We start from the raw sequence: 144,179 nt of genomic DNA, 5'->3' as shown, positions 1-144,179 counted from the left end.
AGAGAATTAAGCTATGTTTTTTAAACTTTTTGTAAGCTTTTCTTGTTCTGTGATGATTCACTATATGCAGTTCCAGTTATTTAGTAAAAGTTCTTCTATATACATGACTCTTGGTTCTTTGTTTCTTGGACATTAGGTTAAGGAATTAAATACATCCCATACTGTTGTTTATGCCCAGTTGCAGATAAAGGAAGAATCACAGACACACAAAGGAGAAGACACAGTCAGCAGAATCGGTGTAATCACAAGCCACACAGGAAACTGAGGGGAAGTTTTGAGATGTGTTTTTCATTTTAATAATTTAGGAAATCGGGTTTGAATCAATCATATCTAAACTTTAAAGGCCTCAAAAGCTACAACTGACATATGGGTTACCATACAAAACTCAAGTGTTGCCAAGATTTTGCTCTATATTTAATCACTCTTTATCCATTATTCCACTCCAGCTGAATATGGCTGCCAGTTTAAAGTGTCATATACCTAGTACAGTTATTTCAGATGGAGACAGTTGGCAATAATATAGGTAACAAAATCATTACTTTTATTTAAAAAAATCTACTTCCTGATTTGGAAAATATATAAGCTGATTTTCATAATGCACTTCCTAACCTCAAACATTCAAATAAAATCAAGCTTAAAAAGAAATAAAAAGCTAGTATCTTTCATTCAGCTTTTATCATAAAATTTTTCCAAATATAGTTTCAGGTAACTCTTTCAAACACTCACTGGATTTATCAGGTCGTTTTCAGAGCCCAGTGCTCTTTCTGCCTTAGATATACTTTATTGCCCCTTAGGTGATGCCGGTGCTCCAAGAACTTAACTTTATCCAACTCACCTAACCTATAATATCCATTACTTTACAAGCTATATATCACAGCTTCACAAGTTGTTTCCACCTCCTATATTTCTTACTGCCTTGAAAAAAGAGAAACATGAGATGCTAACTTTTGCTGCTTTTCTTGCTATGATTCATAAATCTTATTTTCTTACTATTGTTAATGAAATATTAGAGGCTACAGACCAAAGATTCTCTCAATATTAACTACTATTCAAAATATCATAAGTGATGGAGAAAAGATTTAAGTTATTTCACTGTGTTGTTAACTAAACCAAAGAATGAAGAAAAACTTTATGATGAGTTCTGTCTTAAAAGCAAGAAGTCAAAAGACTTATTCTGGATTTTTTTTAAATTAAGAATATCTTTCCATAAGAATTACAGCTGCTCTTTTATCAATATTTACAACAAGTTCCATGCCTCATTTTCAATTAAGAAAAGGATACTTCTCATTTATTGTGTTTGTGCCACTGAACAAATTTATTATTGATGTTTGATCTTGATGTTCTGTGGCTGTTTTCTCCATTAGAGAGTGATTGATATTTTGGAAACTGTTTAATTCAAAACTGTTACCAAGATCTCTGTGACTGTGAGAGTACATGCTCAATAAGTGCTGATAGAGTGAGTGAATGACAGACTGGTTGATGAATGGGTGGATGGATGAATCACTGGTGAAGAGATGCTTCACTATACTGTTAATGTCACAAGTATACGGGTTCAATCGCACCCCATTAGTCTCTTTACTGCCACTTTTACATCTTTGTTTCTGAGGGTGTAGATGAGAGGGTTGAGGCTCGGTGTGACAACAGTGTAAAAGAGGGCAATGAACTTGCCTTGATCTTGAGAATTTCCTGATGGTGGCTGCAGATATATGCACATGGCTGGAATGTAAAAGAGGGATACAACCGTAAGATGGGCTCCACACGTCCCGAAGACTTTCTGACGTCCAGTTGTTGACTGCATCCTCAGCACAGCCCGGGTAATGGCACCGTAGGAGATGAGAATGAGGATGAGAGGTATAAGAACAAAAGTAGAGCTCGTGACCAGGAGGGTCAGCTCATTAGTATGGGTATCAACACATGACAGTCGGAGCAGTGCTGGAACTTCACAGAAGAAGTGGTCTACTTGGCGATGCCCACACAGGGGTACCCAGAAGGTAAATGAGAAATGAAAGGCTGAGTTGGTAAAGCCACTTACCCAAGAAGCTACAGCTAGCAGATAGCAGAAACGTGGGTTCATGAGGACAGTGTAATGCAAGGGTCTACATACAGCTACGTATCGGTCATAGGACATCACCACCAGTAGCACACACTCTGTGGTTCCCAGTGCAAGAAAAAAGTAAAGTTGAATCATGCAACCGGCGTAAGAGATGGTTTTCTCTGGGCCCCAGAGGTTGACCAGCAACTGAGGGATGGCACTGGTGGTGTAGCAGAGATCCAGAAAAGAGAGGTTTGAGAGGAAGAAGTACATGGGAGTGTGGAGATGGGAGTCCATGTGTGACAAGATAATGATGAACAGGTTGCCTATCAATGTCGTCACATAAAACATTAAGATAACCACAAAGAGAACTATTTCAAAATGAGGCCAATTAGAAAAACCCAGTAGAACAAAGTAGTTTTCAAAACTTGCATTGATTTTTTCCATTGTCATTCTCTTCTTGTTACCTGAGGAAAGAATCACACACACTCAAAAAAAAGTAAGGAAATGCTCCAAGAATCATAGGGACACAAAAAAGAAACAGAAATCAGTTTGAAGGGCCTACCAGTCTTCAATTCTATGACATTTTGTGTATTAAGAGAAACTATGATAGTAATGAATTGAAAGAAATTAGAAGCTGCAAGCTCATATGGACAATTAAAAGAAGAATAAATAGTGGAGAAGAGAAAGTAATTCCTCTTGGTAGGATTCTAATTTAAACATATAGAAGAAACTGTGGAGTTAGAAAAACATAAATGGATGCTCAAAACAAGTGAATGAAAATATGATGATAAAAAGCATATTCACATACTCTAAAATATCTCCCCTCAAATTAATTGTTAAATACAAAATGAAAAATACTAAACTTTACAATAGAAAAACCTAGGGTATGTCACCATAGCCAAGTATCCAATGTTAACATCACAAATGTTGAGACAAACCAACACTATATGTCTACTGATATGATGCCCCGAACAGGACATAAAGTCACTTCAGTGACATTCCTGCCAAAAATGCACACTTAATTCTAATATTGAAAACGCATGAGACAAACTCAAATTGAGACAAGTTGGACAATGTAGCTGGGCTGTACTCTTCACAAATATCAAATTCAATGAATTTGAAGTGGTTAAGGAAGTGGTTCAGATTAAAGGCGATCAAAGAAATACGATATCTAAGTGAGTGATCCTGGACTGGGACAATAGCTATTAACAACATTATTGAGATAATTGGAGAAATATGAATCTGAACCATGGATTATATTTGTATTGCATCCATACTAAATTTTCTGATTTCCTTAATTATGCATTAGTTATGTAGAATAAAATGCCTGTTCTTAGAAAATAAACACTGAAGTATTTAGGGGTAAAGGCACATGTCTTCAACTTACTCTCAAATGTTCCAGAAAAAGCGATGCTAGGTAGATAGATAGATCAATCATACATACATACATAGACAGATAAGTAGGTAGATAGATAGATAGTTAGAAAGATAGGTGATAGATGATAGAATGGAATAAATCTTTTTAAGAACAAAGTAAACTATTGCTGGATCTAGTTAAAGGGTTAACGGTAGTTCTTTGTCTCACTTTTGCAACTTTTCTGTACATTTTAAATTTTACCTGAATAAAAAGCTACAATAGGTAAATATGAAATAAAACATTTTTCACTTTTATATTTCATCCAGATATTTTCCCTGTTATGGAAAAATAACTTCTTAACTGTTGAGTTCTTCTCATTCATCCCAGAGTGATATCTGGGTAAATAGTAACTTAAAATTTAATTACAGAAGAAAATTTCCATGGAACAAATCATCTATTTTTAAACAAATAGCTTTAGTTTTCTCTTCAGGGTATTTCCATTTATGTGACTAGGGAAGACAGAACAACTGCAATCCCGGTAATCTCACAGATAGATGAAAAAGCATGATGAACAATATCAAATTTGTTAGTGATTTCAAAATGTTTACATACAGTGAAAATATTGAGCTTCCATTAAATATTCTTATAGAAAGAATCTAATCTTCTGATTTGTTTACTTGCACTCACAGATTATTTCTAAACTGAAAACTAAGATACAAATAGAGATGCAAAAAAGAGGAACACAGACACCTACACATCAATTTATGGATATTCATGCTATGAACAAAGCTGAAAACCTTAGTTCAGAAGAATAGATCTGTGAAATAGACTGGGGAGAAGAGAGACAGAACACTTCCTAAAGGACAAATAAATATAACTGAATTTGAAAAGCGAAATTTTTATGAAATGAAAGATATACATTCATTGAGAGAGCAAAGAAGGAAGAGAGGATGGAGGAAAATGGAGAGTAACCTAACTATGGTGCTTAAAGTTGAAAGTGTGTATATGTGTATCACAGGGCTGGGAAGCCTGAACCACAGAACCTGAAGAAGGTTTCTACATTATTTCTTTTTTTCTAGGGCAATAACTGAGATAGTGTTTAAATTCTGAGCATAATTCATAATTTCGACATATATTTTTACTCTCCTACCTAGAGAATCCTTCTGAATTTTTACTGAAGCTGTTAAATGTGTGTTTATCATTTACTATATTGTGCCCAGTGAACATTATTTCTTTTTTGTTAAAAAATGAAGTACAGGGCCGGCCCAGTGGCGCAGCAGTTAAGTGAGCACGTTCCACTTTGGCGGCCCTGGGTTGGCTGGTTTGGATCCTGGGTGAGGACATGGCACCACTTGGCACGCCATGCTGTGGCAGGCGTCCCACATAGAAAGTAGAGGAAGATGGACACCAATGTTAGCTCAGGGCCACGCTTCCTCAGCAAAAAGAGGAGGATTGGCAGCAGATGTTAGCTCAGGGTTAATCTTCCTCGAAAAAAGAAATGAAGTACATTTTGTAGATAGTTGTAACTCTTAGGTGATTCGTTTCTCTTGTCGGTTTTCAGTCTTTCATAGGAAAGATTAACACTACCCCTTGTGATATAGCTATCATGACAAGGCACAGTAACCCACCATTTAAATATCCCTCCTTCTCTCTGTGCATGTTTTGCCTCATTCAGCTTTGCACACCACTTCTGCTTCCCTGTTTCCACAGCCAATTCTTTCTCTCACAATTCCTAATAAGCTATGGCAAAAAAGCAATCACAGAACAGGCTTCTGTGGTTACCTCTTTTGGGTCTCTTAATTGCTCACGTCCCTATAACTAACTCTTGAAAAGATGTTAGTAGTAGCTATTTGGTTGACTTTCAACAGGAAAGTTAAAAACAGTTTCACCCCAAGGCTGTAAGACTGATTCAGGCCTTTTAACCCTTAATCATTAACTAGTTGTTACCCTAACATAGACTACTTTCTACAGCTGAGAAACCAGCCAGGATAATCAGATAGTACAATGCTTAAAAAGAACATTTTTTATAATTAAAAAATAATTTAATATAAAGAATTATTTAACTATGTAAGGAGAGTACCTATAAAGATGTAAAGAACTTTACAAAATATCTTGGAACAAGAGGCAGTATTTAAGAAAGGACAACCTTGAAGGGAGATTGTCTCCCCAGGGCCAAGGTTCAGACTTCATCAAAGAAGGTTTGGTTACAGTCCACTGGCTGGTGTATAAGCTCGCTCTGGCTATATCAAAAAATAACAATGGTCAAATAGTAAATCATAAAGATTATTGAACTTAAGAGTTCACAGTCATTTGAGGGATAATGAAAAAGTCCCAAGATTCTTTTCAATTTCAGTAGAATGGGATTTAATACCTCTTGAGAAATAGGAATCCAAATGTTGTTGCTTCTTCTGATGCAGATATACTTTTCTTCTTCCTTATATGGTCACCTGAATTAGTACAATAACTAAAACAAAGTGGCAGTTGTGAGATATCTTCACCTGTTGCATGACTCACCCTTCAGCATTTTTATAGAAGTTAGAAACAGATATGACATAAGGGACAAAAAAATCATCAGATATAAGTAGAGAAAAGGTGCGAACTTTACAGTTTCATTTTCTTTTTACTGGAAGAGAGAGAAAAAAGGCCTTATCAAAGGTTGCTTTTATGAGCTATGAAATGAACTATCGCCACTCTTTTTTTGAAATAAAACATTATGGAGGAAAAGTTGTTGGCCATGAGTCTACTTTCCTTACCCTTATATCACTAGCCAACTGATATTTATACTACATTAGTCCTTTTATACTCTTACCTAGTGCTTACTAAAATTGGGACAACTCCTTTCACTTCTGTTTTTCCTGTGTCTGTCCACATTCCCTGTAGTATTTGTCTCCCTAATCTATGTTCTCATTTGTTGTGGGCCAATCTGATCTCTGGTTTTCATCTCCTTGAAATCACTAACATAAATGGCTGACAACACGGTATATTTTAGTCTACCACATCAAATTAGGATAGCAGAATCTGAAAATTACTCTGATTTTCATTACTACTAAAGAAAGAGTCCTGTGTCTACCAAAAGATTTGGTTTTAGCTGGAAGGAGGAACTCATGAGAGCATTCAGTGTATCCCAGGGGATGGACTCTTTTTCCTAGAGCAAACAGAGGCTTTGTGTAAACAAGAGAATCATGTGACTAGCTTCCCTTGCCTGGGGCCATTGGGAGAGTAAATCCCGAAGTGGTAATTATTGCCCTTCAAGGAGTTGTCCTAGTTAGAACAGTTTTTGAAGACGACTTTCAACATTATGTCACACTTTTGTTCTAGGATAAAATGAATCTACAGACCAACCATCACTGATAAAATTGCATTAAGCTGTGTTTATAGAGAAGGGATTGAGTTGTCCTGAATTATCTGGAATTTCATCCTTAATTCCTCATCATGCTATTGGCTAAATTTGACAAACTTAAACTTAATTTAAACTTATCTGTGACTTAAACTTCTCAAAGATAGTCTAATTTGGGGGAAAAGGGAAGCATGAAACATTTTTGAAAATGGCATGCCTAAAGACGTAGTTGTATGTCTTTGCCTTTTTAATTTGAGCTGTGTCTGCCTGACATCTCTAAAATTCAAGGCCAAGTTTAGCCATTCAAAAGGATTGAAAGACTATTCAAACAATTATTTAGACTTTAACTACCAAATCTCAGAAAATTTAGCAAAACTCTTTAATATTTTCATGAATAATTTCCATCAGTATCTTGTGAAGAGTTTTGCCATAATATGTAAACAAATAAAATTGCCTGTGATGGCTAGTCTACATCCAATATTTGCCTTGCTGCTGTAAACAAAAAGAATTACATCATGAGTTTATATTAATGAACATTTGTTTTTAGCTAGTATATTCCATTTGTAGCAAAGAAAATGTTGGTATGGAAATCATATTATAAGACTCCATTTGAAAAATTGTAATTTCTTTTATTGAGGTAACATTGTTTTTTTGACATTATATAAATTTCAAGAGTACGTATTTATATTTCGATTTCTATGTAGACTACATCACATTCACCACCCAAAGATTAAGTACCATGGGTTACTGAACATATATGCCCTATTACCCCTTTGGCCCTCATTCCTTTCTCTTCCCCTCTGGTACTCACCAATCTAATCTCTGTATCTATGTGCTGGTTTATTGTTGTTGTTTTATCTTCCTCTTATGAATGAAATCATGTGGTATTTGACTTTCCCCGTCTGACTTATTTCGCCTAGCATATTACACTCAAGATCCATCCGTATTGTCAAAAATGGCAAGATTTTGTCTTTCTTATAGCTGAGTAGTCTTCCATTGTTTATATACACCATATCTTCTTTATCCCTTCATCCATTGATGGCCGCTTAGACTGTTTCCAATTCTTGGGTGCTATGAGTAATGCTCCAATGAACATAGAGGTGCACATATCTTTTCAACCTAGTGTTTCATGTTCTTTTGATAAATACCCAGAAGTGGAATAGCTGGGTCATATGATTATTCCATTCTAAATTTTTTGAGGAATCCCCATACTGTTTCACGTAGTGACTGCAGCAGTTTACATACCCACCAGCAACGTTCCCTTTTCTCCACATCTTCTCCAACACTTGTTATTTCTTCTTTTGTTAATTATAGCCATTCTGACAGGCACGAGGTGATATCTCATCATGGTTTTGATTTGCATTTCCCTAATAATTAGTGACGTTGAACATCTTTTCATGTGCCCATTGGCCACCCGTATATCTTCTTTGGAAAAATGGCTATCCAGATTCTTTGCCCATTTTCGGGGGGGTTGTTATTTTTGTTGTCGTTGAGTTGTATGAGTTCTCTGTATATTTTGAATGTTAACCACTGATCAGAAATATGATTTGCAATATGTTCTCCCATATGTTAGGTTGTCTTTTAATTTTACTGATGGTTTCTTTTGCTGGGCAGAAGCTTCTTCATTTGATGTAATCTCATTATCTTTTTCTTTTGTTTCCCTTGCCTGGTGAGACATGGTATGCAAAAATTGCTAAGACCAATGTTGAAGAGTGTACCACTTATATTTTCTTCTAGATGTTTTATGCTTTCAGGTCTTGCATTCAAATATTTAATCTATTTTTAGTTAATTTTTGTGCATGGTGTAAGATAATGATCTACTTTCATTTTTTTCCATGTGGCTATCCAGTTTTTCCAACATCATTTAATAAAGAAACTTTCCTTTCCCCATTGCATGTTCTTGGCTCCCTTGTTAAAAACTAGCTGTCCATAGATGTGTGGACAAGAATAGATGTGTGGAAAGAATAGATGATTTCTTTCAACAATGTTTTATAGTTTTCAATGTACAGTTCTCTCACCTCTTTTGTTAAATTTATTCCTAGATATTTTATTCTTTTTGTTGCAATTGTAAGTGGTTTATATTCTTAATCTCTTCCTGCTGTTTCATTGTTCGTGTATAGAAGTATAACTGACTTTTGTATGTTGATTTTGTATTCTGCAACTTTACTGTATTCATTATTTCTGATAGGTTTTAGTGGATTCTTTAGGATTTTCTATATATAAAATCATGTCATCTGCAGATAGTGACAATTTTACTTCTTCCTTTCCAATTTGGGTCCCTTTTATTTCTTTTTCTTGCCAATTGCTCTGGCTAGGACTTCCAATACCATCTTAAATAAGAGTGGCAAAAGTGGACATCTTTGATTTTTTCCTATTCTTAAAGGAATAGCTTTCAGTTTTTCACCATTGAGCATGATGTTAGCTGTGGGTTTGCCGTATATGGCTTTTACTATGTTGAGGCACTTTCCTTCTATACCCATTTTACTCATAGTTTTTATCATAAATGGATGCTTGCCTTGTCGATACATATATCTGCATCATCTATTTCAATAATCTTTTTGTTTGTTTGTTTTGGTGAGGAAGATTAGCCCTGAGCTAACGTCTGTGTCAGTCTTCCTCCATTTTGTTTGTAGGTCCCTGTGTCAGCATGGCTGATGAGTAATGTGTGTCCATGCCCAGGATCTGAACCTGCAAACCCAGGCTGCCAAAGCAGAGCACAGTGAGCTTAACTACTAGACCACCTGGCCATGATAATCATGTGGTTTTTATTCTTCATTTTGTCGACGTTGTAAATCATGTTCATTGATCTGCGGATGTTGACCCATCCTTGTATGCCTGGAATTAATCCCTTGATCACGGTGTATGATCTTTTTAATGTATTATTGTATTTGATTTCCTAGTATTTTTCTTGAGGACTTTTGCATCTACATTCATCAGTGATATTGGCCTGGAATTTTCCCTTTTTGCGTTGTCCTTGTCTGTTTTTAGTATCAGGGTAATGTTGGCCTCATAGAATGAATTAGAAAGCATCCCTTCTCTTCAATTTTTTGAAAGAGTTTGAGAAGGATAGGTGTTAAATCTTCTTTGAATGATTGGTAGAATTCCCCAGGGAAGCCATTTGGTCATGGACTTTTGTTTTTTGGGAGGTTTTTGATTATTGTTTTGATCTCCTTACTTGTGATCAGTTGTTAAGATTCTCTATTTCTTCTTGATTTAGTTTTGGAAGGTTATATGATTACAAGAATTTATCCATTTCCTCTAGATTATCAAATTTGTGTACAGCTTTTTCATAGAATTCTCTTTTAATATTCTGTATTTCTTTGGCTTGCTTTGTAATTTCTCGTCCTTCATTTCTGGTTTTATGTATTTGACACTTCTCTCATTTTTTCCTGGTGAGTCTAGCTAAAAGTTTGCCAATTTTGTTTATCTCTCCAAGAACCAAATCTTTGTTTAACTGATTTTTTCTATTGTATTTTTGGTCTCTATTTCATTTATTTCTGCTCTGATTTTTCTTATTTCCTTCCTTCTCCTGATTTGTGGCTTTGTTTGTTCTTTTTATAGTTCCCTTAGGTGCACTGTTAGATTGTTTATTTGAGATTTCTATTGTTTCTTGAATTAGGCTTATTTTTCTGTAAACTTCCCTCTTAGTACTATTTCTGCTGTATCCCATAAATTTTGGTAAGCCATATTTTCATATGTCTCCAGGTATATTTTTATTTCTCCTTTGAGTTCTTCATTGACCCAGTCCTTGTTCAGTAGCATTTTGTTTTATCACCACATATTTGTGGCTTTTCCAGTTTTCTTCTTATAGGTGATTTCTATGTTCACACTTTTGTGGTCAGAAAAGATGCTTGGCATTATTTAAATCTTCTTAAATTTATTGAGACTACATTTGTGGCCTAACATGTGATCTATCTTGGAGAATGTTCCATGTGCATTCAAAAGGATTTTTTATTCAGTGGCTTTTGGATAAAAATGTTCTACTAAGTCTATCTGATCTAATGTTAATTTAGACCAAGTTTTCCTTATTGATCTTCTGTTTGGTTGATCTATCTATCCATTGATGTAAGTAGAGGGTTAAAGTCTCCTATTATTATTGTGTTACTGTCTATTTCTTCTTTTATGTCTTTAATAGTTGCTTCTGTATTTAGGTGCTCCTATGTTGTGTATATACATATTTAGAAGTGTTATGTCCTCTTGTTGGACTGTTCCCTTTATAATTATGTAACACTTTCTTTTGTCTCTTGTTACAGTTTCCGTTTTAAAATCTAGTTTGTCTAGTATGAGTACTGCTACCCCTAGCTTTCTATTTGTTTCCATTTGCATGGAGTATCTTTTTCCATCCCTTCACTTACCATTTATCAGTGTCTTTAGTTCTGAAGTGTGTCTTTCGTATGCAGCATATAGGTAGGTCTTGTTTTTTTATCCAATTGGCCACCCTCTGTCTTTTGATTGGAGCATTTAGTCCATTGACATTTAAGGTAGCTATTGATAAGTATGTACTTATTGCCATTTTGTTACTTTTTTTTCTGGATGTTTGAGGAGTTTTTCTTTGCTCCTTTTCATCTTCTTTTATACTCTTCCCTCGTGATTTGATGGGTTTCTTTAACACTATGTTTGGGTTCCTTTTTCTTTAACTTTTTGTGTTTTTATTGTAGGTTCCTGGTTTGTGGTTACCATGAGGTTCGTATATTATAACCTATGTAAACAGTAATCTATATTAAGCTGATGGTCTATTAAGTTTGACCTCCTACTAATAGCCTTAGAGTTTTACCTCCCTCCACATTTTTTATTTTTGATATAACATTTTTTTTTTAAAGATTGGCACCTGAGCTAACATCTGTTGCCAATATTCTTTTTTTTTCTCTTTCTGCTTCTCCAAAGACCCCCGATACATAGTTGTATATTCTAGTAGTAGGTCTTTCTAGTTGTGCTATGTAAGAGGTGACCTCAGCATGCTTGATGAGTGGTGCTAGGTCTGCACCCAGGATCCGAACCAGTGAAACCCTGAGCCACTGAAGCGGAGCACACAACTTAACCATTCAGCCACAGGGCCAGACCCTGATATCACATTTTACCTTTTTGTGTGTGTGTATATCCCTTAACCTCTTATTATGGAGGTAGACATTTTTAGTACTTTTGTCTCTTGATCTTCGTACTAGCTTTAGAGGTGGCTGATCTGCTGCCATGCTATATATTTGCCTTTACTAGTGATTCTTTTCTTTGATAATTTTCTTATTCCTATTTGTAGTCTTTCCTTTTCAACTTGAATAAGTCCCTTTAACATTTCTTGTAAGGCTGCTCTAGGTGTGATATATCCTGTAGTTTTTGCTTGTCTGGAAAACTTTTGCTCTTGCCTTCCATTATAAAGCACAACCTTGCCAGGGCGAGTATTCTTCTCTGTGTTTTTTCCTTTCAGCACATTAAGTATATCATGCCTTCTATCCTGTAAGGTGTCTGCTGAGAAGTCAAATGATATCATTATGCACTATTTTTGTATGTAACTTGTTGCCTTTCTCTTGCAGCTTCTAGGATTCTCTATCTTTCCGTCTTGTCATTTTAATGATAATGTGTTTTGATGTGGGCCTCTTTGGGTTCATCTTGTTTGGTGCACTCTGTGCTTCCTGTACCTGTATATCTGTTTCCTTCCTCATGTTATGGAAATTTTCGGCTACTGTTACTTCAAATAGATTTTCTGCCCCTTTGTCACTCTCTCCTTCTGGGACACCTATAATACAGATGTTAGTGCCCTTGATGTTGTCCCAGAGGCCCCTTAGACAGTCCTCACTGTTTATGATTCTTTTTTTCTTTTTTCTATTCAGCTTGGGTGATTTCTTCAACTCTTTCATCCAGATCACTGATTTGTTCTTCTGTGTCATCTACTCTGCTGTTGGTTCCCTCTAGTGAATTTTTCACTTTCATTATTGTATTCTTCAGTTCTGATGGGTTGTTTCTTTATTTTCTTTGTTGAAGTTCTCACTGTGTTCATCTATTCTCCTAAGCTCAGTGAGCATCCTTATGACTATTAGTTTCTACTCTTTATCAGGTAGATTGTTTTTTCTCTATTTTGTTTAGTTCTCTTTCTGGAGATTTGTGTGCTCCCTTGTTTGGAATGTATTCCTTTGTCTCCTCATTTTGGCTCTTTCTCTGCACTTATATCTGTGTACTAGGCAGATCTTGGAAATGTGGCCTTATGTAAGAGATGCCTTATGGGGCCCAGCAATGTGCTTCTCTCTCGTCACCTGTTCCAAATGCTACAGTGGCGTCCCTACTGTGGGTTGTATGTACCCTTCTGTTGTGGTAGGATTGCCCTTTCTCAGCTGCCCTGAGGCTATCTGGTTTTAAGGCTCTGCTGAGGCAGCTGCTGTGGTTGCTTTATTGGACAGGGTAATCCCTGGTATTGCTGGCTGTGAGGTCTAATATCACACAACTATTGCTATTTTGCTGTTAAGTGAGTCAGGCCCTCAGTGTGGCTGGTTGCTAGGCTCAGGGGTTCACAATTGCTGCAAGCCTCTATTGTGACCACCTGCAGTGCATGGCTATTGTTGGCTTTCTCAGTACTGCTGATGTGTATGGCTGGCCCCAGGCACAGAAGCACAGGATCCTTTCAGTTATTGGAAGGAGGGATGGATCCCCTGGGTGGCTATTTCAGATGGCCAACTGCACCAGTCAGCTGCAGCCAACACACCCCAATGCTGGCAGGCCCACATATTCCACCATCAGATCCCACCTGCCTGCATGCCCTGCTGAGGTGAGGCAGACCCATACCACCACTGCAGAGGTCTCAAATGCTCTGCCTAAATGGGCCCACAAGTTCACAGGGGGCTTAATTGTGGGCAGGGCCAGTCCCTGGAGTGGGCTGCTTGTCCTGGCTGCACTTGATTACTTGGAGTGCTTTCATGGGTCGGGCAAACCCCAGAGCTAACAGGCTAGAGGAAAGAATCCAATGGTGGCTGCCAGAATCTATGTCAACACAACTGAAGTACATTACAATAATGGCTGCTGCCAGTGTCTCAGTACACTGGGATGTGGGCCCAGGCACCTTTTGCCTTTCTGAGATGGGATCTGAGCTTGGCAAGTGAGTCTCATTTACCAATGTGGTATGTACTTTCTGGTGTTTTTGTGTTGGTATCCAGAACAAGTGAATCTGTCCATGGACCTTTTAAGAGCAAATATTTCTTTCTCTGAAGTTCAACAGTTTTTCTGGGTATATCCCCCTTTGGTTTTCAAAGCCTGCAACACTGAGCATTATGGAATCTCATCTTGGTTTTGCTGAATCTAAGGCTGAGATGCCTATTGTGGCATAAATCTCCAGCTCAGATCCCCCTGCTCCTGTAGGAAATCTTCCAACCTTCAAAATTGCTCCCAGCTGTGAAGTGCCATGGCAAGGATGTGGTTTTTCCTCAGCAGAGGTGTATTTATGCCTCTTTCACACCTGTCAGTGTTGTCTCTTGTTGTGGGGGTTCTTTTTATCCAGTTTTCAGATCTCCCTCAGAGGAAATTGTTCCACAGGTAGTTGTACATTTGTTGTATCAATGAGAGTGAGTTCAGAGTCCTTCTACACAGCTGTCTTCCCAGAATCCTCCAAAATATTGTAATTTTAAGAGAGTAATTGGATATCCTCCTTTCTATTTAAGAGAAGTACCAGAAAATAGTCTTTATGTTTCAGTGGTCTTGATTGCTATGAGAACTCAGTAAGAAAAGCGTGTAAACATTTTCCACCGTGTTTAGTATATAATTATTCAATACATGTTAGCTGCTATTAACATTGGAGTGAATTTTAATTTGAGCCAATATTTTAACAAACAATTCCAAATTAGTTCTTTGTTATTCTTTATTTTAGACATTAAAATATTAAAAATAAAACACCCATGTTCCCATAAATCAGAATCATCAACCATTACTTTTGTCATACTTATTTCCACCTTTAAATAGCACATAAATTATCACAAAGTTCATGTCCCCTTTAACTCCCTATTCTCTGACCCAACACCAAACCTAGAGACAGCCACCATCATGAGCATGACATGTATCATTCCAGTTCACTTTGATATATATTAAATATTATTTAAATAACAAATATGTAAATCTCAACATTAATATTATTAGTTATATATTCACAGCTTAATTATTTTTATTTAATTGGTGAAAAATTTAACCAGTGACGTGGTTCTAGCAGAATTCACTCAGTTATCAAAATCTAGAAAATGTTGGGGCTGGTCCTGTGGCCGAGTGGTTAAATTCCCGCGCTCCGCTGCAGGTGGCCCAGTGTTTCATTGGTTCCAATCCTGGGCGCGGACATGGCACTACTCGTCAGACCACGCTGAGGCAGCGTCCCACATGCCACAACTAGAAGGACCCACAACTAAGAATATACAAATATGTACCTGGGGGCTTTGGGGAGAAAAAGGAAAAAATAAAATCTTTAAAAAAAAATCTAGAAAATGTCTGGCAACCTGGGCTATATCAGATTATACTAAATTTCAATATTCTTCCTGCTGTGGTCACTAGATTTGTATGAGAAGTTTTAGCCTCTGCCAAGCTATTGGGTTCTAACAAATGTTAAAGTTTTTTATGTGCAATATTATGAACTTATTGGAAAAAGATTGATGGTATAAAATGGTTTAATTATGGCAAAATATTTCTAAAGCAGCCGCTCTCAGCTTTTTTCTTTTCCAGCAACACACATAAGAGATGAAACACACTCTAAGTATGTTTCAAAATGCCTTATGGAAGAAACATTTTGGTAGTTTTCAGAGTCCATATTGACCCTTAAAAATACAAAACCAATGCAAACTGTTTAATTATAACATTATCATAGACCATAAGGCATAAAACGAGTATGAGGAAACAAACCAAATTGATTTAACTCTACAGGTTTCTGGTAAGTTGAGTGTTTTATTTGAGAAGAATGTGAATTAGAATATGTTATAGGTTATTAAAATATATCATGGATGGAACTTCGATTGGAGTTGATTTCTAAGCATTGGTATTTATTTACTGATGGATATGATTTCCTTCTTTTCTCAACCCTTTCATCCTTATAAGCTGTCAGAAAAACCACACACTGCAAGGGAGATAACACATACCAGTGACGTAAAATATGATGAGATCACTGAGGTTGAGGTAGAATAGGGGTTAGGGTTATGATATTCCAGAAGAAGCTGTTCATTTTCATTTTATTATAATAAATGTTATACATAACATTAAAAAGAATAAATGGACCTAGAAGGATATATTAAAAATAACCCTGTCCTTTGCCTTCTAAGGTATTGCCTGGTGACTTATAAGCTTATTGGGTTTAAATATGAACTAGATCCTACAACATCAAGTTTACAAGAATTAATTATTCATTTAAATTGATCAATAAAGTGATCCTGGCTTTCCCTGATCCAGAGATAAAAGGAGAATGCCAATGGCCTGTAGGGAGACACCTTTTGTGTCACATATGAGTGGAAAAATGAAAAACCTGAATCTCCTTCAATTATAAGAAAAGGAAAGATAGAGAACATTTAGTGTTCTAGTCCTTGTACATATTCAGATTTTTAAAATCCATTTTGTACAAGTGACAAAAGAGGACACAAAACATTAGTACTTATTCATAGTCAAGACTTAAAACCATCACTCTCCCAAAAAATGTTGTGCATCTCACATCTCATAATTGTTTAATGTCTCCTTGCTGAAGCTTCTAGTCAAATGTTCTCTTCCCCCCTAGGGTCATTCCATTTTGGAGTTGGCGATTGTGCCTTTTCACAGACACTCATCTTCTTCCCAAGAGGTAAAGCAAGGCTACATGGAATAAAAAATATATATATATATATCAGATCTTTAGAAGGTTATATACTGGTAGATTTCTCTTACTATCCCAGGTCTACAGCTAATTCTCTTTGTGATTGTCCTCACATTTTCCTTTTCACTTTCCTGGGAAACATGAATATTTTCTTGCTTTCAGCTCCTCATGCTAGTGTTGTTTCAGGGAGTCACTTTTCATTCCTAGATGTCTGTTTCACCTCAGGCTCCATCCCTCCAATTTTGTATAATCTTATCTGGTGCACAGATAAGACCACAGCCTATCTAGGTTTGCCTTCCGGCACTATTTTTTCCTGACACTGGAACCAGTGAAATGTATCCTTCTGGTTGTCAAGACATATGACAAACATGCTACAGTCTGCAAACCCCTGCGCTAATTGGCATCCTCTACACACATATTTGACAATACTCTCATATTGCTACCCTAGATCCACATGCTGTCCTACTGTGTATATACTATGGCCTTTAAGGCTTTTCTCTTTACAATCATTGTTATTCTTGTGCCCCTTGTTCTGACCATCAGCTCCTATAAGTGCATTGCATTTGATAACTTGATTTTTCAATAAGTCAACTGCTGGAGGGCAGAAAACCTTCAACATTTATATTTCCCTGTCATGTGTCTCTTCTATGCTACCGCAAGATAGATAGATCAGATAGATAGATAGGTAGATAGATAGATAGATAGATAGATAGCAATATAGCAGATAATAGATACAGATAAATCTTCAGAAAAAAATCTTTTATTGCCAAGACCAGGGCAAATTCCTTACTCTCTTAAATAAATCATCACCCTCAGTATCATTACCCTCATCAAGACATTGAGAAACAAGAATGTGAAGGTATCTATGAAGATAAAGTTTGAGAAGGGATAGGTGTCTATTTTGAGAATCATTTTCTAATCCGTGTACTATATATATTGCCAGATTTGGTAGGATAAAGATAATTCTGGGACTGACAGATCAAAAAGGCCTTTAATATGTTATATAATGAGATCCCTTACCCATTACATGAAGTATGGTGTTTCTGAATTGTTCAGCCCTCATGCTTGCCTCCAAGGACATTCAATTACCATCAATCAATAGAGGAGTCTAGTTCTGGAAATTACATGACCTTCACTTGTAAAAAACTTCCCTTTATTGTAAACATTAGATTTTTTTTGTCTTCACTCTGCTATCAAGGCAAATTCTTTAAACTGACGTGAATGATATAAAAGCTACAGAGAAGATAGAAATGACGTAGTATAATCAAATATTTCAGGATTTATATGAAGTTATCACCTCAACTGGAACCTCTATTCTCCCATATCTGTTTTCCTATCAGTCTTTTATGATAGTACCCACTGTGCCATTCCCTTCATGCAAGGAACAAATCACAAAAAATTAGAAAATATTCAAAGCAAAATGAAAATGAAAATTCAAAATGTCGAAAAGTGTGAGATGCAGCTAAATCAGGCTTAGAGGGAAATGCATATCTTTAAAGACTTATTATTTTTTTAAAAAAGGGAGCTGTGTAATATCCATCATATAAGCTTCTGCCTTAAAAGGCTAAAAAAGGAAGACCAGATTAAAGTAAATGTCATTTGAAGAAAGGAAATAATAAATATAAAAGCAAATCTATGAAATACAAAACAAAATTATTAGAAATAATATATGAAATGAAAGTTGGTACTTTGGAAAGATCAAAATACTGACAAATCTCTAGCTAGATTGATTAAGAAAAGAAAAAAGTGAGTGATACAAAAACTACTAAATCAGAAACAAAAGAAGGGTCAGCATAGACCTTCTGGGTGTTAAAATGATAATAACAGAACATTAGGAACAATACATTTGACAGCTAAAGTGAAATTGATAGGTTCCTTGAAAAATACAAATAACCAAAACAGATTCCAAAATAAATAGAAAATATTAATACATATATACTAATGAAAGTAATTGAATTTTTAATTTAAAATGTTCCCACAAAGACAATTACAAGCCCAGAGGTCTACGCTGATGAATTCTATTGAACATTTAAAAAGAAATAATATCAATACTAACCAAACTCTTTCAGAAAATGGAGGGGAAGGGAATATTCCCAAGTCAAGTAATCAACCCAGCAGCAAATTGGTACAGAAAGTAGACAAAGACATAGCAAGAAAAGAAAAATATTGCTTAATATCACTCATGATCATAGACATAAAAATTCTTTCCAAAAGAGCAGCAAATGAAATCCAGCACGATTTTAAAAGGACAATACATCATGGTCAAATTAGGCTCTTTTCCCAGGAGGCAAAGGTAGTTTAACTTATGAAACCAATCAGTGAAATTCACCATATTAATAATAATAATTAATAAAATGATTTTTTAAAATTTTGCAGTATTTCTTATTTTGAGACATTTAAGAATTCCAATAACTTAACATGATATAATTATATCATAGGATAAAATACTTAAGCATACAACATATTAGTATATTATATTATAAATATTTTAACAAGAGTTAAATCGGGAAGTAGGTAATTGGATAACAGTAGTTTCTGCAAACAGTTCTCTTACAGCTTATGCTTCTCTTCCCCCAGAAGAACTCTCTAGAGAAAAATAACAGTACTTATAGAAATCATCTGTAAGTCTCAGATTTAAGGTTATTTATGTATATGTAATATCTTGTCTGTATTGGGATAGTGAGGGGGAGGAGTGAAGGACCAGGTTGGTAGTGGGGGGAGGGGTGTTGAAACGCTTTGGAAAGGAAACCACTTTAAAATTTGCTTCTTAAATCTCTTGCTATTATCCCAATATTTTCCCATTGAGCCAACAGTAGAGTTAACCACACCATGGAGAGCTCAGCTCCTTCTACTCTCAGGGGATTCATTATCTCAGATTGCAAATTCTCAAGTGTAGCAAATCTTCTGGACATTTTTCTGTACATTCCACAAGAAATTATCTTGAAAGAGATTGTACAAACTAATGACTGAATCTAACTGAATTTACTAAGTGAGTCTTAGGGGAAAAGACATTTCTGAAAGGTCATATTAATACGGCTATTGATAATCTTGACTGTTCATCTATGTACATCAACATATTTGTTAGTATATTGTTATTACATAACATCATACTCAATGGTGAAAATCTGAAAGCTATCCCTCTAAGAATAGGGACAAGATAAGGATACCCACTCTTACTACTCTTATTCAACATAGTATTGGAAGTCCCAGCAGAGCAATTAGGCAAGCGAAATAAATAAAAGGGACAAAATGGAAAGGAAGAAGGAAAACTGTCACTATTTGCAGATAAGATGATTTTATATATAGAAAACCCTAAAGAATCTACCAAAACCTATTAGAAATAATAAACAAAGATGATAAAGTTGCAGGGTACAAAAATCAGGGTACAAAAACCATTTGAATTTCCATACACTAACAAAAAACTAGTAGAAAGAGAAATCAAGAATGCAATCCTATTTATAATCACAAGAAGAATAAAATACCTAGGAATAAATTTAGCAAACACGTGAAAGATATTGTTCAAAGAAATCAAAGAAGGCACAAAGCAATGGAAAGATATCCCATGCTTATGGATTGGAAGAATTAACATACTTAAAATGTCCATATGACTTACAGCAATCTACAGCTTCAGAGAAATCCCTATCATAATTCCAACAGTATTTTTCATAGAAATAGAAAAATCCTAAAACTTTAAAGAAGAATGAAAAACCCCAAATTGTCAAAGGAATCCTGAGGAAAAAAGAACAAACCTGGAGGTATCACACTTCCTGATTTCAAAGTATACTACAAAGCTATGGTAATCAAAACAGCATGGTTCTGGCACAAAAACAGACACAGAGATCAATGGAACATAACTGAGAGCCCAGAAATAAACTCACATATTTATGGACAGCTAATTTTCAACAAAGGAGTCAAGACCATACAACAGAAGAAGGAAAGTCTCTTCAATAGTGTTGGGAAAACTGGACAGCCACATGCAAAACAATGAATGTAGAACATTATCTTACACCAGACACAAAAATTAACTCAATATGAATTAAAGACTTGCATGTAAGATCTGAAACCAAAAAACACCTAGGAGAAAATATAGGCAGTACAATCTTTGCCACTGGTTTTAGCAATGTCTTTTTAGATGTGTCTCCTCGGGCAAGGAAGCAAAAGAAAAAAATAAATAAATGGGACTATATCAAAGTAAAAAGTTTCTGCATGGCAAACAAAACTATCAACAACATGAAAAGACAACCTGCCAAGTGGGAGAAGATATTTGCAAATCATATATCCAATAAGGGGTTAATATCCAAAATATATAAAGAACTCATACAAGTCAACACCATAAAAATGACAAACTAATTAAAAAATGGGCAGAAAATCTGAACAGACATTTTCCCAAAGAAGATATACAGATGGCCAACAGGCACAGGAGAATATTCAACATAACTAATTATTAGGGAAATGCGAATAAAAATGACAATGAGATACCATCACACGCCCCTCAGAATGGCTATTATTAAAAAGACAAGAAATAACAAGCGTTGGAGAGAATGAGGAGAAAAGGGAACCTTCATACTCTGTTGATGGGAATTTTAAATTGGTGCAAACACTATGGAAAACAGTATGGAGGTTCCCCAAAGAACGAAAAATAGAATTACCATATGAATCATCAATCCTACTTCTAGGTATATATTCAAAGGAGATGAAAACAGATATCAAGGAGACATCTGCACTCCCAAGGTCACTGCAGTATTACACACATTAGCCAAGATATGTTTCTGTCAATAAATGAATGAATCAAAAAATGTGGTATATGTATACATGGAATATTATTCAACCATATATATACATGTGCATATATTTATACAGGTATATATATATATATATATATATACTTATTGCTTCATGGAAGTTTGTAATCTGATTTTCCATTGAATATTATGTCTTGAACATCTTTCTACTTCCAGAAACATGTGCTTATTTATTCTTCTGGGCTTTTTAGTATGGCTAAAAATGATTTGTTTAAATGACCTTCTATTGTGAGATTTTTAGTTGCATTCAATTCTTTCACCATACAAACATAGATTACATCCATATTTTCCTATAATAAATTCTTAGGAGTTGAATTGCAAGGTATAAGGATGTGCATATTAAAAAAAATAAAGCTGAATGCATTTTATTTATTTTTAACTTCTGTATAAAATTTCGAACTTACTTAAAAGCATAGAGAATATTTAAACTCCCATGTAGCCATCAACCAGCTTCAATATCAACATTTGCCAATCCTGTTTCAACAACCTATAGTCCTGATTTTCTGGAAAATTCCAAACATGTAAGTTGTCTGTGTTCGATAGACAAGCGCTTAGTATGCTCTCTGACTAATAAAGACATTTTTAAAACACATGCCAACTCTGCCATTATGATACTTAAGACAATTATTAATATTTCCTCAATGTTGTCTAATACATAAGCCATGTTCAAATTTACCTTTAAGTAAATTCTTAAAATTAGAATGAAAACAGGGTTCACATAATGTGTCTTGTTATGTTTCTTAGTGCCTTATTTCAGAGTAGTCCTCTTCCCCTCTTTTTTTTCACCCCATTGAGTTATTGAAGAATTCTGGTTATCTGTCCTGTAGAAGGTTTCATATGCTAAATTAAACTTATTGCTTACTTATGGTTTTGTCTAACTTGTGCTCCTATATCTTGTATTTTATATAAACTTGTTTTGTGTGGGTCTCAGCCCATAGAGAGTGATGCTTAGCTGGGAATGCCTTGGGCACTTACCTGGACTAGTACTACTTGTGGTGAGCCCCCACAGACATTTCTCTGACCAGAGACAATGTTATGGCTGGACTGTCCCCTGTGGTTCTTATTATGATTTCAAGACACAGTTCAGCAGCAGCAATTAGGGAATGATGGAAAAACAAGGTTTATTTCTCATAAGTCCTGGAGGGTATGTGGAACGGCTGGACTCGCACAGAGATGGCTTGGGTAGAGAGAGAGAGGACGGACCTGGGGCTCTCCCTTTGTTGGGGTCAAGGGTGAGGTGCCTAGGGTTTTGCAGGTTCACTCTTTGTTGGTGTATTTAAAACATAACAGTGGGAATTAAAGCGTGAGAAAGGAAAAGCAGAGTGGCTTACATGGTCTGTTGTCTGGGTCACCCAGAGCTTTCTAAAAGGAGAACTTCATGAGTGGGATGGCCTGGCTCTTTATCTACTTGTATAGTTGGCAATATGTTTTGAGGTGAATGTCTTTGAAATGAATGCCTCGGCAAGGAAAAGCTTAATATCATGCACTTACATTATAATAAAAAATGCTAATTGTCAGGCACACTACAAAACTGATATTGAGTTAGAAGCTTGACAAGTCTTAGTTAACTTTTTAGCAGATTATCCCAAAGATGCTGTTGTTATTTCTAAAGTATCATCTTGTGAGGCATACAATGTTTGCTTGTCCCAATTTTAGTGATGCTATTTATACTATTGACCAGTTAGTTCAGGTGGCATCAGTATGATCCATGTACTATTCTGTTCCAAATCAACATTTCACCTAATATTTTTAGCATATATGAGGAAAGTTGATGACTAATGTCTAAAGAGATTTAATTCTTCTAACGGCTTTTCCTTTAACGTTTTAAATATATAAATTGCTGTTGAAAGTCTTTGTCTGAAGATTCCTCTATCTTGGCCACATCAAGTTCAGTTTTTATTGACTTCCTTTTTTTTCTTTCATATTGATCAGATTTTCCCATGTCTTTGTATGACTAGTAATTTTTTAACTGAATACAGGTCATTGTTGAAACTCTAAATTCTGTTATCTTCTACCGAAGAATATTGGTTTTTTTCTAGCAGACATTTCAAATCATAGAGGGTCATTTTGAACTTGAGTAAGCTTGGTTTTATGCTTTGGTAGTATGGATTTGTGGAAAGCACAAGGTACTTTGGAAGTCTCTTTAGTATGACATGACTCACACTCCAAATTCTCTTCCTGGTCGGCCAAGTCAGGGTTTGGCTTTAGCCTGTGTTGGGCCAGGTCTAGAGCAGACCTTACTCAAGGATGTGATTTTTACTCTTAAAGCTTGAACTTTGTGTCAGGTTGATGAAAGGGATATTAATGAGGTGTTAATGGAATTTCCCCACTTTAGCAGGGCCAGAACAACACACTCTCCTGGTCCTGCTCTGCCCTCAGCCATGTTCCACTTCTAGAGTCTGTTTCATTTGAATCTTGTAGCAACTTCTCTCTGGTAGGTCTTAAATGATCTTTCTCTTTACATGTACAATCTGATTATCAGTCACAGCTCAGAGGCCCCTTTCCCCTTTCAAATGTATCTTGGGCAGGGGTGAGGGGAGGGAGGCAAGAGGAGAGGGAAGAAAGGGGCAGGCCACTGCAGATTGGTAGGTAGTAGTTTTAATAAGCATTGGAAGTTACATATGGGGCTTGTCTTGGGCAGCCACAAGACAAGTAATCTCCACATCCACCTGTCAGAATCATAAAAGCTTATATAGAGGCCTAAAGGGGTTCAGTCTCATACGTAGTCCAAATATTCTCAATGACACATTACGCTCTCCATGCTGCGTTCTTGAAATAGCTCCTGGTGTTTGCAGAACAGTGGGCAGAACCTACATTCCAGTGGCAGGGGAGGGAGTAATGAGACTACAATTGCTTGGGTCCAGTTAGCAGATCAACCAGTGATCACATCCTCTCAATGACCTGCTCTAACACTGTGGTTCTCAGCTTGCACTTCATTTCCTTGGGCTATAGTCAGGAAATTGTGCCCAGGTAGAGAGCTGGGTGATTATATCTCACCTTGTGAGCTTTTCTCTTTCCAGGATGACAGTCTTATATTACCTACCGTCTAGTGAATAAACAATTGACTCATATATTTTGTCTTGTTTTATATTTATTCATGAGGGGAGGATAGTCCAGTATCAGCTAGTTGATACTGTCCTGAAGTAGAAGTGTTTCGTATTTTGAAAAATGCTGTTCTTATGGCAAATAACTTATTAGCCTGTTATTATAAGAAATTATGCACATGTATATAAATTTTTCATTGGTGAAGGCTGCTCATCCTCTTTAATGTTTCTCACAAGTCCTCCTCTGTGGTAGGTGCTCAATATATACTTTCAGAATTGGATTAAATGATATTGAACGATGATGAGAAAAGTGAGGGTGGGGAGATTAGTGGTGGTGACGATGTTGGACAGGTATGAGAAGTGCTTTGTGATAGTTATCGTCATGTCTTTGTTCCAAAAGCCCAGGTAGCAACTGCAGTACTTTATAAAGCTACCCAAAGTAGCAAGATGCACAGACATCCACACACATATATATACATAGTTTTTCCTTGTTCAAAAGACATAAGCCTGTCTCTCCTATCTTGCCTTGGGTCAAGGTATCATAAACTATTAATATCAGCTAAAAATATGTATTTATAACCGTTCTCACCCTAAAACCTCAGAAAGGGAGTTCTTGCATTCCTTCTCAGAAACCAATTCTTTTGGGGAAAATCTTCTCTGTATCCATATGCTTTCCCTTATCTTCATTTGTTATTCCCAGGCCAGTGAAATCTTGGCTTCAGTTCCTGTCCTCAGAAATCCTAAAATGTATCCTCTAACGTTGCACTGAATGAACTTGCTATTACGTCTTAACCTGCTACTGATGCCCTAGATTATTTTTACTGTCACTGGGTTCCTGATCCCTTGCTGGATTTTTGACCTCTGTTCATCTCTATAGCACACTGAGGCTGGCATCCCTTAGATACACCATTGTCAGTGGCAGCCAGTATCCAGCTGAAGGATGGACATTCAGAGAAAGAGAAAAATGTTTGTATTCACGAGATAATAGGAAATAGGAGAGACTGCTTCTAGTATCAGAGGACATATCAACTTGGATTACCCAGTGAATAAAATAGTCTACCTTATCCACAGGGGATACATTCCAAGACCCCCCAGTGGATGCCTGATACCATGGATAGTACTGAACCCTAAACATACTATGTTTTTTCCTATACATACATACCTACGATAAAGCTTAATTTATAAATTAGGCACAGTAAGCTATTAACAACAATAGCTAGTAATAAAATAGAACAATTATAACAATATATTGCAATAAAAGTTATGTGAACGTGATCTCTGTCTCTCTCAAATATCTTATGGTATGCATTGTACTCAGGGTAGTGTATACAGTATGGATATGCTGGACGAAGGAATGATTTATGTCCTGGGTGGGATTGAGTGGGAACAGTGCATACTTTAAAACTTATGAGTAGTTTGTTTCTGGATTGTTTATTATCCAATTGTTTATTATCCAATAATATTATTTTTGTACCACGGTTGACTGAGGGTAAATGAAACTGCAAAAAGTGAAATTACGAAGTCATTCACTTGAAAATAATTTTCTGAACATGTGCTATAAGAAGTCATTAGATAGAATTGGAAAGAATGTATGAACTTCTAAATGATTCAGGAAGAAAGTCTGGGCTGACCATAGGTCAGATGCAGATGCTGAAAAGACAATCCAGTTTGAGAGGCTCAGGGGTGCTCTTACTAAGTAAGAGCTCTAGCTAATCCATGCATATAGTTCTCTGGAATAGAATTAATCATCAGTTATTTAACCAGACCATATAATCCACAATGCACAATAACATGAACTACAAGAAGTGGTTTAAATAAACAGAACGCATAGTCTCTGTTTTGACAAAATATATGATGTATATAGAAAGAGAAGCAGGACTATCATAGTGACTGAACTAGTTAGAGTGCATTATCTTTATAATGCAATGCAGCAAATTCTTTTCTGCATCACTCTGTGACAATCCATATCTGAAAGAACAAATCATTCATTGAACGAAGCATAGACCATTTTATTTTTGCAGAACAAAATTAATGAATAAAACATACAGAAAATATTTTTGTTCTATTACAAAACACAGCATTTTTTAAAATCCTCCTACTTTTAACTATCCTCCAGTTCTCAGCCATATGTATCAGAATCTCCCCAGAAATTCTAAAACATAGCACAAATATAAAAATACACAAGACATCCTGAAAAATCAGGAGTCAAAAGAGGAGAAACTACATAAAACAAGTTTCCACTCTCTTACTTATAGTGATGGTACTGATGGGGCTAGTATTGACATAATTTGTATGGTAACTCTGATGACAACAAAGATAATATTGGTTATAATAAAGCTGAATTCAAGATCCTCTTTATTAAAACATCAATAGAAATGGCAGTGATGATAAAAATGGCAGGAATGATGGCAATAGATGATCAAATTTCAATAGTATTAGTCTTAGAAGGCAAACACTAATCAACACTTTTTCAGAATTCTTCTTCATTAGCCGTACATGATTTTCAGCCCTCCTCGTTGAGAGCATCCCCACTGATTCTCTGACCCCAAATCAGGGGCTACTGATTGATGTTGGAGTGGTCTGATAACGCAGTATGTTTTTGGTCAGATTTACACTCAAAGAACTTTCTGGAAACTGAAGGTTTGGGGGTAATTAGAACAATAAGTAATAGCTCCATATAACTCTTTCTAGAAATCTAGACTCTTTTAAAGCAACAATATTCCTTAATTTGTTAAAAATATTCAGAAAGCCACGTAAAAATCATTATAACGAAAGTCTTTGGGGAGACTTAGTAAAATTTGTCACTCAGAGTAGAGCCCATAAATTCATTAGCAGAAACAAGTTGTCACCAGCTGTTTTACAAAACCGAGAAGGGTTTCACTTACATTTCTTCTTTAACACTAATCCCTTTTATTCTTTTCGTCTGTATCTCCTTTCCTTCCTCCTTCCCTCTATTAAGTTCTTCCTCCCTCTTTTCTCATTTCTTCTCCACATTTTCCTCTCTTTTCTCTCTCTCACTCTCTTCTTAGCCATGAAGTGTTCAACCTCTACTGTCACCCAAATGCATATAACACTCTTTTCTCTCCATTACAGTTTTATTACATACACATTTTTTTCCCTAAATAGTCCAACAGGATGTGATGGGAAATGCAGCTACACTAATGGACTGTGTAAAGTACAAAGGCCTGGGAATGGGCACCATGATCCTAGTTGCGGAGCTGGAGATTTCAGGACAGCCAGTCCTCAGGTAGTTATCTTACTCGCATTATGGGCAGGACTCTTAGTGGGTGCTATGAGTAGGTAGAGGCTGTGTGGATCAAGGAAGCTGAGAGTCATAACAACTTTGATCAGATCCTTGTTTTAACAGTCCAATATTATCTTTCTTATATTGATAGCAAGGTTATAGTAGAAGGATCTAGTTGCTTTCCATCACATTTTCGTTTTCTTCAAATCCCAAACTTCCCCCATAATCCTCTATGGTCTACCATCCCACAGCACACACATCACATTACAGTTTGGGGTGGGGCGTTCATGGATAAGACATGGCCTCTGCCCAACTGGAGGTTACTTTCTGGCTGGCAAGACGAGAGGTCCATACAGAAAAATCACCAGCTGAACACAGAAGGCTGACTATGCTCAATGTCAAATGAGTGTTCTAGAGCAGTGCTACTCAAAGTGTTGTCTATGGACCAATGCCAGTCTGTGAACTGTTTGTTACCAGTTTCTGATGGGTAAGTATGCAAATTAAGAAACAGCATTTAGAACTTTTATAGCAATTTGACATGGCTACTTCATCCAAGCCTATGGCCAGCGAACTCATCTCATTGACCAAAAGAACAAAGCCAAACAAACTCCTGGTCCTTCTCCATAGATAGTTTGAGAAGAACTAGCCTAGAGAAGAAGTGTTATGTGGAGTGGGTTGGTCAAGGATGACTTCATGGGGGAGGGAGGTTGAGTAAGATGAATAGAAATAATTAACTATGGAGAGAGGAGAAGCAATGAATGTATTTGAGGCAGGAAGAAGTATGAAAGCAAAGACTCAAAGGGAGCTGGACTTACTTGATGATATAAATACAGCAGTCTGCCTGGTTAGGTCAGGGCAATATAAGATGATGGAGGTGGTTACAAAACTTGGTCTTAGCCATGTTGAATGAACTATATGGCCTAAGCCTACCTTTGAAGCCATCATCTGTGACACTGTTTTGTGAGCCATGGGCACCCATTCTAGAATTTTGAGAGTAAAACGGATCACATGTATGTAGGATATAGGGGAGGTGGACATAAGTTGGTGGAGGGGTGGGTAGTTCGAAAAGTAGGATTCGACGAGTTGAAGAATGACTATCCGAATTTTGTTTTTTAGAGTGTCATGGTATGGAGACTATAGGGCAAAATAGCTGTAGACAGTTTAGTAAAAAATTTTTGATCTTCTAATTGATCCAATAGGATTCCTGTTTCCTAAACCTGAGCTGATCTCACAGCTGGAGCAAGGTAAGGAGCCACATATTTATTCTCTATGACCCAAGACCTCCTGATCTGGGGCTTAGTCCAATCTTTCCTGCAGGTGAGAGGGCTGGGTCCAATGCTTAGTATTGAAGCAGAAGGGAGGGTTTCAATATATGGGCAAGGGATTGGATAAGAGGGAAATGAAACTTACTCTTTATTTCCTTTTCCTTTGTCATACTTCCTCTTACCAATGTACTCATCCAATTGTTAATTTTTGGGAAATTCAACTTTGCCAACCACACTCTTTTGTCTTTTGTTGTACTCATCATTAGTCCCTGCTCTCAAATGTATTTGCCATGTATACTTCCTCATCCTGGAATTGTCATTCTGCATCAGTCCCCATGGTGTCCCATATGGCTCCTCATCTGCTGGGTTTATACGCAACATATAGCTATCTACAAGTCCTTTAAAAGAGACACATCTGTCAATACCTCACAGCCCTAACATCCAGATCTCATTGTGTTCTAATTCTTGCTGTGCTCATTTAGCAAGCATTTATGGAATGTACTGTGGGGACCTGAAATTGGCCACCCCAAGATATGTCTCTTTGGCATCAGGATTATTTGAGGTTGATTGCTTTTGATAAAGTGGGACAGGGAAGGAGGCTCTGAGGAATGGAACTTGCCCTTTGTTAGGACACGTTTACATTTGTAAGGCAAATCTCTATCTGTAAAAGGTGCCTCCCTCTCTGTACCAGGAAGAAGAAAGGCGATGACGTACTCTCCAAAAACTCTTAATCAATACCAAAGGCAAGGACTTAAAATCTGCATTGTATTGTGCTAGTCTGGTAACCTCCTGTAACTGACTTCCCTCCCCCTCCCAACGTTGGCATCTCCTTAAAGATTAAGCATCTTTCTTTAGGCTGGGAACCGATTGCGGCGCTCATCTGTGACCACCCCCCCCCCCCCGCCCCCAGCCCAAGGCAACACACCTGCCACCCTGCAGCGCCCACCGAGATAGCAGACCACTACCTGCTGTGTCCATCAAGCGCTGTGCCGACAGGGCAATCTTGACTATTGCGGGAGGGACGTTTCAGTCACATGTGAAACACCCCGTTTTGGGCTATATAACCACTCTGTGCACCCCACTTCTTCGGTGCCCTTTCTTCCTCCGGGAAGAAAGGCCCCGGGCCATGGTTCCTCATAAAGCTTTGTTTAATTTTCTCTTGCTATTCTGTCTCATGTGAATTTAATTCGTTCTCCAGCTAGACGAACCCCCATTTGGGGAGATGAAATCTCCTCCTCCCCTACAGTACCATGTGCTGGAGCTGTGCACTTCCTGAGCTCTATCAGCATGTCCTGAGAAAGATGTCATTTCAAGGTGAAGGAGATTTAGATTTAGGCTTCAGCTACCGCTCCATCTTTAACCTCCACAAGCGCAGGCACAGCGGCGAGAAGCCTTTCCACTGTTCACAGTGCAACCAGCGCCTGAGTTGGAGGTCAGACCTGACGCGCCACCTGTGCAGACAGAAGGGAGAACGGCCTTTCTGGTGTGCTCTGTGCGGGAAGCGCTTTGGCCTCAGCTGGGACTGTGGGCGTCACCAGGTCGCACGCACCGGTGAGCGGTCCATCGTGTGTCCCCAGTGCACCTGGAGCTTCAATCGCAGCTCGAACCTGGCCATGCGCCAGGGCGTCCACACCGGCGAACAGCCATTCAGCTGCTCCGACTGTGGCCGCGGTTTCAGCCACCGCTCGTCGCTGCTCGTGCACCAGCGCGTGCACACCGGCGAGCAGCTCTACCGGTGCAGTGACTGCGGCAAGCGTCTCCGTGTTGGCCAGGACCTGGTCAAGCACCGGCGCCCTCACACCGGCGAGAAGCCCTGCAAGTGCGGGGTTTGCGGAGGAGCTTCAGCCAGAGCTCGCCCCTCGTCATCCACCAGAGGGCGCAACGGGCGAGCGCCCTATTGCTGTAACTGTGGCAAGAGCTTCAGTCAGAAGACCAACCTCGTCACGCGCCAGAAGCTGCACGGGATGGACAGGCGGCTGGGAGTGACATCTGAGGCCTGACCAGACCCGGGACGAAGCTTGAGGTTCTTAGCTGAGACTAAGCAGAGGCCACCCATTTCCAGGAGCCTAAACGCTGGCTTCACCTTTCCCGGGTTCCAACCCTCCTCAGGGGGGATCATCAAGCCAAGATTTGGGGCCACACTAGAGTGGGGGTGGAAAGGGGAGCTCAAGTTGGTTTTCCATAGTCACCATTTCCAGGAATCTACTCGTTCTCAGGCAAATACCTGGGGTTGCAAGGTCGCTAAGTGGGGTTTCTGGGAGTCGGGCCTCTTTCCGCCTCAGAGTCTCTCCCACGCCGCCTAAAGTGTGGGAAATCCCAGAGAGCATCAGACAGCTAATCCCTGGGTGCTTGTGTCCCCAGGGAATTATCTGGGAGCAGAAGATATGAAGCATAAGGATGACAGGTGGTACAGGGTGGGTGAAAAAACCCTTTTTAAGTTTTCTCATTTAACTTACCTCATCCTACTTTCTAGGGTTTTCACCCCCATTCCTAGTGGCTCATTGGAGCCTCTGGTCTACCTCATGAGTGACGTTAAAGAGGGAGAAGAAGGTGGTTCCCTTTTGAGTTGGTCCCCCCCTTATGTTTCTACCCCCAAAGTGACCTTCTGACCTGTGCAGCTCAGGTGACTTCATTTGCATCAGCCCAGCAACTTGCTCTCTCCACCCTCCCCCAAACCTTCAGCTTTCAATTAAGCTGCCAGGACATTCTGAACTTTGGGGATACAGGGGATGGGATTTCTATTAGATTTGCCCTCTACCTTTCCTCGCTGGTGAAATTTCCTGCCCAATTTGTTCATCAGGACAGGAGGTGGTGGGAGTCTGGGTGAGCAGAAATTTGAAAAGCAAACAACGCTTTCGTCTTTCACAGAACTCAGGGTGAAAGTCACACTCACAGTAAGAGTGGTGGTGATCGTCAGTGTTAATGGCCCAACTTCCTCTTAGCCCCTTGTGTTTCCTGGTTGAAGATGTGTCAGAAGTGGTAAGATATGGGTGGAAACACCATCCTCTACTCAGGTCCCCCCCTGAAAAATCAGACTTTTCCAGACTTCCTACTGGAGTTGGAAATTATTACCACATTCCACTGGACTCACTTCCTGGAGTTTGGTGCTGCCCATGTCTTTTCTTGTGAGCCAACTATTCCCTTCTATAAATTGCCTTTTCACTGGAAAAGAAAGTTATTTTTAAAGTTGTGGTTGGTGGAAGCTAGCATTTCTCTTTCTAGATGAATTATTTGGGCCAGCTCCACATTCTTGTGCTGTCTTTGGAATTGGCTTAAAGCTATTGTTTACAAATACTTTTACCTTGGCTTTCTAATTCTCCTGAAACTTTCAGGAGCCTACCAATTTCTGGGCGCAGGCCTTTTTCTTCAGTAATGCGAATACAGCACTGATCTTTAAGGCTCATAGATCGGGATATCAGGGTTGTTGTGCCACCGTGTGGCCGAAGTAGGTAACTGCGTCTTCTCCTGTACTCTGGAGGGCTCGCCCTGAGCCCTATCCCCAAAGCAACTATCCTTTGAACTGAGGTCTAGAGCAGTAGTTTCGGACTTTAAGCTGGGTTCTACCTGTGGAATTCTGGATTCGGTAGGTCTAGGGTAGCACCACATAATTTGCATTTCTAAGTTCCTGGGCGATGCTGTTGCTGCCGATCTGGGAACTGCATTTTGAGAACTGCTATACTAGTGTAACGAAAGAACAATAGTTTTGAGCTCCCAGCTCCACCACCGCAGGTTCCCACCCCACTTCAAATAAAAGGTGATTGCGCTGTTCCGGCCTGTGCAGACTGTCTTGAAAAGAGGTGGAGAAGTCCGTTATATGCTCTCTGATCACTAGGGGGCGCTCTATAAAAATTCTGTTGCCTCAGAAGGCAGTCCAGAGAAGTGCTAGGAAATCAGAGTGGCGGTCAGGCCCTGCTTACCCCAAAGAAGTCATATTGTTGACTGGAGCACAATTGGGACATGGACAAAGCCGAACTTAGCCACCTTCCCACCTTTCGGGACCCTTCCTTTTTGCCTTTGAACTGCCTCTAATCATTCCCTCTCCATTTGTCTGGGTTCCAAGTCCGGTGACATCTTCTCCCGCAAGTCTCCCTTAAAATGTAAATGATAAAAGACTCAGGTAATGAACTTTCTTAGAAGTTCATGACGTCAAAAATTACCTGTGATTCAAAGGGAAGAGGTTTTATGAGTCTTTAAGAGTGCAATTTCAGGCACCTTGTCAGGCAGTTGGGTTAATGTTTTTAGTACACGTGCCTGGTTTGCAAACCTCCATGTTATTGGGGACTGCCTTCTAATAACACCATAGACGCTGCTAAGCCTTTCCCTTCTTTGGGAGATCCTCCCCAGAGAGGGAACCGGCAGCCCTGTGTGAGAAACTGCAACCTCAGATGATATTTTCTAGATAGATGCTGGATGCTCATATATGGTTCAAAGCTATGATGAGCATTCACCAGGAAGAAAGATGGGGCAGAGAGCATACTGGATTTTGGGAGCAGATATCATTTGATCTCTTGGTTCCTCACCCTTGGGGGAAGGTGAATATTGGCCACTCAATGATCCCTTCAATAAGTGGCTCCTCCCTGTGTCTTCATTTTCCCTGATGAGCACATACATGTCTGCTCTCTGCTGGAAATTTCTGTGTGAACAAAAGAAACAGAAACCTATCTCCTTGGCTTCTTTTGGATCTGGGGTTATAGTTCTGAATTTAGAAACTTGCTACCTATTCTGACTGGTGTTTGCCATGGCAACCAAGTGAATGTGCTTATATTTGGTCAGGATCAATTTAGTCAAGATCTCTTGGTAGCAATAGTTTAGAAGGAGCATTCACCACAATCTTTTTGGTTCTTTGTAAGTGAATAAGCCACAAGAAGCAGAAAGTCCTTGAAGAAATAGGCACAGAATAGGGAGCTGAACCCATCATAGAGCTCATTTGGCTCAGCCCTACTGGTTATTGATGAAGTTGAAAACCAGAGAGATGATGAAAGGATTTGGCACCAGCTCATGCAAGTCTTTAGTAGCAGACTGTGGATGCTAACACAGCTCTCTAGTCTTGACCCAGGGCATTTCCTATTCAACAATCCCTCCTGCTGTTTTTTGCGTGCTCAGAGCTCCAGGCCTTGTTCCAGAAACTCTTTACTGTGTCTTACACAATATGCCCCAAATTAGGATGAGATAGATTAAACAAAGACAATTGTAGAATTAAAAAAATAAGGTGAAATCAGAAACCAGGGGAGTACTTCAAAAGCATTCTGTGAAGAAATGTACACTTCCTAGAATTGAGTTATGAATTTGCTATAAGCTCACTAGATGTCATATAAACAGGAGAAAGTCGATCCTTAGTTTCTTAAAAAGTTAATCATACACCTTCATATGAGCAAGCCATTCCACACCTAAATATTTACCCAAAAGAAGTGAAAGCACACAAAAAGTTGTATGCAAATGTTCATGGAGGATTTATTTGTAATAACCAAAAGCTGGAAACAACCCACATTTCCATCAATAGGTTAATGTATAAACAAGTGATACACCACTCGGGAGGAAGAAGGAATGAGCTGTTGATCCCAAAACATGGATGAATCTCAAAATAATTATGTTGAATGAAGAAACTAGGCCAAAAAGAGTACATCATTTGTGATTTCATTTATGTAAAACTCTAGAAAAGGCAAACCAATCTGTAGTCACAGAAATCTGATCAGAGCTTGCTTGGAAATGACGAGTGCAGGGCCAGGTGGAAGAAAGAAATTGCGATGGGGCATGAAGAAACTTTTGAAAGGGTCGGATATATTCATATCGTGACTGTGGAGATGGTTTGATGGGTGTATAAATATGTCAAAACATATCAACTTGTGCACTTAAATATATGTAATTTTATTATATGTCAATTATATCCTCAGAAAGCTTTTAGGAAAATGTCATTGCTTATGTGACAGAAGTATAGTTATTCCTAGCACTGAGATGTGAGAGAAAGTTTTCCTCTGAGAGTTTCATAATGTTGCTTCTTGTAATCTTCCTCAGTGTAAACCAATGGTAGAACGCCAAAGCACCGTTGAGCAATAACAATTCTATGAAGGATGTTGTGGGGTGAGCAGAGATTAGTGGGAGGTGGAAAATAAAGCATTTACGGATGCGGCTCTCCGCTGGTCTACTTTAGTCTGGGAGTAAGATTTTAGATTATCAGAAGGAAAGGTGTATTGCCATCCTTTAGGCAATCCTTCCTAAATGTTGCCCTTCTCTATTGAGGTCTTGATGAGTGATAAGGAGCAATAGTTCTGAGATTTTACTCACTGATAAGTATATAAACTTTAGGGACTGGGTTGAATTCCTCTTTTGAAAATCAAGGAGCCGGACAGTTCACATGACTCCAGGGAAGGCCATCCTGCTCCTCTGTTGGATAGAGAGTGAGAGTATAACCATGCATTGTCTTCCCTACTTTTCATTGTTCTCTGACAATTTCATGAGAATCAGCATTATCTCCCCAACCAGACAGCAAGCACCATCTGGGCAAAATCACCACCCTGTATTTACTTGGTATTCACCACAGTGCCAAGCAGAGCAATGGGCACATGGAAGGCCTTCAATAAATGCTTGCAACATTGAATGAAGTGTTGGGAATAAGAAAAAGGATGTAGACTGCTCTTTTAATTATTAATGAATACTTGTCCCTCTGAGACATCTATATTGATTAACTAAGCTCGGCTCATTTCTTTGTTCTGCGTGTCTTTGACTCTCAGGTACTTCACCATTATCTTTACTCTCAGTGTCCTGGTTGTCTTTGGTTTGTCTGTGTGCTGGGTGTTAGTTTCCTGTAGCAGTGGTGTGTGGAGTCTCTTCCTCGATTCTCCTTTGTTTCTCTTGGTTCCCAATGCCATTGACATTCCAAAAATACTCTTCTGTCCCCCAACAAAGGCACCCAATGTAGATATTATCCTCTATGCTTACCTCTCTGACTCACTAATAAAAAATATTTATTGAGACGCTATTGTGTGCCAGATATTAAGCTTGGTGATTTACAAGTCTATAAATCCTCACAAAAACCCAAGGAAATAGATTCTATTGTTATCCCAACTTTATGGATAAAGAAATTAAGGCTGGAGGAGATTATCTCATTCTCCTGTGATAGCACAGGTAATCAGTTGGAAGAATTAAGACTTGAATTAGGTCTGACATTAAAATCTATTCTCTTATCTACTGCGTCACACTGGTTCTCACAAGAACTTATTGTCATTGAAATTTTTCTGGCCCCTCCTCACTTTTTAAGGACTTTGCTCTTTGCCTGGTGATGGATTTAATTAGCTATAATTATGGGTGCTAATGTACTAACCAGCAGCACTACCCACGAAACAAATGCCTTACCCAGGATGTATAAATGTCAAATAACTTTAAGGACCTGGAAATTTTATTACCTTGATAGTCTGGTGGAGATGACATTTTATAACTTTTCCCTAATTATCAACTTGCTCTGCTTGTAAAGTTGACTGTCCATCTTGAATTTCTTGTCTCTTATAACAGAAGGCAGAATAAAGTGTGTGTGTGCATGTGTGTGTGTGTGCGCGCGCGTTGGGAGTCTAAGGAGGGGTTTGGCTCCAGTAGTTCTTCAAAGGTAAATTTTCTTTCTTGACTGGATGCCCTTCCCCCAAGGTGAGAACCATGCTTCCTCTCCCTTTGATCCTTGGTGATTTGGAGCTGACTGAGAATGGTAGTCATCACTGTCACCCCCCTTGTCAAATCTCTGCAGGCCTCATTTTCTGGATGGTTCTCTTTAGGGCAGCCTTGACATCAGTGTTCCGCAGACCATAGATGATGGGATTGAGGATGGGGGTGACCACAGCATAGAAGAGGGAAAGCAGAGGGTCAGTGGCTGGATCGTAGCTGGCCTTAGGACGGATGTAGATAAAGATGCCAGTGCCATAGAAGAGGGAGACCACGACCAGGTGGGAGGAGCAGGTGGAGAAGGCCTTGCGACGGCCAGCAGCAAATGGGATCTGGAAGATAGTAGCCAAGATACGCCCATAGGAGCCCAGGATGAGGCCAAAGGGGCAGAGGATAAGGAGGGCAGCGGCCAGAATAATCTGCATTTCACTGAATGAGGTGTCTCCACATACCAGCTGCAAGATGGGCTGGATCTCACAGAAGAAGTGTGGGATGACATTTGGGCCACAGAAGGGCAAGGAGAAGATGAAGGAGGTGTGGCCCAGGCCCACCATTGCTCCACAGGCCCACGCTGACCCAGCTAGCTGTAGGCACATCTGATGGCTCAGCAAAAGAGGGTAGCGAAGGGGTTCACAGATGGCTGCGTAGCGGTCATAGGCCATGGCTGCCAGGAGACAACACTCCGTGGCGCCAAAAAAGAGAAAGAAGAACATCTGCAGTGCACAGCCAGAGCGAGGGATGTGGCGCTGACCACTAAGGAGGTGGTGAAGTAGCAATGGGATGGTGACAGATGTGTAGCCAATCTCCAGCGCTGAGAGGATTCGAAGGAAGAAGTACATGGGGGACTGAAGGGCAGAATCAACTGAGACCAGCACCACAATGAGGAGGTTGCCTGCTATGGTGAGCAAATAGACGGTGAGGAAGAGAGAGAAGAGCAAGCTCTGGAGGCTGGCCAGGTGGGAGAAGCCTGCAAGAATGAATTCACTCACCACGGATGTGTTTGTGCTCATCCTGCACACATCCCTTCTGACTGCAGGATGAACAAAATGGCAAGGGGAAGTTGCAATTATGGAACTGTGAAGTGGGCAAAAATGACCCCTTTCTGCATCTGATCAAAGCGTTGGAACTGCCTTTCTTTTAGAATTTCATGGCAGTTGAGGCAGGACGGCCCTGAGTTCATACTGGCCCTCACCCACTCTTGGAAGCCAGGGTGAATGTTTGGCTCTCTCAGCCTAGTTCCCTCACCTGACTCTTCCTGATGGTGCTCACCTTTCATGAGAACACATGGAATTCTGTTTTCAGTTTCTCCGGGGGTGAGAGTTGCATCATTCTGGCCCTCTTTTCACTTTTTTTCCTCCCTTTCCCATCCTTCGCACAAGGCTGGGGACAGAATTTTCTCTTCCAGTAGATGTTTTCCTACTCAAAGTCAGAATGTATTCTATGTTCAGGGCATGGAAAATCCCATTCCAAGTCCCGGGAATTTTGTCTGGTATTCTTCCTCTGGTTTCTTTCTATTTCTGTCTTTTTCTTTCCTTCCTTTACATATTTTCCCTTTCTTTTCTTTTCAACTTGTCTCCTCTCCAACCCAATTTTAACCTGTTATTTTTTTTCTTTTTCTGGCTCCTTTTTCAGTTACCAGATCTATTCAGACTCTCCTTTTTCTATTATTTGACCATTTCATGGTTTTTGAGGAGGAGAGAAAAATTTGAAAGATATCTCTTTCAAGTTCCTGTAGGAAGTTAAACAGTTCAGTTATCCAAATGAGTCAGGATCTCTCTAGTTTTTAAAGATGCTTAGGAAGGAGATGACAAGACCTGTCTTGGTTGCTTATTTCTGCCTTTTATAGACTCTTGAACTTCAGTCCTTATACTGTAACACATATGCAAATCTCAAAACCACATGCATAAACTCCACAAATCCACAAACATATTACATTTCTAAACAGAGGCACAGAAAAATAAATAGCCCAATATGCTCAGATTCCTGGTTCATCTAAGGCCATAAACAAACTGTGTATTGTATATACATACAAATATTATTACAAATAAAAATGAAAGTGAAAACACATTTATCACAAAGATATAAATACACTCAGAGATACAATGAAACAGATACATAAATCCAAATTCTGTGCAAAAATATAACCATATTCAAGAACTTATATTAAAAATATGAGCTCACACACTGATGTATTTTTGCAGTTGAAGAGTCTTTGGTTCATTCCACCTTAGTGGCTCTTTCAGTGTTTTCTGGGTGATATTACCTGAGCAATGTCTTTCTATTTGGAGAAATAACCAGTGATAAAGATGGATGGTATTTGATGACTTGCTTATTTTCTTCTTTCTCTATTTACTGGATGCCTCATGAGGAAGGTACTCTTAGATTTCATCTCTTCTTAATGTCTCTGAGGACCTGAGTCTCCAAGCATATTTGACTTTCCAGTGGGGAGAGCTCTTCACATAACCAATTAATCTGTTGCTTTGGAGTCTGCTTTTTAGGTAGCAGAAAGTATAGGGTGACCTGTCAAGAAGACTTCAGAGAAAATGTCCAGGGCTGTTCGTCTTAGATCTCTTATAATATCTCTGGTTCAACCATTTTTGTTTTCTTCTCCTTCCTCATTATTTTCTTCTTTCCATTACTGTAGATATCCTATATACTTAGGAAAGGTAATAATGCAATCTTTCTTCTATCTCATTGTTATTTATATAGTTCAGCAATTAATTTCTTTGATAACCATTCATAGAGCCCCTTGTATATTTCAGTCATTCTACAGAGCATGAAGAATGTAAAAGAGAAATAAACATATTTTTGAGCTTAGTGAGCTGATAAATATCATTTTCTTGGGAAACTGTCTCTAATTTCTCTTGTTTGGATCTCTTAATTTAGTATATAAGAGCTTTCTTTGCATTATTATCATTTGGATTTATTGTTTTATTTATGATCTTCTATGTTTTTATACGTTTTTATAGACATGATAAAGCCTGTGTGTCAGACAGGGTGTTTTCAAGACAGGTAACAACCATCACAACAAGCCCCAAACTCAAACTGCTTTAAACAATAAGTTCATTTATTGGTTCATATAACTAGAAGCTCAAGATTTACTTATAATAGGTCTCCTCCTTAGTTTCACTCCAATTCCTTTGTGTTTGCCCCTTTTATTAGATGTTGCTGAAAGTAATGAAAATATAAGTGGCTCAAAAAGGATGAAAATGTATTTACCTTTCACTTAAATGTCTGAAGTTTTGCAATTCAGTGCAATACGGCTTCTCTGATTCAAGATTTCCTCATGGATGCAGTTTCCTTTCAGTTCATTAGTCTTGTTTTCCTTGAGTGTGGCCCTCTTATGGCATAAGATGATGTCATACATGTTATAAGGAGCAGAATGGAGTAGAATAATCTGGATTGCTATGTGGCCAGGTAGACAATCTTTTAGGGTAACCTATGTAGTATTCTTGCCAAAGAGGTTTAATTTAAATAAAATTATAAGAAATAATCAGACAAAGCCAGATTGTGGTACATCCTACAAACAACTGACACAGACTCTTCAAAAATATCAGTGCCTTTAAAGAAAAAACAATGGTGGAGGGTGATACTGTTCTAGATTGAAGGAGACAAAAACCATAAGAATAAAATGTAATACATGATCCTTGGTTGGATACAAACAAAAACAAAACAGCTTTGGAGACTTTTGGAACAATTTGGAAAATTGAATATGGGCTTTATATTATTGTATCAATGTTAAATTCCCTGGGTGTGATATTAATATTATGGTTATGTAGGAGAATGCCTTTGACCTTAGAAAGATACGCAATGAAGCATTTAAGAGCAAAATGTCATGCTTACTGCAGCTTCTTTTAAGCGGTTCATCCAAAACGGTATATGCGCATGCCTGTATGGATGGATGGTCCTTCACTCTGCTCTATGGGCTGTTTGTCCCTGTCAGTTATCCTCCTTGTTCTTGTCTGAGAAGGATGCACAGATTTCACACTCTTCTTCCTGCTACTTCAATTTTGGTGTATATTAGTCTGGTTAGGCTATGCTGCAATAACAAACAATCAAAAATATAACTAGCTTAATGTAAAACAATTTATCCGCAATCATACAGAATTTGCTGTGCATTCAGATGACCTGCTAGGATAGCTGTCTTCCATGTGTTAACATTCCATGCAGCTCTGACCTTATGGCTTCTCCATATCAGCACTTGCTTCTGCAATTGCCATTTCAGGGAAGAGTGGGCTGAAGAGTTAATCATCAGCAAATAAATTGTATCAATTCTGATCATATTTAACTAGACAGAGCATGTCACATAACTATGTCTAAATTCGAAGGGTTTATGGCAGATCGTACTTTCCAAAGATAACTGGAAAAATTCCTCACCCACATGTTCTTCTGTAAAATGATCTTCCAAGGTATAAATCCAACTTGGGCATGATGTATGATCCTTTTAGTGTTCTGTTGAACTTGGTTTGCTGGTATTTTGTTAAGCAGTTTTGCATTTATGTTCATCAGTGAATCAGTGATATTTGCCTATAGTTTTTTTTTTCTTACTTGTAGTATCTTTCTGATTTTGATATCATGGTAATATTGCTCTCATAAAATGGTTTGAAATTATTCTCTCTTCTATTTTTGGGAAGAATTTTAAAAGAATTGGTTTTAATTCTTTGACTGTTTGGTGGAATTCCCCCATGAATCCATCTGGTCCTGGGCTTTTCTCTGTTGGGATGTTTTTGATTACTGATTCAATCTCCTTATTGGTTATTAGTCTGTTCAGCCTTTTTACTTCTTCTTGATTCAGTTTTGGTAGGTTGTATATTTCTAGGAATTTATCCATTTCTTTTAGGGTATCCAGTTTGTTGGTGTATAATTGTTCATAATAGTCCCTTATGATTCTTTTTATTTCTGAGGCATCCACTGTTATGTCTTATCTTTCATTGCTGATTTTATTTGAGCCTTTTCTCTTCTTTTCTTAGTTTGGCTAGCTAAGAGTTTGTTGATTTTGTTTATCTTTTCAAAAAGACAACTATTAGTTTTATTGAATTTTTCTATTTTAAAAATTCTCTATTTGAACTGTTTCTGCTCTAATCTTTATTATTTCCTTCCTTCTGCTGATTTTGGGCTTAGTTTGTTCTTTTTCTAGTTTCTTGAGGTATTAAGTAAAGTTACTTATTTTGGATTTTTCTTCTTTCTCAATGTAGATGTTTGCTGCTATAAACTATCTCTTACCGTTGCTTTTGATGCATCCCTTAAGTTTTGGTATGTTGTGTTTCTTTTTGTTATTGTTGTTGTTGTGTTCCTTTTTTCACTTGTCTCAAGACACTTTTAAATTCCCTTTTGATTTTCTTTTTGACCCAATGTTGTTCAAGATTGTATTGTTTAGTTTCCATGTATTTGTGATTTTTGATTTCTGGTTTCATTCCATTATGGTCAGAAAAGATAAGGGGAATAATTTCAATTTTCTTAAATTTGTTAACCAATGCTTTGTGACCTACAATGTGATCTATCCTGGAGAATGTTCCATGTGCATTTGGGAAGAATGTGTAGTCTTCTGCCTTTGAATGGAATGTTTTGTACATGTCTGTAGGTCCATTTGGTCTAAGGTATAGTTCAAGACCAATGTTTCCTTATTGGTTTTCTTTCTGGATGATCTATCTGTTGTTGAAAGTGGGGTATTGAAGTCCCCTACTATTACAGTATTGTTGTCTGATTCTCCCTTCAAATATGTCAATATTTGCTTTATATATTTAGGTGTTCTGATGTTGGGTGCATGTATATTTATAATTGTTACATCTTCCTGTTGAATTGATCCTTTTATCATTACATAATGATCTCCTTTGTCTACAGAGACAGTTTTTGACTTAAAGTCTATTTTGTCTAAGTACAGCCACCTGTGTTTTTTGTGGTTACCAGTTGCACAAAATATCTTTCTCATTCCTTCATTTTCAGCCTCAGTGCATCTTTAAATCTAGAGTGAGTCTCTTGTATAGAGCATATTGTTGGATCTTCTTTTTTATCCGTTCAGCCACTCTATGCCTTTTGATTGGTGAGTTTATTCCATTTACATTTAAAACGGTTATTGATACATGAGGACTTACTATTGCCATTTTGCTTGTTATTTTCTTTCTGTTTTGCAATTATTTTGTCCCTCTCTTACTGTCTTCCTTTGTTATTTGATAATTTTTTTGTAGTGATTTGCTTTGATGGTTTTCTCTTCATCTTTTGTATATCTTTTTAGGTTTTATTTGCTGTGATTAGCTTGAAGCTTGCATAAAATATTTTGTAGTTATAACCATCTACTTCAATTGCAAACATAAACTCGACACTTTTTCCCCCTCACACACTTTGTGTTCTTGGAATCAGGGTTTATTTCCCTTTATATTGTGCATCCACTGACAAATTTTTACCTTTTAACATTTATGTTCTTGTAAGTAATTTATACACCACTGTTACAGTGTTACATTAATCTGTATGTGCCTATATATTTACCTTTTAAATATTGCATAAAAAGATTTATGCTTTTATATGCTTTCATATTGCTGCTTAGTGTGTTTCATTTCAATTTGAAGAACTTGTAAACATTTCTCATAAAGCAGGTCTGGTGGTAATGAACTCCTCATTCTTGTTCATCTGGGAAAGACTTTATCTCGCCTTCATTTTAAAAGATAATTTTGCCAGGTGTAGTACTTTTGGTTGGCTGTTTTTTTCTTTTAGTACTTTAAATATATCATCCCACTGTCTCCTGGTCTGCAAGGTTTCTTAGGAGAAATCTGCTGATAGTCTTTTGGGGGTTTCCCCATATGTGATAAGTCACTTTCTTCTTGCTACTTTCAAAATTGTCTTTGTCCTCGACTTTTGACAAGTTGGTTATAGTGTGTCTTGATTTAGTCCTCTTTGGGTTTATCCTATTTGGGTATATTTGAACTTCATGAACTGGACGTCCATTTCTTTCCCAAGATTTGGTAGGTTTCCAGGCAGTATTTCTTTAAATAGACTTCTACTCCTTGCTCTCTCTCTTTTCCTTCTGGGACTTCTATAGCATGGTTCACTTAATGATGTCTCATATATCCTGAAGGCTTTCTTCACTTTTTTTCATTTTTTTTCTTTTTTCATTCGTTAAAATTGGACAAAATGATAATAAAATTTGTCTACAGCATTGTTCTTATAAAATTTAAGATAATTGTGCAAAAATGAACAGAGAGGGAAGAGAGCTTCACTTAACAAATAATAGGGTATACTATAAATTTATATAGTAAAGGGCACCTTATAGACTTAGAAATAAGGTTAGTCTATCATTATATTATAACAGATTTAGAAAGCACATCTGCATTATTATTATAATATATTCTATATAATATAAAAAATATATAATTATATATATTATATATTATAATTATTATAATAATAATGCATTTATTATATTATTTTATTATAACCATGCACTGACAATTGAAAGTAATGTCAATCATAAAATAGTCCCCCCAAAAAGTCTTTTGTTGGTCTAAGTTTTGATTGCTGCAGTTACTGTTGAGTTTTAATAATGCGTCTGTAAGCTTTAAATTAGCACATTTTTATTACTTAAACTTTCACAAACATATCCAACCTGGAAGTTAATTCAGAGAACTCCCTGTTAAACAGTTGGTGCTGGACATGCTCAGGCTCAGCTGCCAGCTACTTGTCTTAGTTTAAACCAGCATAAGTTTGTAATGATTTGGAATAATGTCAGGACTGCAGTTGGTTGCTCTAACCCCATGGTACTTTGAAATAATAAATTAGAAATTATGACAGTACAGGGACTTTAATGACAAATAAACAGAATTTGACTTACTTCAATTCCATTCTCTGTGGCCACTTGGAGTTTTTATTTTTGTTCAAATTTTAAATTAGTGAAACAACGTGAACTGTGAGATATGATTTTTCTGTGTGTTTGGTAAGTACAAATTTTCACTCATGTGTGAAATATGTTACTGAAATATCTAAAATTGAAATTCATTCTTTTAAATTAATCTTTTTACATTTTTACTAAACTGGAATGTTATTATTCATTACTACAACAGTCTAACATGTGGGTACAAGTTTTTTCTTTATTCCAAAAATACATTAATATAATTTTCAAATATCATTCCTTACTTTTTCCTTTCATGTACTATAATATTCATTCTATTTTTGTTATTTATCATTTCCATTTGCTGGCATGAATGCATATTCGAATTTCAAGAAAAGAACATTTTACTGCCTATACTTCCTTTCTGGTTATAATTACTATGAATTGCATTTTGTTGCCAAGCAAAGGCTTGCCACTTGATATGAACAGAAGCCGAAACCATGGCACACCAGCTTTTGAGGGAAGAAAAACTTTATTGTGAGGTGGATCTGCAAGGAGATAGGAGGCAAGGCTCTCACTTCTGTTTCCCCAATCCATGGCCTGGGGCAAAATTTATGGGAGTTTTTTAGTTGAAGGTCCTACAGTGAACATTATGGATATTACCAAAAATTGATTTTTTTTTATTAAGCTGAGGGAAGTAAAAATGATTTGCAGTTCTTTGTTTAAATATGCAGAACTCTCATTGCCTTACTTAACTGATGCTACCAAGTGGGAGAGCTGGATTTCCATTCCACGTGCATGGACTACAAAGTCTGTGCCATTTCCCTGCACTAATGTTAACATGAGATTATCCAGTCCTCTGGAGAAGCTGAACAATTGAAGCAACAGACAGTGGGACATAGTGGGTGGCAGAATAAGCAAGTCTTTCACTTAAAATGTCCCACAGATAACTCACAAAAGGCAAATCTATAAATTCAATTATTTTAAAAGATACACTGCACAGGTAAAAGGCAGTAATTAGGATTATTTTCTATTTGGATATTCCACAATCTTTGCTGTCTCTGATTTCTCATGTGGCACCATCACTGAGTCTCCCAGCTTGAATGACAGATCCTTTGGATCCGGGACACCAACATCTTCAAAGCTTCCTTGACATCCTTGTTGCGGAGTGTATAGATGAGAGGATTGAGAAGTGGGGTGATGACTGAGTAGAAAATAGCCACAATCTTGTTGATGTTTGACTCGTATTTTACTGCTGGGCGGACATACATGAATATGAGAGTTCCAAAGTAGATAGTGACCACAGAGAGATGAGCTGCACATGTGGAAAAAGTCTTGCGTTGGGCAGCAGCAGAGGCCATGGCTAGAATTGTGGCCAGGATTTGGGCATAGGAAGCCATGGTAAACACCAGGCTTCCTAAGATAATAACAGTGCTCAAACCATAGCCCACTGCTTGGATGGCATATGTGTCTGTGCAGGAAAGCCGAAAAATCTGATCAGCATCACAGAAGAAGTGGTTGATCTGGTTGGGGGTGCAGAAGGAGATTTGTGTAAGGAGGAATGAGGGAAACATGGGACAGAGGAATCCTACAGACCAGCAGACCCCAGCCAGAGTACCACACGTTTGGGGGCTCAGCAGCAATTGGTAATGGAGTGGTCGGCAGATGGCAACATAACGGTCAAAGGCCATGGTGGTGAGGATAAAGAGCTCAGTGGCAACCAAAGAGAAGAAGAAGTAGTACTGAGTGATGCAGCTGGGAACTGAGATGACCCCTTGGGAACATAGAAAATTGGCCAGCATTTTGGGCACAGTGACTGTGGTGTACCAGAGCTCTACCAAGGAGAGATTGCAGATGAAGAAGTACATGGGCGTATGGAGGCGTCCATCCAGGGCCACAATGAGCACAATGAGCGCATTACTCACCAGGGACAATAGGTAGACCAGGAGGAAGAGGGAGAAGAAGAGCAGCTGGAGATGTGGAGAATTCGAAAATCTCAGGAAGACAAATTCAGTGACCAATGTGCGGTTGGCTGTCTCCATTCAGCCTGTAGGCCAACTGGGCAAGAAGAGGAATGAGATATATGAAAGATCTTGAGATGTACTCAGCTATGTGGTTTCCTCTCCAGTTCTGTCCAAACAGTTGGACTTGCACAACTCTCAGTATTTCTTTTAATTCACTCTTTAACTGCCTCTCACCTCGTCCAAAGTAGAGAGTATTCTACTTTTTAAAAAGTAGGATGCTGAATATTCAAGACTCTTTCCCTTCCTTCTGTGTAATAGGTCCTGAAATGCCACATTTCCCAGGAAATCTTTTTTTGGATTGATTAGAAGAGAAGACTCAGCTTCAACGGCTCTAACTAGAGTGAATATGTAGCATACTCTGTATGAAACCATATGTTATTGTTACCATCAATGTTTTTTGACCCCAAAATCAGTAATTTTATTTTATTTAAACTAATATCTCTAAGGGTTGTTTAGTGTATATCCTTGAGCTCTCTAATCCTAAGATACTTTAACCTTCAGTCTTGCAGAAGATATGGGATCTTACTGTTCCTCTATCTGTCTGTTCTGGACACAAAACTCTGAGTCAGTGGCACTGTTTTATGCCATCAGATATCAGAAGGTGGAGAGCAGTGAGTGTGCTTCCCTTCGTATAGGTTCCAACACAAGACTGGATAGAGGCATTTGATGGACACTTCTTGATTCTGGATATCATCAGAGAGTAGGAGAGATCTTGCTCAGTGGAGGGAAAGGAGAATACATTCCAGAGTAAAAAGGGAATTCACGGGCCACCCTGATGGCCTAGTGGTTAAAGTTCAGCGCTCACTGTTTTGGCAGCCCGGGTTTGCTTCCAGATCTTGGAACAGCACCACCGGTCTGTAAGTTGCCGGACAGTGGCAGCAGCTCACATAGAAGAACTAGAATGACTTATAGCTAGGATATACAACCATGTACCGGGGCTTTGGGGAGGGAAAAAAAAGTGAATTCACACTTGGATTCCCAGGTGAGAATATCGGTATGGATTAGGATCTTTAAACAAAAATTTATCAGAAAAGCCAGCCTCAGCAGATAGTCAGGCTTGCACAAAGTTATCATTGAGACGGATGAAGATGATATTATTGACATTATCAATACACGAGTTTTACATAAATTTGTAATTCTTTCAAGTTCTTCCTTGAATGTGTGTCTAAAATAGAAATATTAAATATATTCACTATTAGGAGTAAGGTTAATATACTATTCATTATAATACATGAGAAATTGTTTTGACAATATGTAAAGAAGAGGTGTGATGCAAAATCTTATATTCAATATAACCTGGTATATATTCCCAAGATGTAATTTTACCAGTGACTTTATAAATATAATTTTTGTGTCATAAAGTATTTTATAATAAATACACTTTTAATATTATGAGATCGTTTCATTTTATCAAAATATGTATTTCATTTACACGTCAGAAATGGATTCTTAGTTGACAAAATCTAGAATAATTGACAAATATTAAGAAGAAAATAAGAAACACTTGCATTTTTCCCATTCGGTGACAAACATTATCTATATTGGACTTACAGGCAATTTTAAAATTTTTAAATTACAGGCAATTTTATTTTCATGCATGTGTTTATACACACATGCACATACACAGAGAAATGTACATTTGAAACGATAAAAAGAAACATCTTAATTGACCATATTTTACTTTCCATTCTTCCATTGGGATCCTCGTCCAGGTCCTCAGGACCATCTCTTTTGTTCATGATGTCACCACCCATCATGTTCTCCATGCTAGAAATATAGACCCATGTTCGATGATCCCTTCTCTCTCTCTCTCCTTCCTTGCCCCATGTCAACCTTTTGAAAAATTCTTCTGATTTTAATGCAGAAAATTTTCTCAATTAGGTCCCTCTTTTCTACTCCTATTGCCATAATTTAAAATAAATCCTGGTCATCATTCACCTTGATTAATGCAACAACTCCCTGAAAATAATGCCACATTTATTATATTCAGGTATCAGTCTTTCTATTTTTTCATATTTTTATGCTTAATATCCTCTGTTGATTACATATTACAGAAAACTTTATAATTTCTTGGGATTTCTGGAACTTCACAGTAGTTATGTTATATTTAATATACATTTCACATGTATTATTTATTCATCACAAAAAAACCTGCAAATTAGGTATTATCTTCAATACACAGATGAAGAATTGAGACTAAGAGTATTTAATGAGAGATGAAACCATGACTCAAACCCAGGTGTTTGTGGTTTGAAGCCTCCAGTGTTTCTATAAACCAGGCTGTCTAGATGACCAGCTCCAAACTCCTTAGTGGAGCATGTAAGATCCTTCACAATCTGGACCCCTCCCACCCTTTCAGTCTTGTGCACCACCCCTCACATCAAGCTGTGGTAATGTGGCTGCATGGAGCTCCTCACAGGTTTCATTTCATGCCTCCATACCTTTGCAAACATTATATTCATTGCTATGTAAAACTCCTTTTATCTGTCAAGACTCATGTTGAATTTGACCTCCTCTGTGAGAATTTTCTCTGCTTCTCAGCAGTCAAATCCTTCATCCTTGGTGCTTCTTTAAAGCACGTTGAGTAGTTCATGTTTATGACACTTAGCAAAACGCTTCATAATATATTTGTTTATGTGAATCTTTCTACTATTAGCCTTGAGCCTCTTGAAGCATGGAGCTCTAAGTTATTTACAGATGTATTCTCAAAGCCTAAGATACTGCCAGGAAAAGAGAGCAGTAAAAACTGAAAGGTGAGTGGAGGAATTAATAAATACATCATTAAAGCTGCTTCTTAACTGTTATCCAGTTTCTATCTCCTCCAAAGTGTCATCAATTCCCTCAGATGGATTTTCCTGGACACAACTTTCATTCCATCACTCTCTTGCTTAAGGCACAATGACTCCTCATAACAAATTATATCAAGTTCCAATTCCTTCGCTTAATATTCTTTTGCAGAATCTGAAAAATCTGTTCCACGCCATCTGTCTATAAAAGTACAGTTTTGAGTTTACTAGTGGCATTTTTCCTGTTTCCCCAGAGCTCACTCTAGATTCAAAGTTTCTGAGAGAGGTGCTCTCTCCCAGGAGGGCTTGCTGAGGAGTGTTAGGTTAGAAGAAAGAGGACAACTTCCCCATTCTCTCCAGTCCCTAGTTTTTACTGAACTTTCCTTCATGAAGTATCTAGGCTTTGACAATACAACCATGAATAATATAGAGCTTCTGACTTCAGGGGCTCAAGTCTAATAGTAGATAGGGGGACTGACTTTTGGTTTCCTAGATGAATGGCCAACTTGGCCACTGGGCTTGTTGACTAGCAGCAAACTAACAGAGTTAGGGAAGGAGGCTTGGGAGAGAAGATACCAGGTGGGGAACGGACAGACTTTTCTTCCTTGAATTACTACATTCCCAGGGATATAGAGACAAATCTACTTGTGAGTCAGGCTCATGGAGGGAAGATGATATTAGGGGCTGTGCTAGATCATTAGGCAAAGAGTTTCAGGTATCAGGAATTTAGTATGAGGCCACCAGCTAGGAGTCAACAGCATAATGAAGCTGAGTGGGTGGCCAAGGCTTAGTGGAGCTGGTCATACCTGTCTAAATTAGTCACACAAAGAGCTAGAGCAGAAGTTACCACCAATCAAGAAGAGAATGCCACCTTACCAGCATGTTATCTACTTCCTCACCTCCCTTATACTAGAAGGAGTAGAGGCAGGCAAGAGGAGGGGCCGCGAGGGACAACCAGGCTCTCTACCTTCTACTCCAAGCTATTTGACCAAATCTAGTGCTGGTTGTTGGCTGGGGTTATTAAAAAAAAAAAAAAGAGCACTGAAGTGAAAACATGATTGAAATTTAGAAATAAACAGGCCTTGGGGTCAGCCCAGTGGCTTAGTGGTAAAGTTCACATATTCCATTTTGGTGGCTTGAGTTCACAGGTTCAGATCCCAGGTCTGGACTTAGCATCACTCATCAAGTCATGCTGTAGCGGCATCCCACATAAAATAGAGGAAGATTGACACAGATGTTAGCTCACGACCAATCTGCCTCACAGAAAATAAAAAAATAAACAGGCTTCTGTGCACAAATTATGCCTTAATAAAAGCAAAGGAAAAGCAAACAGTCTTAATAACACGGGAACACTTTTAGGAACTGAACACGACCATTTAGGGATTCTGACTCAGAGTCATTAGGGAAATTGGCTATCAGTGGAAAAGGAAAAAAATATTGAGCACAGCTTATGGCAGGAACCGTAAAACCATTCCACATTTACAGGTCATACATTGAGATTCCTTAGTAAACTATCTGTGTCATTAATCCCTGATGCACATTTAACATTTAGAGGATCTAATGAGTGGCATCAGTTTAGGCCGCTTTCCTTATTTTGTATTGAATTTAGGCTACTTCTTGCCTCAGTGCCTTTGCTTATACTTGGCATACTCCTCTGTGTTTTTTAAAATAGCAACCATTCTTGATTTATTTATGAAGCCTTAGCCAAGTGTTCTAGTCACTGACTAGTGAACTAGTCCTGAATTCTTATTGCTCAGAGAGGGCCACACAGTTCTTCAGAGAAGGAATTGGACTTAGATATTCTGGGCCAATAACTTCATCTACAATGAGTGGACTGCAGGCCCGAGAGGAGGGGGTTGTGAAAGGTCACCCTTTCATGTGTGTGGTAATGTGGGAGCTGAAGCCTACTGGCCTTCTGGTTCCCAGGCCCACCTTCTAGATTGCGGCCTTGTCTTTAATTGTCTTGTCAATGACTTATCTTTCCAGCAGGACTCTAGATTCAGTATCCATGTCTCCTATGATCCTATGTTCTTTTCTACATCTATGTTCTCAGCATGCTGCCAGATCAGAATTGAGGACATAGATGTGCACCTGAAAACTTTTACTCTCCCTCCATTTAGACTTTTCCTCCTTGTGTCCAACCACAAACTTTTATGACACTGTTGGTCAGCGAGTGCTGCAGCCCTAAAAGTGGTGAAGTCAGGTGGTTTTGTGCAGAAGAAATCGAAACTCAGCTCTATTCCTGAGGTAACTCACAAAGAGAACTCTGTGGATGCAGAGGAAATGTGAGAATTTATATTGTCCATTCCTCTCCACTTTGAGTGAATAAACGGAAAAGTATAGGTCACTAATATTATAAACATGAAAATCTGCACTGAGGCTTATCACCAGTTTCTTGATCACCAGATCTTGTTCCATCAGTTTCACCTGTATTTAACATCATTCCTTCCAGTTGTTATTTCAGGGCGTTTATACCGCTGCCTGAATGAGTTCATGTTGCAGCCTCTTGGCATTCTCTTCTCTAGAAGGAACAATCATGTCTCTTCTCACCTATTCTGGAATCTAAACAACAGAGCTGATGGGGGCATATTTAGGTTTTATCTTTGTACCTTGGAATTGGTGTTATAAAATATCTTTTACTTTTCCATGTATAAATCTGTGATAGTCTTCATTGTATTTTATTTTTCCAGAGTGGTGGTGACTGAGAAGGGGCAGGGAGAGTCAACCAGACTCCCTTTGCTTTCATTAGTTTTGCTGTCAAATAAGTAGTGTTCCCTTTCCCTGTCCTGTCCATTCTCCAACAGGATGTTGTGCTTATATTTGCTTGCAGCATAATATTTATGCCTAGAACTTGAGCTAGTAATTCAGAAACTTTATTAACAGCTCTCTTGTGCTCACCATAGAAAATTCACTTAATTTTCTGACTCTAATTTTCCTCTTTAAGTTTGGATGAATCAGCTCTGATCCTAGGTATAAGGATACTTGAAAAATATTAAAATATTATGCATACTTTTCAGTTTACGTCTTCCTTTATTATTTAATTTTTAAAACAGGTAAATAGATAAATAATTTCTAAAAATAAATTTGAAAATAATACTGAGATAGAGCCACTGATTTTGTCACTTACCTCTGTGAAGCTGTGGACAAAGTGGAATCAGAGAACATATACAAGAAAACAGCTAATCTTTAAAAATAGGAAGTAGAGATCAAGGAGTGGGTTGGTGATCAGCTGTCTCTGAGAAGCTTCTGATGGTTTCAGAAATAAAAGACTCCAAGTGCTCCTCCTTCACAATCTCTCTCCCTCCTTCAGCAACTGATGGAGTTTTTCCTCATCTGTCACTCCAAACGTTTAGTCTCTGATTCTAGTTAGGGAAAGAAATCCTTCAAACCCTTCTTATGTTGAGCATAGCTCCAGGTTAGCTTTGGAGGGTCCTACCCTGACTTCTCTGAGTTTCACTTTTTTATTCTTCCCTCTCTTCCTTTTTTCCTTCTTTTCTTCCTCCTTCCTTCCTTCCTTTTTAAAACAAGGGTAATGCAACTCGATTTTGACCTATAAGAATGAAAGTCTGGCTCGCTAACATTAATTAGACTCCAACTTTTCATTCTTAATCTGTTTTGCATGATCAAAGATACTGTCCCCCACCATCTTGGATATCAGAGCAGGGAGAGAGCACTCACCATTGATGAGAAAGAGGCCTGGAATAATGCAATAGCTGGCTGTGTGGGTCAAAGAGGTAGGATGTATCTTTTGTCTTAGGAAAAACAGTAAGAAAGTTCAATGAGGAAGCGGATTTTAGAGAGAAGCTCCTCATGTCCTCTTCTCTCATTCCCCTTTTTAGAAGCATATCCCGCCTAGGGAGTCAGGGACTCCTGGAGACCATGGAATCCTTAGAAGCACCCCAATTTATTTTTCAGTCCATGAGCCTCCCGACTCTGAGAAAGTCACCCTTGGAAAGGGGGTTTTATTAGCATGAGTCTCTTCCCCTCAGGGGAACTATCCCTCCTAAAGCCACACACACAGAGGTGACCCACAGAAATGACTGGTGTCAAGGGTGCAGCAGCCACACTATTCCCTCAGGGTCGAAGAGCCCTACTGGAGCAGGCAGTTCCCTGCAGAGGGACCACATCTGCCTGTCAATGTAGGGAGCAGGCTGGTGGGGGTCAAGTTTTCTCTCCTGCTGTTTGAAATGTCAGCTCTGAGGCTATGGCTTTTAGAAGTACTTAAGATATATTCTTCAATCCATCACCTCTATACAATGTCCACCCTCACACAGGGTCCTGTATAATCAGTAATGACCTTTATTAATGGAAAGTGTGTCTAATGCTGACTACTTTTGCTGTTGTTGAAAACAAATATTCCCTTTCAGACTTTAGGAAAGGCCTTCCTCCATGGGAGTAAAGAGAGTCGGCTAAATCATGGAAAAAATTGCAGCAATTTGCCTGTGTTTACTAATGAGGGCTTGAGGAAATCTTTCTAGTACAGAGTCCTTGACAGGAGAGGAAGAGCCCCATGAAATATGAAGAACCATAATGACAGTGAATATGTTATTTTTTTTTACTCTGAAGATAATACTTTTAATTCATTGTCTAGAGTGCTGCTAAAGATCAACTATTTTTGAAATTGGAAAGTCCTCAAAAGCTTGTCTGATGCCTTATCTTCCTCCTCCATCCCCTTTTTTGTGTTTCTTCTTTTCTTATTGCACTCCAGGAATTGAACATATAGCAGAGAGAGCACTGAACTAGGCCAGGGTTTTAATCCTTGTTGTATGACTAATCTACTCTCTAACTTCGTACAAGTCATTTCTCTTTCATGAGCCTCACATTTTTCCTCTTTAAAGTGAGAATGAGTTGATTCTCATTATTTGTGGGGGGTATGTTCCTTCTTTAAAGTTGCCATGGACACTGAAATGGTGAATACTGAATTCTCCCTCTTGCTCTAGGTAAAACTCAGGGACAGATTCCATTGAGACACTCATCACACATTTGTCAACTGATCGAGATGTAACCTTGTTTTAAGTGTGTTTCTGGATAAAGACATGTTATTTAATATATTTTGTTCATTCAATAACATTGAACTCACAACCAATGCACTATAACTCACGACTGTGTTTATCTAACACATTCTCTGTAAAGCACGTCAGCCTTTTTGCACTTGGGAACATTAGACAGGACTTCAGCACTACACGTGTGACCATTTTAAATAGTGAAATCACCAAAAAAAAAAAAAAGAGAGACCAAATTGTGAGAAACGTGGCCACTAAACATGCCATGAAATGGACACTTGTTTACAGTATGACAGCTGAAACAAGAGAGCAGATCTTCGTTTTGTCCAAACTCAACTGGGAACACACTCATCATATGACTCAATTTTTTTTGCCATCTGCACATGCTCATGTCCACACATTACCAGGAAGGTGCTGCAAGTATTGATCATGGGGTTACAAATAAATTTCAGACTGCAGATGATTTCACAAATACTGAATCCACAAATAGTAAGGATTGACTCTCTTCTAATCTCTAGTCCATGCATCTAATTGTTACTCTGAAAAGAAATTATCTTTGGGTGTTTAATTAAACAATGTACAATGTATACAATGTACAATGAGATGAAATATAGGGAATTCAAATAAGCACAACACATAGTCTCTGCTTTGACTTAATAGATGGTACATATAGAAATACAAGCTGGATGTATCCGAGTGATGGAACTTGTAAGAGGGTGTTCTCTTTATAATGCAATGCAACAAATTCTTCCTCTGCATCACCCTTTGACAGTCTATACCTGAATAGAGAATCTATTCATTGAGTATACATAACCATTTTGTTTTTGCAGAACAAAATTAATAAGTAAAATTTATACAGAAAATATTCTTTTGTTTTATTGCAAAATGAGTATTTAAAAAATCCTCCTCCTTGGGCCGGCCCGTGGCACAGCGGTTAAGTTCGCACGTTCTGCTTCTCAGCGGCCCTGGGTTCGCCGGTTCGGATCCCTGGTGCGGACATTGCACTGCTAATCAGGCCATGCTGTGGCAGGCGTCCCACGTATAAAGTAGAAGAAGATGGGCATGGATGTCAGCTCAGGGCCAGTCTTCCTCAGCAAAAAGAGGAGGATTGGCAGTAGTTAGCTCAGGGTTAATCTTCCTCAAAAATAAGTAAATAAATAATCCTCCTACTTTTAGCTATCTTCTAATTTTCAGCCATAGTCATCAGAACTTCCCCAGCAACTCTCAAACATGGAATATATAAAACATTCTGAAAAATAGGAATTAAAAGGGGAAAATCATATACAACAAGTTTCTATTCTCTTAATATTGGTGAGGTTACTGATAGTTTGATAAGCATAGTGTTGAAGACAGTGACTTGTATGGGACTCTGATGATAACAAAGATGATGTTGTCCATAATAAAGCTGATGGTGAGGACATTCATTATTAAACCGCTGATAGAAATGGCAGTGGTGATCACAGTGGTGATAGTGATAGCAATAGATGATCAAGTTTGAATATTTGTGTTAGAAAGTAATTTAAGGAAAAGCTAATCCAATCCATCTCCACCTGAACTGGGACCTAGAACCTAGTTCTCCTGATTTCGGTTTAGTGTTCTTTCCAATAGATCAAGTAATGCTCTGTGACAGCCTTGGTGTTAACTGATTCACTTTGTAAATGTGGTGATGAAGTAGGGAGTGGTTTCTCCAAAAGTGCTTATTTATGGGCATTATCCCTAATCCCCCAAATTCTCTACGTCCAGAACCCTTTTTAATGAAATCTTACATCCTTATTTCTCAGACTATAAATGAAAAGGTTGAGAGTGGGATTTACCAGACTATACGTGACAGGAATAACCAACTCCCCAGAGGAACGAGAAGTTGATGGGGATTTCAGGTAGGTGGCAAGGACTGTGATGAGGAAGAGGATAACCAGGCAGAGGTGGGAGCTGCATGTGGCCAGAACTTTCTTTTTACCCTGTGCTTATGGAATCCTAGCCACAGCATAGAAAATATTGGCATAAGAGCTTATGATGCAGAGGAGAGTGCTGATTCTTAAATGTTCCATCAGAACCATTATCAGGTCCTTATTGAGGTGAGTATCAGAGCAGGAAAGCTCTAAGAGTGGGCCAAAATCACAGAAAAAGTGAAGAATCTCTTTAATAGTATAGAAGGATAGTCAGGTTAGCAATAGGGTTTGGATCAAAGAGTCAGAGTGGGCCACTCCCTATGACCCACCCACCAGTAGCCCACATCTTCAAGGAGATATTGGCAGTGGATAGTGCAGAGGATGGCAGACGGCAGTGTGGCAGTCGATAGCCATGGCAGTCAAAAGCAGATTGTCCATATTAGCAAAAACAGCAAAGAAATATACTTGGGCTAGACATCCGGAGAAAGAGATAAATCCCTTCTGGTCCACAAATCCTCCAGCATTTTGGGGGCTGTGGTGGAAGTAAAGCAGAGATCCACCAGGGAGAGCTGGCTGAGGAAGAAGTACGTGGGAATGTGGAGGCGGATGTCAGCACAAATAGCCAGGAGAAGTAGCAAGTTCCCTAGGAGGCTCAGCAAGCAGAGGGCCAGGAAGACACCAAAGAGGAACTGCTGTTTCTCTTGCTCACTGGACAGCCCTGAGAGGACAAAGTCAGGAGTCTTGCTGCAGTTCATTCTGGGCCTTGTATTCTTCAAGAAAGGAAATCAGCAAGAGGAAGATTCACTCGCTGTCAAGAACTGAGGTGTATAGTAATTGGTTCCTGTCTCTTGGCATTGGGTTTCCCTCATACCAGCAGTGTAAGGAATGTATGAAAAACTAAAATAGCAATGGGAGTGACAAAAGTTGTATTTCATAAAGGATGGTCAAAATAAGGTGGCACAATGAGAGAAAGTAGGAAACAGAGACTTCTTGGAGTTCTTAAAGTGTAAGAGTTCTCTTAACTAAACTTTGTAAGTATTACGAGATGCTATAACTACTTGTTTGTGAATCTGTTTTCATTACAAAACCATGAGTCTTCAAAAGTAGAGGCTTCATTTCAGTACCTAGCTTAGTGCTTGGCACATAGTAGGAACTCAATAAATGTTTCTACCCATCTACACTCAAGTACTCTACCCATCTAGAGTCAGTACTCTAGTTCAAGATATTGTCAATAGACCAGAGTACTGATAGCCTCTTATATGGTTTCACGTGGGTCTTGCCCCATACAATGTGTCCTCTACACTGCAGTCAGGATGATCTTTTCAAAAAAGAAAATCAGATCATGTCACTTTCTTGTTTAAAAATTTGTTTCCAGAAAATCATTGCTCTTATGAAAAATACAAAAGTCTCTACCATATATTACAAAGTTCAGTGTGCTTTGACCTTGAGAGATCTCACCAGCCTCATCTTTCACTATGGTTCACTCATTCTCTGCTCCCCAGGAACACTGGATGCACCGTCTTTTTTCCCTTCACTCTGAGTCAACTCTTGCTCATTCTTCTAATCTCAGATCTGTTGGTGACTTATTTTGGAAAGTCTTCCTTTGCCTCTTTTACTAAAGGAACCCCTCCTTTTATATGCTATAATAGTGCCTTGGCAGATTACCATAATTGTAATATGGAGGATGCAACCATATTTATTTTGTTTAAATATTTATTTAAGTTATTTAATTAATATTGGTAGCCCTCACAAGGCCATAAGGTGCTTTATAGCAGAGATTGAATCTAAGTTTCCTCTCCAGTGTATCTCTACTGCTTGGCATACAAAAGACAGTATTTGTCAGAAAATGAATAAATTAACTAACAGAGAGTGAAGGAAGGAGAGGACAATATGTTGTCATCCCCAAGTAGTCCTATTCCATTCCAACATTTCAAGAATAAAACTTCTTTTCTCCAAAATATTCTCCTAGTAACATGGGTTGGAGACATTGATTCATCCATTTTCTTCTCTTGAATTTAGACTAAGGGCTGTAACTTTTATTTCCTAAGAAATATCCCTCATTTCAGTCCATTTCTCACCTTTTTAATGGTTATCCTCTTTGGACTTTCTCTAATCAACTCACTGTTAGCTTATCTCATCAGCAGCTTGACTAGCTTGACTGACTCCACCCTTTACTTACTGTGATTCATATTGGAAGCATCTGTCAGAAATCATAGGACTCTGCTTTTGCCCTGACTCTCCTTTATTTACATCATTCTAACATCTTATCTCTTGTTGCATAACGTATATACATCTGTGCTGCTTTATAAAGAACTTCTCCATCTGTATCCACTTACCTACAAAACAGCATTTCCCACTACTCACCAGCATTCAGTCTCCTCTATCCTTGGGTTGATCTCATAGTTCCACAAATGTGCTCATTTATGCCTTCACACACTTACTCCCATCAACTTTAACTCCTACTTCTCTTCTCTCCTGGTGTCTTTTCTTCTTCACCCAAATATTATCATGCCTTCAGAGTTCAGTAAAAATGTATCCTCTTTCCCACTGGGAAGCTGTCCTTGAACATTCTATTGCTTATCATTTTATATCTTCTGAAATATATAGTTTGAAACGTCTAGCCCTTAAAAGGATACCATAGAAAGTTACTTTCTAAAAATTCTTGCATATAAACCTTATTTTCTCAATTATATGATAAATTCCTGAGTCTAGAGATCATGTTTTATTTTTAAAATTTCTTTTAGCACCAGCCAAAGAGCTGAGCACATGGTAGGTCCTAAGGATTATTGTTCAATAACTGCTCTCTAATAATGAGGGCGTCTATTTCACATGTGCGAGAGGGCAAGAAAATGCCTTTGTATCAACTACCATGAAGAGATTAGCTGTGTTATGTTCATCAGAAATAATTGGTTATGTCTGAATAAAAGATTCATTTGACTCTGCTAGTACAGGTGTGTAAAGCAGATAATCTTCAACATCTTTTTTAGCTTGTGGCATCTATAATCACAGTCTTATGATAGATCTTGTGATAGGCACCATTAAATTTTCTTTTTCCCCTTATACACATATTACTTCCTTGTTTCTAGTAACCTTTAAATGTTCCAATGTTAATTGACTTAGGATAAAGAAATATTACCTTTTCCTTCTTTATGCAAAGCATTTTTGAATACTTGAGAACACAGATTCTCAAAGTTAATCATGCTTGAGAGGCATCTAGTGAGCCAGTCAAGTTCCAGATTTCTGAGATCCACTGCGGGGATTCTGATTTAATAGGTCTGAGAATGAGAATTTGCCTTTTAACATTCTCTGACATCAGATGATGTGAATTCCCTTAGTCTGTTGAGTAGAATTCAAAACATGAGGTGAAATGTATTCTTTTATTACCTCTATTACTCTCTCTTTCCTTTTCCCTCTATTCCCATTTCCCTACCCTTTTTATTGGGAACTGGAAGATTCACCATGCTGAAAGATTAAGCCTTCCCCTACTCCTTTATCTCTTCAAAACAATACTCCTTCAGCTCAGACAGGGCCACCTTTCTCATATTTTCAAATCTCTCAGATTGTGCCTTGTTGATTGTGATTGAATACTCTCACTGCTATTACCTCCACCTCCAGGTTATTCATCTGGAAAATATATGGTTCACATTAGATCTCAGGACAGATGTGGTTCAATACTGAAATAATCTAAGTGCTATTTCAATATCTTTGAATTATGAGGTCCTTTGTATCCATCTTTAAAATTTCAGCCTTAGATGGACAGCTCCTGATACTCTAGAGAGTCTGCAGAGCCTTCTACAGCTACTGTCCCGCTTCTCTGCTTTTAAGGAAAATTCTTCAAAACCTCCTTATCGCCACTACTCATTGTCCACTACTCTCTAAACTCATTGTTTTGCCTTGCATTCTCTCTAGGACCCACTTAAACCAAGAGGAAAATCTAGAGGGATTTTTCCACTGAGAAAATTTTCTATAGATGTTTTTGAGGAATAAAATCAGCAATTAAACAGAAGTCTAATATTAGTATTGACATGGAAGTAAAATTATAAAGATTACTTAAAACTCATAAGCTTTCTCTAGGCACTGCCCTGTCTTCTAAAGTCAGAATAGTTGGAAGAGGTTAACATGCAGCCATAACATTTCCTGGTTGTAGATAAGACCATTCTTATTAATATACACATCTTGTGTAGCCCTCTTTTAGATAAACACAGATTCAAAAATATTTAAGCTGCCCTTCTGTGATCTACCCTTAGGTATTTGAGAGGTCTATCAAACTTAATTTATCCAAATGAGAATTTTTATTCCAAGCCCTTTCCTTCTCCTTGTTTCTCATTCAATAGCCACCATTTTAATAAAGGGTTCTATGCTGCATCCTTTTGTTTGTTTGTTTCTGAGGAAGATTTGCCCTGAGTTAACATACATTGGCAATCCTCCTCTGTTTTTGCTTGAGGAAAATTAGCCCTGAGCTAACATCTGTGCCAATCTTCCTCTATTTTTTTGTATGTGGAATGCCTCCACAGCATGGCTAATGAGTGGCATAGGTCCACAGCTGGGCTCCGAACCCACAAACCTGGAGGACCAAATTGGAGCATGCAGAACATTAACTACTCAGCCACATGGTCAGTCCCTTATGGTGCATACTTTTGATGAAGTTAGATAAGGATCACATCTTAAAGCAGAAAGGTTTGAGAGACATCCAGAGTCTTGGGCTGAGCTTATTGGCAAGGTTCATCTCCTACATGAGGTGAATTTGTCAAGACTATGACAAGTGGTTCTTTAATCTAATGTGCAGCAAGCAAACAGAGAGTTAAGGAAAAAGAAAAAACAAAGGAATATGTTCAAAACAAAGAACAAGATAAATCTCAAGAAGCCAGCTCAAATTAAACAGAGATAAGTGGTTTACTTGAGAAATAATTTGAAATAACAGGCATAATGACACCCACTGAGGGGTTTTTTTTGGTTTGTGAACAAAGCGAGATTTTAAAAAAATAGCAGAGAGAAAATATAAAATAAGATAGAAAATATAAAAATTTCTAGAAATTATAGACCTGAAGAATACAAAATTGATATGAAAAATGCATTAAAGGAGCTCTAGAGCAGACTAGATAAAGTGGAAGAAAGAATCAGTGAAATCAAAGACAGATTAGTGGAAATCATCCAATCAGAGGATCAAAAAGAGAAAAGAATAAAAAAGAATGAAGATAACTTAAGGGAGTTGTGGGACACCATTAATTTGGCCAATATATGCATTATGGGGGTTCCAGAAGGAGAAAAGAAAGAAAAAGTGGCTGAAAGTTTATTCAAAAAAATAATGACTGAAAACTCCCTGACCTGGGAAAAGAAACAGACATTCAGATCCAGGAAGCCCATAATTTACCAAATAATAGGAATCCCAAGAGACCTACACCAAGACAATTATAACCAATTTGTCAAATTTAAAGACAGAGAATATTGAAAGCAGCAAGAGAAAAGCAACTTGTTACCCACAGGGGGACCAGCATAACTGTCAGTGACTATTTCAGCAAATACCTTACAGACCAGAAGGGAGTGGGATGACATACAGTCACAGGCCACATAGTGATGAGGATATGTTCTGAGAAATGTATCATTAGGCAATTTCATTGTTGTGTGAACATCGTAGGGTGTATGTACGCAAACATAGATGACATAGTCTACTACATACATAGGCTATGTGGTACTAATCTTATGTAACCACCATCACATATGTGGTCCATTGTTGACCGAAATGTTATTATGCATCACATGATTATACTCAATGCACTGAAAGAAAAAACTGCTAGCCAAGTATAATTTACTCAGCAAAGTTGTCTTTCACCTGAAGGACAGATAAAGACATTCTCTGACAAAAAGAAAAATCAGAAGTTCATCACCACTGGATTGGCTTGATAACAAATGATAAAGGGAGCTCTTCAAGCTGAAATCAAAGGCATGTATTAGTAACCCAATAACATATGATATTATAAAACTCACTGAAAAATGTAAATATATTTTCAAATTCAAAATATTGTAAGATTGCAGTGGTGTTGTATAAATCATTAATAAATAAAGTATAGAGATTAAAAGAAAAAGTATTAAAAACAGCTATAGCTAAAATAATTTGTTAACAGATAAACAATCTTCAATGACCTGTTTTTTGACAATGTATAGATCATTGACTGTAAATTAATAATAAAACATTGGACTTGAACTACACATTAGACCAAGTGAACCTAGTAGGCAGATATAGAACATTCCATCCAACAGAATCAGAATAGATATTCTTTTCAAGTGCACAAGGAACATTCTCAAAATAAATATCCAGGAAAAAAGTCTTAGCAAATTTAAGAAGATTGAAATCATATCAAATATCTTTTCCTACCAGAGTGGAATGAAACTGGAAATCAATAATAGGCATAAAAGTATAAAATTCACAAACATGTGGAGATTAAACAACACACACCTCTAAAACCAATGGGTCAAAAAGAAATTAAAAGAGAAATAATAAAACATCTTGAGAAAAACAAAAATGAGAACACAACGTACCAAAACTTATGGGATACAACAAAGCAGTTCTAAGAGGAAGTTTAGAGTGCTAAATGCCTACGTTCCAAATAAAGAAATATCTCAAATAAACAATTTAACTTGACATCTTCAGGAACTAGAAAAAGAGGAGCAAACAAAGTCCAAAGTTAGGAGAAGGAAAGAAATAAAATGATCTTAGGAGAAATAAATGAAAGAGATTAGAAAGATAAAAAATCAGCAAAACTGAGTTGATTTTTTGAAAATATAAAGAAAATTGTCAAACCAACAACTAGACTAAAAAAAAAAGAGAGAGAAGACTCAAATAAATAAAATCAGAAATAAAAGAGATGTTCCAATTGATATCACAGAGATACAAAAGATTATAAGAGAATGCTCTGAAAAATTATACACCAACAAATTGGATAACCTCGAAGAGATGTATATATTCCTAGAAACATACAACCTATCAAGACTGTATCTTAAAGTAGAAAATATGAAAAGACTGATAACTAATAAGGAGATTGAATCTGTAGTAAAATGTCTCCCAAAAAACAAAAGTGCAGCATCAGAAGGCTCACTGGTGAATTCTACCAAACATTTAAAGAAGAATTAATGCAAATCCTTCTCAACTATTTAAAAAAATTGAATACAAGGGAGCACTTCCAAAATCATTTTATGAGACGAGCATTATAATGATCCCAAACCCAGAAAAGTACAAGAAAATTACTGTCAGATTTTTCTGATGAATATAGATCAAAATTTCCTCACCAAAGTACTAGCAAACCAAATTCAACATCACGTTTAAAGAAACAGACATGATAACCAATTGATATTTATCTTTGATATTCAAGGAAGTCTCAATACATTTAATTCAATAAATGTGATGCACCACGTTAACAGAATGAAGGATTAAATCATATGATCATTTCAATAGATGCAGAAAAATTCAACATCCTTTCATGGTAAAAACTCTCAACAAATTAGGTATGGACAGAATGTATCTCAACAAAATAAAGAGCATATGTGACAAGCTCACACCTAACATCAAACTCAATGGTGAAAAGCTAAATCCTTTCCTGTATGATCAGGAATAAGGTAAATGTGCCCACTCTTGCCACTTCTATTCTTCAGTGTCGCGTAAGTGCTACCAAAAGTAGTGAGAAAAGAACAAGAAATAGAATAAATCCAAATTAGAAAAAAATAAGTAAAGTGTTCTTAACAGATGACATGATCTCATATGTAGAAAACCCTATAGATTCCACCAAAAAATGCTGCAACTAATGAAGAAATTTAGTAAAGTTGCAAGATACAAAATAAACATAGCAAAATCAGTTGCATTTCTGTACATTTATAGAAAACTGTTTGAAAAGAAACTAAGAAGCCATCCCATTTAAAATAGTATCAAAAAGAATAAAATACTTAGAGATAAGTTTAACCAAGGAGGTAAAAAATTTGTGCATTGAAAATTATAAAATATTGATGAAAGAAATTGAAGACACACAAATGGAAAGATAACATGTTTATGGATTGGAAGAATTAATATTGTTAGCATGTTCACAGAACCCAAAATGAACTACAGATTCAATTCTTTCCCCATCAAAATCTCAGTAAAAAATTACTTTTTACAGAAAAAAAAGTCAACCATGAAATTCATGTGAAGTATAAAAGACACTGAATAGCGAAAACAATCTTGAGCTAGAAGAACAAAACTAGAGACATCACACTTCCCGATATTAAATTATATTCCAAAGGTATAGTAATCAAAACAGTATGTTACTAGCATAAAAACAGACACATAGACCAATGGAACAGAATAGAAATATAGAAATAAGAAAGCCGTGCATACGTAGTCAACTGATCTTTGATTAAGGCATTAAGAACACACAATGAGGAAAAGATATTCTCTTGTCTCTTCAATAAATGATGTCAGGAAAACTGGATATCCACATACAAAAGAATGAAATTGGACCTTTATCATACACCACACACAAAATCAACTCAAAATATATTAAAGACTTAAACATAAGACCTGAAGCTATGAATTGTAGAAGAAAACATTGGGGAAAAGTCCCTTAACATTGATCTTGGCAATGATCTTTTGGATTTGGCAACAAAAGCAAAAATAAGCAAGTGGGACTATATCAAACTAAAATATTTCTGCATAATAAAAGAAATGTCCAACAAAATGAAAAGGCAACCTACATAATGGGAGAAAATATTTTCAAAGCACATATCTGATAAGAAGTTAACACTCAAATATATGAGAAGCTCATACAACTTAATAGCAAAAAACAAATAATCCACTCAAAAAATGGGCAAAGGACTCATAAACAGACTTTTTCCAAAGAAGATATTCAAATGGCCAACAGGTACATGAAAAGGTGCTCAACGTCACTAATCATAATGGAAACACTAATTAAAACCATAATTAGATATCACTTCACATCTATTCGAGTAACTATTATAAAAGAGACAGGCGATAAGTGCTGCTGAGAACATGGACAACACTTGCACACTGTTGGTGGGAATGTAAATTGTTATATACGCTATGGAAGACAGTACGGAGGTTCCTCAATTAAAAATGGAAATTCCACTTCTGGGTATATAGCTGAAGTAAATGAAATAAGTATCTCAAAGATATAGCTCCACCCCCATGTTCACTGCAACATTATTTACAAGAGCCTAGACAGAGAAACAACCTAAGTATCCATCAACAGATGAATGTATAAAAAAGTGACATATGTATATAGATTATTCAGCCATGACAAAGAAATGTGACATATACATACATACATACACACACAGAGGAATATTACTTGATCATAAAAAAGAATCTGTCCATTTGTGACAACATGGGTGAAACTTGAGGGTATTATGCTGAGTTAAATAAGTCAGACAGAAAAAGACAAATATACGTCACATATATTTGGAATCTAAAAAAAATTCAAACTCATAGAACGACTAGATTAGCTGTTGTCAGGAGGGTGAGGAAATGTAGAGATGTTGGTCAAAGGGTACAAATTTCAGTTATAAGATGGATAAGATCTGGGGATATAATGCACAGCCTGGTGACTATAGTTAGTAATGCTGTAGTTTATATTTGAAATTTGCTGAGAGCATGTCATAAGTGTTATCACACACAAGAAAATGTAACTATGTGTGGTGAGGAATATGTTACTTAACTTGATTGTTGTATTCATTTCACAATGTGTATATATATCAAAGCATTTTGTATACATTTTAAATATATTATAATTTTGGTCACCAATTATACCTTAATAAATCTGAGGAAAAAAATGGTATAGCAAGATTAAGTGGAACACTACTCCAAGTTCAGCTTGTTTGAACACAGATCCCTTCAAACTTCTTTCAGTTACTGGAGTTTGTAAAGAAAGAGAAGGGAGGGAGGGAAAGATAGACACAGAGAGACAGACAGAGAAAATTGCTAAACTTCATGAGAGTGAACCAAAGCCAGATCAGCTAATTTTACGGTAGCAGTCTAGGACACTAAAATCATGAATTAACAGCTTCAACAGCCATCAGTCTCTTCCGAGAGGCCTCAACCAACTAAATTAAAGCCTTTAAACTCTAAAGATGATTGCTATTTTTGCAGGAAATCTGTCCATTGGGAAAAGGATTGTCTTAAACTAAAACATTTCTAAATAATCCTCCAATGTTTAGCCTTCATCTCCTCCTATATACTGAATCCACTCTGGGGACAAACAAGGGGTTTTTCAGATCCTCCCCCTAAATCACCTGGGTGAAACTTCCTTTATGATTGGAAATGAGGTTGTTACTGACTTAATTGATACTGAAGCCACATTGTCTGTGCTCAAACCGTCAAACTCAAACAACCCCTTCCTCAGAGCGCTAAGAATATTCAAATGGTGGGAGCATCTAATAAACCCTTTATAGCTTATAAATACTTTCCAATTGGGCCCTCTCCAGGACAGCCATTCCTTCCTATTGGTCAATCCTGCTCCTGCCAACTTACTAAGATGAGACATTTTAGAAAAGTATCATTTTGCTATCTCTTTTTCTCAAAAGGAGGAAATAATTCTTGAAATTGACTCAGCTCCTACCGCTTCACGAGACAACGTGAAGGACTCCTCAATACCCTTAAAAGTTTTTCATATTAAAACAGAGAATAACAACTCCAAAGCCTAGCCCTTTGGGAGAAAGTTCCCAAAAGCCTTTGGGTAAAATTCATAACAGATAAGAGGAGGATTCACTCAGCTCCCCTGTTGAAACTCAGATTGACCTTAACAAACTTCTCCCAAACATTAGGTAATATCCTTTAAATCCTGAAACTCTTGCAGGAATGAAATCAATCATAGAGGAGTACAGAGTTCAAGGCCTCATAGTCCCCTGTACCAGCCCTGAAAAAAGACCTCAAGGATGAGGGTGAAGGTTTGTAAAAGATCTTAGGACTGTTAATAATATTGTCATTCCTCAACACACTCTCATGGTTTGCTGATGGTTCCTAGTTAAGAAATTATATGGAAAAATATTGTGCTGGGTATAGTATTACAACTCCTTTTGAAGTGATTGAAGTAGGTCAAGTAGATCCACTGCTGACAGTCACTTCAGCTCAGCAAGTTGAACTCTGTGCCTTTACTAGAGCTTGTACTTTAACAAAAGGAAAAACTACAAACATTTACACAGATAGTCATTACGCCTTAGGGCTTGTTCATGATTTCAGTGTGCTCTGGAAACAGAGAAGATTCCTAACCTCTGGAGGATTCCAAATTAAAAATGAATCCTTTTGAATTACTATAATTGATTCAACTTCCATCTTCCTGAGCCATCACTAATGTGTCTGGACATTCAAAGTTAATTTCAGATGGAGATAAAAGAAATAATTTGGCTGATCAGGCCACAAGAAAAGCTGCCTTATGAGCCACCACACCTGAAGTGATTATAGCAAATTTTAGCTAAATTCCATAAGAGGATCTAATGAGAATGATCAAAGACGCACAATCTAAGGCACTGCCTAAAGAATGGCTTTATTGGACACATAACAATTGTATTTTTAGCCTGTTAACTAATTTATGGTTTGGCCCAAACAAAAAGTCTATTTTTCTAGAGTCCATGAAAAGAGGTCTGATGGAAATAACCCATCTGATGGCCAAATGGGCAGCAGATGAACTTACAGGTTACATGAAACAATACATGGGGAAATATTTCTAAAGCTTCTAAGGAGGCACAATTAACTTGTGCTGTATGTCCCAAACACAACCCAGGGAAGACTATCCAGATAGCCCCCAGACATTTTGACTTGCCTAAAGGGACTTTCAAGGTATGGCAAATCGATTTTATCCATTTGCCTCCTTCCTAAGGCTATAAATTTGTCTTCTTGTGGTTTTCATCTTTTCTCATTAGGTTGAGGCATTTCCTTGCCAACGAGCCAGCACTTCAGCGGTTGTAAAAGTATTATTAGAAAAGATAATCCCCACATGGGATGTACCCTCAGAACTACATAGTGACCAAGAAACACATTTTACTAACCATGTTATAAAACAGGTACGTGAAATTCGGCCTATTCTACAGCATTTTTATTGTGTTTATCCCCCTCAATCCTCTGGACTGGTGGAAAGAACAAATGGAATTATTAAGATTTAATTGGCAAAATTTATGGAAGCCTTGAAATTGGATTGGCCTAAAGCACTTCCTCTAGTTCTTTTGAAGCTAAGAGCTACTCTCTTTGGGAAATGCAACCTGTGCCCATTTAAAATAATTACTTGTTGCCCTATGCACTTGGCACTCTTTGTTCTTGATATTCAGTTAATTAAAGGAGACATATTTCAATGTTGCAAAGGAATAATAAGAGCCTTAGATAAAAAACACGCCTTGGTAGAACAATCTTTCCACAGTGTCCTCCTGGGAGATGAAGATGACAGACATCACAACCTAGAGCCAGGTGATTTTGTCTACTGGAAATGACATCTTCAAAAAGATTCTTTACAACCTAGATGGAAAGGACCATCCCAGATATTCTTAATTAACCCTTTTGCTGCCAAACTTAAAGGTGTTATTTATTCAATTCATCTTTCTCATTTAAAGGAAGCACCAACACACAACTGGTCTGAACTGACTGGACATTTATTCTTTTCAATTACCCTCTTTTAAGTACTTGTACTTAATTTCTTAAGCTTTTGTACATGGGATTTCCATTTTTATTTGTCTCAAGATATACTTTGACTTCTATTTTAATTTTTTCTTTGACCCATTGGTTTTTTAGTAGCACACTGTTTGATCTCCACATATTTATGAATTTCCAGTTTTTTTCTTGTAATCAACTTCTAGTTTTATATAATTTTGGTTGGAAAGGAAACTTGATATGATTTCCATCTTCCTGAGATATTATTATTAAGAAATTCTGTGGTCTCACATACGGTTTATCCTTAGAATGTTTTATATGAACTTCAGAAGTATGTGTATTCTGTTGCTTTTGGATAGAATGTTTGTTCCATCCAACATTCCATCCAGTATGTCTGTTGAGCCCATTGGGTCCATTGTGTCATTTAAAGCAAATGACTCCTTATTGATTTTGTGTCTGGATGATCTATCCATAGATGAAAGTAAGCATCAAGCTTCCCTAACATTCTTCTATTTCTATCTATTTCTGCATTTAGATCTGTTAATATTTGCTTCATATATTTAGGTGTTCCCATGTTGGGTGCATAAATACTTATGAATTATATATCTTGTTGTTGAATTGACCTCCAAATAAGAGACCCCAGATTGGAAAGCACTCAAACAGTCACTGGGGAAGAGCAAAGAACAAGTACAAATAGCACGGTTGCTATTAATGCAACTAGACTAAAGCCAGAAGGACGTCTAGCAGCTGAAGTGCACAAAGGCAAAAGAAAAGTCTGATGCCGCACAACACACACAATTGGAACATGAAATATGAAAAGCATGAGCCAAGGTAAACTGGAAATTATAAAGCAAAAAATGGAATGTTTCAATATTGCAATTCTTGGTGTTAGTGAACTAAAATGGACTGGAAAGGGACACTGTCAGTCAGATAACTACAAAGTGTTCTATTCTGGAAATAACAAACTCAGAAGAAATGGAGTGTCTCTAATACTGAGGCAAGATGCAGCACAGGAGGTTAGAGGCAATAATGCAAGGTATGATGAATAATATCAATCAGACCTTTGAAAAAAACAACCAATATAAACATCATTCAAGTCTATGCTCCAACTACAAATGTTGAAGAAGAGGAAAATGAAAGTTTTTATGCAAATATCCAAGAAGAAATTGATCATACACTAAAACAAGACATGTTGATTATTACAGGTGACTGGAACACAAAAGTAGAAAATAAAATAGAATCAAACATCATTAAATAATTTGGATTAGGAGTCAGAAGTGAAGTAGGAGACTGCTCATGGATTTCTGCAAAGCCAACAATCTATTCGGGGCAAATACATACTTCAAGCAACCAAACAGGTGATTGCATACATGCAAATCACCAGAAGGCCAATATAGAAATCAAATAGACTATGTAATTAAAAGCAGAAGGAGAAGCTGTATTCTCTCTACCAAAACAAGACCAGCAGCAGATTGTGGAACTAACCACAAACTAATATCAAATATCAGAGTAAAGCTGAAGAAGAGCACTAAAATATCATACTGCCAAAATAACAGAAAGAAAATTCCCAATGAAATTAACATCCACATAAAAATCATATTTGCATTGTTCAACTTAATTGACCAAGAACCAGAAGAACTCTGGACAAAATCAGAACTATTCCTAAAGAAGAATGAGAAAAAACAAAGCCTGAAGTAAAAAAAGAAAAAAAAGAAAGGAAAAATTGAGGTGGATGAAAGAAGGAACACTAAAAATTATTAAGGACATGTAAGAAGCAAAAGTAAAAGGTGACAAAAGGGCGATTAGAATCTTGAACCCAGTTTTTCAGCAACTATCAGATAGAGATAAAGAAAACTATTCTAACTTTGCTGATGCAAAGAGATAGAAGAGAACAACCAAAAAGGATGAATAAGAGGTCTCTCCCAGAAGATTCAAAAAATTTAAACCTAGATTAGGAATGCTGAACGACCAAAAGGGAAGCACATTATCTGATCAGAAGAAAACAAAAAAGAGGATGCAGTTAATATACTTAAGATCTACACAAAAGAGATAAAAGGATGGCAGATTCCTCTGAAGAAGATTCCTATGAAAGAAGCAGCTGTAATTCTAAGAACTGAAGTGAAAGCTGCCCTGAAGGTAGTGTGAAGAAATAAGTCACCAGGGGTAGATTGGATGTCAGTAGATTCATTTCAATCCACAGAGATGGAATGTGTCAAAATCCTAACAAGAATATGCCAACAAATGGAAAATAAAACAATGGCCTACAGACTGGGAATGCTTGATATAAATCCCAATCCCCAAGAAGAGAGATGCCAAAGAGTTTAGTAACTATAGCACCATTGCTCTAATTTCCTATGTAAGTAAAGGAATGCTCAAGGTGCTGCAACAAAGGCTTTTGCCTTATATGGAACAATAAACGCCTGGTATCCAAGCTGGATTTCAAAAAGGGATAAGGACATTAGATCTAATTGTGATTATTCATTGGCTGCTTGAGTGCTTCAAAGAATTTCAGAAGAAGATTAATCTATGTTGTATAGACTCCAGTAAAACTTTTGACTGCATGGATCTTAAAAAGCTATGGTCTGCTGTAAAGGAAATGGGCATGTCTCAGCACTTGATTGTCTTGATGCATAACCTGTATTGTGGACCAGAAGACAGTTCTAGGAAAGAATATGGAGAGACAGAATTGTTTCCTATAGGCAAACATGTCAGACAAGGGTGCATTTTATCTCTCTCTCTATTTAATCTGTATGCAGAACATATATGAAAAACTGGTCTACAATCAGATGAAAGAGGACTGAAGATTGATGAAAGAAGTATCAACATTCTAAGATATGTAGATGACACCATCTTAGTAGCAGAATACAGCAATGACTTAAAACAACTTCTGACAAGTGAAAGAAGAAAGTGCAGGACTGCATTTGAACATCAAGGAGACAAAACTCATTACTATAGAAGAACTTCACAACTTCAACATATACAAAGAAGACATTAAAATTATTAAAGATTTTGTTCATCTTGGTTCAGTTATCAATTTAGATGGATACTGCAGCCAAGAAATCAAGAGAAGACTGAGACTTGGACGGGCAGCAATAAAAGAATTAGGAAAAATTATCAAGTGTACAGAAGTGTCATTAGAGACCAAGGCCAAGATTATCCATACCCTCAAATTCCCAATTACTATGCATAGGTGTGAAAACTAGGCAGTGAAGAAGACTGACAGGAAAAAAAATTGATTCATTTGAAATATCATGTCAGAGAAGAGCTCTACGAATACCGTTGGTTGCTAGAAAGTCAAACAAGTGAGTTCTAGAGTAAATTAAGCCTGAACTATTGCTGGAGGCAAAAATAATAAAACAAAAATAATAAAACTACTTTGGCACATCACGAGAAGGAAAGATTCTTTGGATAAAACGACAATGTTGGGAAAAGTAGAAGGCAGCAGGAAAAGAGGAAGACCAAATATGAGATGGATTTACTCCATAAAGGAAGCCATAGGAATGAGTGTACAGGAGCTGAGTAAGGCTATTGAAAATAAGGTGGTATGGACATCACTCATTCATAGGGTTCCCAGGAGTCAGAGCTGACTTGACGGCATCCATTTCCATGGAATATGTTTTTCCATCCCTTCAATTTCAGTCTATGTGTGTCCTTACATGTGAAAAGAATCTCTTGTAGGTAGCATATAGATGGATCTTGTTTTTTTTATCCATTTGGCTGTACTATATCTTTTGATTGGAGAATTTAGCTCATTTGCATTTAACATAATTATTGATATTTATGTACTTATTGCCATTTTGTTAATTGTTTTCTGACTTTTTTGTAATTTATTTTTTCCTTTCTTCTTCTCTTGCCCCTTCTGCTGTGATTTGACGATTGTCTGTAGTGGTATGCTTAGAATTCTTTTTCTTTATCTTTTGTATATCTACTATACGTTTCTGTTTTGTGGCTACCATGAGGCTTACATAAAACATCTTAGAGGTATAGCAGTCTATTTTAAGTTAACAACTTAAGCTCAAATGCATTCTAAAGGTCTACATTTTTACTCTCTCCTCACCATGTTTTATGTTTTTGATGTTGCTATTTACATAATTTATCTTGTATATCCATCAACAAATTAATGTAAATATAGTTATTTTTACTACTTTGTCTTTTAACTTTCATACTAGATTTATAAGTGATTTACCCACCACCATTACAACATTAGATTATTCTGAATCTAACTATATATTTACCTTTACCAATGAGATTTATACATTCATATGTTTTCCTGTTACTAATTAGCACCCTTTCATTTCAACTTAGACAAGTCCCATTAACATTTTTTGTAAAGCCAGTCTAGTGGTACTGAGCTCCTTTAGCTTTAACTTATCTGGAAAACTATCCTTTCTTCAATTCTGAAAGACAAATTTGCAGGATAGCATATTCTTGGTTGACAGTTTTATTCTTTCAGCGCATTGAGTATATCTTGCCACTCCCTTCTGGCCTGAAACCTTTATGCTGAAAAATCTGCTGACAGTTTTATAGGGGTTCCATTGTAGATAGCAAGGTGTTTTTCTCTGGCTGCTTTTAAGATTCTCTTCTTGTTTTTAATGTTTGATGTTTAAATTATAATTTGTCTTGGTGTGGACCTCTTGGATTCATATTATTTGGAAATTTATGGGCTTCCTTGATGTGGATGTCTATTTCTTTCCCCAGGTTAAGGAAGTTTTCTGCCATTTTTTTCTTCAAATAAGCTTTCTTCTCCTTTCTCTTTCTCTTTCTCTTTTCCTTCTACAGTCCTAATAATAGGACTATTGGTCCACTAGATGTTGTTTTATAAGTCCCTGAAGCTATCTTCACTGTCTCATTCTTTTCTTTCTTTTTGCTTCTCTGATTGAATGAAATCCATGGCCCTGTCTTTGAGATCACTGATTTTTTTCTTCCACTTGATCTAGTCAGCTGTTGAAGCCCTCTATTCAATTTTTCATTTTAGTTTTAACATTCTTCATCTCCGTGATTTCTATTTGTTACTTTCTTATATTTTCTACATCTTTGTCGAAATACTCACTTTGTTGAATTTTCATGTAATACATTGTTCTCGGGACTTTGATGAGCATCTCTGTGACCTCTATTTTGAAGTCTTTATCATATAAATCACTTATCTCGATTTCATTAAGATCTTCTTTCCTGAGATTTTCATGTTCTTTCATTTGGAACATAGTACTCTGTTTCTTCATTTTCCTTAACTCTCTGCATTTGTTTCTATGCATTAGATTAAACAGCCACCTCTGCCAGTCTTGAAGGAGTGGCTTCATGAGGATATGAACCTTGTTATTCAACCCTGCCCTAGCTATTGGTTGTCTCACAAACCTTTGTGATTGGCCAAGCAGGCTTCTTTGTTCTTAGTGGCTCCCAGTATATGAGGGTGTGCCAAACATGTCAGTGTCTCAAAGAGGAGGATCTGAGTCAGTACATAGATGCAGGATGATTAGAAGCCAGATCCTCAAGCAGCAGCTTTTAATATATGCTTATATACCTCTTTCAGGGGAAGTCTGTGAGATGGGTGTTTCTGTCTGCTCCCTCTGCACTGAGATATGGGGTAATAACCACTTAAGAACTGTTTCTTTCTTTGAGACTGTCCTGGTAAACATGTGAACACAAACCATGCTGGTCACCAGAGCCAGGCTATCAAGGAATGTGTCCTCTGGGTAGCAGCAACAAAAGCCAGGTCACCAGAAGTATACACAAGCCTCTTTGTCAGAGACACTGGTGACCTGGGCCAGGGCAGAGGGAGAGCATGAAGATAGCACTCATTGGACTTCCTGGTCTCTACAGAAGATTGCAGTCTGCCCCTGGATGTGTGTTGAGTTAGAAGCCTGTCTCTCAGATGGTGGCTTTTAAGAGAAGCAAATAGGCCTCTTTCATGGAAAGACAGCATTTCTATGATGCCTCCGTGCTGTGTCATAGATTGATGGCAAGTTAAGAACTTCTCTGTTTGTTACATTCCTGTGGGACCTGCAGATGTAAGTCCTGTTGGCCACCAGAGCTAGGTGATCAAGGGGCAGCCCCTGGATGGTAGGGGATACTGGTGACCTGGAAGAACCAAAGGGAGAGCACATAGACAGCACCTGCCAAACCTCTCATTCTATGCAGAGTATTACATTTGACCCCTAGATGTGTGTTAAATCAGAAGTCTGCTCCTCAGGCCAAGCTTTTAAGATAAACAAATAGGCCTCTTTCATGGAAAGACTAGGCGTGTTTCAGTCTGCTGCCACTGTGCTGTGTCCTGGGAGATTAGCCACGGTAAGTCCCTGTGAGACGTTTAAGAACTGTCTCTTAGTTCTCTATAACCTTGTGGGTCTCAAGGACACAAACCCTGTTGGCGCCAAGGCCAGGTGTTTGGTGGCCTGTTCCTCAGGTGGAAGTCTTTAAAATTGGGGTGCCTGTTGTGGGGTCCAAACCCTTTGCTTCTGAGTGAAAGACTGGGATTTGTGAGTTTTCTCCTCGTGGGTTGTGTGTTGCCATGCCAGCAGTGGAGTTTTTAGCAAAATTGCGTCTCAGCCTTTCCTACCCATTTCGATGTGGATTTTTTTCTCATTCACCTAGTGTGTAGGAGTCATTCAGCTAATTTCTGGTGTTCTTTTAGAAGGATTTGTTCCCCTTATAGCTGTAGATTTGGTTTGTCCATGGGAAGAGGTGAGTTCAGGAGATTCTTATGTTGCCGTCTTGAACTATAACTTTCCTTGTTCTTTTTTGTTAATTTAGAATCAGCTTGCCAATACTTCTGAAAGAGAAATACTTTGAATTTATAAAAAGTGATCCTTTTACAACTGTCATTGTGCAGTAGAGCTGGATGAAATACTGGAAATATGTGATTGAGCTTTCTGTACTATGATTCTTAACATGTCAGGTTCTCTTCCTGCTCCTTGCAAAATTGTTAGTAGTTAGGCTGATACTCATGCTGGGCTGAGCACCGGTGCCTGCAGAGGGAAGCTGCTGCTTCCTCTCACAACTACTAACACTCTTTTAAGTTGTTTTTCAGAGGAGACCACTATTGAGGAACTGGTTTAAACCAGCCTGAGCTGCCCAGCTCCCCTTCTGGGTGACTGAATGTGAACTCTGCTCATTGTAATCTCATTATAATGCTAAAATCTCCACCAAGAGGTGTTCCTGTCCACCTTCCTTTGAACACCTGTCTTAGGTAATATGCTTTAAAAGAATACAGCAGTTAGACAATAAACCCCAGTTTCCTGTCTTTTCTTTAACTGAATATTCATGAAGAGTGCCTTAATTTAAAATAAAATGATCCCTCATGCCCACTGCTTTGGGGTCATTCCTGGTGTTCTCCTTACTTGCTGCAAATAATAAACCTTGTCTCACTCTTGCGTTTCCCTGATGTGCTTATTGTTTCCTCACTCACCAAGGGGTGAACCCATTGCATTTGGTTATGGAAGGACTACTTCTTATTCAAAATTCTTATTTGCCATGGTTGTGTGTTTATATGCATATGTAATCACTTATATAGAGTTTATTCACTTACAAATACTATCTTATTTAAACCTCATATCAATTAAATAAGATTGCTTCCATTATTGTCTTCAATTTACAAAAGAGAAAACTGGGGCACAGAAAGGTTAAGTAATTTGACCAAGGTCACACTGCTAGTAGAGCCAGGATGCTAACTCCAGGAGTTCTTGCTCCAGAGTCTGTGATCTTCAGTGTATGCATCCATACACTAATCACTATTGAGAATGTTTGTGGTTCAGGCAGATTTTAAGAGAAATCTCTGTCAGTATCTCTTCCATTCATAGCCAGGACCTACTTTGAATCCAATGAGATAATCTATCTTTCATTTTGGTGGCTATAAAGCTCTTATCTATTTTGTTGTTGTTGTTTTCTTTCTCTCTCTTTGACGTTTCTCAGGTTAAATCATGTAACTTCTCTGTGCCTGAATGACTCAGTTTAAATTTTATGATGTTTCAGTTTCTTAATATATTTCTCTAAACAATGGCACACTTTGTATCCACTAGCTGAGTCTCCAAGGATAGGAGCTATGTCTTTTTGGTTTTTTTTTTTTTAAGTATTCTTTTCTTTAAGTATATTCTTTTCCTTAGTCTTTTAGTGAACAACACTGTCTGGGTATAACAATTTTTTCTTGTGAAATGTAGCAAAATACTTTCACAAGTACACCAAACAAATGAAAAGAATTATTTATTGAAAGAGAAAAGATTGAGAGGATAAGGCCTTTGAGATGAGATCCCAAGACATCTATGCCTTGGGCATCTCTAGGGTGGCTCAAAGGGGATTCAGCTTGTTTATTTTGTGGTCAGAATGGGAATAAAGGCCAAGTCTTCTGTGCTTTATTCTTACACTTAGATTTAAGATCTTTGTCATATAAGATTTTGAGTAGGCAAAAACCTTTTTGTTAGTTTTATTCAGAGAGACAATCAATACATTACAGTCCCGATCCTTGCATTTCCTTATGCACTAAAATTATATACTTATTCTAAGGGGGATACACATAGGAGTAAAGAGGAGGGTGAGTTGACACAGGCATAGGTAGAAAAAAAGAGCTTAGATTAAAAGATGATTTTTTTTTTTTTTGATGGAAAGGAATTGACGCCATTAATAGAGTGAGAGTAACTGAGAAATCTCTTTGAATTTAAGTTGTCAAAATTACCGGGTGGAATGAGTGCGTTCATGGCACATGACCTTTGAATTTCTTGATCTGTTTAATAATTCAATTTTTGTTTGAAGTAGGTGTAATTGCAAATATGCTTTCATTCATGTGTGCTTGAGTTGTTTTGTGTAATGACTAAGTATAGTATATAGAGATCTGCCTTGTTTACCATTTTTCCTGTACTGAAAATTATTTAACTAGTCCCATATGGTCATTTAGTTGGGTTGCAATCTTTTGTATCACAACAATTAAATGAATATCATGGTAAATGTGTAATTTTTGATGTCTGCAAACACATCTGGAGAACAATCTAGGAAGTGGAATTGCTAGTTTAGAGTCTGTGAGCATTTTCAGTTTTGATAGTTATTGCCAAATTATCTCTTAGAGGTTAAATCAGTTGACATCCCCAACTGTGTGTGTTTTATCACCCTCAAGCATATATGTCTTATCAAATATTTTGATCTTTGTCAAAATACCATATCATTGTATTTTAATTTGAATTTGTTTTGTATATTCGTATATTCTTTCCATATCAAAAAGAATTCTGTTATACCTTCAATTGCTTCAATTAGGAATGTTGTGATGCAGTTTTTCTTTGTTTCATTACAAACATTTATTCAGTGAGATTTCTTTTGTTGAGAAATCATGATTTTCTATTTTCTTTTTACTGCACTTTCACTTAGATGTAAAAGTTTTCCTATTTATTGTTTATGTATGAACAAGTTGGATTTTGGAGGATGAGTTATTAACAAGAGGTTTGTATGGGAAAAGGAAATAGGATACTGTAGGGGAGGAGGATATTTCCTCTCCCCAAATGTGGGTTCGTCTGGCTGGAGAATGAATTAAATTCACATGAGACAGAATAGCAAGAGAAAATTAAACAAAGCTTTATGAGGAACCATGGCCCGGGGCCTTTCTTCCCAAAGGAAGAAAGGGCACCGAAGAAGTGGGGTGCACATAGTGGTTATATACCCCCAAACAGGGTGTTTCACATGTGATTGAAATGTCCCTTTTACAACAGTCACAAGATTGCCCAGTCAGCACAGGGCTTGATGGACACAGCAGGTAGTGGTCGGCTATCTCGGTGGGCGTAGCAGGAGGCAAGTCTATGTCTGGAGCTGGGCGGTCACAGGTGAGCTCAGCAATCAGTTCCTAGCCTAAGGAAAGATGCTTAATCCTTAAGAAACGCCAGTGATGGGAGGGGGAGGGAAGTCAGTTATAGGAGGTTACCAGACTAGTACAATAAAATGCAGATTTTAAGTCCTTGCCTTTGGTATTGATTAAGAGTTTTTAGAGAGAAGGTCATCTCCTTTCTTCTTCCTGGTACAGAGAGAGAGGCAGCTTTTACAGATAGAGATTTACCTTATAAATGTAAATGTGTCCTAAGGAAGGGCAAGTTCCATTCCTCAGAGCCTCCTTCCCTGTCCCAGTTTATCAAAAGCAATCAACCTCAAATAATCCTGATGCCAAAGAGACATATCTTGGGGTGGCCAATTCCAGGTCCCCACAATACTTTTCCAAGATTCTTGACTCATTGGTCCCCTCTTCTGTGGCTACACCTTTAAAACCTTAAAGTAACATGACTTTCTCTTCACTTCATGATTGCCTGCACATTGAGTTGCTCTTCTCTGATATTCTCAATAAATTCACTCTCAATGTGAGGCATTCACTTTCTGGGACTGGTTATTTTCTGCTGTTTTCAACATTATCTTGCTGTTAAGATTTTTAGTATTTTGGGTTTTTCTATCCTGCACGAACAGCCCTGCTGCTATGGTATCCCCTTGTGACTGCTGACACCAATTCTGCTGATTTATTTTCCCACAGCCTACACATTATTGAAGTTTGTGGATTTTTAAAACTATCTTCTACTTTCATGAAGATTTAGATTATGGGGTTTTATTCTTTCTTTCTTTCTTTTTTTTAAATCAAGTGAGAAGATTAGGTCTGTTGCTGTACTTATAGCAGTAGCCAGCAATAAGAAATGTACCTATTACCTCCATTTAAAAATGTTTCAACTTTTACAATTATAACTGACAGACTTTAAAAAAATATATTAATTTTAATGTTTTCAATGAGGGTAAAATTAAATCCTTCCCTCTCACTTTTTAATATGTATTCACTGAATATCTGTCTTGATTCTGTATGAATGGCTTTTAGATTTAACTCAGCACTCTGAACATGCTTCTTAGTTCTACGTATCACATATGTCACAGTGTCTTAGTATTTATCACATATTACTGTTTTCCTTAATTATGTTGCAAATTAATTCAACTCTAACATTTCTAATTATTTTGTGCACCATAGATCCTCCTTACATACTTCTGGATGACAAGCTTGCTTCATTTAAGCCATAGAGTATACTGGAATAAGTTTACTAATTGTCACTATTATTATTCTTTTTCAGAGCAATGGAAAATATCACTACAATGAATGAGTTTCTTTTGCTGGAACTAACCTCCATTCAGGATCTGCAGCCGATAATCTTTATGACCTTCCTCATTCTATACATGATAGACCTGTTTGGAAATGGATCCATATCAGTGATTGTCATCTCAGAGCCAAGACTCCACTCCCCTATGTATTTTTTTCTGGGAAATCTTTCTTGTCTGGATATCTGCTATTCTTCAGTGACACTGCCCAAACTCATGTCAAACCTTATCTCCACTCATAAGGCCATTTCTTTCCTAGGCTGCATCACTCAGATACACTTCTTCCACTTTCTGGGCTGCACTGAGGTGATCTTGCTGGCCATGATGGGCTTTGATCGATTTGTGGCCATCTGCTACCCACTTCGCTACACTGTCATCATGAACCCCCAGGTGTGTATGCTCTTGGCAGCTGTGGCCTGGTTCACCAGCTTCATTTATGCACTGATGCATTCTGTTATGACTGCACACCTAAACTTTTGCCATTCCCAGAAACTCAACTACTTTTTCTGTGATGTGAAACCCCTCTTAGAATTGGCTTGTGGGGACATAGGGCTCAATCAGTGGCTCATTTATATTGTCACTTGCAGCTTAGCAATGGCAGCATGCTTTCTCACCCTCCTCTCCTACTTCTATATTATTGGCTTTCTTCTGTTCAAGAACTGGAGCTGCAACGTACTCCACAAAGCTCTGTCCACTTGTGCCTCTCATTTCATGGTGGTATCTCTCTTTTATGGAACTGTGGCACTCACCTACATTACCCCTGCCTCTGCCACCTCTGTAATACAGGAACAGTTTGTGGCCATCATACACACCACTGTCACCCCAATGCTGAATCCACTGATATACACCCTTAGGAATAAGGAAGTGATGTTGGCTCTGAGGAGAGTCTTTGGGAAGAAACTGAAGCAGTTTGCCTAAAGAAAATCAGTGGCAACCTAGAAGAAATGGAAATCACGTGTTATTTTTTATGACATTTATGTTCTTGTCTATAATAAATTAATTTCCTAAATTTTATTGTCCTTTCAGAAATTTGTACCATTGTAAGTATGTTCTTCATGTATATGATTCCAATTAGAATCCAATGATTCCAGTGAAATTCCTCTTCATTTAGTCATTCATTGAGTTAAAATATTTTTTCCAGCAAGTAGTGTTCACCTTACAAAGGATATTACAGTGGAAAAGATCCATGAGCGTATAACATCACGACAGATCTTATTTCATTTAAAGGTGCACACAATAAAAAGATAAGTAAATGCATGTCTCTATCAGAAGTAAAACATATGGAATATAAGGAAGAATCAGCAAATCAAGGTGGACACTCTTTTGTATGGTAGGGTCAATAAAAGCCTCCCTAGGAAATGACACTTGAGCAGAATTCTGAAGGAAATGGGGGAGTGAGTCAATCAGGTATATGAGAATAAAGCATTTTATGGAGAACCAACAGCCAATGAAAGAGCAGTCGTATAGAGTTTGCTTCTTGAATGTGAGGAAAAGCAAGATGTTCATTGTGCTTGGAGCTCAGTGAATAAAGAAGAAAGTGGAAGGAGATGAGGGTGAGAACTGGTGGTAGTGATGTCATGGGCGTCATGTTGGTCATTTGGAGATTATCACTCAATTACTCTGTGATAGCATGATATTGGGGCATTTGAGCAAAAAAACTGACTTGCAATAACTTCAGTGGTGAAAGAATCACAATGTTTACTACGTTGAGAATGGAGAGTAGGGAAAAGAGGGAATCAGTTAGGATTCCCTTATAATCCTTTGGATGAGAATTTATGGCAGCTTAGACCAGGTGATAGCGGTGGAAGTAGGAGACATATTAGATTCTAGATGTATTTTGAACAGAAAGTTGCAATACTTACTGATAGCTTAGGTATGAAGATGAGAGGCATCAAGGATGATTATCAATTTTTATTTCTCAGTGTTAACTCTAAGACACATCTATAGTATGGATAAATCAGGCTATGAATATAGCAAGACTGTGATAAACGTTTTGATTTGCTTTTCTCATAATAGAAATTGTTTGACCTGTGTTTTTCTTCCTGTTGATTAACCCTCTTTATTCTCAGAACAATATATTTTTAAAACCTAATCTTTCAATTAGTATGCTGGCTTTACTATCAAAGGCAACTTCATTTGTGACAATTTATCCTCTCTAGGCATGATTCAATTCCTTTTTTCTGGTAATATGAGCAATAATAAATAAAACATAGCCTTTACCATTGGAGAGTTTATACTTAGAATTAAATAAGAATTAGATAAGAACATAAACAACAAGCAAGGCAGAATACGGCAGGTGAAGAAAATATTATAGAGGGTAATTGGAGGTAAAACCTAGGATGAATAGAAAGTATTTGTCTAATGTAGAAGCTATATTTTATTTGATACTTGATGTGATTATCACAAAGGTATAACAGTCTAAGTGTGCTGGCCCACAAGATAGTAGTGATTTGAAAATAATATTAATGTTAGGAGAAATAAAAAGTTATCAAAATTATCAAACATTTTCTTTTGATCTTTTTTCCTTTCAGTTTTATTTCAATATAATTGACATACAGCACTATATAAGTTTAAGGTATACAGCATAATGACTTTACTTACATATATTGTGAAATAAATGACACTATAAGTTTAGCTAACATCCTTCATCTCATATAGATACAAAAAGAAAAAGAAAAAAATGTATTTTTTTCTAGTGATAAGAACTTTTAGGATTTACTGTCGTAGCAACTTTCAAATATACCCTACCGCAGAGTTAACTATAGTCATCATGTTGTAGATTACATTTTCAGTACTTATTTATCTTAATATTGGAAGTTTGTACCTTTTTTCCACCTTTATCCAATTCCCCCATTCCCACCTCTTGCCCCTGGTAACCACAAATCTGATCTCTTCTTCTACGGATTTGATTTTTTAAATTTTAGATTCCACATATATGTGAGATCATACAGTATTTGTCTTTTTATGTCTGATTTATTTCACTTAATGTAATGCCCTCTAGGTCCATCCATGTTGTTACAAATGGCAGGATTATCTTCTTTTTACAGCTCAATAGTATTCCATAATACACATATATGTGTGTATATATATATATATACACACACACACACCACATTTTATTTATCAATTTATCTGTTGATGGACACCTAGGTTGTTCTATGTCTTGCCTATTGTAAATAACCAATAACCAATACTATGAGCATGGGGGTGCCGATATCTTTTTGACATAATGATTTCATTTATTTTCAAATACATATGCAGAAGTGAAATTAATGAATAATATGGTAGTTCTGCTTTTACTCTTTTGAGAAACCTACATACAGTTTTTTATAGGGGCTGTACCAATTTACAGTCCCACAAACTGTGCATAAGGGTTTACTTTGTTCCCTATCCTTGCCAGCATCTGTTATCTTGTCTTTTTGATGACAGCAATTCTAACAAGTGTGAACTGTTAGAGTCGTGGTTTTGATTTGCATTTCCCTAATTATTAGTGGTGTTAAACACGTTTTTGTGTAGCTATTGGTGATTTATATATCTTCTTTGGAAAAATGCCCATTCAGGTCTGTTGCCCATTTTTTTTATTAGATTTTTTGTTTTTATTGAGTTTTATGCATTCTTTACATTTTGGATATTAACCCCTTATCAGATATATAATTTGAAAATATTTTCTCACATTCTGTAGGCTGTCTTTTCATTTTGCTGATCTTTTGTTTTGCTGTGCAGAATCTTTTAGTCTGATATAGCCCTGTTTGTATACTTTTTTATTTTGTTTCTTATGCTTTAGGTGTCATATCCAAAAAATCATTGCCAAGACATTTCAAGGAGAAATTTTCTTCTTGGAGTTTTACGGCTTACAGTCTTACATTTAGGTCTTTAATACATTATAAGCTAACTTTTGTGAGTGCTGTAATATAGCGATATAGTTTCATTCTTTTACATGTGAATATCCAATTTTCCCAGCACCATTTAATAAAAAGATTGTCTTTTTTCCATTTTGTATTCTTGGCTCCCTTGTCAAATATAGTCACTGTGGATACATGGGTTTATTACATGGCTCTTAATTCTGTTGCATTCATCTATGTATCTGTTTTTATGCCAGTACCATGCTGTTTTGATTACTATAGCTTTGTAATATAGCTTGAAATCAGAAAGTGCCTACCACTTTGTTCTTCTTTCTCAGGATTGCTTTGGCTATTCAGGGTTTTTGTGGTTCCAATTTTAAGGTTGTTTTTCTACTGTAAAAAATGCCAATTGTATTTTGATAGAGATTGCATTGATCTATAGATGGCTTTGGGTAGTATGGACATTTTAATATTAATTCTTCCCATTCATGAACATGGATATCTTTCCATTTGTGTCTTCTTTGATTTCTTTCATCAAAGTTTTTTTTATTTTTCAGTGTAGAGATCTTTCACCTCGGTTAAATTTACTCTTAAATATTTTCTTTTTTTGATGCTATTGTACATGGGATTATTTTCTTTATTTCTTTTTCAGATAATTCATTATCAGTATAGAAACACCACTGATGTTTATATGTTAATTTTGTATCCTGCGGTTTTAGTGAATTTGTTGATTAGATGTAAAGGGTTTTTTTGTGGAAGCTTTAGGATTTTCCATATATAAAATCATGTCATCTGAAAATAGAGGTAATTTTGCTCTTTCCTTTCCAATCCTGTACCTTTTATTTCTTTTTGTTGCCTGATTGCTCTGCCTAGGACTTCCAGTACTATGTTGAATAGGGGTGGTAAAAGTGGACACCCTTCTCTTGTTCCTGATCTTATAGGAAAGCTTTCAGCCTTTCACCAGTGAGTATCATGTTGGATATGTATTTCTCATATATAGCCTTTATTATGTTTAGGTATGTTCCTTCTATACCTAATTTGTCAAGAATTTTTATCATGAACAGGTGTTGAATTTTGTCAAATGACTTTTCTGCATCTATTGAGATGATTATATGATATTTATCCTTCATTTTTTAAATGTGGTGTATCACATTGATTGATTTGTGTATGTCAAACCATCCTTGCATCCCAGGGATAAGTTCCACATGAACGTGGTGTATGATCCTTTTACTGCGCTGCTGAATTTAGTTTCCTATATTTTGTTGAGAATTTTTGCATCTATATTCATCAGGGTTATGGGCCTGTAGTTTTCTTTTCTTGTTGTGTCCTTCTCTGGATTTGGTATCAGATAATGCTGTAAAATGAGTTTGGAAATGTTCCCTCCTCTTTGATTTTTTGGAAGAGTTTGAGAAGGATTGGCATTAACTCTTCTTTAAATATTTGGTAAAATTCACCACTGAAGCTATCTGGTCCTGGGCTTTTCTTCATTGAGAAGTTTTTGATTACTGACTCAACTGCCTTGCTATTAGTTGGTCTGTTCAAGTTTTTGATTTCTTCTTTGATCCATTGGTTGTTCAGGAGAGTGTTGTTTAATTTTCATGTATTTGTGAGTTTTTCAGTTTTCCACCTATCATCAGTTTCTAGTTTCATATCCTTGTGGTCAGGGAAGACACTTCATATGATTTAAATCTTGAATTTGCAAAGACTTGTTTTGTGGCCTAACATATGGTCTATCCTAGAAAATTTTCCATGTGCACTTGAGAAGAATATGTATTCTACTGCCATCAGATAGAGTCTTCTGTTTATGTGTCTATTAGGTATATTTAGTCTACAGTATTTTCAAATCTATAGTCTCATATTGATTCTCTGTCTGGATGATCTAGCCATTGTTAGGAGTATGGTATTAAAGTCCCCCCAAATCATTGTATTGCAATTTATTTCTTCTTTTGATTATGTTAGATTTTTCTGTATACATTTAGGTGCTCCAATGTTGGATACACAAATATTTACAGTTGTTATATCTTCTTGATAAATTGACCCCTGTGGTTTATAATAAAAAATATATATTTGGTCCCTATCCTTGTTTCTGGCACAGAGTTCCTAAAACCCTAGGAATTTCCTAAGTGATGAGAATGATAAGGGTGACTTTTATTATATTAATGAGATGACTTTGGAAAGCACCTAAAGATGGAGGCTGGTTGCCAGTGGAACCAACCATGTGATTAGAGGGTTGGAGCTCTTAGTCCCACCCCTAACCTCTGAGGAGGGGAGAGAGACTGGAGGTTGAATCAATCAGCAGTGACCAATGAGTTGATCAATCATGCCCATGTAATAAAGCCTCCATAAAATCCCCAAAGGAAAAGATTGGGAGAGATTTTGGGTTGGTAAACACATGGAGATTTAGAGATAGTGTTATACCTGGAGAGGGCATTGAAGGACAAACCTTGCCCTATGGATATCTTCCCTCCAGCTGCTCCTGAATTATATCTTTTTCAAATTAACTAGTAATCTAATAAGTGAAATGTATTTCTGCGTTTTGTGAGCCACTCTAGCAAATTATTATAACTCAAGGAGGGGGTTGTGGGAATCTCTAAAGTGTAGCCATCCAGTCAGAAGCACAAGTGCTGACCTGGACTCGTGACAAGCATCTGAAGAAAGGGGAGCAGTGCTGTGGAACTAAACCCTTAACCTTTGAGATCTGATGGTATCTCTGGGTAGATACTGTCAGAATTGAATCAAATTGTAGGGCATTCAGTTGATTTCAGGAATATTGCCTGTGTGATGTGTGAGGATAACCCCCCTGCCTCACACACATACATCAGAATTTGGTCTCAGAACACCCCAGCTGAACCACTTTACCATTGTATAATGACCGTCTTTGTCTCTTTTTATCATTTTTAATTTAAAGTCTATTTCATCTGATATAAATATAGCCATTTTTAGGTATAATTTCCCTGAAATACCTTTTTTCATCCCTTAACTCTCATTTCATGTGTATCATTAAGGCTAAAGTGAGCATCTTGTAGGCAGCATATCCTTGGACCTGGTTTCTGTAGCCATTCAGCCATTCTATGTTTTTGATTGGATAATTTAATCCATTTATTTTTAAGATGCTTATTGATAGGTATGGACTTACTATTTTAAATTGTTTTCTGGCTGTTTGTAGATCCATTTTTCTTTACTTCTCATGCTACTATGTTTTTTGTGTGTTTTGATAACCTTTGGTATCAGTATGCTTCAATTTCTTTATCCTGTTCTTTTGGGCAAACTGCTGGTTTTCCCCTTGTGGTTACCATGAGGTTTACATAAGATGTCTAAACATAGCATGGGATTTTAAACTGATAACAGCTTAACTTAAATATCATTACTAAACTTTACACTTTTACTTCTACTCCTCCTCACATTTACTTCACTGATGTTACAGTTTACATATTTTTATGTTGTGTATCAAATAACAGATTGTTGTAGTTATGTTTATTTTTACTATACTTGTTTTTTAACTTTTAGAGTTGTAAGTGAATTATGTACACCATTACCATATTACAGTATCTAATTTTGACTATATATTTTCCATTACCAGTGAGTTTTATGCTACCTTGTTTTGTTTTTATGATTTTAATTAGTGCCTTTTTACTTCCACTCAAAGAATTCCCTTTAGCATTTCTTATAAGACAGATCTAGTGGTGATGAACTCCCTCAGCTTTTGTTTGTTTGGGAAAGTCTTTATTTCTCCTTCACTTCTGAAGGACAGTCTTGCCAGGTTAGAATTTTTGATTGACAGTATTTTTATTTCAATAGTTTCAATATATTATACCATTACTTTCAATTTTCAATTTCACTATACCAATACTTTCAATATATTATACCATTCTCTTCTGGCCTGGAAAGTATCTTTTGAGAAATTTTCAAATAGTCTTAGGAGGATATCCTTGTACATAACCTCTCTTTAGTCAGTTACTTTTAAAATTCTTTCTTTGTCTTTGGGTTTTGCCAATTTAATCATAACATGTCTCTGTGGGGAGACAAGTGATAGTAATGCTTAACCTGCCTTCTTACTGACAATTTTCTAGGCCAGAAGGGAGAGGGATGATATACTCAAAGTGCTAAAAGAAAAAAAAACTGCCAACCAAGAATACTATACCTAGAAAAGCTGTCCTAAACAAATGAAGGAGAGACAAACACATTCTCAGACAAGCAAAACCTAAGGGAGTTCATCACCACTATATCTACCTTACAAGACATGCTAAAAGGGAGTTCTTTGAGTTGAAATGAATGGACACTAAGTAACAGAATGAAAACATATGAAAGTACAAAACTTGTTGGTAAAGGTAAATGTACAGACAAATTCAGAGTACTCTAATAATAATAGTAGTAACAGCAATGCATAATTCATGTTTAACTCCAGTAGTATAAAAGTTTTAAAAAAAGTATTTAGAATGATTGTAATACCTTCTAAATGGATACACAATATGAAAAGATATAACTTGGGACACCAATAGCATAAAATGCATGGGGGGGGTAGGGAAGTTGAAGTATAAAGTTTTTATATTAAATTGAAGTTAAGTTCTTATCAGCTTAAAATAGACTGTTATGAGATGTTTTATGTAATCCTCCTCATGACCACAAAGAAAATCTATTGTAGACACCCAAAAGATGAAGAGAATGGAGTCAAATTATGCCATTATGGAAAATTAACAAATCACAAAGGAGGAGAATCAAGAGAGGAAGAAAGGAACAAAATAATTATAAAACTGTCAGAAGCAATTAACAATGTGCCAATAAGAAGTCCATACCTATAAATAATTACTTTAAGTGTAAATGGATTAAATTCCCTATAAAATTATTTAAATGTAAATGGATTAAATTATACAATCAAAAGACACCCGATGACTCAATGGATAAAAAAAGACAAGATCCAATTATACAAGAGACTCTATTTAACATTAAGGACACACATAAGCTGAAAGTGAAGGGATGGAAAAAAATTCATGCAAGTAATAACCAAAAGAGTTCAAGCATGGTTATACTTAAAATAGAATTTTCATCAAAATCAGTCACAAGAGAAAAAGATTACTATAAAAAGACAAAGAGTCAGTTCATGAAGAAGATATAACAGTTGTAAATATATAAGCTCCAACATTGAAGCATCTAAAAATATAAAGCAAATATTGACAGAATGGAAGGAAGAAATAGACATGAATACAATAATAGCAGAAGACTTCAATACCCCATGGTAGCTTGGGATATGTGGTGACATTGACAAGAATTTCTTATTTTCTTCTTATTTTGTTTTACCAGATCTTCCATTAGACATATTTGAGATCTGAACGCTCCCATCTTATTTTTCTGTGAACATGCTTGACAGAGCCCATGAACTCAGGTTTGAAGATGGAATGCATCTTGACCACAAGCACCAGCTTGATTGCACAGTTGTATTAGTGATGAAGATCCTCAGCTTTCTCATCTAAGGATATTTGCTCACAAATTTCACTTGTCTGGATCTTCTAAAATAATGCAGTATAACAGAACTTTTTGTTGTGGTGGGAACAATCTAAACTTGAGCTGTACAAAATGGTGATGGTAGTCACATGTGACTATTGAGCACTTCAAATGTGGCTAGTGTGATGCAGGAACTGAATTTTTAATTTTAATTAATTTAAAATGTGGTTAGTGGCTACAATCTTGGACAGCAAATCTCTAAAATATCAAAATAGTACAAACCTAAGAAATATTCACAATAAAACTGATATCAAGTTGTGGCTGTAGGTCCTAATAATTAAATTCATAATAGTAAGGCCTTTCATTGCTCTATAATCTTTATATGTATTATTACATCCTGAAAAAATTCCAATGAAGAGTTAAATGATTGTTGACATGCTTTGGGACCAACAAGTGGTAGCAAGAACTCATATTTTGAGGACTCCTGGCTTGACTTCAATGTGTATCTCTCCTCATCTGCAAAAAACAGTGGGAATGAATGTAGGGCCTTATTGTCATCATTGATTCTGAGCTTTGGGCTTCAGATATGTATACATGAGTCTAATTCCATACCTGTAGAATTGACTCATATTCATATCTATTCTAGTTCTGGATAAACAGCTGGAAAACAGTGTACTGGAGTTCTGACAATGCTTTTTCTTGTAGACTATGATTTACACTGATATTGAGTTATCTCATGATTCGTGAGGCCACTATTCATAAAGCTCTGTGCTGTTAGGAAGTCTTGATAATTGTTTCAGTCATAACAGCCTAGGTTGTATTTTCACATATCAAAAAAAAAAAAAAAATCAGTGGCTTAAAATAATGTAAGTTTATTTTTTGCTCATACTACATGTCCAAAATGGTTTGGTGAGACGCTCTGCTGTACATAATCTTTTAGACATATTGACAGACTGATATGGTCCAATTAGGAAAGCAGTCTGACAGACAAGGTTAACAGTACTGATATCACGTCAGGTTATGTCGGTAACTGAGAAGTGAGTGTTACAGCATCTTCTACTATGATTGTGAATTTTTAAATTTCTCCTTTATATCTACCAGTTTTTACTGGTAAATGGTGGAGCTAGGATTTGAAACCCAGAAATCCTGACTATAAATGCTGTGCTCTACGCTGTGACACTGCACCAAGTGAGACTCTGGAAAGTCTACAGAAGATTGCAAGAGTGAAATCACACAATTTTAAATTTCACCAGTTTAATCCAGATCATTTAATGACAGTGAAAAGGAAGATCTTGAGTTTGTTAAGTCAGAGATCTCTCTGGGACAGGAGAGAAAGGAATCTGTTTAACTTTCAAGGCCGTTGCAAGGCATAATCTCTCTGCAACCACAAACCACAGACCAATTGAATTAAAGTCTTTCCTCTTGAGACAAGAACTAAGCTATGATGCCCTGAAAATGGACACCTATTTTGTGTGAAGAGCCAGTGCCTTGTAGTTTCTGTGGAACTAAAGAAGATACATTGGAAACTGCCTGTTTTGAGCCAGAATGTTACTATATGTCACACAGGTCTCATTAGAAAGGAAGTATGTAACTGTATATCATATGATTGTGTATTGCAAGTTAATTGGTTTCCAGAGGTCATAATATTAATTGCTTGCAGTGTTAAGACTGTTTACTCTGAAGAGATTAATCAGCCCACAGGTCACCCTAAACTCCTCCTCCAGACATTTTCCAGCAGTTACGGCTTTTCTAGAAATTCCCTGATGTTACCAACCAAAGTCTGACTAACAATTTAACCAAACTCTGCCTTTGCAAGGAATTATATAACAAACAGCTTTGGAAGAAATTTCCTGAATAAGGCCTCCCAGAGGGAGCAAGCTCGTTACTTACCCACAGCACACACATTCTGTAATTAAGGAGAGAGTGAGTTAGATGCTGTTAAAAAGGGAGAGGGATTGTGGAAACCCTCCTAGGTGTATATTATGCCTCTAGTCAGATCCTTGAAGCTCCACACCATGCTGATAATCATTATAATGCATGTTGACTTATTTATACATTGAGTTTGGTCTGCCCTGCCAGATAATTTTTGTGATGATGACAATGTCCTATTGTAAAACAGCCTCCTATGTCCATTGCTCTAATTGAATTAAAGACTGAATTCTATCCAGTTAACACAACACTAGAGAGATGTTTCTCAGCTTTTCCTTCTGATATTTATATTGTAACATTTATGATATGAAAATTTACAGTACTCATTCAATAAATCACTTCATGGTGTTTCAAAATTGCAGAGGACAATTTTCAAACATAATTATATAGTTTTCTTTCAAGTATTCCGGTCTATGTCTAGTGTCTGGTCTGGTTTATCCACAAATGATTTCCAATTACTTCGATTTAACTCTGAAAGCTATATACATGTTATAGAATTATGCACTCATAATTATACAAGTCAGTTAGATTGAGTTTTTGATGCTTTTAAGGACTCACGCTAATAATAATGTGTGCTTTTTCAGACACCAAGGAAACTACTTTTCCTAGTGTAATAGAAGGAAGGTAGTATCTAAGCTCTTTTGGGATTATAAATAACTAGTAGCGCTAAAGTTCTCATCCTCCTTTCATTCGCCTAGGGGAAATATACATATTTTATATATATACATATTATATATTATACACATATAATATGTGTATAATGTATTTTATGCATATACATATATAATACACATATATATATTATATATGTACACACATATATATATCTCTGGCTCCAGAGTCTGTGATCTTCAACGTATGCATCTATAAACTAATCATATTGAGAACGTTTGTGGCTCAGGCAGGTTTTATGTTGATATATATTTATAACATAATATTACAATGTTATATATATAATATTTAGTCACATATATAACATATATATTACACATATAATGTGACAAGTAATAAATATAGTATAATATTTAATATAATGTAAATACTGTTATATATAATATGTGTAATTCCTATGCATTTCAATACTTGTATTACAAATAAGTTTACTCTTTAACAATATAAAGTAACTGTTTGTTAGCTTTTCAACTCCAAATAAGAGGCTTCATATCTAATGTGTGAATCTGTCCCTTTTTTAGTTAAACATTGCTCCTTACATTTATTCTAGTTGAAATGCACATATATATAGAGAGAGAGAAACAGTTTATTCATTGTAAATGTTGCACAGAATTCTATTTTTTGTGTGAATAAAAACTTGTCTTTTCAAGACAGATAGTTGATTATTTTCGTTTCTTCCTGTTATGAGCACTGCAGCAATGATCCTCTTTCTGCCCCTTGTGTAAGCAACTGGGAGTTTCTTTAAAGCACGTTCTTAAATGTGAGCACTAAATTTTAGGGTATGCACAGTTCTCATCGTACTAGGTATTACCAAATTGCTCTTCAAAATGATCGAATCAACATAGACTCTGCCAAGAGTGAATGAATTCTTATTACTCACTTCCATAACTTAATTTTCGCTAAACTGATGGACTTTAAATCATATTTTAATGAGGATTTAAAATGAATATTTCTGGTTTCAGGAAGTTGAGAATATATTCATTTGTTAGTCATTTGGTTTTCTTTCTCTGTAAATTGTCTCTGTTATTCTTTGTAAACTTTTCCATTTTGTTTGTTTCTTTTTTATTAATTTAGAGTAGACTTTATATATGTAGTTTCCTTTGGATTAGAAAGTATTTCTGAGCGCTACTAATGTTTTTATTGCTGTATGTACAACAAATGTCTTTTCCTGTTTTGTCTCATTTTACCTTTGTTAATGATATCCATTATATACACAAGTTTGTTCTCTTTAAATTTTAATAAGGTTCAAATGTGATCATTTTTGATGCAATGATTTTGATTTTTTGTGTGCCATGAGGATATAATCTTATATATCCTCCAAGATATTTAAAATTTTTACTTATTACATTCACATCTCTTTTACATCTGTCATTTTTATGAGGAGAGGAGAGATGATGTGAAACGATGATGTCTTTTTATCCTTTTTGGTTTTTAATCAAATAGGTTGAGTCAATTTTTCCAGCACAAGTTTTTCCCCTTCACAACCATTCTGGTATTGTAATGCTATGTCTCGAATACCACAATGTAAAAAGAAATATTTCTATTTCCATGCTACCTAATCTACTTTCTTGGTTTAATTGTCCATGCTCATGCTTTTAGTGTATAGTTTTACTCATAATAACTTTGACAAGAACAAAGAAAGGAAAGTCCTTTCTTCATCAATTACTATTAATTTTCATTAAACTGGTTTGATATTACATGGCTTCCTATTCTTTTTTGTTAATTTAGAATCAGCTAGTCAGTTTTCATGAAAGAAAAAATTGAGTTTTGATAAAAATTGATCCTTGAGCAAATGTCATACTGCAGTAGACCTGGATAAAATTCTGGATAAATGATTGGAGTTTCTAGATTATGATTCTTGACTTCACAAGTTCTCTCTCTGCTCCTTGCAAAATGACTTTATCCTTATTATTTAGAATTCTTATTGACCATGGATGTGCCCATGTGTGTGTCTCTGTGTGATCACTATTATAGAACTTGTTTACTTACAAATATTAGCTTATTTAATCTTCACCATCAATCACATGGATTGCTTCCATTATTATCCTCTGTTTACAGAAGTGAAAACCAAAGTCCAGAAAGTTTAAATAAAGGTCACGTATCTAGCAGAACCAAGATTAAAACTCTAGGAGGTGTGGCTCCACAGTCTGTGATCTTCAACATGTGCATCTATGAACCAATCATAGTGAGAACATTTGTGGCTCAAGTAGGTTTTAAGAATCTCTGTCAATTCCTTCCATTCGTAGCCAGGATCTATTTTGAGCCCACGAAAAATGTTTATAATAGAATAATAATTTTTGCAAAGATAATTTTGGAGGTATCTGCATACCTTCTTTTCCATATTGTTCTGCCAATCGAAAATTACTCTGTGAGAAGTAATCCTTTCTTTAATACCTTTAATAATAAATGTTGAGAATTCATTATTATGTCACTTAAAAATCCAGTTTAGGGGCCTACTTGGTGGTGTAGTGATTAAGTTCATGTGCTCCACTCGGTGGCCTGGCATTTGCTGGTTCAGATTCAGCGCACGGACCTACACACCACTCATCAAGCCATGCTGTAGAGGCATCCCATATACAAAACGGAGGAAGACTGGCACAGAAGTTAGCTCAGTAACAATCTTCCTCAAGCAAAAAGAAGAAGATTGGCAACGATGTTGGCTCAGGGCCAATCTTCCTCACAAAAAAAATAAATAAATAAATCCAGTTTGATAATCTTTGTCTTTTAATTGTAGCTTTTTGTCCATTTATATTTATTGTAATTTTTATGCATTTGAATTTGTATCTACCAATACTAATTTTGTACTTTCAATTTATCCTGCCTTTTGACCTTTTTTTCTCCTTTCTTGCCTTCTTTTAGTTTGAGTCAGTATGTTTTATCATTTTGGTTGTTTTTTCTCTGCTAATTTGGAAGTTTTGCATTCTGTTTTTTTCTTTTATGTTTTTGCCCATGAAATTGTAACATGTACATTTATCAATCTAAGAACATTTGGACACTTTAATTCCATTCAAGTCATTCTGTTTTAAATGATTATGTTACTTTTAAAATAGACATTCCTTTTTAACACCAGTAGACATTAATCATGTATTATACAAACAATGTTTATTTAGGTTTATCAGTTATTAACCATGGGTTTTGATTTTTATATCTTTTTGCATCCCAGAGTTTTCACCTGTTTTCTCTTGCCTTGCCTTCTATTTGCAGTATATTCTTTAGGGTCCCTTTTAGTGAGGTATTGCTGATAGTAAGTCTTACAATTTATTCTTTGAAAATGTCCTTATTTCATTCTCACTTGTGAAATATATGATTGCTTGGTATGCAGTCTATATGGATAGATATTAACTCTCACTGACTTCTGTTTTCTATTGTTCACATTATGTCAGCTATTACTCAAACTGTTGCTCCTTTGAAAGTAATCTGTCTTTCATTCTACTTTTGTTTTTCTGTTTGATGTTTCTCAAGTCAAACCATGTACCTTCTCTGTGTGCAGTGAGCTCAGTTTAAACTTCATCATCTTTTATTTTTTATTTTATTTTTTCCAGCTTTATTGAAGTATAATTGATAATTAAAATACATACATTTACAATATACAACTTTAAGATTTGATAGAAGTATGCATTGTAAAATGATCACCACAGTCAAGCTAATTAACACATATATCACTTCATATAGTTACTGTCTTTTTTTTTGGTGAGAACACATAGGATTTACCCTCTTAGAAAACTTCTCTTTTAGTTTTAAATATCTTTCTCTAAGTAATGACACAGTTTGTATCCACTAGCTGTTAGGTATCCCAAGGGTAGGAACTGTGTCCTTTCTTTCTTTCATATTTCCTGTCCTGTTCTCATTTATTCAACAACCCAAGACTCTGCATGACTATTTTTGTTGGTGGTGGTGATGTTAAATGTAGAAAAATGTTCACAATGCATGCCAAAAATAAAAATAAATACCTCTGGAAAGAGAAAGGAATAATGAGGCTTTTGGGAAGACATCCCAAGACATCTATGCATGGGACACCACTAGCAAGAGTCAGAGGGGATTCAGCTTGTTTATTTTCCAGTCAGAATAGGAATGAAGGCCAAATATTCTGGGATTTATTCTAACACTTAGATATAAGACGTTTGTCTTATGAGATTCTGAGCAACCAAGACTCTTTTGTTAATTTTATTCAAAGAGATAATCAATACATTACAACCTTGATTCTTGGATTTCCTTATGCACCAAAAGTGTATATTTATTCCAAGGTGTGTACAGACAGGAGTAAAGAGTAAACTCAGTTGACACAGATATTAGGTAGAACAAAACAGATTAGATTAGAAGGAGGATTTGTTTTCTTTTGTATGGAAAGAAATTGAGATGACTAAAAAGGGTGAGTGAGAATAACTGGGAAATCTCTTTGAATTTAGATTGTGGAAATTATAAGATGGAACAACAAATGGGCTTATGGCACAAGTCATTAGCTAAAAAGCTTTGAATTTCTTGATCTGTTTAATCATTCCTTTTTTGTTTAATGTAGATATAGTCGAATATGTGTGTATATAGTGTGTGTATGAATTTTTTTTGTGCAAGTAACTAAGTATGTAAAGAGCTGTTTTGTTTATTTTACCATTTTTTTTAAAGATTTTATTTTTTCCTTTTTCTCCCCAAAGCCCCCCAGTACATAGTTGTATATTCTTTGTTGTGGGTCCTTCTAGTTGTGGCATGTGGGATGCCGCCTCAGCGTGGCTTGATGAGCAGTGCCATCTCCGCGCCCAGGACCCGAACCAACGAAACACTGGGCCGCCTGCAGCGGAGCGCGCGAACTTAACCACTCGGCCACGGGGCCAGCCCCCTATTTTACCATTTTTTAAATGTTATTTCAACTGGTCAGTGCTTTGGGTTCTTCCTTCTTGTAAACATGGCCATGCTGCTCTGATGCACTCTTGTGACTGCTGACACGGATTCTACTCATTTGTCTTCCCTCTGCCTACATATTATTTGAAGTTTTTGGATTTTTAAAAAGGTTTTCTAGTTCCATCAAGGTTTAGATTCTGGGGAATTTCATTCTCCTTTTTTCCCCTTTGTTTTTAATTTGTGTGTTTATTTGTTTGTTTTAGGACAAGTTAGGAAATTTGGATCTAGGCTACTGCCATGTTACTATCAATACCCAGAATTAATGTGTACTCACGCCTTCCACTTTAAAAAGTGTTTTCAAATTTTATAGATGCATCTCTGACAGACTAAAATTAGATATACTAATTTTAATGCCACAGATGCAGCTAGAATTGAGTTCTGTTCTATTACTTTTATGTCTTCTTTGACTATCAGCTTTTATTATTTATTAGCTTCTTTTTAGGTTTAACTCAGCATTCTTAGTACCTTTACTCGTACTGTGTATCACATATACCACAATGGCTCAGAGGGCATCATATATTTTTGTTTTCCTTATGTTGCAGATGAATTCAGCTTTAGCATTCCTAGTCATTCTGTTCATTGAATCATCCTTATGTTCTTCCAGATGATAAACTTGCTTCACTTAACCAATACAGTGCACTGGAAAATATTTGCTAATTGTCATTGTTATCTTTCCTTCTTAAAGTAATGGAGAATTACACGACAGTGAATGAGTTTCTTTTGCTGGGTCGGATCTCCATTCAGGAACTTCAACCTGTAATCTTCATGATTTTCTTCATTCTATACATAATAAACCTGTTGGGAAATGGGGCTATATTATTGATCATCATTTTAGAGCCAAGACTCCACTCCCCTATGTATTTTTTTCTGGGAAATCTTTCTTGTCTGGATATCTGCTATTCTTCAGTGACACTGCCCAAACTCATGTCAAACCTCCTCTCCACCCGTAAAGCCATATCTTTCCTAGGTTGCATCACTCAGATACACTTCTTCCACTTTCTGGGCTGCACTGAATCCATCTTGCTGGCCATGATGGGCTTTGACCGATTCGTGGCCATCTGCTACCCACTTCGTTACTCTGTCACCATGAACCCCCAGGTGTGTATTCTCTTGGCAGCTGTGACCTGGTTCACCAGTTTCTTTTATGCTCTGATGCATTCTGTCATGACTGCATGCCTGAAGTTTTGCTCTCAAAAACTCAACTACTTCTTCTGTGATGTCAAGCCCCTTTTAGAATTGGCTTGTGGGGATATACGGCTCAATCAGTGGCTCATCTATATTGTCACTGGCAGCTTAGCTATGGCAGCATGCTTTCTCACCCTGCTCTCCTACTGCTATATTATCAGCTTTCTTCTGTTCAAGAACCGGAACTGCAGTGTGCTCCACAAAGCTCTGTCCACTTGTGCCTCTCATTTCATGGTGGTATCTCTCTTTTATGGAACTGTGGCACTCACCTACATAACCCCTACCTCTGCCACCTCTGTAAAACAGAGTCGGTTTGTGGCTGTCATACACACTACTGTCACTCCAGTAATGAATCCACTGATATATACCCTTAGGAATAAGGAAGTGATGTTGGCTCTGAAGAAAGTCTTTGGGAAGAAGCTGTTTGCCTAAAGAAAATCAGTGGCATTGTTAGAACAAATGAAAACTGCACTGATCTTTATGGTATTCATATTCTAATACATGATAAATTGATACATTTCTTGAATTTCTTTCCCAAAATTTGTACCATTGGTAACTATGTTCTTCACGTATATGATTCCAATTACTCTTCCTTTAGTCATTCATTCATTCAAAGTATTTTTTGAGCAGGCAGTGTTCAACTTGCAGAGGATACAGCAGTGAAAAAGATCCGTGAGGTCATGGATCTTGTTTTAATTCAGGGGCAGACAATAAAATATGAATAAATAAATGCATGGCTTTGTCATAAGGTAATGCAAATTATGGAAGGTAAGGAAGAAACAGCACGCTATGCTTGGCACTTTTGTGTGTGTTTGATTTAACAAAGTCTTCTCCAAAAAAGTCACATTTGGGCAGAAGCAGAAGGAAATGAGTGAGTGAGTCATGCAAGTATCTGAGGATATAATATTCTATATAGAAACAACATCAAGTGAAAGAGCATTGGGACAGAGTGCCTTTCTTGTGTGTGAGGAAACACAAGATGACCAATGTGCCTGGAACTCTGTGGGTAATGGAGAGAATGGCAAGAAATTGACATTATGTTTGCCATCTGAAATATTTCAGCACTTACTCTAGGTGACATAGAATGATATTGGGGCATTTGAGCAAAGAACTGACTTGAAATGATTTCTGTGGTGAGTCACAATAAAGGCTATGTTGAGAATAGAGAGTAAGGGAGCAACGATGGAATCAGTTAGCATTTCCTTATAATCTTTTGAATGAGAATTGTTGGAAGCTTAGACCAGGATGACAGTAGCGGAGGTAAGAAAAGTTGTTAAATTCTGGAGGTGTATTGAACATAGAACTTCCAATATTTGCTAATACCTTGATGTGTGACATGAAGGTGAGAAGCATCAAAGATGATTATCAGTTTTTATTTATCTATGTTATCGCCAAGAAATATTTATAGTATGTAAAACTTAGCCTGTGAACATAACAAGGGTGTGATATAGGTTTAAATTTGCTTTTCTCATAATAGGGATGGTTTGAACTGAGTTTTCCTTCCTATTAACTAATTCTTTTTGTGCCCAGAACTCTATATTTTTAAGACATAATCTTGAAATTAGTATATTGACTTTACTATCAAAGACAACTTCATTGGTGACAATTTATCTTCTCTGGTCATGAATCAATTCAATTTTTATGGTAATAAGAGAAATAACAAGTAAAACAGTCTTCACCATTGAAGAATTTATACTTTAGGGCGAAGAATTAGATAGGAATGTAAACAATCAGCAAGTAAGGCAGAATATGGCAGGTGAAGAAGTTATTATAGTAGATAATTGGAGATAAAACCTAGGACGAATAGAAAGTGTTTGTCTAAAGTAGAAGCAATATTCTATTTGATATATGATACTATTATCACAAACATAGCAGTCTGAGTATACCAGCCCATGTGATATTGGTGATGTAAAAATAATTATTACTATTAAGAATAATGAAAAATTCTCAAATATTTATTTTGGTCTTTGAATAATTCTTAGATACACTGGATGTATCCTTACATACACATACACACAATTAAATTTTTGACATTTATTTAGTGGTTCTGTGTACCTATACTGAATGATAAGCTCAGCTTTTTTTTCTTTTCCAGTGAGCTTATTTATCTACATAGATATTTAGTCATCATGAATACCCAAGGCTTCTGGTTTTCCTTCTTGTTTTCAGTTTCTTTCTCTGTCTCTCTCTTTCTTTTATTGAATCCCTCTTAATGTCTCTTTCTTATACTCTCTCTCTTACATACCACATTCATTGTTAGAAAAGTTAAAGTCCTAATTATTATTAATAACTTGATATGGATTTTTCTAGCTAACTGTTTATGTAGAGGGACTTTGTATAGTCAGAGAAGTGTGATTTATAGAACTCTGGAGGTTTACCAAATATATCAATGTGTATCTGAGCTAGAGTGGTAAGGAAAATAAATAAATATATCTTTATATTAGAATTTTCTTTTGTTTTTGTTTGTTCGCATGTGAGTAAAAAGGACAGAAAATCCCTTATATATGTGACATATATGCATTGTTGAAGTGCTTTATACGACTTACTGCTAATTTTAGTTGTGTTTCCTCACCCATAAGAAGTTCAAAATATTTTTTAGTTATGTGGTAACTGAGGTGATGAATGTCTTAATTAACTTGGTTGTGTTAATTTTACAATGTATACATCTTTTAAATCACGGTGTTGTACACCTTAAAAAAATCGTGTCGTGGACAGCAAATCTTTGACAAACAAACCAAGAAAATACAATGCAGAAAAGAAAGTCTCTTCCATAAGTAGTGTATGGAAAACTGGACAACCACATGCAAAAGAATGAAAATAGACCATTAACTTACATCATATACAAAAATTAACTCACAATGGATTAAATCAAAACTACAATGAGATATCCCCTTATACCAGTCAGAATTGCTATAATTAACAAGACAAGAAATAACGAGTGTTGGAGAGGACGTGGTGAAAGGGGAACGATCATACACCACTGACGGGAAGGCAAATTGGTGCAGCCACTTTGGAAAACAGTATGGAGATTTCTCAAAAAATTAAAAATAGAAACACCATATGATCCAGCTGTCCCACTCCTGGGTATTTATCAAAAGGACATGAAATCAACAACTCAGAGATGTATGTATACCTATGTTCATTGCAGCATTATTCACAATAGTCAAGACATGGAAGCAACCTAAGTGACCACCAATGGATGAATGGATAAATAAGATGTGGTATATATATACAATGAAATACTACTCAGCCATAAAAAAGACAAAATTGCATCATTTAAAACAACGTATATGGGCCTTGAGGGTATTATGTTAAACGAAATAAGTCAGCCCAAGAAAGACAAATATGGTATGATTTCATTCATATGTAGAAGATAAAGGAACACATAGATGAGGAAAATAGATTAATGGTTACCAGCAGAGGAGACAGTGGGGTGAGTGTGAAAAGGATAAAGGAGCACACATGTATGGTAACAGAAAAAAACTAGACTATTGGTGGTGAAAATGATGTAGTCTATTCAGAAACTGAAATATAATAATGTATGCCTGAAATTTACACAATGTTATAAGCCAATATGACCTCAATAAAAAAAATCATGGTGTATAACCTAAGTATGTACAATTTTTATTTATCAATCCTACCTCAGTAAAGGTAGAAAAGGTATTTTATATATATAGTGAAAAGAGAGGTGAATTTTTAAAAAGCCAATTAAATAAAGGATAAAAATAGAAAAATTTAATTCTGCTGTTCGAACTTGATGACAAATGCTGCACTCTCCATACTAGATTGCCATTTTCTTCTGGATATTGGTCCTGTAAATCCTTGCTGTCTTGTCAGTTTTTAAAGGGATTTTTAGTATATTGACCTACTGTTTAGTTATCAACTTGAGGGTTTACATGAAACAACTTGTTCTACTGGTGCCAATAATACAAGTTTAGCTGAAGCTTTTCTGATCACTTTTTGGAGTGAGGTGATTTCTTTCTCTGTGAACCACCTCTTAGTATGGGCAGCAGTCAGGCTGGCAGAAATATTTCTTATGATATGGTTGTATCCATGTGTATGTATATATATATTTCCTAAAAATATATTAATATATAATATATATTTATTAATATTTATTTATAATATATTATATACAATATATTAATATTTATTATATTTATTTATAATATATTATATAATATATGTAAAATAAATACATATTATATTTATAATAAATTATATTACATAAATTTATATTAAATAAATATTATATATTTATATATAAATATATATTTATTAATATTTATATTAATATAATTAATATATTAATACATGTATATTAATATACATAATAAATATATATTAGACTATACTTCTCCACAGCCAGCTGAGATTTACAGTTGTAGCTGTTCTTCTCACAGCTTTAATAACAGAATATTTCCTTCAAATATGCAGAGTTTCTCTGCACATCCCTTCTACATTCCTGAAGTACTTCTGTCAAATATGGCTTATTTCTTTGATTCTATGATAATTACTCTACTCCTAGAAGCCAAAGCAGGTCAAGAAAAATTCCTGCCACTGACTGTCTGATATCTTATCCTGTGCCACTTACTCAGGAAAAGTGAAATTTGGCATCTTTTTCTTAGCTTTGCAGCAATGGGCTTCCTCTCTTAATATCTTCCCACTGCCTTGATTCATCTTCACTGCTTTCTGAATTTTTATTTCTATTTTATTACTCTGGGATTCAGACTTCTCCTAATTTTTTTGAAATACAGTTTGGATTTACACTTCTTCCTCTCTGTCTTTGTTTTAGGAAATTTTGCAAAGGGTAAGAGGGAAACACTGACTTAATTCAACTCTATTAACACTGAAAATTTCACTTTTAGATTTAGATGATCTCTAGAATAATTTTCATTGCTGAAATTCTGTAACTTTAAAAATTCATCTCTTCACCATGAATATTGGCTGAAATTTGTGTGTCACACAAATATCTTCATAATGACTGGAATCAAAATGTGAATCACTTGACGTTATTGTCAGTTGATTACACTGCCTATGATGACATTTTATAGAAGGAGGTAAGAAACAAAACTTTTAAATATTATGCTATATTTTAAGGTTTTACTTTGTGGAACAAGTGCCTCATATTTCTTTATACTTAGCACAATGACCTTTTCTGTTATTTCTTAGATGGAAAATAGCAGAGTGCTGTGGAGGAAACAATCATTGTTTCTATGTGGAAATAAAGAATTATGTTGTCAAATAAAAGTGTTTTAATACTTTAGGTCATAAGTAAACAGATGTGAAATAGTGGGGAACATCATACAGTGAGAAGATGTAGTTTTCGGTAGTTTTTATTACTTGTAAAACTTCTCACATAAAAATGATTAATCCCATTGTATTAGTTTTTCATTGTTATGTGACTACAAATTTAGTGGCTTAAAATAACAACCATTTCTTAGCTCGCAGTTCTGTAGGTCAGAATTCCAGACACAGCGTGGCTGGCTTTTCTGCTCAGCTTATTAAAAGGCTGAAATCAAAGGTTGGATAGGCTGCATTCCCTTCTAGAATCCACGGGGAAGAAGCTACTTCCCACATCATTCAGGTTGTTGGCCAAATTCAGTTCCTTGTGGTTGCAGAACCAAGATCTCTGTTTCCTTGCTGGCTGTCAGTTGGGGCTGCTCTTGACTCAGAGGCTGCCTGCACTTCTAGCCATGTGGCACCCTCCAGGGTTAAGCAGTGGAGAACTTCTCATACTCAAACCCCTCTCCTGCTTCAAATCTCTGAACTTTAGACCCAGATTTAAAGGGCTCAAATGGTTAGTTCAGGTACACCTGCATATTCTCCTTATTTTAAGCCTACTGACGTCAGAACTTCATTACCCCTGCAAAATCTCTTTTTTTGTCGTATAATATAACATAATCATGGGACTAATATCTCATCATATTCATATGTTCTGTCCTTACTTAATAAAAGGAGATCATATAAAGGTGAGGTTATTAAAAGTCACCTTAGAATTTTGCCTACCACATACACCCATCTCAAAAGTAGTTTTGTGACTCAAATGAGACAGATATATAATATAAAAATATAGCTTTTTAAATTTAAATTTATGTAATTGTATGCTATTTAAATTTCTGTAATTATATAAAGTTCACATTAACAACATTTTGAAAACAAAAATAAAAACAACAGCAGTAATAATGACTTTCATCTATATCCAATATTAAAGATCTAATATTGTGGGAAACGATAATGGCAGTATTTGTGTGTGTGTGGAAAATGATAATAGCAGGATCTTTTTTTTTGATTTTGCCACTCCAGAGAATTTTACAATAGACCTCAATTACTAGTAAGATACCCAAAGTCCCCAATGTCCTCATCATTGCTATTTAGGGGAAAGTAATTAGATTTTCACTACATGGTGTGTAATTTTTTAAAGAACTCATATAAACAGGAGTAAAGAAGGGGGTTCTTGTTGTTGGACATATGAATTGGAAGAAAGGAGAGATAGCAGCAGCTTCCTGCCACAGTTAAATTGTCTCTAAAGATAAGTGGGCAGAGATGGTAGGACTGCAGAAGAATTTCATTCTTGTTCACACAAAAATATGAGGCAGAGGCTATTATTTCTTTATAAGGGTGAAGTGTTTCTCCAAGACAATTCCTGGTTGAACCACTACTACAGACAATCAAACTAAACAAAACGGGGTAAGTGAGGCTAAATGAAGTTGTCTCGAAAAAACAGAAATTTCCCTGTAAGCTTTCTGCAAAGATAAATCAGTTTTCCAAGTTAATTCCTTATGAAGGGAGACCCTGAAGATTGATTCAACATTTAACAAATATGTATCGTGTGCCAGGTACTGTTCTAGATTCTCAGAATGCATCATTAACAGTTAATACATTGACATTATGAAACTAATATTCTGCTCAGGGAACAGGCAATGAACAATACAATATTAAATAGGTGAATTATATGGTATATTGGAAGGTGCTGTTGTCATGAAGAAATGAAAGGGATATGTGAAAGGGATACAGAGCATAGGAGAGCACACATAGGATGGTCAGGATCAGTTTCATTGAATAAATATCATTTGAGCAAAAACTAAAATGAAGTTAAGACTTTTATCAGATGAATAGTCATGGGGAAGAGCTAGTATAAAGGGGAACAGCAAGGGGCCAATGAGAATTGATTGAATGAGCTGGGAGCAGAGAAGGAAATTAGGAGAGAAATAAAAAGACAAAGATTTTTACAGTTTGTAGGCTTTTGTAAGAATTTGAATTTACAATCTAAGTTGGAGTGTGTTTGAAGGTTTGTGAGTAGACATATGATGATGTAAGGTGGTTTACACACAACTGGCTGCTGTGTTGAAAACAAACCATAGGTGGGCAGTGTTAGGAGCAGGAAGCTGTTAAATTAATCTAACTGAGACATAATGGAAACTCATTTGGTGGCTGAGAAGTGATGATAAGTGCTAAGATTCTGTGTATATATATTCCACAGTTGATCCAAAACTGTGGATGAGTGAAATTTTGGGATAAAGGCCTAATGAAATGTTTTGAAAAGAGATTGGAAGGAGTGGGAATGGAGACAATTTAGGCATAATTTTTGAGAAGCTTTAATGTAAATATCAGAGAAATGGATGAAACTAGTGAGGAAAAATAGTGATAAAAGAAGATTTTTTAAAATATGGTAGGAGAAATAATAGCTTGTTTCTTTGCTGAAGGGAATATTTCAGTAGAGAAAGGAAAGAATTATGGATGAGGGAGTGGCATTGCTGGAGTGCATCTTTGATTAAGTTAAAGGTAGTATCAAACACACAAGTAAAGGTATTGGCTTTAAAAAAGAGCACAGAGGATTGATCTCTAGTAATATAGAAATAAATGGGAAAACAGAATATATGCGTAGGTAAAACAAATTTAATGATGAGAGTCTAGAAGTTCTCTTCTGTTGTTTCAAATTTCTCATAGACAAGGAAGCAAAGCCAGCAGTTGAGAGTAAATACAGAAAAAGCAGGTAGTTCAAGACTTGAAGACAGAAGAGAAAGTTTAAAATGGTTATCTAAGAGAGTGTCAGAGAGCAAATGGACTTGAAACTGTACTATAATTTCCAGGGAGAGTTAAGAACAGGCCTTGATATTGATATGGCAATTAGCTATTTTCTTCTATTCAGCTACTTGTATGCTTCACTGTATATCTCATAAGTTCACCTCAGCACTTATTAAGAACCTACTAACTGCATTAGAGGTCATACATATAAATTTAAAATTATTCTGGCTTTCAATAAGTATGTAAAGTTTGAATGAGATAATTATATTAAAGGGATTCTGAATTTAACAATAGTTCCTATTATCTTCACTCTGATATAAGTTTTTGTTTTCTTTCTTTTATCTTTTTTTTCCCCAATTCAAAGCCCAAGTACATGGCTGTACATTCTAGCAGCAAGTTGTTCTAGTTCTTCTATGTGAGCTGCTGCCACAGCATGGCAACTGACAGACAGGTGGTGTGGTTCCATGACCAGGAAGTGAACCCCTGCCACCAAAGCAGTGAGTCCCAAACTTTAACCACTAGGCCACGAGGGCTGGCTCCTTTTTTTTTTTTACCATCCCTAAGACTCTATCTTGGTTCTGTGATGCTAAAACAACTGGGGAAAATTCAACAAATAACCCATTAAGTCACTGAAATAAAAGCAATAAAAACAAACTTATTAATGTGCATGTACAAGTTCATGAATTATAATCTTGATAAGAAGCATCTGGATCACAGCATTGAACAGTTTCCCTTGTTGTGGAGAGAATGAGAGATGGTAAAGATCAATGAAACACTCATCTATTGTAATTACATTCACTGTTTATGAATTAGTATTTCACATGGAATATCTCATTGGAGTATGACCTCCTAAGATCATAATATTGAATACAAAGAAATAAATTAACCCAGGTCAATTATTACCTTTGCAAAAGAATTGAATGAAAAGTGAGAAACTGATATAAACCTTTGATTTTTAATATTTTTATTACACTACATTAAACAACCAAAGTGACTAATTAATTATTGTCATACAATCAGAATAATTTTCTAGAATTCTGGAGTAGCACAATTCCCTAATTTTTTAAATGGGTCCACTAAGTACCAGAGAATCTAAATGACTTTCCAAAGCTCAAAAGGTTAATTGATGTCAGAGCTAAGGACAAATACTCAGGTTTCCTTACTCTCCTGCTTCTATCCTCTTTCACCTCTGATATATTGTCAAAGATGAACCAAGATGATATTTATATTTTCCTTTTTGGTCCAATATTAAGTTATTGCCATATGACTATCAGTACCAAAATCGTGTAAGTCACTTCTACTCTTCCTAGTAAGTTATTCTCAAGAAATACTTAGAGAATAATCTAAAGATATTTTGTTAAGTATCGTAATTTAGATGTCTCTTATTATATACATTATAATAACAAAACCTTTGATAAACCAAATATTTATTGAGATATGACACTTTAATATAACGGAACAATATAAAACTCAAAAAATGTATGTTTCAGGAGAATACTTATTGACATGTATGCCAAAGTGACTATAAAGACATAAACCAAAACACTCACAGCAGTCTTCTCTAGTATTTTGGTTATGGATTATTGTAACTTTCTTTTTCTGCATTATCTACACAGTCTACAATAAACACAAACTACTCTTATAATCAGAAAAATTACGAGTCAGTTAAATTGGGGAACACAAACTAAGAGTGCCTCTTGGACAGTTTTCATATTGTAAAAGTGAAAATCATCTTCCTGTGGTTTATGCTCACTTCTATCATACACATTAATATAAAAATTTCATACTTTATAATCTGAAAAAATATTCTACAATGATTCCAGTTCTTATGACAATATAAGATATAGGGAAAGTCACCAACAAGCAATGAATTAGACATTTATATAGTTACATAAAACTGTTAAATTCTAAAAATTTTTTAACTAATTTTTTTATATCATGATAATTTGTGTGTTTATCTAATAAGGTGGTTGGTGATATTAAGTTCATCACAGTTTTTGAGTATCCTTTGTCTTCTTTACTTTTACCAGTATAGCTATGGAGTTATTAAAAAGTTGTAATAAAACTGATGCTGCAACGTGTTATTACTGGTGTTTAATGACAGCATGACCGATCCTGGTACTAGGGCCTATTTGGTCTCATGGTCCTCAGAATTTGACAGAAGATAGTAAAGATCTAGAGAACAACCTTCAAAAAATAATTTTATTGATTGTACCCTCATTATCCAAGTCCAATTTTTCTTGGATGTAAAAATACAAATGTATATGCTTGTTTGGAGGTAGGATGGGAGAAGCTGTGCCCCAGCAAATTTTCAAAAATCAAGTTCTCATATTTAGACCATGAATGAAAAATGGTAGGATGGTATTCCATAGGTTGACAAATGGAAGGCTTGTATGCTATCACTATCATCTCATTTTCCATGGTTGAACTTGGTCAATGATTTCTGAATTAGGGAATATCTTCGCTTAATTTATCCATACAGTACTACTAGGAAATCCATACCAATAGATCAGAACTGGCATGCAGAATGAGACCTACTTCCCATCTTAGGCTGTTAAAAGAGCTTTGACTATGGCCTCAGATCTAACCAGCTTGGAATCCTCACATTGGCACTGACTAGCTATGTGACTTTGGGCAACTTATTTACTGCTCTGAACTGATCAGGTCACAAAATAGTAGAGGAAATACCTTCAAGAGCTGTAGCCAGTGGTGGGCTGCTAAATGTTTTACAACCGGTGCTTCAGGAAAAAAATATGTATATACACACACACAATTATACACACATACACATATGCACACAAGTTTGTTACACATTTCACTGATAGAATGTCTAACATACAATTTACAAATAATAATAAAGAAAATTAAACTTTTATTGTCAATTCCATATAGCCAATTGATGCTCACAGAATGTTTATGTTTATTTTTGACAAATATTTGAATTTACAGCCAAGCTATGGCTAAAATTCAGCCACTATTTGATCAAATTTGGCTGTAAGTCCTTGAATACTATCTGATTCAACAAAGAAGTCTCTCACATTGTTGATGGATGCCATTAATGGTTGATATTTTTGCCTAAGTTAATAAGTAAGATAAAAATGAATCAATAAAGATATATGTCTGTGACATAAATGACAATTTTCCTAAAGTAGATAACAGTTTTTCAATACTAGAAGAAAGTTTCCTCCTCACAATATAATGACTAAAAGCACAACACACTTTTAAGTTTAATTTACATCATTAACATTTTTCTATCACTTTCTTAAGCCTAGACAATCAACAAAATCATGAATCAAACTCTAATTTGTAACATTTGCCAATTTCTGTGGCATAAATGCTTTCACAACAACCAACTGCAAGCTATCAACATGATTCCCTGAACATGAATTTGGGAAGACATGAGCTGTAGCACACCATTTCATGGCATCTCCATCATACAGATACAATAAAATTAATAATCTCAAAAGCACAGATAATAGAAAGGTGTAAAATGATTAGAGAGTAACAATTTGGGTATTTTCTACCACTGTCTTTGATAGAATTAATTCAATTATAAGTTTATGTAACTTCATTTTTAATAATGGCTGTATTTAACAACTGGCTTACAAAATTCCTGAAAATTAACTATGGGATCTTATGAGCCACTAAGAGCTAGCTCAAGTGCACCTTGGCTGTAGCAATTTATAAGGGCATACAGCATAGAATAAACTTCACACAGTAAATGATACATGGAATATTAGTTTGTTCTCCTGGCACAAAATAGTTCTTTTGTCTTATTAGGGTTTTCAACGGCCAAAGTTTAATTATATCACCTGAATATCCAAGTCTCAGAACCTTGAACTGTAGGATCTATTTGTTATGATTAACTGTAAATTTCCTCTATATTTTATGGAAATGCCCCCAAAATATAATATCAACCTCTGATATCACTATGTCTTTTTCCACTCTCTTCTTCCTCCGTAATATACAAAATGTGACTAACTAATTCTACCTGCAATCTACAAATGTCAGCCTCCAAAAGTGCACAGGGCAGCATAGTTGATTGACCCACCAATGAAGACTGTGTCTAATAAGGGTCCAAATTACTGCAGCCCCAGGAAGACAAAGCAGTTGGGCCTTTCCTTCTTCTCATCAGAACTTATGGTGCATGTGGCCTTTTGTGGCTTCCTTTAAAATTCAACACTGCCTATAGTCTTCATTTTAAGAGATTTTACCTACAGATGAAAGGCTGAATGTGTTTATATTTATGCTGCCTAAGGCACAGAGTTTATTTGTTGTGGGATTGTGCATTTTTACAAACATATCTAATGTTTTTGTTGATAAATAATTTTACAGTTTCATCTGTGACACCTTTATTTTCTTGTTTTGTAGACTATTTCTGGAGCAGTACATGATTACAGAAATCTATACTTCTTTATTCCCAATTTCAGAAGGAAAACCAGAGCGATATTATGGAAGGAGAAAACCAAACGGCTCTGTTTGAGTTTATCATCTTGGGATTCTCCAACTTAAATGAGTTGCAATTTTTACTTTTCACCATCTTCTTTGTAACTTATATCTGTACCTTAGGTGGGAATATCTTCATAATTTTGGTGACCATGACTGATCCACGCCTACACACTCCCATGTATTTTTTTCTGGAAAATTTAGCTTTTCTTGACATCTGCTACACCACTACCAATGTTCCCCAGATGATGGCGCATCTTCTATCAGAGAAAAAAAGCATTTCTTATTTGGGTTGCATGGCACAACTTTTTGCATTTATTTTTTTTGTTGGGTCAGAGTCCTTGCTCTTGGCAGCTATGGCATATGACCGTTATATTGCAATCTGTAAGCCTTTAAGGTATTCAGTTATTATGAACAAGGCTCTATATGGCCAGTTAGCAGCCTCATGCTGGACTGGTGGTTTCCTCAATTCAGTTGTGCACACAACATTGACATTCCACCTGCCCTTCTGTGGTAATAATCGGATCAATTACTTCTTCTGTGACATACCTCCTTTATTGATCTTGTCTTGTGGGGACACTTCTGTCAATGAGTTGGCATTACTATCCATTGGAGTCTTCATTGGTTGGACTCCTTTTTTGTGTACCATACTTTCCTATCTTTATATCATTTCTACCATTTTAAGGATCAGTTCTGCAGAGGGGAGGCAAAAAGCCTTTTCTACCTGTGCCTCCCACCTGATCATTGTTCTTCTCTATTACGGTAGTTCCATCTTCACATATGTACGGCCCATCTCAACATATGCATTGGAGAAAGACAGGCTGATCTCAGTATTGTATAGTGTTGTCACCCCCATGCTAAATCCTATCATCTACTCTTTGAGGAATAAGGATATTAAACAGGCTGTGAAAGTTATGGGGAGAAAGTGGCAGGCTTCAAGTTCCCTCTCTTTTGATGTATAATCTTTTCTCTTCTGAGAAAATGATATAATACAAAACTGTCTATCTTACTTATAGTAACAGATTTTTGCCAATTATTCTCAAGCAAAATTAAAAGTAAATTGCAAATTTTCATATGCAATAAAGATGGGCTAGTTGCTTTGTACCAACATTCCTGCTAAACAAGTCTATATGAAATATTCTTTAAATGTTTCATAGATATCAGTGAACTAAAAAGGCAACAAGGAATCACAAAACCAAGACTGAGTAGAAGTTGAGAATACAAAGATGCAAAATTAGCATTTGAGACCCTTTCATGTGAGGCCTTCTGCTAATCTTGAAGAAATGTTTAAGGTTCTAAACGACATTTTGACATCCTTGTAAGATTAGGGGGCTAACGGTTAAATCTTGAGCTAGCCAAGGAAAGGGCATCCCTAATAACTGGCACTGTGCTTAGTGATGGGAATCTGAAGGGCTGCACATCCGTTATAAGAATGACCAGAAGCAAACCAGTCTTCACATGGATTATAACCAGGATTTGAATCATGCAGATGACACAAAAAATCTGACACCTAAGGTTGGATTAAAGTGCTGTCAGATTATGAGTGTCCTGACAACCTGGAAGAAGCAAATGAAAATCTTCTCTGGAGGAAAGTAAGATTATCAAAATGCCCACCAAAAAATATCAAAGATAAGGAAACACACAAGTACATAAAAAAAAGTGAAAACGATCAGTACAAATAATAGACAAAAGAAACATAACCACAGTTATTTCTACTTATTGAACTACCAGAAACAGACTATAAGACAAATACATTTACAATATCCATGAGATCATTTCCAGAATTAAAAAATTTAGCAGGAGGGCAAGCCTCATGGCCTAGTGGTTAAGTTTGTCATGTTCCACTTCAGTGGCCCAGGATCAGTTCCTGGGCACATATCTATACCACTTGTCTGTGCCCATCCTGTGGCTACCCACATATAAAGTAGAGGAAGGTTGGCACAGATGTTAGCTCAGGGTGAATCTTCCTCAGCAAAAAAAATTTTAAAAAAAGATTTACCAGGGAATTAGACACCATTACAAATGGAATTTAAGGTCTGGAAAACAAACATACGTATAAGAAAATCAACAAGATACAACTAGAAATTCCAGAATGGAAAATTATAACAACTCAAATTAGGAACTGAGTGGATAGAGTGGATAGATTTAACAGCAGATTAGACATGGTTGAAGAGAAAATTAGGAAACTGGATATTATCAAGAACAAAGCTCAAAGAACAAACAATATGCTGTAGTAGGCAGTAATTATAGAGAATACTGTGAAATCTAACTTAAATACAATAGTAGCTCCAGAAGTAGAAAAAATAGGTCTTAAGCAATATTCGAAAACATAGTGGTTAAAAATAGCCAAAACTTGAAAATATGAATCCATTATTCAAAAACCCAAGTAATCCCAGGCATGGCAAATAAAAAATTTCATACACAGACATATTGAAATTGGAGAAAACCATGGAAAGAGAAAATTTTAAAACAAGGGAAAAACAAAAACCTCCAAAAAGTAAGACTGAAAATGGTAAGACTGGTAAGACTGAAAATGATTTTTTTCAACAGTAACAACAGAATCAAATCCTTAAGAAAGGAAAATAATATCTTCAATGTGTGAAAAATAGATAACTAGAAGCCTAGAATTGTGTACCCAACAAAATGTTCCTTAAGAATGAAAGTGAAATAAAGACAATTGCAGATAAACGAAAATTCATATGTTTTACCACCAGGTGCCACTCAGTAAATTATTAAAAGACAAAATGAAAATTATCACAGATGAAAGGTTTCTAGGAAGGAATGAAGCGAATTGACAATTATGAATATATGGGTAAATCTAAACGAATATGTACAGCATAAAATAATAATAAAGGTAGTATGCTGTGAAGGTAAAATATTTGTAGAATTAATATCCATTAGAGCAATAGTCTGTAAATTGGGAGAAATTAAATCGAATTAGAGGGTGTCCTAAAATGCTTACATTGGAAGTGGATAAAATATCAACAATTGACTTTTATTAATTGAGGATGCAATTTCTTATTTCAAGCATAGCCACCAATGACTAATTAAAGAATGTCTAATTCAAAATTAATAAAGATAAAAAAGAAATAATAAATAATCCAAAGTCAATAAAAAGAAATAGAGAAAAGAACATAGGAAAATAGAAAACACAAAATAATATGATAAATTTAAACCCAAAAATATCAGTTTTCACTTTAAACTTGAATGGATTACATGTTTCAGTTAAAAGGCCAAAGTGTCACACTGGTAGGAAAAAACAATAACTATATGCTGTTTACAAGAGCTACATTATCTAAAACATAAAGGTATTGAAAGATTAAATATAAAAGAATACAAGAGTTATAGCACGCAAATACTAACCAAAGAGAAACCTGCATATCTATATTTATAGTAGAACACGATTTTTAGGATGAATGGTTTTACCAGAGTATGACGATTGATTTTACGTGTCAATTTTACTGGGCCATGGGGTTCCCAGATAGTGAAACATTATTCTAAACGTTTCTCTGAGGGCGTTTCTGTACGAGATTAACATTTAAATTGGTAGACTGAGTAAAGCAGATTGACCTCCATATGTGAGGTCATTGAGTAGGCCTTATCCAATCACCTGAATAGAACAAAAAGCTGACTCTCCCATGAGTGAAAGAGAATTCTGCCTGACAGCTGTTGAACCGAGACATAGGCTCCTCTTGGTTCTACAGCAGCCTGCTGGCCTTCAGACTTGAATTGCAACATTAACTCTGCAGACTTTTGGATTTGCCAGCCTCCATAATCACATAAGCCAATTCCTTATAATGAATCTCTTTTCATATATATATGTATGTTATCTCTGTTCTGTTTCTCTGGATAACCTTGACTAATATCCAGGGATAAAGAGGATCACTAAAAATTAATGTGTTTCTATACACCTTCAAAGGTGAAACAAATCTAAATTTGTATGTTTCTGTTTTTAAGTGGCCTCAAAATATATAAACAATTTATAAAGCCAAAATGAAAAACACAGATTCACAATCATATAGTGAAATTGTTACACTTTCCTCCGTAACTGATAAAACAAGCAGACTAAGATCAATAAAGATAAAGATTCAAAAAATATTATAATTACAAATGACCTAATGGTCATCATAGGACACTGAATGCAATAATTAAGAGCACACATGTTTTGCAAGCTCTACATGGAGCATTTGTAAAAACAGATTATACATTCAACCATTGAAAGTTTTAACAAATTCAAAGAACTGAAACCATACCATTTAATTGTTAGACATCAACAACAAAAGAACAATGTAATGTAGAAATTCCTGTATATATTTATTTGGGAATTAAAGGCTAAATTTCTAAAGAATGCATGGGTTAATATAATATTGCATTGGAAATTAGCAAACATTTTGTAATGAGAGATACATGACAACATTTTAAACTTATTAGATTCTGTTACAGTCACGCTGATGAGGAGTTTATAGCCTAAATACATATTTAGACTAAAAGAAAAGCTAAAAATGTATAATATAAACATTTATCTCAATAAGTCAGGCAGAGGAAAATAAGCTTAAAGAAAGTAGAAGATTATAAACAATAAATATAAGAACATTAATTAATTAAATACATAGTAGACATAAAAAAATAGTAAAGATTAACAAAGAAAAGTTTCGATTTTTCAGAATGTTAAAATCCCTGGCAAGATTGATCAATGCTGGTGAGAGAGGGCGTGCAAAACCAATATCAAGAATGAAAGAAAAGCCCATCACTAAAATTTCTGCTCACATAAGGAAATCACAAATTGGCTCCAATCTCAGAGAAGCAGTGTGACCTATGTTGGATGGCAATGATGTGCCTGGCAGTAGCAGTGGGGGCACCCACAGTTATTCAAACCACAGAAGTGGTTTAACTCCATTCTCTGCTTTCTTCTGCTCGTACAGTGGCTGATCAGATGACCAAAGAACAGATTGAGGAATTCATCTCTCTCAAAAATGGCGATGGCACTATCACAACAAAGAAAATTGGAACTTTCTTACACTCTCTAAGTTGGAACCCAAGTATAATTATAAGGTATAATGAAAGAGATAAATGTACTCACTGAGTTGGCAGAAACAGTATCATGATGACTATAAAAATAAAGATACAGAAAGTGAAGACAAACCCATGAGGAATTCTGAGCTTTTGACAAAATTGATAATGGTGAGATGATGCCAAGGTGAAACTACATCACATGACAAACTTAGAGGAAACGCTGCCATCTAAAGAAGATGATGAAGTCATCAGAAAGGCAGAAATTGATGCAAATGGAGAAGTCCATAACAAAGAATTAATAGAGACTATGATTTCAAAATAAAATAATTTCAACTCATTCTCTTTCCCATTAGAGTAAAACTATTTATTCTAAAATTACTTATCTCCTGCAAAATAATTTCTGTTCAAGCACACAAAGTAGCTGCATGAATTATTTGATTGGTGTCCTACCCCCGAATGATCAAGCTTAAATGAATTTTGGATTACTTTAAATATAAGAAAGTTTTAATGGACTCTTTAAAATTGTATTTGCTAATAAGTATTGCACTATTGAGCCAGCCAGTTTTTCATGCTTACATTTAACAATTGAGCATGTTTGGGCAGTTTTATTAGAAATTAAAACTTATTCAAATGAGTTAGTATAAACTTTCATATTTGGTTCACTAAAAACAAAATAAATGAAGTAAGTTTAGCTTAGGATCTCAATGAAAAATGAGCGTTACAATTTTTGGTATAATGATTCTTTTACACTTTGGTGTGCGTGACTGCTAGTGATGATTCTGAAGTCTGCCTGGCATGCCTATCCAATGTTGGGTTAAAAATGTCTGCATTGCACAATAAGAAATTAAAATTTATGTCATTTCCACATTGTCAATGTTAGTTTTTCCCCAAATAAAAAATTAACCTAAAAAATATAAGGCATTATTATGAATAATTTTATGTCAACTCTTTTGAAAATTTGTATAAACCCAGCTTACCAAAAGTGACGCAAGAATAAAAAGAAAATTTTGATATTCACACATTCATCATTATATGTTAAATGAATTCTCTCTGTAATTATGACTTTTCCCACAAAGAAGACTCAAGAACTGGATGGTTTTATGGGCAAATTTCATCAAAATTAAAGAAGAAATAATCTTATCAAGATCTTCCAGAGAATAGAAAAAGTATAAGTATTATCAAAACATTCAATGAGGCTATTATAGCATAAAAAACAAATAAAGATAGTATGAGAAACAAAACTTACAGGCCTATATCAGCCATGAAACATCAAAGTAAAAATCCTAAACAAAATAAGATCAAGTTGATTCCAGTGAAAATACACATCATGACTAACATCACCTTATATCAGGTACATAAAATTGATTTAACAGTAAAACTCATCAATGTAATTTACTACCTGGACAGAATAGGAGGGTAAATCATATTATACACTGATAGGTATAGAAAGAGCAATTGATAAATCTAATGATTATCCATTATTAAAAAAAAAAAAAGAACTTACAGCAAACTAGGAATAAGAGAGAACTTCCTTAAGCTGATAAAGAATTTCTATATGAAACCTACAGGATATGTGTTTCTTAACAGTAAAATGTTGAAAGCTTATCTTTTGACTAGGAGAGAAAGACAAAGATTTCTGCCAACAATACTTCCATTCTACATTATACTGAAGATCCTAGCAAGTGAATTAAAATAAGAAAAATAATGACAGTTTTAAGGATTAGATAGGCAATTATTCAGAAATTATATGAAAATCTAGGAAAGAAAGGTATAAAGCATTGAGCTCAAATTAAAAATATAAAAATGGAGGGATAAATCATATTTATGCACTGGCAGTTTTAATATTTTAAGGATGTCGCTTCTCCAAATTTATAGAGATTCAATTCAATCAAAGTCCCAGATATTTTTGTGGGATCTGACAATACTGTAAAATTTATGTTAAAATAGAAATGGCCAAATATAACTAAGACACTCTATAGCTGCATTTTCCAATGTTATCCTCTAGCTACATGTTTAAATTTAAGCGTAAATTAATCAAATTTTTAAAATTCAGTTCCTTTGTCACTCTAGCTATATTAATTTGCCTGATTAGAAATAAAAATACAGCATACTACTTAAATTTGAATTTCAGATAATGCGTAATTTTTAAGTATCGATATGTCCCCAAAATTGAATGGGAAATACTAATATCAAAAAACTGTTTGTTGCAGCTCTTTGTCTTGTCTCTCCCTCTTCGAGTCTACAATTATTTGGACACTCATCACTTAACAAAGGATATCCAGATAGCATCTCAGGACGTCTGAGAGACTCACGCGACTATACATCGGAAGGCGGACGGACTTCCCTCCGGGAGGAGGTGGAGATAGGTGAAAACTCTCCAACCCCGACTGAACAGCCTAGTACCTGCAAGCGGCTTTCTTCCAACAGATGCCCCCAGAAGATCAACACATACCTAGGGCAGGAGTGAGCACACACCAGAGGAGCGACGGTGGAAACAGGTGACCAGAACCCTCCCTAAACCCCCCGCAATTACTCCTAAACACAGAGGGAAACTCTAGAGTTACACACCTGAGCCCGCGAGGAGAGTCTCACCCCGCCATTGGCGGGGAGATCCCGCCTGGTGTCCACGGCACCCGGAGGGTCCCAGAGAGAATCACAGAGGGTACGGAGGGCCCCCGGCTGCCACTGCCTGCATGGTGGGGCAAGGGATTGCCGGAGATCTTGGAGAGGGCTGGGGCTGGGTGGAGCTCCAGAGGCCGGCTCCGCGGCCCAGAGGGGAAGCTCCAGAGTTCCGCCCAGGCAGCAGACAAAACTCTCTGTCTGCCATTAGCGGAGGAGCCACTCCCAGCATCCACAACACCGGGAGGGTCCCGGAGATGAGAATATCAGGCAGGGCAGCAGCTGACCAGCTACCACTGAAATCAGGATCTCCGGCTATCCCCCAGACAGGGCAAAGGGCTCCCCGAGTTCCTGGGGAACAGGACTGGGGCTGGGTAGAGTTCCAGCGACCAGGCTCCGTAGCCTAGGGGGAAACCCTACAGGCTCACAGCAGCCTCAGCGAAAGCCTCTGCACAGCACTAGTAGAGAGCACCCATCCGGCAGCCACAAGGCTGGAAGACCCCGGGACAAAAGTAGCATAGCTAGGTGAGCTAACCACAGACTGTAGAAGATGCCAATAGCTCTGCTGCGACCCATAGTGGACAAGTGAGATTTTGTGGATGCTGACAGTGACGGAGCGGCAAATATAAGTGATCCTATCCCTGGCCGCTGGAAAAGCCCATAACACCATTGCAGACCCCAAGGAGGGAGCACGTCTAGGTGGGCTGCAACAGTAGGCACCTGCAGCCTGAAGCCCCCCCGTGACAGCCCCCACGGCAGAAGAGGGAATCCAAAGGACCACTGTGACTACGAGGAGGGGCCCAGGCCCAGTTAGCAACTGCGGATAGGGTTCCTGGTTGGTGCAGTATAAACAGCTGCTCCCCCACCACACCAGCAGAAACAAGTGGAAGGAGCAACTAAACTCTATCTCTATGTGGAGGCACAAATCTACAACATCAAGCAATATGAAAAAATACATTAAATCTCCAGAACAGAAGGAAAATAACAAATACACAGAAAACAATCCCAAAGAAAATGAAATATATAACCTAAATGACGATGACTTCAAAACAGCCATCATTAAAATACTCAATGAGTTAAGAGAGAATTCAGATTGACAACTCAACAAGTTCAGGAGCTATGTCACAAAAGAGTTTGATACGATAAAGAAGAACCAAACAGAAATACTGGAAACGAAGAACACAATAGAGGAGATTAAGAAAAATCTAGATGCACTGAACAGTAGGGCCGATAATATGGAGGAAAGAATTAGCAATTTGGAAGATGGGAATATAGAAATGCTGCAGGCAGAGGAGGAGAGAGAAGTAAGACTAAAAAGAAATGAAGAAACTCTCCAAGAATTGTCAGACACAATTAGGAGATGCAACGTAAGAATTATAGGTATACCAGAGGGAGAAGAGAAGGAGAAAGGGGCAGAAAGCCTATTCAAAGAAATAATGGCTGAGAACTTCCCAAATCTGGTGAGAGAGATGGATCTTCAGGTGGACAAGCCAATAGATCTCCAAACTTTATCAATGCAAGAAGACCAACCCCATGGCATATAGTAGTGAAGCTAGTCAACAACAAGGAGAAAATACTAAGGACAGCCAGGCAAATGAAACTAACGTACAAAGGAACCCCCATCAGGCTATCAGCAGATTTCTCAGCAGAAACTTTACAGGCTAGAAGAGAGTGGAATGATATATTCAAAAATCTGAAGGACAAAAACCTACAGCTGAGAATTCTCTACCCAGCTAAAATATCCTTCAAATACGATGGAGAAATAAAAACTTTCCCAGATAAACAAAAATTAAGGGAGTTCATTGCCACAAAACCTCCCCTTCAGGAAATCCTCAGGAAAACCCTCATTCCTGAAAAATCAAAAAAAGGAAAGGGGCTACAAAACCAAGAGCAGAGGAGATAAGTAGAAGGACAACAACAGAGAGTAGCAGCTCTTCATCAGAATAGATTAAACCATGGGACGAGAAACAAAGGAAATTGAAGAAAACCAGAAAACAAGACATAAAATGGTAGTGGTAGGCCCCCACATCTCAATAATCACTCTAAATGTAAATGGATTGAACTCCTCAATCAAAAGACACAGAGTGGCAGGATGGATCAAAGAACAAGACCCAACAATATGCTGCCTCCAGGAAACACACCTCAGCCCCAAAGACAAACAGAGACTCAGAGTGAAGGGATGGAGAACAATACTCCAAGCTAATAATGAACAAAAGAAAGCAGGTGTCGCTATACTAATATCAGACAAGGTAGACTTCAAAGCAAAACAGATAAAGAAAGACAAAGAGGGACAGTATATAATGATAAAAGGGACTCTCCACCAAGAAGACATAACGCTTATAAATATATATGCACCCAACACAGGAGCACCAAAATTTGTAAAGCAACTCTTAATAGAACTAAAAGAAGACATCAACAACAATACAATAATAGTAGGGGACCTCAACACACCATTAACACCAATGGATAGAACATCCAGACAGAAAATCAACAAGGAAATAATAGAATTAAATGAAAAATTAGACCAGATGGACTTAATAGATATATATAGAACAATTCATCCAAAAACAGCAGGTTACACATTCTTCTCAAGTGCACATGGAACATTCTCAAGGATTGACCATATTTTGGGAAACAAAGCGAACATCAATAAATACAAGAGAGTTGAAATAATATCAAGCATCTTTTCTGATCATAATGCTATGAAACTAGAAATCAACTACAAGAAAAAAGCAGAGAAAGGTGCAAAAATGTGGAGACTAAACAACACGCTTCTGAACAAACAATGGATCATTGAAGAAATTAAAGAAGAAATCAAATATTATCTGGAGACAAATGAAAATGTGAACACAACATACCAAATCATTTGGGATGCAGCAAAAGCAGTCCTAAGAGGGAAATTCATCGCAATACAGGCTCACCTCACTAAACAAGAAAAAGCTCACATAAGCAACCTCAAACGACACCTAACAGAACTAGAAAAAGAAGAACAAACAAGGCCCAGAGTCAGTAGAAGGAGGGAAATAATAAAAATAAGAGCAGAAATAAACAATATTGAAACAAAAAAGACAGTAGAAAGGATCAATGAAACAAAGAGTTGGTTCTTCGAAAAAATTAACAAAATCGACAAACCTTTAGCCAGACTCACCAAGAAAAGAAAAGAGAAATCTCAAATAAATAAAATTAGGAATGAGAGAGGAGAAATCACAACAGATACCAATGAAATACAAGGGATCATAAGAGAATACTATGAAAAACTATATGCCAACAAATTGAACAACCTGGAAGAAATGGACAACTTCCTAGACTCCTACAACCTCCCCAAACTGAATCAGGAAGAAATGGAGAATCGAATAGGCCAATCACAAGTAAGGAAATAGAAACGGTAATCAAAAACCTGCCCCAAAATAAGAGTCCAGGACCAGACGGCTTCTCTGGAGAATTCTACCAAGCATTCAAAGAAGACTTAATACCTATTCTTCTCAAACTATTCCAGAAAATTGAGGAAGATGGAGTACTCCCTAACACATTCTATGAAGCCAACACCACTCTGATCCCCAAACCTGACAAGGACAACACAAAGAAGGAGAACTACAGGGGGCTGGCCCGTGGCCGAGTGGTTAAGTTTGCGTGCTCTGCTGCAGGCGGCCCGGTGTCTCGTTGGTTCGAATCCTGGGCGCGGACATGGCACTGCTCGTCAGACCACGCTGAGGCAGCGTCCCGCATGCCACAACTAGAGGGACCCACAACGAAGAATATACAACTAGGTACAGGGGACTTTGGGGAGAAAAAGGAAAAAATAAAATCTTTAAAAAAAAAAAAAAAAAGAAGGAGAACTACAGGCCGATATCACTGATGAGCATAGTTGCAAAAATCCTCAACAAAATTCTGGCAAACCCAATACAGCAATACATCAAAAAGATTATACACCTTGATCAAGTGGGATTTATACCAGGGACACAGGGATGGTTCAACATCCACAAGCAAATCAACGTGATACACTACATCAACAAAATGAAAAACAAAAACCACATGATCATCTCAATAGATGCAGAGAAAGCGTTCGACAAGATCCAACACCCATTTATGATAAAAACCCTCAATAAAATGGGTATAGAAGGAAAGTACCTCAACATAATAAAGGCCATATATGACAGACCCACAGCCAACATCATACTCAATAGACAAAAACTGAAAGCCATCCCTCTGAGGACAGGAACAAGACAAGGGTGCCCACTTTCACCACTCCTATTCAACATCGTACTGGAGGTGTTGGCCAGAGCAATTCGGCAGGAAAAAGAAATAAAAGGAATCCAAATAGGTAATGAAGAGGTAAAACTCTCGCTGTTTGCAGACAACATGATCTTATATATAGAAAACCCCAAAGAATCCATAGAAAAACTATTAGAAATAATCAACAACTACAGCAAAATAGCAGGGTATAAAATGAACATACATAAATCAGTAGCATTTCTATACACTAACAATGAACTAACAGAAAAAGCACTCAAGAACTCAATCCCATTCACAATTGCAACAAAAAGAATAAAATACCTTGGGATAAACTTAACCAAGGAAGTGAAGGATCTATACAATGAAAACTACAAGACTTCCTTGAAAGAAATTGACAACAACATAAAGAGATGGAAAGACATTCCATGCACATGGATTGGAAGAATAAACATAGTTAAAATGTCCATACTACCTAAAGCAATCTACAGATTCAATGCTATCCCAATCAGAATCCCAAGAACATTCTTCACAGAAATTGAACAAAGAATCCTAAAATTCATATGGGGCAACAAAAGACCGCGAATTGCTAAAGCAATCCTGAGCAAGAAAAACAAAGCCGGCGGAATCACAATCCCTGATTTCAAAACATACTACAAAGCTACAGTAATCAAAACAGCATGGTACTGGTACAAAAACAGGTCCACAGATCAATGGAACAGAATTGAAAGCCCAGAGATAAAACCACACATCTATGGACAGCTAATCTTCGACAAAGGAGCAGAGGGCCTACAATGGAGAAAAGAAAGTCTCTTCAACAAATGGTGCTGGGAAAACTGGACAGCCACATGCAAAAGATTGAAAATTGACCATTCTTTTTCACCACACACCAAAATAAACTCAAAATGGATCAAAGACCTAAAGATTAGGCCTGAAACAATAAGTCTTCTAGAAGAGAATATAGGCAGTCCACTCTTTGACATCAGTTTCAAAAGAATCTTTTTGAACACTATAACTCCTCAGTTGAGGGAAACAATAGAAAGAATAAACAAATGGGACTTCATCAGACTAAAGAGCTTCTTCAAGGCAAGGGAAAACAGGATTGAAACAAAAAAACAGCTCACTAATTGGGAAAAAATACTTACAAGCCACTTATCCGACAAAGGGTTAATCTCCATAATATACAAAGAACTCACACGGCTTAACAACAAAAAAAAAACAACCTGATCAAAAAATGGGCAGAGGACATGAACAGACATTTCTCAAAAGAAGATAAAAATATGGCCAATAGACACATGAAAAAACGTTCACCATCGCTAATCATCAGGGAAATGCAAATCAAAACTACACTAAGATATCACCTTACACCCGTTAGATTGGCAAAAACATCCAAAACCAAGAGCGACAAATGTTGGAGAGGTTGTGGAGAAAAAGGAACCCTCATACACTGTTGGTGGGAATGCAAACTGGTACAGCCACTATGGAAAACAGTATGGAGATTTCTCAAAAAGTTAAAAATAGAAATACCCTATGACCCAGCCATCCCATCACTGGGTATCTATCCTAAGAACCTGAAATCAGAAATCCCAAGAGTCCCTTGCACCCCATGTTCATCGCAGCATTATTTACAATAGCCAAGACGTGGAACCAACCTACATGCCCAGAAACTGATGATTGGATAAAGAAGATATGGTATATATACACAATGGAATACTACTCAGCCATAAAAAAAGACAAAATTGGCCCATTCGCAGCAACGTGGATGGACCTTGAGGGTATTATGTTAAGCGAAATAAGCCAGTCAGAGAAAGATGAACTCTATATGACTCCACTCATAGGTGGAAGTTAATATATTGACAAGGAGATCTGATCAGTGGTTACCAGGGAAAAGGGGGGGTGGGGGGAGGGCACAAAGGGGGAAGTGGTGTACCCACAACATGAATAACAATAATGTACAACTGAAATCTCACAAGGTTGTAATCTATCATAACATTAATAAAAACAAAAAACAAAAACTATTTGTTGCTTATCTGCATTTGAAATTTAGCTGGTATCCTCTATCTTATCTGGCAATCTTATCAATAAGCCATGTGACTAGTGGCTACTGTATTGGACAGTACATATATAGAATACTTCTATCCTTGCAGTTATTGGATAGTGTTTCTCTGGAAGAAGAAAAATAAGGTAGACAACTTGCTTTAATAGATATCACAACCAATTATAAAGTGACAATAATCAAGACAGTGTGTTAATGTTTCAGTGGTAATTAATCGTTGGAACAAAACAGAGAGTCCAGAAACAGCCCCATGAATAGATAGGCACTTTACTTGCACAGAGAACAGAACGAGTAAGATCGGTTTGAATGTTGGTCCCTCATGGCCAGTGGGGCTCACACAACAGCCCATAAAGGGAGACAGTCTGCATGCACCCCTTTCATACTACTGGCAAAGGACCCCGTTCCCTCTGCGCTGGTAACAGATACAGCAATGGAGTTGACTGAGTGACATATGGCACACATGCTTAAGCAGAACAAACAAGTACACATCAAGTCCGGAACCAGGAAAGATATTCTCAAGGAGATATGCCCAGCACAGGCTTTGAGAGCTCTTTACCTCTTGGTAAGTAAATATTTCAAGACTAAGGCACATTCCTATGTGACTGTTCAGGGGTCAAAAGACTGCAAGCATATGAGTGTGTTTCCTAATACAGATATATACACACAGACACATGAAACATGACAGAAAAGACATGGGAGAGAAGTTGAATAAGAACAATCTTTTCAACAAAAGGACAAAAGAGTATATGATTCCAGTCTTACACCTTATACGAAAATCAGTTCTTGGATATTATATACCTCTATTTGTAAGACAACAAGAAACTTTTAAAAAATTGTATAGGGGAATATCTTTATTGTATTAATTTAGGAAAATATTTCTTATTCAGAGAGCACAAAAATATTGATATTTAACCACTTTCCAGTTATGAATTTCTATTCACCAAAAAGCATCATTAAGAGAGTCAGAGAAATAAGCCACAGGCTGAGAGAAGGTATTTGGAACACATATAACTAACACTGTAAAAGACAGACAACACAGAAGGAAAATGAGTGAGAGTCTTCAACAGGCAATTCACAAAGATGAACTCAAATATATATTTGAAAAAGTGTTCAACTTTACTAGTAATCAGATAACTGCACATTAAACCCACAAAGAAATATATACCACACAACCTGTAGAATGTCTGGAATCATAAATGTTGACAAAAACCAAGAGCTGGCAAAGACGTGGAGCACCAGATACACACTGATGGAGGAGTTTAAATGTGGTAAAGCAGATGGGAAAACAATTTGCATTTAATTCTAAAGGTAAACACACCTGATAGTCCAGTAATTTCACTTGTAGATTTTGTCTCAACACATTTGCAGGCATGGATGTATTTAGGAGCAATGCAGAAGAATGTTCATCACAGCGTTGTGTACAGTAGGTCCAAACTGGAAGCAGCCTAAATATCCATCCATAGTTGAATGAATAAAGTGTTTGTGGGCATATTCATATGATGGAATTCCATACAGCAATGAAAAGTGAATGAGCTATGGCTATATGTAACAGTATGGGTGACTGTCACAAGTATTACATGGGGCAAAATGAACCAGATAAAAATATATACTGTATTGTATATAACTCCATTTATACAGAGTTCAAAAACAGACAAAATAAAGCTGTGGTGTTTAAAAATACATACTTAGGTGGTGAATCTATAAAGAAAATCAAGAAAATATTTACCATAAAAGTCAGGTGTGGTGGAAGGGTTTGCAGTATGAGGCAAGCACAAAGCACGCAATATTTATGCTAGCAATGTTCTTGTTTCTTTACCTAAGTGGTGGTTACATAAGTATTTATTCACTACAATCTGTTTTATGTGTTTTGTATTTTCTCTTGTGTTATATTTAAAAATAAAATTTTTTAAAGTCAGTTGCAAATTCTGAACATATGTGACATTCATCCCCACACTGTACATGTTGTTGATCTCGCTTGTCATGTGAAAACACAGATATAAATTATTTCTTTTGGTAATGTTCTTGTACTGCAGTAAATCTTCTATCAAGCTATGAACTTTTAAATATGATATTACCAAGTAGAAGAGAGGAAGAGAACAAGAGAAATGAGGAGTTAAAGGTAAAATGGAACAGAGAGACCTTACTACATAAGGAAGAAAGCAAATAGAAACTAGGGAGAGGGAAGAACAGAAGGACAGAGAGAGGCTTTTACAGGGAGAACGGAAACAGAAAGAAAGAAATTCATTACACAATAATGAAGAGATCGAAAATTATGTGGAAAGAACCAGGATCATAGAGAAAAACTTTTAGACCGTGTCCTACATAGCTCTAGAATTTTACTTTCAAATTCCCTCAGGAGCATTATGCATGTCAACTTTTGCCAGAACTGCCCAGCAGAGAGGAGGACACAGGCCCTAGATCCATGGTGAAATCAATGTCAGAGAGCCTGTTTTTCTTGTAAATTGCTCCAATGTTTGATACAAAAGGACTCATGATTACATCTAAAATAAGTTCTGTTCTCCATAACAGGTGATTAGATCTTAGGAATTCGAACTTTTTCTGAGGCCTTTAGAGAGGCCCCTTTCAAGAGACAACCACCTGGCAGTAGAAGGCAGCATGGACAGTGGAGTCTGTGGCCACAAGCCTGAGGGGTTCTCCCCGGAGGATGCCCCAGTTCTAGGAAGGGAGCACCAGGGGCAAGTGCAGCCATGGAGAGAGAGGTCCCACCAACAGTGGGCACACAGCAGCCTTCGAAGCACAGAGCCGTAGTCATGATGCCATGTATGGCAGTATCCCAGGACAGGTGGCAAACTTGGCACTTATTTGAGTCAAGATGGGCTTCTAGGAGACCTCACTGGCAGTGCTAACCAAGAAACCAACTGAAGGGCAAAAAGCAACTTGCCTAAAGCCACATGGCAAGTCAGCAGCAGAACAAGGATGTGCCCAGAGGGTCTGTCGACCCACAGTCCAGGGCATACCACTATATCCCATGTGGCTTTGCCAGCCCCAGTCCTAAGCAGAGACCTGATGGCACCCCCTACACCCGTCCCCCCTCCCCACCATCTTGACCCCAGCGATGGGAACATTGCAGTCTCCAGCAGGAAGGGAAGCAGTCCCCAGGCTCAAGGGCTGTGGGCTGGAGGGCACAGGGCCTTGTGGGAGGCGCGTTGCAGTCCTGCCTGTGGCCTGCAACCATTCAACTCTGCCCTGAGCAGCTAGGCCTTCTGCTCTGTGGTTAAAGATCATGGTGGGCGGGGGCTGACTTTGGCCTCCAGGGCACTGTCACTGTGGACCCTAAAATGGTATAATTGAGATAAGGTGAATAAATTACAAAAAAGCCTACTTTTTACAAGCCAAAAATCAATCAATCAATATTTTTAAATATTCCTTCCCATCACCTCTTCAGTCACTGTCGCTCAAGGGTTGATTTTCCCTTTGCTAATGCGTAGCCTCCTGCTGAGTCTTCCCTCCCGCACTCCCACCCTATTTTTAAAATCCTGTACGTTATGTCTGAATTAACCTCAAAGCACATATTTGATAAAATGAGTGAGGCAGAGAGAGTGGGAATGTGCTTTAGATGGTTATGAGCCATATACTAGGAAGAAATAAATTTCTCCTGTATCATTTGCTATCAAGTAATTTATGTATTTCAGATTCCTTGTGGACTTCTCTTTCTCCTCTTTGACAGTAAAAGTATTCTGCAGCACCCTCCTTAACTATCTCCGTTTTTCCCTTGGCATTACCTACCTCTAGAACTTCTACACCTTAAATACTTATGCTACTGGCTTTTATATTACTCTCCAGCTTTTGCTTCTATTTGAGACACCAACAATCTCTTATACTAAATTTCATTGGATATTTATCCTTTTCGAATAGCTTCCTATCGTCTCAAAATTATGATGATGAGATCTAAAGTCTTTGTGCTTTCATTAAAGCTGAGTATCCCATATATTTATTTATTTGTTTGGTTTTGCTCAGTGATTTCACAATTCTCATATCTGTTCCACTCTGTATAATTTATAGCTTTACATTTCCTTTTATCTTTCCCTTTCTCTTATGCAAAAATGATCAATTCTTTTTCATTATTTGTTCATATTTATCCTTTCCTTTGTGGTCCCACTGACTCCACCCTACTCTAAACTGTTACTGCTTTATCACTAAACTACTGCAACACTGCCCAAATGAGATGCTCGCCTCTGTTCTTTCCTTCCTAGTTGATTTTGGGAAGATACTGCCTAAGATACTACTCTGAACGTATCAGACTCTAATTCCAAAACTTGAATGTCTGTTATTAAAAAAAAAATTCCCTACAAAATAGTTTCCAAATGACTTCACCCAGCATACTTTTTAAAGCTAACTCCTAACTCCCCACATTTAAATCCCACTATTCTCCAAAAAGGACCCCCTCCCTTAAGCTGAATATACAGAATGAGATACAAATCTCAAAGTAATTCAGTCTTTATAAGTCTGACATTTAGTGAGAAAGTAAGGTAAAATGAAAAGATAGGGTAAATGAGAAAAATTTATTGATTTTCACATGCAGCATTTACAGCTCAGCTGAACATGCTCAGTTTGTATGATATGATATGTATGCATGACAATATATATTACATGAGCTGCCAATTACGTCTGTACTAATTTTTTTGGTTGATATGGCTTCCTTGAATTATAGATATTTCAGATTAAAAAGACCCAGATATTACTTTTATTAGTTGTACGCCTGTATAACAAATCACCATAAAATTTATCAGCTTAAAATAATAATGATTATTATCTCAAAATTTCTAAGTATCAAGAATTGGGGTTCAGCTTAGCTAGATGACTCTGAATCTGAGATTCTCACAGACTACAATAAGGATGTCGGCCACACATACAGTCATCTCAAGGCTCATCCAGAAGAAGATTTGATTCCAAGCTCACACATGACGGTCAGCAGACCTCAAGTCCTCAGTGGTTGCTAATCAGAACCAGTGATATCTTATATGGTAAATTATCATATGCTTCTTTATTTTTATTCTAAATTTATCAATTTTTTAAAGGATGTTTTATATTAATTAGGGCAGAAGTAATTTATAGAATGAGTTATGTTAGTAACGGATCTCATTCACCAAAAATCATTTCACTGAATATCAATTCCGTGAAAACTAATTTTTCTTTTCAGCCTGCATATCCATAGCCCTTAAATTTAAGTTAACAGAAATCTGTGCAGAGAGATCCCTGACTTAAGTAGCTTTAATCAAGTCAGACATCTTTTTCTGTGTCAATGGCTATTTAACATATACGAAATTATACTTTAGTATTGCATATGTTATTCATAAATAATGTTGCTTTCTGCCTGTGTCTGTCTGCTCATTACTGTTCAAACTTTCTGAGTGCAGGAAAGAAGCTGTGACTTCTCTCTTTTTTGTATTGTGCTTTACCCTCCAGTGACTCCTGCCCAATCAGGAGTGCCATATTATTATCGCGGACTACAATGATACCAAATAACACACAAGGAGAAGAATAAAATGGGGATTTTAAAACTGGGAGAGACGATCCTAATATATTGATGTTGGAGGATTCAAGGGGATTTTGTGTTAATTTTCAAACCATGGTTAGAGTAAAGATGAGATTTCTGGAATTTGTTCTCAGTCTTAGATATGGAATGTTACCATCTTAAATCAGTTTCCAAGAATCAGAATCTGAGATGAGGATTTTTACAATAATGACTTGTCAGGGCAGGGTTCGTAGCAGAAGTGCAGTGAAGGAAGCAGGATAGGGCAGATTAAGAAAGCTAAGCAAGGATGAATATTAGCTTTGGTCTAGTACCAGGGAGAGCTCTGGAGCACAAGTTGAGTCACAGAATTTGTTCCACATTACAGCAAAGGAGCTAACCTTTGGAAGCCTGGTGGTCACTCAGTCATTGACCTCTGCCCGCCCTAGAGAGAGGGAGCAGCTCACTTTCTAACGAGAGTAATTCTCCAGACAAGGGGGTAACTGTGATCAATGTTAGAAATCTGTCAATGTAATTCAACACATTAGTAGATTATAAGAACAAAAAATATAATTGTTTCAATTGTCACACAAAAAAAAGCCTTTGATAGAGGTCAACATGTGTTTTATGACTACAAAAACTCTAAAAAGTAAGAATAAAAGGGAATTTCACTGAGTTACTAAATATTATATGCCAACAAATTAGAGCAATCATCTGTAATGGAGAAACTAAAGATGCTCCTTTAAGATAGAGAAGAGGGCAAGGATGTCCACTATCATTGTTACCGTTAAATGTACTTCTGCAAATATTAACCATCATATCAGGTAAGACACAGAAACATGTATGTAATGATTGAAAAGAGGTAAAACTCTGTTTGTACATGCCATGAGACTTTATATGGAAAAACAAACAGAATCAAAAGACAAACTATTCAACTAACAAGAGAGTTCACCAAAGTTGCCAGATAATGATACAGTAAAGAATAAAATACAATTTATATCAGCAATAAAAGTTATATAGTGGGGCCAGCCCAGTGGCATAGCGGTTAAGTTCATGCGCTCCAATTTGGCAGCCTGGGGTTCGCCAGTTCCTATCCCAGGCACAGACTTAAGCATTGCTTGTAAAGCCATGCTGTGGCAGGAGTCCCACATATAAACTAGAGGAAGATAGGTACAAATGTTAGCTCAGGGCCAATCTTCCTCAGCAAAAAGAGGAGGATTTGTGGCAGGTGTTACTTCAGGGCTAATCTTCCTTAAAAAAAAAGTTATATAGTATACAGAATTAGTTGAATAAAGATACATAGAACTCTATGGAGAAAATGTTAAATTATTTTAAAAAGTATAAAGAAAGATTTGCATAACTTAAGAGTTATCCTGTGCCTTTGATTGGAAAGACACTAAATATATCAATTTTCCTGAAAATGATTTATAAATTTAATGTAATGAACTTAACAAATGTGTAAAGATTGTATGACAGTAGCATTTTCACTAGCAGTTTTCCAGATTAATTTTGGAAAAATGTACTAGAAGGGAGAATTGTTCAATCTGACATTAAGACATATTATAAGACCTACTAATGGAAAGTCAAGTTCATGGTGCAAAAACAAACAAAAATATCATAGGATAGAGGTCTCAAAGACAGATACAAGTATTTGTATAGAAACCTAATGTATAGTAAGTATGGCACTGCAATAATGGTGAAAGTTTAGTAGTAGTTTGACAAAATTAGATCACTAAATGCAGAAAAATAAAACTATATTTCTAAATTATATGGCATAAAAGGATGAACTCTAAATGGATTAAGAAACAAAACTTGAAATTTAAAAAACTATAAAGTTAATATAAAATATAAGAGAAAATATTTGTGACCTAGCAGTGAGGAAAAACTTCTTAAACAAACCTCAAAATGCACAACTTATAACCTGAGAAATTATGGATTTTATCATGACAAAATTAAGGATTTCTTTTCATTGAAAGACATAATAGATAAAGATGTGCAAAATTGCTAGTATTCCAAGTAATGCAAATTAAAACAATAATAAGCCACCATTTCACACCCATCAGATTGACAAAAATTAGAAAGCTAGATAATGGCAAGAAACTAAGAATTTGTACTGCTCAAGGAACCCTTGTGTGCTGCTGTGGATGGTACAGGTATACTTGGAGAAGACGGTAGAATTTTGAAGATCAACTTTGTGTAATTTCAATTTGCAGAAAGTTGGTTTTTCTTTGCTCTAACTTTAACATGCTTTTGGAGAAGTCCCGTCTGACTCTGAGGCACTTCAAGGTTAGGAGATAGTTTGAAAAATTTTAGCATTATCTTTAGCTTCCCAGAGTGGTACACTTTCCCATACATTATGATGGAGTGGATGATAGATTGTGGAATCACAGTCTGAAATCATCATGGTGGCATTAGGAATTAAACTATTTTGAATTTGGCTTGAGATCGTGACGTGGATGTAGAGGGAGAGTATTGGTGGTGATGGAGAAGTATTCTCCAAACATTTTTGTTCCTGAATCAATTTCATTAAAAATTTTTAGCACCCCCACATCAATACATTGCATGTCTTACAGGATGTTAAAATGTTATGTCTCTCTTTTGGCTGAGATTTCAAAGGCTACTAGCAAGGTGCTAGTTCACCAAGTATGCACAACTTGCAAAGAAGTGGGTATTTAGAATATTGATTCAGTGGTTGAAGAGGATTTCTTTGGTGAGAACTAGTGTGCTACATAAGCTTCCTCCAACTCCAGAAGAAAATGAAGGTGTTTCCTGTTAACTGAGGCAGAGAGAAAAAAAGAGAACCAGTTAGAGAGCCTGATTGTAGTCTTGGAATTTCAGAGTCCAAAGACTGATATATAGGGGCTGGCCCCGTGGCCGAGTGGTTAAGTTCGCGCGCTCCGCTGCAGGCGGCCCAGTGTTTCGTTGGTTCGAATCCTGGGCGCGGACATGGCACTGCTCATCAAACCACGCTGAGGCAGCGTCCCACATACCACAACTAGAAGGACCCACAAGGAAGAATATACAACTATGTACCGGGGGGCTTTGGGGAGAAAAAGGAAAAAATAAAATCTTTAAAAAAAAAGACTGATATATACTGCTGTGGAAGAGCAAAAAGGAACTAGAGGGCCAGCCCGTGGCCAAGTGGTTAAGTTCGAGCGCTCCGCTGCAGCGGCCCAGGGTTTTGCTGGTTCGGACCCTGGGCGCAGACACGGCACCTCTCGTCAGGCCACGTTGAGGCTGCGTCCTACAGGCCACAACTAGAAGGGCCTGCACTTAAGATATACAACTATGTACCAGGGGGGATTTGGGAAGATAAAGCAGACAAAAAAAAAAAAAAAGATTGGCAACAGTTGTTAGCTCAGGTGCAAATCTTTTAAAAAAAAAAAAAGAAAGAAACTAGAGAACTACATTTCCTCTGATGATGGGGAAAGGATGCTAGATGTTTCTCATTGGTCAGATGTGGGCCAAAAGGTAGGAGTCCACCTGGAGCAGTTTTGATTTCACATGAGACTTCCTGAAGCAGAGCTACGATAGCAACAGAGCCACTGGAGGACAATGTGATGCTCAGGGCCTGAGGCAGGAATCAGAAGGAGAAAGTCTCAGGAGCTGTGCTCAGAAGTCCCAGAGGTGTGTCTGCAGGGCTTTTGAAAGAAGCCCACAAGATGTGAGGATCTTCTGCATCCATGGAGCATTATCTTGTCTACTCCAGTCCCATGCACTGACCTTCAGGGATTGAAGAGACTCCTGGCACTCAGGTACAAGACTCCTCAATCAGAGAAACTATCAGCATAGACTCTCCAGGGACAATTATCTGCCACTTCCTTGTGTTCATAAAGGCAGTCCCACATTAGGTTCTAAGAGTCTGAGTGGTAGTCTCTGTTCTTTCGGTATATTTTTGACGCCAGGTAAGTGAAGAAGTATTTTTTAATTGCTTAACCAAAGCTCCACTTCTCTTAGAGATATACTCTTCTATGCCTTGATTTTTGGATGTGGTACTAAGTGAGCAGGAAAGTGGAGTGTAATGACCTGAAAATTTCCAAGGGAGGCAGTAATCAAACTGTTTGTCCCATGCTTTGGGTGGCAGGAGTAGGCTGAGCATGTGTAAACCGAGAACTTCTGTTATTTCGGGTAATTTCAGTATCACTCAGAATGGCTCTCTACTGGCTTCCTGGTTCTTTATTAAATAAAGGACAATATCTTTATTCAATAAAAAAGAGAAGAGACTAAAATGGCATCGGATTGCAGAGAATAGTATCAGAAACACCTTTTGTGTGACTTTCTCACAAGAACTAGTCTTTTGTGTCAATATTTGTATATTAGTTATTTTTTGTTGAGCTCTTGCTATGCTCACTCATTTCACATGCTTGCTATGTGATTTTCATAGTTATAAGTAAGGAATTGGATAATATACTTTTGAGGATCCTTGCAACTTAAAGAGTCTGCTTTTCTAAGGTATCTTCCCTTTTTATTGTATTTTTTGGTGAGGAAGTTTGGCCCTGAGCTAACATCTGTGCCAATCTTCCTCTATTTTGTGTGTGGGATGCTGGCACAGCACGGCTTGATGAGTAGTGTGTAGGTCCACACCCGGGATCCGAACGTGTGAACCCTGGGCCTCCAAAGCAGAGCATGCGAACTTAACCACTTATGCCACCAGGCTGGCCTTCTAAGGTCTCTTTTTTGAGAACACTCTTTAATAAAGAAGCATTGGGTCCCTTAGAAGGAAGTGAAGAAGTCAAGACTAAGAGCTTGGAAAGCAAATTTTCTTATGAATTTTCTGCAAGTCTTTTCTTATGGATTCTTTGCAGCCATTTTGGAGATTTTACTATGATGCGAACCTCTGTGTGAAATAGCTGTGCTGTATATGGCAAATTATGGCCCATAGTCTATTGTGTGCTAGGTCCAGTCTATGTCTGTGAGAGGTGGCCATCATATGCAGAATACTTTGTGTATCATGTGGGGGATATCATTCCAGATGTGGAGATAGAAGAATTTTTTCACCACTTGTTACCTGTGTGAACTTATGAGTCACTTATCTTCTGTAACTTTTAGTTTCTTTAACTATAACTCATATAATGGTTATGAGAAAAAATTAACATGCCAGATGTGAACTTTTTTCTAAGTTCTACAGTGTTATGGATATGTAATGATTGGAAGAAATCCAAGTTTTCTTCTTGGGAAGTTCTGCTATAGTACCTGACGTTCCAGCAGTAGTGATCCATTACTGAATGTTAAACTTTGCATCCCCAGGTAATCTATTAAGAAATAGATTAGTGAGCCGGCCTCATGGCTAAGTGGTTAAGTTCATGTGCTCCACTTCAGTGGCCCAGGGTTCACCAGTTCAGATCCCTAGCAGAGACCTACACACTGCTCATCAAGCCATGCTGTGGCAGCATCTCACATAGAAGAACTAGAATGACTTACAGCTAGGATATGCAACTATATACTGGGACTTTGGGGAGAAGAAAAAAAAGAGGAAGATTGGCAACAGATGTTAGCTCAGGGCCAATCTTCCTCAGGAAAAAAAAAAAAAGAGATTACTGAGACAAGTTAAGTATTCTCAAGGATTTATGGCCAAATAGATGCTATAAATCACACAAATAAATATGCTGTGTGTTAAGTATCACAGTTGTGATCTAAACTAAGGCATGTAGAGTTTCCAGGAAGGGAGAGGCATCATTTTTCAATTGAAGGGAAAGTGGCATTTAAAGCTGAACTTTGAAGAAATGAAGATTGGCAGATAGTAATGGAGGCAGAACAAAAGACATCCAGGTTGACTGGATATGAAAGACTAAAACTAAAGGGCATATTCCGAAAAAAAAAAAAAAAGTATTTTTATTTCAAGGCTATTAACCTTCAGAGGAGTCACTTACCAATTGTTTATATTATTTCAATTGGTCACCACATGACAGCTTACCTAACAATTTGGAAACACAGGAAAGGCGTGTTTTGAAGTGAGGAGGAGTGATTATGGGGCAGAGAAGACTTGGGAGGAATCTTAGGCGACAAAACAAAAGCATGAGGAAATCCCTGGGAGAAAGTGGTTCTTTCTCTGAATGTGTGAGACACTGAGAAAGGAGGCAGGGGCTGCTGAACCAAGTGTTTCCTCCTTCACTGTTTGAGAACTGGGCTGCTGATCCCATTTCATAGTGACTTGTGTTTGTATGGGAAGTCAGTTCTCAGAAGGATAACTTCTCATGAGGAACAGTCTGGCAAGAAAATTGGGGCCCCTTGTATTCACAACAGCTCTTCTGACAACAGTACTATCCGCTATCTTTCATACACTGGGATTCAGTGCTTCCCTGGAATCCTTCCTACTTGTATTTTGCCCCTTTTCAGTTTTCTTTTCCAGCTTCTCTATCCAGCAAATTAGTTCTGGAAGTCATGAAAATGTTTCATTCCATGCTTCCTCTTTCTTACTCTGTGATCTCCCATCTATATGAATTACCCTCCAAATGCTGATGTTTTACAAGCTTATATCCCAAGTTCATGCCTCTCCTCTCAGATGTTACAAATTTGTATTTTTGAGTCCATACCATTCCTTTCAGGTCCAAATGCCAAATGTTTATTTGACATATTTTGTTGGATATCACAAAGACGCCTCAAATTCAACATGGCCAGTACTGAACCTTTGATCTCCCCCTGGATATCAATTTCTTCCAGCTTTCCCTATTTTAGTCAATGACTCCATCAACCATCTAATTATTCAAACCTGCAATCTACATCAGCACAGTGTACTTATTAAGGCCACAAATTGAAATGTAAAACTTGATATCACCATTTCTGTATAATTTTAGACAAATTATTTACTTTCTCTGAAATTCATTTAAATTTTTTTTACTTGTAATATGAGCATGATACACCTATTTCATAGTTTTTTGTTTTTTGGGGTTTTGTTTGGTGTGAGAATTGGATAAGGCTTGTAAAATGGGTATTTCATAATAATCATTCAATATATGTCAGTTATGATTAATATTTTTAATTCATCCCTCCTCCTCACTTCATACCAAAATGGTAAAGATTATATCTCCTAATATCTCTCAAATGCCTCCACTTTTTTCTAATCCAATTCTCATTACTCTATTCTAAAGTACTGTTGCCTCTTGTCTGGACAACTGAAATGGTGAACTCAGTGGACTGAGGAAGCCAAAGATTCTTCTACAAACCATATTCTGCAACAGACATTCACACCTCACCAAGAAAATGCAGGTGGATCTGACCCAGCCATTATTAAGACAGGACTCTTAGAGCGAATGGTGCCCTTCTGTGGCTTTCTTTCTAATTAAATGCTGTCTGTGCTGCATATTTTAGAGATTTTATTGACAAATGAAATATTGGATATACTTAATCTGTGTTTGGTGACAGATGTGAGCTCTGATATACGAAGGGAGGCTGCTTCTTTGGGTTGGAATCTGACATAGATGGTGATGATTTTTATTTGTAACACTTTTGTTCCCTTGTTTTGCAGACCATCACTATCGCAGCATATGATTCTTGTCATCTGTTCTTCTTTTTGCCCAGTTTCCAAAAGGAAACTAGGAACATCATGGAAGGAAAGAATCAAACAGTTCTGTCAGAATTCATCATTTTGGGATTTTCCAACCTAAGTGAATTGCAGTTTTTACTATTCACCATCTTCTTTTTAACTTATCTGTGTACTTTGGGAGGAAATATATTCGTTATTTTGGTGACCATGGCTGATCCACATTTACACACACCCATGTATCATTTTCTAGGGAATTTGGCCTTTCTTGACATCTGTTACACCACCACCAATGTCCCCCAGATGATGGTGCATCTTGTATCAAAGAAGAAAAGCATTTCCTTCGGGGGATGTGTGGCTCAACTTTTTGCATTCATTTTCTTTGTGGGATCAGAATGTCTCCTCCTGGCAGCCATGGCGTATGATCGTTACATTGCAATCTGTAAGCCCTTAAGGTATTCAGTTATTATGAACAAGGTCCTGTATAGCCAGTTAGCAGCCTCTTGCTGGACTGGTGGTTTCCTCAATTCAGTGGTGCACACAGTACTGACATTCCGCCTGCCCTTCTGTGGAAACAACCAGATTAATTATTTCTTCTGTGACATTCCTCCTTTGCTGATCTTGTCTTGTGGGGACACTTCTGTCAATGAACTGGCATTGCTCTCCATTGGAGTCTTCATTGGTTGGATTCCTTTTCTGTGTATTGTCCTTTCCTACCTTTACATAATCTCTGCCATCTTGAGGATCCGCTCCTCCGAGGGGAGACGCAAAGCCTTTTCTACATGTGCCTCCCACCTGATCATTGTCCTTCTCTACTATGGCAGCGCCATTTTCACATATGTACGGCCAATCTCAGCTTACTCTTTGGAAAAAGACAGACTAATCTCAGTATTATATAGTGTCGTTACTCCAATGCTAAACCCTATAATTTACACTTTGAGGAATAAGGACATCAGAGAAGCTGTGAAAGCTGTGGGGAGAAAGCGGCAGCCACCAATTCCTTCTTTTAATATGTAACCTTTACTTATCTGCAGTCAGTAATCTTATATTAGAAAATTAATTTTTTCATCACTCAACTGTTTCTTGTGGCACTCAATTTACAAACTGATTGCAATATTGGGACAGATATCAAAGAGGTGGTATACTCAACCCTAGTGCACATATCCTTGAGCTTTTGTTAGTCCTGTGCACAAGACATTGATGATACTTTTTAGATATGTTCTTCTTATTGATACTGTCTGTTCCTGAATCCTCCATCCAAAAGACAATGTCCCTGTTTCATGCAATATGTGTTTGATGGACATAATTTCTTGATACTTTCCTTCCTTCTTTATATTACTCCCCATACGTTGAGGAATATGGAAGACTTTTTCCCCATGCTCCTCATGTATGTTTGTTATATTTCTCTTATTACTTAAGTCATGCTTTTGGCTTTTCTTTCTTTCTTAGGTTCCTTTTAATGGAACATAATCACCAATAGGCTAGGTTCACATTATGCTGATTTTGACAGAGCTATGTGAATCACAATGAAATGATATTTTATCTCCAGATCTGTTGGCAATTAGATTTAGTTTTGTCGCCTGCTGCATGGTTCAATGCCAATTTATCTTCACATTGGAAAGAATAGTAAGAGAGTCACAGCTTCTCAATCTCAATTATATTTCTTATTCTGTCTAAAAGGTGGAATGTCCTAAAGGAATTTTTCTAGAAATAAGTCCACGTGACAGATTACTATTTTTTCTAAAAATTTAAAACACACAGAATCAGAGAAAAATGTGCAGAAAAATAATTAAGTTTTGGGGGGGTAAAAATTCTTTGTTACATGGTAACTAAATTTAGAAAAGAGAGTAGGAATTACAGATATAAAAGCAAAGGTACTAAATTACTGCTTTCTATATGCTACTACCACGTAAGGGACAAATATGAAGATAAAACAAATGGGCAAGAAGACAAAGTGGTAGAAGAGAGAAAGAAGTATAGAAAAGGGAGAGAAAATTTGAAAGATAAATCTGGAGGCTTAGAGATGCAAAGAAAGGAAAATAACACTCAACGTAATAATCTAAGATATTGACAGATAGACAGATAGGTTTACAGATGGAGGAGACAAGCTGTGTAGCATCTTTCCTCCCAACTCTCTCAGGATCTTCTCAGACCTATAAAGGCCTCTGTAGCTTAAGTCTTAATTTTTTTTTCATTTCTGTCCTTTTGCCATAGTGTTCCAACAGAGTGCCTTGTCTTACTTCCGTCCTGTTCTAATGTACCATGCACATCACTTATGGGTTAACTTTCCTAAGATAGTGCTGTGTCCAGTATTCTGTCCTGTGTTTAAAGAGGCCTCCACTGGTTTACATATTCCCACCTACCCATAATTGTTTGTAATCAGTGTATTCAATATTCTAAGTACTGCCTGTCTCATAATCTTATCTCCTTTAGAAATCCTAAAAACACCTTCCCCATATAGTGCTTGATTTTGTCTTAACTCCATCCCATCACTATAGCCATTTTCTTAATTTGGAATTCATACTCTAACAATTATTTCATCAAAATGCTCTTCATTTTTTATAGTCTCATTCAAAATCTACTTTCTCCTCTCATTATTCCAACTGGAAATGTTTTATCTTCCTTCTTAAGTCACATGGTACTACCTGAAATGCTGTTCTGGGGTGTAGTAGTTCCCCATAGCCCCTAGTGTGATGTTTCATTCACTGTAGGGCATTATTCTAGATAAATAAATAGATAAATAATAGATAAATTCTAGATAGATAAATGTGGAATAGATAAATGAAGTAAAGAGAAGGGAGAGTGTGATTTAGCTGGTTAAAAAGTTTAAGTTTAAGTAAACTTTTATAGTCACAATTGCTGATTACTTGAACAGACAATTTTGGTCTTTTTGTGTCAGCACGTATTTCTCATCAAATATTTCAAAAGTGCAGAAAAGCCAGGGTTCATTCTTTGACCATATGCTCTTCTATCTCAATGTGGTCTATCTCTTTAATCTTCTTTCTTTCTTTCCTTATTTTTTATTTATCTCAATAATGCCATTCTTTTTAACATTTCTTATTTATTTATTACTAAAAAATTTGTATTGTGGTAAGAACACTTAACATGAAATCTATTCTCTTAAATGTTTAAGCGCACAATACAGTGTGTGGAGAATTGTTCAAATGGTAGGAAGTTTCAGTTATGCAAGATGATGTGGAGCTCTGCTGTAGAACATTGTGCCTATACTTAACGTTACTTTTATGCTTTAAATATTAACCCTATGCCACTGACTCTCACTTTGTAAATGTACAGCGTGTATTTCTATCCTAAATGCAGTCAAGTCTCGTAAGCCTAAATGTTGTTTTAATCCAAACTCATCATCCTTTGGTCAAAATCAATTTCCATATTTTTTTAAATCAATGGTGCTACAATTCTCATATACCGTTTCTATCTTATTAGTTTTCTTCCCTTCCTGATGTGATTCCAGTGATTAGTTCAGAGCTCTGAACGAAGATAGCATTTTGTTAAAGCTGTAGCTGATGACTTTCAATGTACTAAAGAAAATAAGTAAATTAATATTAAAAAGTAGAAAAGTAAAATACACATAAAAAAACCTAGGGAAGTGAACTCCAAAATAAATATGCTAGCATACCACTAGAGAGAGTCATAGACAATTTGAGTTGTTTCTTCTCAGAATAGGAAGGACAGTAAGAACTGTGGAGAGTGAGAATGAAGATGGAGGAAAGAGAGCCAATAATAATGATGTCATACACCTGAGAAAGTGCGAGCACCTACAACAGGGAGCTCAGGTGTGGGGGCTCACTTCAGTGACAGGAATGAAGGAGGAAATGACACGTGCATCTGTGGATTTGGAGACTAAATACTGATGGAGTTCGGGGGCCGGCCCCGTGGCCTACTGGTTAAGTTCATGCACTCTCCTTTGGTGGCCTAGGGTTTCGCCGTTTCGGATCCTGGGCGCTGACATGGCACCACTCATCAGGCCATGCTGAGGTGGCATCCCACATGCCACAACTGGAAGGACCCACAACTAAAATTTACACAACTATGTACCAGAGGGATTTGGGGAGAAAAAGGAAAAATAAAATTTTAAAAAGAAACAAAACTGATGGAGTTCAGAATTGATGGTTTGTTTTACTTTGTAATGTTAAGAAAAAGAAAATAATTACAATTTTTTTTACCTGTAATGACTATTACTTTTTAATTGAGACTTAATAGTTAAACAATAAAATACACAAAATGTAAGTGCAGTTAGACAAAATATGACTCATATTGTCTACTGACCCCAATATAGACATAAATTGCATTCATCACTCCAGAAAATTTCCTCCATGCCCTGTTCCAATCAATTCTTCTACCCCAGCCAGAAACAACCACTCCTCACATTTATTTCATCCTAGCTTAATTTTGTCTCTTCCAGAGTCTCATATAAGTAGAATCATACAGTATGTACTATTTTGTGCTTAGTTTCTTTCGATCAACATAATGCTTTGTGATTCTCCCATGTTTTTGAGCATATCAGTAGTTCATTCTTTTTTATTGCTTTTCCATTGTATGAAATTACTGTAATTTATCCTTTCAACAGTTGATAGACATTTGGGCTGTTTATAGTTTTGGGCTACACAAGTAAAGCTTTTATGGAAATTATTGTACAAGTCCCTTTACAGATACGTGTTCATTTTTCTTGGATAAATAACTAAAGGTAGAATGGTTGAGTCACAGGGTAAGTATATACATAAAACTTTGTTAGAAAAAGGCAATAAATTTTCCAAAGTAATTATTTTATTTTATTCTCTCACTAGCAGGAAGTGAGTTCCAATTGTTCCATGTCCTTGCCAACACACTTGATATTGCCAATTATTTTTAAAGCAACAAAAGGGATTTATTGACTTAGGTAACGGAAATCCAAAGGAGATGTAATTCAAGCATGGTTCCATCAGGGCTCTGGCCATTTGTTTGTGATTCTCTTGGATGTGCTCCCATCTGAGGGGCTTCAGCCTCAGGTTATCTTCCAGCAGCATCCAGGGTTACAGGCCTCCTTCTTTATCCAGGGATAACTTAGATCCTTCCCCCGTCTGCCATTTCACAAGCATTGTAAAAAAGGTCTTGAGCTTTGTCTGACTTGGCCTTACTTGAGCCAGTTCTGCCTCTTGGAGTGTCTGATTCTAAATGGCTGGTTAAGGAAACCAAAGAGATGGAGTTGATGAGCAATTCTAAGTGGCATGTGGGCCCCAGGGCTTACTGGAGTCAGGAGGAGTCTACGCCAAATTGTTGGAAGAGGTAATTGTGAGTATGTGACCACTGATTGATCCATGAGCCAGACCTGGGCAATCAGAGACCCTTCACCGCCTCCCCTGTCCTTGGACTGTACATTCTGCCTGCCGTTCTCACAGTGGGAGCCATTTTCAATGCTGCAGGCTTGAGAGAGCAATGTGTTGTTGAGACCATCTGGATGCTACATGTGATTGAACTCAGTTAAGGCCTCCATAAACTTTTAAGATTCTGGCAGGCAGGTATGGAGGTCTACTTGTTTTGCAGCTGCCCAAGACAAGCTGTGTTAAGTAAGTTCCCTTGCTTATTAAAACTGCTGCCTACCAATCTGGAATAGTCTGCCTATTTCTTTGGTCTCTCCTTGCCCTCCATGTATGGGGGCCAGTGTCAGATTTCACCCACAGAACTTCCAAGTTTGTAAACCAACACAAGTGATCTCTGCTCTGACTTGCTAGTATCTGATTTTACCAAATAACATAATCATCTTGGCAGCAGGACACTGGAGCTGGGACACCCACGCCTGACACTTCAGACTTCAGTATGATATGTGGGTCTGTTTGAAGACCCACGAGGGGCCCAGGACTCAGATTTTGGAGGTTTCACTATGCATCATGGCAAACACATTGGAATGTGGCCACATTCCACATTCAATAAAGGGAAAAAATAATGAAAGAAGAGTGGTGCTCAATTGCAATTGAGTAGGTGTTAATGTTATTGTTTGTAAACATTTAGTTTCTTTTATTTATTTATTTATTTTTTTATTGAGTTATTGATAGGTTACAATCTTGTGAAATTTCAATTGTACATTAATGTTTGTCAGTCATGTTGTAGGTGCACCACTTCACCCTTTGTGCCCACCCCCCACCCCACCTTTCCCCTGGTATCCACTAAACTGTTCTTGGTCCATAGTTTTAAATTCCTCATATGAGTGGAGTCATACACAGATTATCTTTCTCTTGCTGGCTTATTTCACTTAACATAATTCTCTCAAGGTCCATCCATGTTATTGCAAACGGAATGATTTTGTTCTGTTTTGCAGCTGAGTAGTATTCCATTGTATATATGTACCACATCTTCTTTATCCATTCGTCTGTTGATGGGCACTTAGGTTGCTTCCACGTCTTGGCTATTGTAAACAGTGCTGCAATAAACATTGGGGTGCACAGGACTTTTGGGATTGCTGACTTCAGGCTCTTTGGATAAATACCCAGTAGTGGGATGGCTGGATCGTATGGTAGTTCTATTTTTAGTTTTTTGAGGAATCTCCATACTGTTTTCCATAGTGGCTGCACCAGTTTGCATTCCCACCAGCAGTGTATGAGGGTTCCTTTTTCTCCGCAACCTCTCCAACATTTGTTGCTATTAGTTTTAGATATTTTTGTCATTCTAACGGGTGTAAGGTGATATCTTAGTGTAGTTTTGATTTGCATTTCCCTGATGATCAGCGATGATGAGCATCTTTTCATGTGCCTATTGGCCATCAGTATATCTTCTTTGGAGAAATGTCTGTTCACGTCTCCAGCCCATTTTTTGATTGGGTTGTTTGATGTTTTGTGATTGAGTTGCAAGAGTTCTTTATATATTAAGGATATTAAGCCTTTGTCAGATATATGACTTGCAAATATTTTTTCCCAGTTAGTGGGTTGTTTTTTTGTTTCAATCCTGTTTTCATTTGCCTTGAAGAAGCTCTTTAATCTGATGAAGTCCCATTTGTTTATTCTTTCTATTGTTTCCCTTCTCTGAGAAGGCATGGTGTCCGAAAAGATCCTTTTAATGCTGATGTCAAAGAGTGTACTGCCTACGTTTTCTTCCAGAAGCCTTATGGTTTCAGGTCTCACCTTTAGGTCTTTAATC

The 144,179-nt window shown here is 36.8% G+C and overlaps 8 protein-coding genes and 1 pseudogene across 8 annotated transcripts; 5 read left to right on the top strand and 4 right to left on the bottom strand.

Annotated features, from left to right (window-relative positions):
• Positions 1-1,552: 1,552 nt before the first annotated feature.
• Positions 1,553-2,485, bottom strand: OR2J3F (olfactory receptor family 2 subfamily J member 3F). Its single transcript, NM_001391064.1, is given in 1 exon segment — positions 1,553-2,485. A coding segment is annotated over 1 exon segment (933 nt).
• A 27,639-nt stretch (positions 2,486-30,124) lies between these two features.
• Positions 30,125-30,874, top strand: LOC102149388 (zinc finger protein 436-like). The gene has a single exon (XM_005604035.2). The coding sequence runs from the start codon at positions 30,125-30,127 to the stop codon at positions 30,872-30,874; it is 750 nt and encodes a 249-aa protein (XP_005604092.2).
• A 5,718-nt stretch (positions 30,875-36,592) lies between these two features.
• On the bottom strand, positions 36,593-37,531 carry OR10C1B (olfactory receptor family 10 subfamily C member 1B). Its single transcript, NM_001391070.1, is given in 1 exon segment — positions 36,593-37,531. A coding segment is annotated over 1 exon segment (939 nt).
• A 7,891-nt stretch (positions 37,532-45,422) lies between these two features.
• OR11W2 (olfactory receptor family 11 subfamily W member 2) lies at positions 45,423-46,382 on the bottom strand. The gene has a single exon (XM_001491454.2). It carries the CDS (start codon positions 46,380-46,382, stop codon positions 45,423-45,425), a length of 960 nt encoding a protein of 319 aa, XP_001491504.2.
• Positions 46,383-55,869: 9,487 nt separating this feature from the next.
• OR1O10P (olfactory receptor family 1 subfamily O member 10, pseudogene) lies at positions 55,870-56,797 on the bottom strand (annotated as a pseudogene).
• A 22,931-nt stretch (positions 56,798-79,728) lies between these two features.
• On the top strand, positions 79,729-80,667 carry OR12D20 (olfactory receptor family 12 subfamily D member 20). The gene is given in 1 exon segment (NM_001391075.1): positions 79,729-80,667. A coding segment is annotated over 1 exon segment (939 nt).
• Positions 80,668-97,211: 16,544 nt separating this feature from the next.
• On the top strand, positions 97,212-98,141 carry OR12D26 (olfactory receptor family 12 subfamily D member 26). The gene is given in 1 exon segment (NM_001391077.1): positions 97,212-98,141. A coding segment is annotated over 1 exon segment (930 nt).
• Positions 98,142-110,188: 12,047 nt separating this feature from the next.
• OR5V1D (olfactory receptor family 5 subfamily V member 1D) lies at positions 110,189-111,145 on the top strand. The gene has a single exon (NM_001391079.1). The coding sequence runs from the start codon at positions 110,189-110,191 to the stop codon at positions 111,143-111,145; it is 957 nt and encodes a 318-aa protein (NP_001378008.1).
• A 25,972-nt stretch (positions 111,146-137,117) lies between these two features.
• On the top strand, positions 137,118-138,071 carry OR5V1 (olfactory receptor family 5 subfamily V member 1). The gene is given in 1 exon segment (NM_001391082.1): positions 137,118-138,071. A coding segment is annotated over 1 exon segment (954 nt).
• Positions 138,072-144,179: the final 6,108 nt, after the last annotated feature.

The sequence above is a fragment of the Equus caballus genome, chromosome 20 (assembly GCF_041296265.1).
Source record: "Equus caballus isolate H_3958 breed thoroughbred chromosome 20, TB-T2T, whole genome shotgun sequence".
NCBI classification, from domain to species: Eukaryota; Metazoa; Chordata; class Mammalia; order Perissodactyla; family Equidae; genus Equus; species Equus caballus.
The sequence above is the reverse complement of the archived record's forward strand: the minus strand, read 5'-3'. Positions and strand labels throughout refer to the sequence as shown.

Coding starts and splice junctions, on each gene's coding strand:
- LOC102149388 (XM_005604035.2), top strand. CDS start 30,125: ATGTGCTGGAGCTGTGCACTTCCTGAGCTCTATCAGCATGTCCTGAGA.
- OR11W2 (XM_001491454.2), bottom strand. CDS start 46,382: ATGGAGACAGCCAACCGCACATTGGTCACTGAATTTGTCTTCCTGAGA.
- OR5V1D (NM_001391079.1), top strand. CDS start 110,189: ATGGAAGGAGAAAACCAAACGGCTCTGTTTGAGTTTATCATCTTGGGA.